This window comes from Misgurnus anguillicaudatus, chromosome 24 (genome assembly GCF_027580225.2).
Source record: "Misgurnus anguillicaudatus chromosome 24, ASM2758022v2, whole genome shotgun sequence".
NCBI classification, from domain to species: domain Eukaryota; kingdom Metazoa; phylum Chordata; class Actinopteri; order Cypriniformes; family Cobitidae; genus Misgurnus; species Misgurnus anguillicaudatus.
Genome location: NC_073360.2, coordinates 663,262 through 807,440, shown reverse-complemented (window position 1 = coordinate 807,440; position 144,179 = coordinate 663,262). Strand labels below are relative to the sequence as shown.

The following is a 144,179-nucleotide window of genomic DNA, read 5'->3' as shown; positions in this document are numbered from 1 at the left end:
ATGCGGAGATATAAGGCTTTGTTTACTCTGTTGCTAGGGTACTGTATTTGGTTGCTAGGGAAAAAATTGGCATCCCATAATGATTACACTCCGAGTCGCGAGTCAAACGGTCCAACCCCCGTGTCTCTATGATGTTCTGATGCGGAGATATAAGGCTTTGTTTACTCTGTTGCTAGGGTACTGTATTTGGTTGCTAGGGAAAAATTGGCATCCCATAATGATTACACTCCGAGTCACGAGTCAAACGGTCCAACCCCCGTGTCTCTATGATGTTCTGATGCGGAGATATAAGGCTTTGTTTACTCTGTTGCTAGGGTACTGTATTTGGTTGCTAGGGAAAAAATTGGCATCCCATAATGATTACACTCCGAGTCACGAGTCAAACGGTCCAACCCCCGTGTCTCTACGATGTTCGGATGCAGAGATATAACTGTTTGAATTTTATGTTGCTAGGGTGCTCAAAAGTGGTTGCTAGGGGCGTGGCTTAATACCTATGTAAGGATCCTGAGAGACTGATTGGATGCCTGAGTAAAATGAGCCCACCCCCATGTCTCTATGACACTGTTGTGCAAAGATATCCATCTGGGCATTTTATAATGGCAGTCTATGGGGGATGTTGCTAGGGTGCTCAAAAGTGGTTGCTAGGGGCGTGGCTTAATAGCTCTGAGATGATCCTGAGAGACTGATTGGATGCCCGAGTGAAATGAGCCCACCCACTTGTCTCTAGGACATTGTAAAGCGAAGATATCCCATCAGGAATGATTTTATTCCCTTATATGGGCGTGTTCCCTGCCCCATTATAAGTCAATGGGGAATTTTGGGTGCTTCTTACACCCCAGGGGTACAACTTACACCCCAATGTGATGTATGTTCTTACAGAGTCTACCACCCTCTTCAAATGTTGTAACCCACATGTTTTTACAAAATCCTCGAACGGAGCTATGACCCGTCAAAGTTGGGCGCAATGTTAAGTCAATGGGATTTTTCGGGTGGTTTTTCGCCCCCCTTTCGAAAATCCTGCACCCGATCCCTTATAAAAGTCATTGCACACCTCTCCTCAATAAACCGGTCAATTTGAGCCCTCTTTCATGGGACTACGGCAAACCGTGCGGGACGAGTTAGGTGCCGAAAAAGTGTCCAGATATAAGAAGAAGAATAATAACTAGATAGGTACATTTCCTGAAGAAAATGTGAAGTGGTGCTTGCCGTGGCAAAATTCTGGGGGCAATGTATGATTATACTCCGAGACAAAAGTAAAACAATCCAACCCCTGTGTCTCTATGATGTTCTTATGCAGAGATATAAGGCTTTGTTTATTCGGTTGCTAGGGTACTGTATTTGGTTGCTATGGAGAAAATTGGCATCCACTTGTGATTACAATCCGAGTCACGAGTCAAACGGTCCAACCCCCGTGTCTCTACGGTGTTCTGATGTGGAGATATAAGGCTTTGTTTATTGAAGGTAGCATGATTAGCATGAAGCTAGCATGATGTTAGCATAATTAACGTGAAGGTAGTATGATGTTAACATGATTAACATGGAGTTAGCATGATTAGCATGAAGGTAGCATTAAGCTAACATCATTAGCATGAAGCTAGCACAAAGCTTACATAATTAGCATGAAGCTAACATGATGCTAATATGATTAGCATGAAGCTAGCATGATGTTAGCATGATTAGCATGATGTTAGCATGATTAGCATGAAGTTAACATGAAGCTAGCATGAAGTTAACATGAAGCTAGCATGAAGTTAGCATGATTAGCCTGAAGCTAGCATGAAGCTAGCATGATTAGCATGAGGTTATCATTATGTTAGCATGATTAGCATGAAGCTTGCATGAAGCTAACATGATTAGCATGAAGTTAGCATGAAGCTAGCATGATTACCATGATGTTAGCATGAAGCTAGCATGATGTTAGCATGATTAGCATGAAGCTAACATGATTAGCATGAAGTTAGCATGAAGCTAGCATGATTAGCATGAAGCTAGCATGATGTTAGCATGAAGTTAGCATGAAGCTAGCATGATTAGCATGAATTATGCATGATGTTAGCATAATTAGCATGATGCTAGCATGATTAGAATGAAGCTAGCATGATGTTAGCATGATTAACATGATGTTAGCATGATTAGCACAAACTTAGCATGAAGCTAACATGATTAGCATGAAGTTAGCATGAAGCTAGCATGATGTTACCATGATTAGCATGATGATACCATGATTAGCATGAAGCTAGCATGATTAGCATGAAGTTAGCATGATGTTAGAATAACTAGCATAAAGATAACATGATGTTAGCATGATTAGCATGAAGCTAGCATGATGTTAGCATGATTAGCAAGAAGTTAACATGAAGTTAGCATGAAGATAGCATGAAGTTAGCATGATTTAACGTGAAGTTAGCAAGATTTATTATGAAATTAGCATTAAGCTAGCATGAAGCTAGTATGACTTAGCATTAAGCTAGCATGAAGCTAACATGACCCAAAGACCCAACCCCCATGTCTCTATGATGTTCGGATCCAGAGATATAATGCTTTGTTTATTATGTTGCTAGGGTGCTCATATTTGGTTGTTAGGGGCGTGGTTTGGGAGTGGCCAATAATGTGGCCAGTTATTACACTCTGAGTCACAAGTAAAATGGTCCAACCCCCGTGTCTCTACGATGTTCTGATGCGGAGATATAAGGCTTTGTTTATTGGGTTGCTAGGGTGCTCATATTTGGTTGCTAGGGGCGTGGCTTGGGAGTGGCCAATGATGTGGCCAGTGATTACACTCCGAGTCACAGTTAAAACGGTCCAACCCCCGTGTCTCTACGATGTTCTGATGCCGAGATATAACTGTTTCAATGTTATGTTGCTAGGGTGCTCAAAAGTGGTTGCTAGGGGCGTGGCTTAATGCCTCAATAAGGATCCTGAGAGACTGATTGGATGTCTGGGTAAAATGAGCCCACCCCCAAGTCTCTATGACACTGTGCTGCAAAGATATCCATCCTGGCATTTTATAATGGCAGTCTATGGGAGATGTTGCTAGGGTGCCCAAAATTGTTGCTAGGGGCGTGGCTTAATAACTCTGGGAGGATCCTGAGAGACTGATTGGATGCCCAAGTAAAATGAGCCAACCCACGTATCTCTACGACACTGTAAAGCAAAGATATCCCATCTGGAACGGTTTTATTCCCTTATATGGGCGTGTTTCCTGGCCCATTATAAGTCAATGGGGCACTTTTGGGCACCTCTTACACCCTAGGGGTACAACTTACACCCCATTGTGAACCATGTTCTTACAGAGCCTACCACCCTCTTCAAATGTTGTAACCCACATGTTTCTACAAAATTCTCGAGCGGAGCTATGACCCGTCAAAGTTGGGCGCAATGTTAAGTCAATGGGATTTTTCGGGTGGTTTTTCGCCCCCCTTTCGGAAATCCTGCACCCGATCCCTTATAAAAGTCATAGCACACCTCTCCTCAATAAACCGGTCAATTTGAGCCCTCTTTCATGGGACTACGGCAAACCGTGCGGGACGAGTTACGCGCCGAAAAAACGTGCAGACATAAGAATAAAATATAACTAGATAGGTACATTTCCTGAAGAAAATGTGAGTGGTGCTTGCCGTGGCAAAATTCTGGGGACCATATATGATTATACTCCAAGCCAAAAGTAAAACAATCCAACTCCCGTGTCTCTACGATGTTCTGATGCGGAGATATAAGGCTTTGTTTACTCTGTTGCTAGGGTAATGTATTTGGTTGCTAGGGAAAAAAATGGCACCCACTGGTGATTACCCGCCGAGTCACGAGTCAAATGGTCCAACCCCCGTGTCTCTACGATGTTCTGATGCGGAGATAAAAGGCTTTGTTTAATCTGTTGCTAGGGTACTGTATTTGGTTGCTAGGGAAAAAATGGCATCCACTAGTGATTACCCTCCGAGTCACGAGTCAAACGGTCCAACCCCCGTGTCTTTACGATGTTCTGATGCGGAAATATAAGGCTTTGTTTACTCTGTTGCTAGGGTACTGTATTTGGTTGCTAGGGAAAAAAATGGCATCCACTGGTGATTACCCTCTGAGTCACGAGTCAAACGGTCCAACCCCCGTGTCTCTACGATGTTCTGATGCGGAGATATAAGGCTTTGTTTACTCTGTTGCTAGAGTACTGTATTTGGTTGCTAGGGAAAAAAATGGCATCCACTAGTGATTACCCTCCGAGTCACGAGTCAAACGGTCCAACCCCCGTGTCTCTACGATGTTCTGATGCGGAGATATAAGGCTTTGTTTACTCTGTTGCTAGGGTACTGTATTTGGTTGCTAGGGAAAAAATGGCATCCACTAGTGATTACCCTCAGAGTCACGAGTCAAACGGTCCAAACCCCGTGTCTCTACGATGTTCTGATGCGGAGATATAAGGCTTTGTTTACTCTGTTGCTAGGGTACTGTATTTGGTTGCTAGGGAAAAAATTGGCATTCCATAATGATAACACTCTGAGTCACTAGTCAAACGGTCCAACCCCCGTGTCTCTACGATGTTCTGATGCGGAGATATAAGGCTTTGTTTACTCTGTTGCTAGGGTACTGTATTTGGTTGCTATGGAAAAATTGGCATCCCATAGTGATTACACTCTGAGTCATGAGTCAAACGGTCCAACCCCCGTGTCTCTACGATGTTCTGATGCGGAGATATAAGGCTTTGTTTACTCTGTTGCTAGGGTACTGTATTTGGTTGCTAGGGAAAAAATTGGCATCCCATAGTAATTACACTCTGAGTCACGAGTCAAACGGTCCAACCCCCGTGTCTCTACGATGTTCTGATGCGGAGATATAAGGCTTTGTTTACTCTGTTGCTAGGGTACTGTATTTGGTTGTTAGGGGGAAAATTGGCATCCACTGGTGATTACACTCCAAGTCACAAGTCAAACGGTCCAACCCCTGTGTCTCTACGATGTTCTGATGCAGAGATATATGGCTGTGTTTACTCTGTTGCTAGGGTACTGTATTTGGTTGCTAGGGAAAAATTTGACACCCATTAGTGATTACACTCTGAGTCATGAGTCAAACGGTCCAACCCCCGTGTCTCTACGATGTTCTGATGCGGAGATATAAGGCTTTGTTTATTCGGTTGCTAGGGTGCTCCTATTTGGTTGCTAGGGGCGGGGCTTGGGAGTGGCCAATGATGTGACCAATTGTTACACTCCGAGTCACAAGTAAAACGGTCCAACCCCCGTGTCTCTACGATGTTCTGATGCCAAGGTATAACTGTTTGAATTTTATGTTGCTAGGGTGCTTAAAAGTGGTTGCTAGGGGCGTGGCCTAATAGCTCTGGGATTATCCTGATAAATTGATTGGATGTCTGAGTAAAATGAGCCCACCCCCATGTCTCTATGACATTGTAAAGCGAAGATATCCCGTCTGGGCATTTTACAATGGCAGTCTATGGGAGATGTTGCTAGGGTGCTCAAAAGTGGTTGCTAGGGGCGTGGCTTAATAGCTCTGAAATGATCCTGAGAGACTGATTGGATGCCCGAGTAAAATGAGCCCACCCACTTATCTCTATGACACTGTAAAGCAAAGATATCCCATCTGGAACGGTTTTATTCCCTTATATGGGCGTGTTCCCTGCCCCATTATAAGTCAATGGGAAATTTCGGGGGCCTCTTACACCCCAGGGATACAACTTACACCCCAATGTGATGTATGTTCTTACAGAGCCTACCACCCTCTTCAAATGTTATAACCCACATGTTTCTACAAAATCCTTGAGCGGAGCTATGACCCGTCAAAGTTGGGCCCAATGTTAAGTCAATGGGATTTTTCGGGTGGTTTTTCGCCCCTGTTTCGGAAATCCTGCACCCGATCCCTTATAAAAGTCATAGCAGACGTGTCCTCAATAAGCCGGTCGATTTGAGCCCTCTTTCATGGGTCTACGACAAACCGTGTGGGACGAGTTACGCGCCGAAAAAGTGTCCAGATATAAGAATAATAAATAAAGATATAAACTAGATAGGTACATTTCCTGAAGAAAATGTGAGTGGTGCTTGCCGTGGCAGAATTCTGGGTAACGTATATGATTATACTCCAAGCCAAAAGTAAAACGATCCAACTCCGGTGTCTCTACGATGTTCTGATGCTGAGATATAAGGCTATGTTTATCTGGTTGCTAGGGTACTGAATTTGGTTGCTAGGGAAAAAATTGCCATCCACTAGTGATTACCCTCCGAGTCACGAGTCAAACGGTCCAACCCCCGTGTCCCTACGATGTTCTGATGAGGAGATATAAGGCTTTGTTTTCTCTGTTGCTAGGGTACTGTATTTGGTTGCTAGGGAAAAAATTGGCATCCACTAGTGATTACCCGCCGAGTCACAAGTCAAACGGTCCAACCCCCGTGTCTCTACGATGTTCTGATGCGGAGATATAAGGCTTTGTTTACTCTGTTGCTAGGGTATTGTATTTGGTTGCTAGGGAAAAAAATGGCATCCACTAGTGATTACCCGCCGAGTCACAAGTCAAACGGTCCAACCCCCGTGTCTCTACGATGTTCTGATGCGGAGATATAAGGCTTTGTTTACTCTGTTGCTAGGGTACTGTATGTGGTTGCTAGGGTAAAAAATGGCATCCACTAGTGATTACCCGCCGAGTCACGAGTCAAACGGTCCAACCCCCGTGTCTCTACGATGTTCTGATGCGGAGATATAAGGCTTAGTTTACTCTGTTGCTAGGGTACTGTATTTGGTTGCTAGGGAAAAAAATGGCATCCACTAGTGATTACCCTCCGAGTCACGAGTCAAACGGTCCAAACCCTATGTCTCTACGATGTTCTGATGCGGAGATATAAGGCTTTGTTTACTCTGTTGCTAGGGTAATGTATTTGGTTGCTAGGGAAAAAAATGGCATCCACTAGTGATTACCCGCCGAGTCACGAGTCAAACGGTCCAACCCCCATGTCTCTACGATGTTCTGATGCGGAGATATAAGGCTTTGTTTACTCTGTTGCTAGGGTACTGTATTTGGTTGCTAGGGAAAAAATGGCATCCACTAGTGATTACCCTCCGAGTCACGAGTCAAACGGTCCAAACCCTATGTCTCTACGATGTTCTGATGCGGAGATATAAGGCTTTGTTTACTCTGTTGCTAGGGTAATGTATTTGGTTGCTAGGGAAAAAAATGGCATCCACTAGTGATTACCCGCCGAGTCACGAGTCAAACGGTCCAACCCCCGTGTCTCTACGATGTTCTGATGCGGAGATATAAGGCTTTGTTTACTCTGTTGCTAGGGTACTGTATTTGGTTGCTAGGGAAAAAATGGCATCCACTAGTGATTACCCTCCGAGTCACGAGTCAAACGGTCCAAACCCCGTGTCTCTACGATGTTCTGATGCGGAGATATAAGGCTTTGTTTACTCTGTTGCTAGGGTACTGTATTTGGTTGCTAGGGAAAAAAATGGCATCCACTAGTGATTACCCTCCGAGTCACGAGTCAAACGGTCCAACCCCCGTGTCTCTACGATGTTCTGATGCGGAGATATAAGGCTTTGTTTACTCTGTTGCTAGGGTACTGTATTTGGTTGCTAGGGAAAAAAATGGCATCCACTAGTGATTACCCTCCGAGTCACGAGTCAAACGGTCCAAACCCTATGTCTCTACGATGTTCTGATGCGGAGATATAAGGCTTTGTTTACTCTGTTGCTAGGGTAATGTATTTGGTTGCTAGGGAAAAAATTGGCATCCACTACTGATTACCCTCCAAGTCACGAGTCAAACGGTCCAACCCCCGTGTCTCTACGATGTTCTGATGCGGAGATATAAGGCTTAGTTTATTCGGTTGCTAGGGTGCTCAAATTTGGTTGCTAGGGGCGTGGCCTGGGAGTGGCCAATTATGTGCCCAATTGTTACACCCCTAGTCACAAGTAAAACGGTCCAACCCCCGTGTCTCTACGATGTTCTGATTCCGAGATATAACTGTTTGAATTTTATGTTGCTAGGGTGCTCAAAAGTGGTTGCTAGGGGCGTGGCTTAGTAAGTCTTTAAGGATCCTGAGAGACTGATTGGATGCCTGAGTAAAATGAGCCCACCCCCATGTCTCTATGACACTGTGGTGCAAAGATATCCATCTGGGCATTTTATAATGGCAGTCTATGGGAGATGTTGCTAGGGTGCCCAAAATTGTTGCTAGGGGCGTGGCTTAATAGCTCTGGGATGATCCTGAGAGACTGATTGGATGCCCGAGTAAAATGAGCCCACCCCCTTGTCCCTACGACCCTGTAATGCGAAGATATCACATCTGGAAATGTTTTATTCCCTTATATGGGCGTGTTTCCTGCCCCGTTATAAGTCAATGGGAAATTTCGGGCTCCTCTTACACCCCAGGGGTACAAGGTATACCTCAATGTGATGTATGTTCTTACAAAGTCTACCACCCTCTTCAAATAATGTAACCCACACGTTTCTACAAAATCCTCGAGCGGAGCTATGACCCGTCAAAGTTTGGCGCAATGTTAAGTCAATGGGATTTTTCGGGTCGTTTTTCGCCCCCATTTCGAAAACCCTGCACCCGATTGCTTAAAAAAGATATAGCCCGCGTCCCCTCAATAATCCGGTCAAGTTGATCCCTCTTTTATGGCTCTATGGCAAACCGTGCGGGACGAGTTACGCGCCGAAATTTTGTGCAGACATAAGAATAAAGATATAATAATAATATCCCCGCACAATAGTAATAGTGATGCCTTGCATAAATGCAAGCACCACTAATAAGTTTAAGTGCAACAACAGTATGTTGGCTTTCTCAAGCCAACATAATGAATAGACTACAAACATGAATGACTGGATTGCGCATAGAACGCTTAACGTAACAGCGTGAGGTGAAGCCAGCGCTATACAGTCAGCGTTATTTCTCTAAATAAGTTTAGATAACTTGTACAGATAACATAATTACAAAACCAGCTAATTATTGCGTGCACATACGGTACAAAGCAAGTTGTTTACTCAGATTTCAGAATGAGCACGTTGTAATTAATACTAAATATGCTGCAGTCTGTCTGCTGATCATACTGTAATAAAGATGAATGTATAATAACGGTTTAAAAAGCAAAATGTACAACTTTCAGTAAATAACTATATACAGTCTTGTTCAAAATAATAGCAGTGCAATGTGACTAACCAGAATAGTCAAGGTTTTTAGTGTATTTTTTGTTGCTGCGTGGCAAACAGGTTGCCGGTAGGTTCAGTGGATTCTCGGAGGGCGGACGGGACCCGGCGTTCATGGTGTGCACGCTCTTGGGGCTGTGCAGTTGGGCAATTGGTTGAAGGGGGTGTGTTCAAAAAAATAGCAGTGTCTACCTTTGACTGTACAAACTCAAAACTATTTTGTACAAACATTTTTTTTCTGGGATTTAGCAATCCTGTGAATCACTAAACTAATATTTAGTTGTATGACCACAGTTTTTTAAAACTGCTTGACATCTGTGTGGCATGGAGTCAACCAACTTGTGGCACCTCTCAGCTGTTATTCCACTCCATGATTCTTTAACAACATTCCACAATTCATTCACATTTCTTGGTTTTGCTTCAGAAACAGCATTTTTGATATCACCCCACAAGTTCTCAATTGGATTAAGGTCTGGAGATTGGGCTGGCCACTCCATAACATTAATTTTGTTGGTTTGGAACCAAGACTTTGCCCGTTTACTAGTGTGTTTTGGGTCATTGTCTTGTTGAAACAACCATTTCAAGGGCATGTCCTCTTCAGCATAGGGCAACATGACCTCTTCAAGTATTTTAACATATGCAAACTGATCCATGATCCCTGGTATGCGATAAATAGGCCCAACACCATAGTAGGAGAAACATGCCCATATCATGATGCTTGCACCTCCATGCTTCACTGTCTTCACTTTGTACTATGGCTTGAATTCAGAGTTTGGGAGTCGTCTCACAAACTGCCTGTGGCCCTTGGACCCAAAAAGAACAATTTTACTCCCATCAGTCCACAAAATGTTCCTCCATTTCTCTTTAGGCCAGTTGATGTGTTCTTTGGCAAATTGTAACCTCTTCTGCACATGCCTTTTTTTTTAACAGAGGGACTTTGCGGGGGATTCTTGAAAATAGATTAGCTTCACACAGACGTCTTCTAACTGTCACAGTACTTACAGGTAACTCCAGACTGTCTTTGATCATCCTGGAAGTGATCATTGGCTGAGCCTTTGCCATTCTGGTTATTCTTCTATCCATTTTGATGGTTGTCTTCCGTTTTCTTCCACGTCTCTCTGGTTTTGCTCTCCATTTTAAGGCATTGGAGATCATTTTAGCTGAACAGCCTATCATTTTTTGCACCTCTTTATAGGTTTTCCCCTCTCCAATCAACTTTTTAATCAAAGTACGTTGTTCTTCTGAACACTGTCTTGAACGACCCATTTTCCTCAGCTTTCAAATGCATGTTCAACAAGTGTTGGCTTCATCCTTAAATAGGGGCCACCTGATTCACACCTGTTTCTTCACAACCTCAGTGATTGAATGCCACACTGCTGTTTTTTTGAACACACCCCTTTCAACTAATTCAACTAATTGCCCAATTGCACAGCCTTAAGAGCGTGCATATCATGAATGCTGGGTCTCATTTGTTTTCTGAGAATCTACTGAACCTACTGGTAACTTGTTTGCCACGTAGCAATAAAAAAATATACTAAAAACCTTGATTATTCTGGTTAGTCACATTGTACTGCTATTATTTTGAACAAGACTGTACATGCTTAGGACGTTTGCGTTGTAATAATGTACAGGGATATTTCAGATATAAAAACAGAGACTAGTAAAGGGATGTTTTATCATTAAAATCTGATAACGTCCATTGAATTAATAGAATGTTTGGGTATACCAACATGGCGGCGCGGTTGCTTCACAGTTGTGACGTCATGAGCAATCCAGTCATTTTTATAGATCAGTGGGTCTATCTAGCTAATTTTTTCAAACATGTAAGACACACACAAGCATGTAAGACAGACAGACAGACAGACAGACAGACAGACACACACACACACACACACACACACACACACACACACACACACACACATACATACTTACCTACATTACAAAAAGGGGACTATCACTGAACACTGACCAAGAGGGGACTAGTGTTTATGATCATTTTGTACAAACAAAAATTACACAAAAAAATTTATTTTAATGCCTATTTTGATAATATAACTTCAAATGTCCATTTTTTTAAAAAAATATGCCAAGTGGGGACCTGCAACCCTGACTGATGTCTACCTATCCAACAGGGGACCTCCATACCCTGCAATGGATCTCTATGGGTATTACACTAGTCCTAAACTAAAATAAATGTAAGAGCTGTCCAAACTGAAAACAACTTGCACTGACATATATTTAAATACACCAGTGCCCACACACACATATACACACACACACACACACACACACACACACACACACACACACACACACACACACACACACACACATGTTGGCATATGTGGGGTACAATTCCATAGATGTAATGCATTTTATACTGTACAAACTGTATATTCTATAACTAACCCCAATGTCACAAAAACCTGTTGGCAGTTTTTTGTCTATGAAAAAGTACCATTTAGTATGTTTTTTTAAGTTTAGCCTAATAAACATGACATTATACACTATTCATGTCCTCATGATCCCCCATGATAGGGGCGGCAGTGGCTCAGTGGTTCATGTAGGTTGTCTACAAATCGGAAGGTTGGTGGTTCAATCCCTGGCTCCACCTGACCAAGTCTCGAGGGGCATGAGGAAGACACCTAACCCCAGCTGCTCCCGATGAGCTGACACCGCAGTTGGTGTATGGGTGAATGTGAGGCAACATGTAAAAGCGCTTTGGATGGCCATAGGTCTATTAAAAGCGCTATATAAATGCAGTCCATTTACCATGATATATATATGTGTGTTTGTGTGTACCTGGTAATTATCACGTTGTGGGGACCAATTGTCCCCACAAAGATAGGAATACCAGTGTTTTGATGAACTTGTGGGGATATTTTGAGGTCCCCATGAGGAAACAAGCTTATAAATCAAACAGAATGTTGTCTATTAAAAATCTGAAGTAAAAGAACGTTTTCTGTGATGGTTAGGGAATAGAATATGAAATTGTACAGTATAAAAACCATTACGTCTATGGAATGTCCCCGCAAAACATGGAAACCAGAATCTCTGTGCGTGTGTGTAAGTGTGTTGGATTTAGTTATTGTGCACTTTTTTAATGTATATTTGATTTTATGGTACAGTGATGTTTTTGCAAATGTTCAATTGTAGAAAATGTTCAAATTTTATGCACATAATATGCATCAGCAGTATTTGCACTGTAAACATTTTTTATTTATGCACAGTATATGCAACAGCAGTATTTCCACTGTAAACCTATTATATTTATATGAACTTAAACTGTATGGCTATGCTGTGGTTCATGTAGGCTTTGCGTGCTTTCTCCATGTCCATTTTGCTTGGGGCCCCCAAATTCCTTTAAATGGCCCTGGTCAAACTTTAGTCCAATAACAAATATATAATGTCACATTACAATTGGAAAGATATAGATTGTAATCCTTTGCAGAGTACTCATTGAAATACATGTTTAACCATATGCTGCAGGGTGCGATTTGCCGGGGGGGGAATGCGTGGGATTTCCCTCTTTCTGGTCAATGTATCCCTGCCTCTGCTTATTTATTTTCATCCCCAGTGGGGATAAATTTATCCCCCTCTCAATGTGATCAGTGCTACTACAGAAGTGGCGAGACGCATCACAAAACTTATCACGGATCCGTGGTTTTATTAAAGTCAATTTTATTTTAAAATGCGCTACTTTGGCTGGCTCTGATATAGCTGCCGCGCAGCCTCTCTGTATTCACCACTCTGAAGACTTGCTCAATGTCCTGCCCATGGCGCTATCTGATTGGTTACACACAGGGCCGTAGCCAGGATTTTCTAAATACCGAGGTCCAAATATGAATTTTGGAGGGTTTGATTGATGTTACCCTAAGTTGAACAACTGTAGACGCTCAGCGCGGAAAAACTGACAAAACCTGCCAGCTGTTGGCGCTATTGAAAAGTGCGTCTCCTCTATTGGAAACAATTGAAAACATACGACGACAGACGAAAACGTCTTTGTGTACTCGCCGCCTTAATAGGCAATTATTTTACAACTTCTATTATGTAAACCTCTGAGAATTACCGAGGTCCGGACCTCGGGGACCTCAATGGTAGATACGGCCATGGTTACACACGGTTACAACTCACGAGTAATGGCCTATCAACACTTGCGAGATGGTTTTGGAGCTGTGTGTCGAAACGAAGGAAGGCAGCATATTCAGCAGCATATTATTCAGCATATTAATAAAGCAGGAATAAACATCACAATCTGATTATCTGTTTATGATGACAAGCAGAGTTAGTGTCCCAGTCACACCACTAAGAATGGCCGAGGTTACCCATATGATAAACCCCAATTTTTTTTTTATTTAACCTTTATTTAACCAGGAGAATCCCATTGAGATTAAGAACCTCTTTTGCAAGGGTGACCTGGCCAAGACAGGCAGCAGCATATAAAAAATATAAACACATAAGTATAAACAAATACGCACACACACAAACCCCCCCAAAAAAACAAACAAACAAACAAACAAACAAACAAACAAACAAACAAAAAAACAACGCCTCATAAAATCAATTTAGATGCTTACAGTCTAAAAACATTTACATATTAAGGTGTCTGCCTCTAAGTCTTTCATTTTTACTTTAAAAGCATTTAGCGAGATTAAATCAGTTAGTTTCAAGTCCTTTTGCAACGTATTCCATGATGAAGGTGCAGAATACTGAAATGCCTTCTTTCTCATTTGCGTACGAGTCTTTGGCACAGAAAGCATAAAATGGTCCTGAGAACGCAAAAAGTGTTGCCCATTTCCTTTTTGTATGACATAATCACAATGAGGCGTTTAGCGATGCGCGGGCGCGTCCAGTTCGTGACTAACGTAATGCATCTGTCTTTTCTATAATTTCACTGTAGCACAGTATCGCAGTGTAACTTAAAGTTAATGTTATTACTTTAAAAGCAGCATTAAAACTGTTTCTACTGTAATGGTTTAACTTTGCACTCAATCCAGTGTTCATATTTATGTTTAAAGCGTAACTAAACCCCTGTTCAGAGCCTGACTCCACCCACTGGCAATATTTGAAAAATGCAAGAAAAGTGGGCAGATCCCAACGGAGATAGAGGGAACGAACTAAGCTTGTATCAAGTGTTTGGTTAGATCGTAACAAGGGCGTGGTGAGCTTGAACCTGCTTACGTCACGAGTAACTTTTTGGACCCAACATCCAATAGGAAAATTCAACTGTAGTAGCCACCGTTCAACCTGAAGAGGGCAGCACTCAGACGTTTTTACACCATATATTGTAGTATTGAAACACTTTATATCCAAATGTCAAAAAACTTACTAAAATCAATGAACAGCACTAATAAAGCACCATTCTTACAGATCATTAACTAAAAAAAGTTGGTTAAGGGTTTAGTTACTCTTTAACTTGACACTACGTTGTGCCAAGTTTTGCCATTTAAGATTTAATTCTTGCGTGTTTTTTCGTTGTGCATGATCACAGTTCATATATGTGGGGAAAGAAAAGCTATTACAGTAAAAATATTGCGTCAGGCTGCTTCATGAATTAATAAGAAAAAAGATTTTACAAGTCCTGCAAATGCAGTGATGAAGTTCATGTTCTCATGATTTATGTAGATAAATTAAAATGTTTTGAAATGTGCTGTGGACAGAGGCGCATTCATTCGCGCAGGTTATGTTTGGAAAGACGATGTCCTGTAGCTCAGGCACAGACCCACTTTTCAACAGGCCCACCTAAAACCTTTTTTTAATTATAATGGATTTTTGTTAGGTCGGACAATGATTACCAAATTTCTCTCTCATGCTCCTCATAACCACTGAAAACAGTCAAAATTATTATGGACTGAAGGTAAAAGTGGTGGGTACAAAATGACTCATGACGAAATGTCACCGAAAGACGCCTATGAAAACACCCCCCCCCCTTTTGTTTTTTTCACAAATCACACCCTGATATGCTGTATGGTCACTTCTTCGTTACCAAGGGTTATAGACTACAAGACTAATTGAAAGAAAAGCCTAGAAGATGAGGGGAAAAACAATAAATGTAGTTCCTCCTACACCTATTACCTTTATCCTATAATCTGAATATTGATGGGAGATGTGCCTCCCAGACTGATAATGCTTCAATTCACAGGGTCATTTTAAGCAGACGTTTTTGTGGGTTCTACTCTACATCTGTGCATAGACAGGCTAAATCTGTTCATAAGTGCTTCAGTTTAATGACAGTAGCCTAGTAAATAGAGTTTACATTTGTCATATTTAGAATCAGTTTAATGTCACAGGCTGATTTAGTAGTTTTCTTTCCTTGCCTTGAATAATTTGAGACATTAGGGCTTTATTGTGTGCAGTGTGCTGTGTAATGGTTATTGTGTGTATTAATATATAGGCACTTTGAATTGTAGTGAGTATTTACTGTACATTAAATTTATATTGTGTTACTTTTCTTAAACTGCCCTATTTAACTCTTTTTAGAGATTCATTCATGGACAAACCTGGTAACTTGTTTCCTGTTTTATTATTTTGCCCATATTTGGTCTGTGCTTCCTCCCCTGTTAATTTGACCTAATTTTGTTTATTGGGACTGTTTCTTTGGGTGAGATGGGTTGGTTTAGGGTGACCTAGATGGTTGCTGCCATGGTGTAATACAATCTTCTGCTCTGCAAAGGAGGTTTGGGTTCCCAGGACGTTTGCTGAACACCGGTGCACTGCTCTGTATTTCCTCAACGCTCTCTAACGTTGCCTGAAGGGCCTCCCAGCAATACCTATCTGGTAGGTCCAGCGGCTGGCGTTGTTCTGAAGACTGTGGTTATCCTTGAACCTCTCTCAACGCTCGCTATGGTTGCCCGAAGCCTCTGCAATACCTTTCCTGTGGTCCCAGTGGCGGCATTGTCCTGAAGACAGTGGTTACCCTCGAACTTCCCTCAACCCTCGCTAATTTCGCCTGAAGGGCTGTAACTATATTTTGTCGTACTACAGTGCAAGTGTGACCCCTGCTGTTTGTGGTGCTGTTGGTTAATCTTGGTGCTCTCTTCTAGCCTCTGGATTGTCCTGTGGGTGGTCTTGGCCCAGTGTTGCTGCAAAGCCTGCCTTGGCTACCCAGAATCTTCCAAAACGCTTGCTGTTTGCTGCTTAAAGTACCGTCAATTTCTCCTGTGGGTCTGACGACTGCCGTGACTTTCTGGATGTATTTGCTCGATTGTTTGGAAGGAAAGACAGCTGGAGGGGACTGCCGAGAAGCCACCGAACCTTAACCCCGCCCCCATTTGCTATCAAGACTTTATCTTAGTGGACTTTACCCTACATAATAGTGTTTCCTATTTAATGCTTTCAAGCCTATTAATAAATAGCATTTTTGCATTTATACACTGACTGTCTGTTTTGTTTCCGTGGCTGGGACCTGAGTCATTTTATTATTTTACGTTGTCACTAGGTGACATTTACATATAACATTGATTCTTAATTCTTGATATTGTTTAATGTCATTTATTCACAGATTGTATTAAAGGACTCTCGTCATGTAATACTGTCACAGAGCAGTTGCTCTTGTGTTGCTGGGACAGCACATTGTTGCACTACTCAGAGCTTGGCATCCGTGGAGTTCACAGCTGTACTGAAATGGAGGAGAGCTGACACAGACCTAGAACAATGGTAATTTTTATTTAATCTACATTTTACTGTAATGTACACTCTAAAAAACGTTAGGTTGTTTTTTCAACCCAACTGCTGGGTTGAGCCAGTTGGGTTATTTTGTTGGGTTGTTTTATCAGTGTTGGGTAGTTTTTGTGTAACCCAACTTGTTGAGTTATATGTTGGGTAATTTTGAAGCAGAGCCAACTTAATAGATACATATAGCTGTTTCCCTTTCAGTCGGTCACTACGACGTCACGTCGTGACCGACGAATTGGGAACTCGCTTAGAGAGACCAATCTGCTTCGAATACTACTAAAACGCCAATGAACTTGGCATTGAGATATTTGCATAATGCTGGCGCCGCCCCGCCAGGTGCGTATATAAGCCACAGGTGCAAATGTAGAAATCAGCTTTTTATCGCTTCGAAAGCCGTCAGTATCTGCTACTGAGAAGCTACTTTCTGCTCTTCTGGGAACGGTTGCTGAAGTTGATTGACAAGCAGTACTGACACAGCGGACGCTCGCAGTATTCCACTGCTCTGCATATTTTTTGTTTTGAGTTTAGTGTGTGCGTTGCCTCTCCCTGTGCGCATCATCAGCTGAGCACCAAAAGAGTGATTTCCCTAAAGAGTGATACGTGAGAGCTCTGTGTCTTTTTAAAGACAGCCACTCTCTCGTATATTCGGAGATCAGCGTCCTTTTCAGGATAGCTTTTCCTCCGTGCGATCTTGGGTGCGAGAAGCAGGGATTCCAGTGACGGTCACGAGCGCTGTCTTCGTGCTTGCGCATCGAGCTCTCCGAGGCTGCGTTCGTGGAGAGCTTTTGTTCTCTCTGTGAGAGCATAACTCTCTTGGATTGCGGAGCCGACTGTCGTTTCTATGGGAACGACGTCCGCGCCTTTGCAGTGCTGAACGCCGCCATGGTGCGGCTGTCAAGCGCTCGCAGGACGCTCTTCGCATCACTACGCTGAGTAGGACGGAGGATGCGTCCTTCACCTACCGGCCTTCTCATCCTCAGCCGGTTGAGGCTCCGGTGGAGACTGCAGAGTCGTGTTCTGCGATTTCTGCCGAATCCACTGGGCCTCCTTCGGGTCCCGTCACTTCTGCAGCATCAGAGGGGTGCCCATCTTTTCCCTCCGAGGCGGAGTCGTCCCGGAGATGGCGGCCGTGCCCGCTCGAGCGGCGGAAACGGTAGAGTTGGAGGGGTTAATCCCTCTCCGCCCGAACCGTCCCGCCCATGTGATTGGTATTTCGGAGCTGCCAGGGCCTATACGGTCCTCACCTCCTGCCTTTCCCGACGGCACGAAGAGCTGACGTGATTTGCGGCCGTCTCGGCCGTTCAGCTTTCACCCCTCACCTCCCTCACCAACGGAGCCGCTAAGGTCGGGGATCCCTTCAGTAGAGCGGGGGGTTGCGATGCAGCTGCGTTCCTGGAGGGACCACCCAACCCTTCCCTCCCGTGTTTGTATAGACAGTCGTCCGGTTACGGGCGCTGCCCATCAGGCATGCGGAGACGCGGCTTCAGCCCTGCACGTAATAACGTCACTGCAGGTTCACCAAGCGAAGGCTCTAGAGGTTTACGAGGGAAACCGCGACCTTCAGTCGTGCGATGTCCACCACAGTGTTTAAGATCGCTACCTTTGGCTATGTCTGGCTTACATGACGGACGCAGACGAGAACAACTTCTTGAATGCTCCTGTCTCACAGACCGGCCTCTTCGGCGAGCCCGTGGAGTCGTACAGCTCCGCTGCGCAGACTGAGGCGATCTCCTAGGTCATGCCGGCGAAAGAGAGCTGCCCTTGGTCCACCACGCCGGCTCCTCAGTCTGCCTCTCGCCGTCGGCGTCCTGCGGCGGCCACCTCTGTTCCCCTCCTCGGACCCCATCTCGGCAGCGCATGGGAACCGGTCGTCAGCAGCTCGCCCCGCCTGCTTAGCCGCTTCCCGTGAAAATCGGGAGCTTAAGTGGCCAGTAACGGGCGACCCGGATTGGCAGAGGATCACTCTTCAGGAGACGGTGATTCGCTCCTTCCCCCGGTAGAGGGTCGGGTGGAAAAATTCTTGGTTTGCATCTGTTCCACCGGCTGTCCAGCTGGTACCCACTTAACCACACATAAGAGTGCATTCCTCTTCCCTCTCCAGGTCTCCAGAGGATCGAAAGAGCCGTGAGCGGGCACACCAGCTCACCCTATCTCTCCTCTATCGCCAGCGGGTGTTTTTCCGGAGTCTGCGCTCTCCGCGCAGGAGACCAGACGACCGCCACCCTCAGCGGGCTCAGGTCAGTGTCACACACACACATACTGTAGATGTTTATGCTGTCACAGCAGACGCACCGGCAGTTTCACCTGTCTCGCTTCGCTGCCCCACCGCGGGTACTTCGGTAGTGTCGTTAATTCTCCTCGTACGGTCCCTGGATGCTTCGCTTCAGTTCCCAGCCCGTCTCGTTGAGTTTTACGCACTGTCCGCCTCGGTTACGAAATACAATTACCGGCACTCCCCCAAATTCTACGGGCATTCGTTTCACTATAGTGAAAGCGTCCGATGCACATGTACTGCGTGCAAAAGTCGATGTCCTGCTGGCGAAGGACTTTCGAGCCGGTCCCTCTTACCGAGAATGATGATAAGGTTTTTTTCCAGCCTTTATCTCATATTACCCAAAATACGCGGTGGGTTACGACCGATTTATTTACGCACCGGCTCTACAAGTGTGATCCTTTAGGATGATACGCCGAGGCTCTTATTTCAATATTCAGATCGGTTTGCAGCCTTAGACCTGTAGACGTGTACTTCATGTGTGCATCTCCCCTCGCCTTAGATCGTTTATTCGCTCTGCGTCATGGGGTGGGCATATTAATACCAAGTACACCATTCGAGCTGTCTCTCTCTCCCCGTGTCTCCATGAAAGTGCTAGTCACGGCATTAAAATCTCCGAGAGAGAGCGTTGTTCGCATTCTGCTTATATTTACGTCAACTATGATGGCTCGTTCTTGGCAGACGTGCGCGAACACAGAGATTTAATGCTTCAGCATCTCGCTCGTTTAAGTCATCAGGTCAGCTGGGAAAGGAGCAACTTTGCCCCGTGCAGAGAATCCTTTTCTCAGTATGGAAATAGACTCGATCGATTTATTGGCGTGTTTTACAAGAGCGTGCAACCAATCAGTTCTGACTTGCCTCGGTTTAATTCGAGGGAAGTACGCGGTCCCCCTGAAACAGTTTCAGAAGCTGGACATATGACAGCATGCTGCGGCTGTGACACTGCTCGAGCTGCTTCATATGAGACCGCTTCAGCATTGGTTTTACGATCGAGTCTCGAGGAGAGCGTGGCGCACGGCATACACTGTGTAACCATTACACCTGCGTGTCATTTCAATGTTACCCCGTGGCAGACCCAGCATTTCTGATAGCAAGATATGGCCCTGAGTCGGGTCTCCTGGCATTCTGTAGTACATGCGATGCCCCCAGCACGGGATGAGCAGCCACGTATGACGGGCTTGCAGTCTCAGGGGTGTGCATAGCACCCCAACTGCCGTGAGCGGTGGGCTGTATATCTGGGACTTGTACGCTCCACTATGGAGATGCGAGGGAAGGATGTATTAGCCAGCACCGACAACATTGCGACTGTTGCATTATCAACCGCTAACCGTTTTTTGCGCTCTCGTCACCTGTCGCATCTCACTCGTCATCTCCTCCTTTGGAGTCAGAAGCATCTGAGGTCCCTTCATGCCATTTACATCCCGGGTGTGCTCAATACAGCGGCAGACGCGCTTTCCCGAGCTGCGCGCCCCGGCGAATGGCGACTCCACCCCCAGACGGTTCAGCTAATTTGGAAGAAGTTCGGTCGTGCGCAGATAGATCTGTTTGCGTCGCCGGACGATACCCACTGTCGCCTATTTTATTCACTAACCGAGGGCAGCCTCGGCGTGGATGCGTTGGCACACAGCTGGCCGCGGGGGACGCGCAAATACGCATTTACTCCAGTGAGCTTAATCGCACAGACACCGTGCAAAGTCAGGCAGGACGAGTAGAGCCTTTTATTAGTCGCCCCGTACTGGGCGACCAGGAATTGGTTTTCAGAATTAATGCTCCTCGCGACAGCCCCTCCCTGGCGAATTCCCCGGAGGAAGGATTTTCTTTCTCAAGGAAGGGGCACATTATGGCACCCGCGCCCCGACCTGTGGGATTTCCATGTATGGTCGTTGAGTGCGCGCAAGGTTGAGGTGATTTATCGCAAGCGGTATCTAACACCATCGACGCGGTACGAGCATCGTCCACAAGACGGGCTTACGCGCTTAAATGAAACCCTTTTCGTCACCTGGTGCTCTTCGCAACGCGAGGACCCCAGAGAATGCTTAACATTGTGCTTTTATATATCTTCAACATAGGTTAGATGGTAGGCTGTCACCCTCCACCATTAAAGTTGATATCGCCGCTATTCTGCTCATCACTCACTTATTAACGGCAGATCAGTTGGCCAGCATGATTTGGTTATTAGATTTTAAGAGGCGCTCGCAGGCTAAACCCCTCGCGCCCTCCCTCTATTCCTCCTGAGACCTGTCCATGGTGCTGAAGCCCTACTACAGGTTCCGCGTTCGAGCCTTTGCAGTCTGCGAGTCTGAAGTTTTTGTCAACTCTGACCCTGCTAGCATTGGCCGCCGTGAAGAGAGTAAGGGATTTATATGCATTCTCTGTTGACGATTCGTGCCTTCAGTTTGGTCCTGCTGTCTCACTGAGACCCAGACCAGGCTACGTGCCCAAAGTTCCCACCACTCCCTTCAGAGATAAGGTGGTGAGCTCGCAAGCGCTGCCCCCCGGAGGAGGGCAGACCCAACCATGGCTTTGTTATGCCCCTTACGAGCGTTACGCATCTACGTGGATCGCACACAAAGCCTTAGGACCTCAGATCAGCTCTTTGTTTGTTATGGTGGTCAGCAGAGAGGGAAAGCTGTCACTAAGCAGAGGATGTCTCATTGGATAGTTGATACTATCGCCCTTGCTTATAATCTGCAGGGCATTCCTTGTCCATTTAATTTGGGAGCTCACTCTACTAGAAGTGTTGCCTCATTTTGGGCATTCGCTCGTGGTTCCTCGCTAACAGACATCTGCAGAGCTGCTGGTTGGGCGACACCTAATACGTTCATTAGATTTTACAGTGTTCGTGTCGAGCCTGTCTCCTCTCGTGTTCTTTCCTCGTTAGGGGAAGCACAAAGAACAGGCTCGCAGGTCGGCTTGCAGCCTCCGACTGCTGCTCCAAACTGAGCTCAGTATGGAAGGCCATCGAGGCAAAAACGCGTAATAATTTGTTTTGCCTTCCTCCGCTGCCTTGGCAGCCTGATGTTGCGGAGCATCCGTTGCCAGCCTCTCACTAGCTGCATCCTCGCGAACCTGTGTTTGGCTCGGGCATCCACATTGCGTCCCACCGGGTTCCTTTGTGAGTATTTTTCCGTGGGGTTAATCCTACTAGCCCACGTTTCCCTCAGCAGAGCACTGCTTTGCTGACACAGCCACGGCAGTCATTTATACCTCAACTACAGTTGACTTTTGCCCACCAATAGCCCTTAACGGGGCGGTGGCTTCCGCAGCGTCCCTATTCCGCTCAGATAGGGCACTTCCCAGTCGCTGGCACTACTATGGGTTAAAGGAACATCTACGGCCTTCTGCCTTAAAACCTAATTCTCCTTATCCTTAAGTGGAACCGGAGGGCTTTACGCAGACACTGGAAGAGGTCAGCCCTCAATGGCGTTTTGGTAGGGATTCCCAATTCGTCGGTCACGACGTGACGTCGTAGTGACCGACTGAAAGGGAACGTCTCGGTTACGTATGTAACCCTCGTTCCCTGAAGGAGGGAACGGAGACGTCACGTCCCGTCGCCACAGGGCTGCTCCCTGCTGTTTATCGGCCGGTCACACTTTCCGGCTTTCTCAGCGAAAAAGAAGCTGATTTCTACATTTGCACCTGTGGCTTATATACGCACCTGGCGGGGCGGCGCCAGCATTATGCAAATATCTCAATGCCAAGTTCATTGGCGTTTTAGTAGTATTCGAAGCAGATTGGTCTCTCTAACCGAGTTCCCAATTCGTCGGTCACGACGTGACGTCTCCGTTCCCTCCTTCAGGGAACGAGGGTTACATACGTAACCGAGACGTTCTCAATATTACTTTCTCTAGTCCACAAAATGTATTTTAAACATAAGTTCAGGCGAGAATATATATGTATAATGTTCAAATTTGCAGTCGGTTTGTAAAGTGAACGCCAATTTTAAAGTTTAATTAGTCAAAGTCGGAATGTTACCGGCCACCGTTACCGGCCACCGGGTGTCAGTGTTGTTCTTCCCCAGAGAGAAATCCTCCCTTCCCCCACACAGACGGTCAGCTGAACTTCTACTCACTGCAACGTTACATGACGCGGGAGTTTATTACCACAAGATACATGAATGGTTTTTCGTCGACTTATCTTTGATTTATTTTAAGGAAAAGGTTTGTATCATTGTTTTTAATCATTTAAACTATTTCTGAATGCAAAAGTATGCAAAATGATGGTTCACATGACTCTTATTAAAGGGACACCATGAAACTTTTGGCCACTAGGGGGTGCTAGACACGTATTTTTCACTTTTAGCGCCCCTAGAGCCCACAAGCGCCGCAGCACTGTCGCAAAGGAAAGGAACTGGCCAACCTTAAAACTAAACTAAAAACTAAACATTTAAAATGCTAAACGATCAACATTTTGAGACAACAGGGAGAAACGCAGTCATGTTACAACTTTCTGATGAGGAACTCGTCGTGGCAGAAGCCATTTCTCAATCTGAAGGTTGCAGCCTCCGGATGTCGTATTTCTAAGCTGTATACGTCATCAAGACTGTCTTATTTCACAATATTAACAATTACAAAGTTGACTATTATGCTTAGTTAATCGTAAATTGTTGCAGTATGCTTATGATTTGCGAATGTAATGCTCAGTTTACCTTAATAACCCAGGCTTGATGACGTGTGCAGCCTGCATATTTGACCTCCGTAGGCTGCAGCCTTCCAATTCAGAAACGACCAGAAGTATTTCCTTGCCTTTTTCCAAACAAATATTGTTGCATCCTCTCTCTCTGCCTCGCCACCAGGATTTTCCGCAATGGCGCTCGTTATTCCTCTTTTTTGTGTGAAAATCGCTCCAAATCCAAGTAAACCGATGCGTTTAGGTCTGCCGCTTTGTAATACGTCACGCGAGTGACAGCGGAACGCAGCAAATGAGGAAGAGAGAAGAGAGAAACGCTCGGATCTGATTGGTGAATGAATAGGGTTTGGTTTTACACTGTGAGCAAGTTTGAGTGCTATAGCATCCTGGATTGTAATGTAAATATCATAGACACAGTAAAAAGAAAGGTAAATACATGAACACAGCATCTGAATACAGGGAACTATATGCAATATAATCGCCGTAATTTATAAAGAACATCGCATTTATGTATGAATCAAGAGTTTATATAAAAAATTGCCTTAAAGGGGAATCGAACCCGGGTCGCCCGTGTCATAGGTCCGTGACACTAAAGACTGTGCCACAGAGTCACATAATAGAAACTGCTCTCTACACTCCTTAAGTAGCCTCCAGCAAAATTCACGTTAAAAACAAATTGTGTGGAAGAAGTGACGTATGCCGTAAAGCAGTCGAATTTTGTAGTTTTTTTTGTGCTCTGGTTACTACCAGAAACCCTAAGTTTTAAAATACGAGTAAAAGTGATACAGACCCCGTCAGGCTATGGTAGACATGTCATTCAACCTATTTAAAGTCGATGTACTATCACAAGGGTCTTGAAAATTTATTATGAAGGTTGAAAAATTACATGGTGTCACTTTAAAAGTTTTATTAGCTTCCGTTGGCTAGTCTGTAATGCCCAGTAAATCTGAACTATGTTTATGCTTGCTTTTAAATGATTTAAATATTTTGTTGGATTAAACGTTTTATGAAATATGTCTAAAACATGGCTTTTTAAAATAATTTTAGAAACGTTAGAACGTATTCTAATGGTTTAGAAATTCAGTTTAAAACAGATAACGTTAATATGAGGAAGAAACATGTACGTTTTAAATAAATAATCGTTTGTTGTAAAAGTTGAAATCAAACTGATGCTTTTAATATCATGTTTAGATCATGAAACTTTAGCCTTGAGTTCACAGACAGGGTATCACAACACATATTGTGAACTCTCATTTGGTCTGTGTAAGTTACAGACATTTTTGTCTTTTTGAAAAGTTTTTGATGATGCCCACTTAAATCACAGTTTTGGCTTTTTTCCACAGACTCTGATGGATAAAAGATGGATATTTTTTCCTGGAGAAGCTAAAACAATGTCACTTTGAGGTTCTGATACCAGGGGCCCGTTTCAGAAAGGTGGTTAAGTGAAAACTCTGAGTTTGTTAACCCTGAAATGAGGGAAACTGAGTTTTCTGTTTCAGAAAGGGAGGTAGGTTAAACCTGAGACAGCGGGGTAAGTCAAGCCTGTTTCAGAAGGAGAGGTAACTTATACTCAGAGTCAGTTTCCGGAGTAACATACTCTCTGAACCTTACCTGGTCGGGAGCAGGTTTTATCCTGTAAACTCTGAGTTTCTTGTGGTCTCCTCCCCTTTTTTAAAGGAGTCGCCTTGTTTAATCTTGTTAGTTGCTTTAGTACATTAACTCATTGCGCACATTTTTATTATGTGCACTGTAAAATATGTTTTTAGCTGTATTTAAGTTATAATTAAATTGCCAGTGCAAACCATTTTAACTTAGTACTTTATATTTTTATATATTACATTAAACTTTGAACTAAAAAAATAAAACAGTAAATTGAAAAAGCTAAATTGTAAAGCCAATATGATATACTAGTTAGGTGCATAGATCGTCTTAGTGACTAAAATGTCATGTACTTTTATAGAGAATCCTGCAGATAATGATGTTGCATTCATTTGTAGAAAGTTAGATTTATGTCGCGAGAGGATTTTGAGACCCCGAGTGGTTTTTTTGTCATATCCACTTACGTATATGAGCAAATTTATTGTTTTTTGCAGTCATTTTACATATATAAATATCCTTATATGACTAATATCACTCTTTGTGGTGCTCTTACAACTAACAGTTGCGTTTACATTTCTTCCGTAACCATTGTCATTATCGCTGGGCTAGTGGGTAGTGCTTGTACACCGTGGTTTGGGCAGAAGTACTGTCGGTGATCGGAGTTCGAATCCCAGCTCGGCCAATTTCTGTTTTATTCATGAAAAACATTCGTAAAGTTCGTAGCCTTATATGACAAAGTATTATGCTTAATTTCATTTTTAGCTGAGCTGCTGTCATCTTTTTGTCCATGGGATTGCATCTTATGTAAATTAATATAATAACGTACAGTCCTCAGTTTATTTACTTCAGATATTTTAACTGTGATGAAAAATTAAATGTACGCATTTACTAGAGTAGCAATTTACAAAAACAACTCTTTTCTTTAAAATATATGCTCGTAGTTGCATTACACTTGCAGTAACACCTTCAATTTTTGTAGTAAAAATGATTAAGACCTCTTTGTCACGTGCTGTTGCCATGGTAAATCGTAATATCTGAGCTCCATTGATGATGGCTTTTCATTGTGGCTGTGCACGCGCTTAACTCAGAGTCAACCTACTCAGAGTTGATTGAACTAACTCAAATGAGCTGTTCTGTAACCGAAAACTCAGAGTTTACTATCTCAGAGTAAGTCAACTCAGAGTTCGTTGAACCTCCTTATTGAAACGGGCCCCAGCTTTTACAAAGTTATTTACAGGTAACATGAAAATGCACTTGTTTTTTATTATTTAAAGTGATATGTTGATATTACAATGAGGCATATCAAAGCATTTCTTTATTAAGAATCCCTGCTTATTTTGCTGTGAGTATGTCATTTTCAAAAGTGGTATGTAAGGTGGCACGATTAAAGGAATAGTTCACCCAAAAATTATATTAAACTCATGATTTACTCACCCCGAAGCCATTCGAGATGCATATGTCCATCATTTTTTAGACTAACACATTTTGAGATATTATAGATTATATTACAGGGTCCACTCCTTCACGTCCAAAAAATGTGCATTCATCCTTCACAAAAGAAATCCAAATGGCTCCACGATGATAAACGAAGGTCTTCTGAGCGTAATCCGCACCGTTTTGTTTGACTTGAAGGAGTGGACCCCATAACTTTACATTTGATTAACTGAAAGATCTAAAACATTTTCTAAAATAACTGAAAATGTGTTAGTCTGAAAAATGATGGACATATGCATCTTGGATGGCTTGGAGGTTCAATTCAATTCAATTCAATTTTATTTATATAGCGCTTTTCACAATACTCAATTGTTTCAAAGCAGCTTTACATTAATAGAAGCAGTAAAAGCACAGAAAAACGACAGAAAGCATAACATAATACACAATAGCATCATAAGCAGTCAAATTTGCTGCGGCTATGACGCAACATTATGAGCGAGCATATTACTAATGTAACGTCTAGAAGAAGAAGCTAAGTAAAGCCAAAGCAGGCTACCTCCCCTGGGTAAAAAAAACCCCTAGGAGAAAAAAAACAAAAACCCCGGGTTGTTTAGCCGTGGAAATAAAAATAAAAGTCCTAGGAGGGAAAAACCCTTGGGAGATATACATGTATATACACACATATAAACGGATAAGGAGCTTAAGCGGAGATTAAGCAGAGATTAAGCGGATATTAAGCGGGTCCTGCCGGTGGTCGTTGGTCAGGCATCAGCTGGGCATCACATTGAAGGACGACCAGTAGATCAGAGGTGTGCCGACTTTCACATCTACCGGAACTGGGTCTGTTTGTCCCATTGTCCTCAGGGTCAATGGGACCCAGGGACGAGACAGGGAGAGAAAAACAAAATCATATTAGCGTAGGGGCCGTTCACATGTAATGCAAGTGTCACACAGTGATGTGGTTTAATCAGCTTAGTTTCAGACAGACTAACTATTGAGGCATAATTGTTTTATCCACAGTTGAGGATTTTGCAAATTGGGGGCCCACTGCGACGGTATATATGGTAACTAAGGGTCACCTTCCGATTTTTAAGAGAAAATGAAACCTGTCGACCCGTTTGACTAAAGCCTGTAACCCCACTGTCGTCGTTAATGCAGGTTCAGTGCCAAACGGGTCTATATTGCATACTATTTACAAGATCACGAGAAAACGCCAACATCGCAACCTGACCATACGTGTCAACCCGTTTGACTAAGGCTGGAGGCCCCACTGTCGTCGTTAATGCAGGTTCAGTGGCAAACGGGTCTGTATGGAATACTATTCACAAGACACAAGAAAGCGCCAAAATCGCAACCCGACCATACGTGCCAACCCGTTTGACTAAGGCCGGAAGCCCCACTGTCGTCGTTAATGCAGGTTCAGTGGCAAACGGGTCTGTATGGCATACTATTCGCAATAGAAAGAAAGCGCCAAAATCACAACCCAACCATACGTGCCAACCCGTTTGACTAAGGCCAAAAGCCCCACTGTCGTCGTTAATGCAGGTTCAGTGGCAAACGGGTCTGTATGGCATACTATTCGCAATAGAAAGAAAGCGCCAAAATCACAACCCAACCATACGTGCCAACCCGTTTGACTAAGGCCAAAAGCCCCACTGTCGTCGTTAATGCAGGTTCAGTGGCAAACGGGTCTGTATGGCATACTATTTGCAATACAAAGAAAGCGCCAAAATCACAATCCAACCATACGTGCCAACCCGTTTGACTAAGGCTGGAAGCCCCATTGTCGTCGTTAATGCAGGTTCAGTGGCAAACGGGTTTGTATGGCATACTATTCACAAGAACACGAAAGTTCCAAAATCGCAATCCGACTATAGGTTAAGATAAGGTTTTTATTTATTTATTTGGTGGTCTGTGTTATGACCGCGAGTGCTTTGTTCCGTACAGATAACTATTTCGAGTTAAGTACTTTTACTAGACTTTTATGCGAATGCTTTGTTGAAGAGAAAAGTTTTAAGTCTAGATTTAAAATTATCGACTGTGTCTGATTCTCGGACATCGGTTGGTAAATCATTCCAGAGCTGAGGGGCTAAGTAGGAAAATGACCTTCCACTTTTAGACACTTTTGATAGTCTAGGGATAATCAAGAGACCAGAATTTTGCGACCGTAGTGTGCGTGATGGATTGTATTCTGATAGTAATTCTCTAAGATATGAGGGTGCTAGGCCATTTAAAGCTTTGTAGGTGATTAGTGATATTTTAAATTGTATGCGATATTTAACTGGTAGCCAGTGTAAAGATGCCAGAATTGGGCTTATGTGGTCATACTTTTTAGATCGAGTAAGTACCCTTGCGGAAGCATTTTGAACTAGCTGAAGCTTGTTTACTTGATTTGCATGTGAGTAGCGAGTTACAATAGTCTATTCTAGAGGTCATAAAAGCATGGATAAGCTTCTCTGCGTCAGATGTAGACAGTATATGGCGTATTTTCGAGAAATTTCTAAGATGGAAGAATGCTGTGCGGCAGAGGTATGACTATTGAAGGATAAGTTGCTGTCGAACATCACACCTAAGTTCCTAACCGTGGAAGATGGCACCACAGTGCAGCCATCTATGTGCAACTTGTAGTCTGACATATTATGTTTGTAGCGATTCGGTTCAATAATAAGTATCTCTGTCTTATTGGAGTTCAGCTTAAGAAAGTTATGTGCCATCCAGTCACTAACATCGCTAAGGCAGTCTCTTAGCTTAGAAAACGTGTGTGTTTTGCTGGGATGTGAGGAGATGTAAAGCTGGGTATCATCCGCATAGCAGTGAAAACTTATGTTATGTTTCCTGATAATGTCTCCTAGAGGTAACATGTATAACGAGAACAGGATAGGACCTAAAACCGAACCTTGCGGTACACCGTATTTAACCAGGGAGTGATATGACTCTTCCTCGTTTACATAAACAAAGTGATAGCGATTGGTTAGATACGACCTAAACCAGGCTAGCGCCTGACCACTGATACCAACATAGTTTTCTAGTCTATTGAGTAAGATTGTATGATCTATTGTGTCAAAGGCTGCACTAAGGTCTAATAATATAAGAATTGAGATTTCACCACGATCGGATGTTAATAGGAGGTCGTTTGTAACTCTAAGCAACGCTGTCTCTGTGCTATGGTGGGGCCTGAAACCTAATTGGAACTTTTCATATGTACTATTATTTGTCAAGAATGTGCGTAACTGGCTTGCCACTACCTTTTCTAATATTTTCGAAAGAAAAGGGAGATTTGAGATTGGTCTAAAGTTATTAAGCTCTCCCTGATCAAGCTGCGGTTTTTTAATCAGCGGTTTAATAACTGCTAGTTTGAAAGCTGTTGGAACGTATCCTATTTCTAGCGATGAGTTAAAGATATTTAGAACCGGGGTTGACACTACAGGGAATACCTCTTTAAGCAGTTTTGTGGGAACGGGGTCTAATATACAGGATGATGATTTGGATGATGTAACTAGTCTAGAGAGCTCATCTATTGTAGTAGGTTTAAATGAATCAAGATGTTCGTATGGTAGTCTAGTGTTAAGTGAACTAACGGGTTGAGTGGTGGCTGCCTGGGTAGCTACGATGTTTTCCCTTATAGCCGTAATTTTGTTAGAAAAGAAGTTCATGAAGTCGTTACTATTGTGTTGAAGTTTACTATTGGTTTCTGTTTGTTCTTTATTTCTAGTCAGTTTTGCAACCGTGCTGAAGAGGAAACGAGGGTTATTATGATTCTCATTTATAAGCTTGCTAAGATAGGTAGATCTGGCGGTTTTAATAGCCTGTCTGTATTGTTTAACACTCTCTTTCCATGCTGCACGCCATACCTCTAACTTTGTGCTTCTATAATTTCTTTCCATTTTCCTAGTTGCCTTTTTGAGTGCTGCGGTGTGATGATCATACCATGGAGCTGGCGGTTTTTCTTTGATTCTCTTTTTTCGAATGGGAGCAACGGCATCCAATGTGTTAGAACAGACATTGTTTAGGTTTTCTATTACAATATCTAGATCGTCAGAGTTATCTGCTACATGTTTAATTTGGGACAGGTCTGGAAGAGTGCTAATAAATCTATCTTTAGTGGTGGAAATTATTGTTCTGGCTAATCTGTAGCATGTTGTGGATTGACTGATCCTATCTAGAAGTACAGTGTATGACACAAGGTAATGGTCAGAAACTGCATCACTCTGAGGTGATATTTTGATGTCATTAATATTGAGCCCGAGTGACAGAATTAAGTCTAATGTGTGCTTACGAGTATGCGTTGGCCCTGTCACGTTTTGTCTAATATTGAGAGAATTTAGAACATCCATAAATGCACGTCCTAGTGCATCTTTTGGGTTATCCACATGAATATTAAAATCACCAACGATAAGAGCTTTATCTACAGTGACTACAAGCTCAGACAGGAAATCTGCTATTTCTTTAAGGAAATCTGCATGGTGGCCCGGAGGTCTATAGATTGTAGCTAAGGCAAAAGAGAGCTGTTTGTGGTTACGATCGGTTATTTCCATATTTAACAACATTAGTTCGAATGATTTAAATTTTACTTCAGATTTTTGGTTTACTTTAAAAATTTTGTTGTATATTGTAGCTACACCACCCCCTCTCCCCTTTAATCGAGGTTCGTGTTTATAATAATAGTCTTGTGGGGTGGATTCGTTTAAACTAATGTAGTCGTCTGCTTTAAGCCAGGTTTCTGTTAAACAGAGTGCATCTAAGTTTTGGTCTGTAACTATTTCATTAACAATAGGTTCTTTATTGGTAAGCGATCTAATGTTAAGAAGGCCGAATTTTAACATTCGAGGTTCATCTGTTAAAGTATTGTTTTCTAATTTTATATTAATCAGATTTGTACCAGCATAACCCTACGTTATGCTGAGGGCACCATTTTGACATCCAGTCGTGAAGAGACAATAATCTACTGTAAGTTTCATCCCCCCGGTAGGCGGGAAGGGGACCAGAGCATATTACATTGTCTGACATTGTTTTAGCGATTTCACATATCTCTTTAATATTATCTTTAGTGATCTCCGACTGGCGGAGTCTGGTGTCATTCGTGTCGGCGTGAATAACAATTTTAGAAAACTTACGCTTAGCATTAGCTAGCACTTTAAGTTTTGATCTAATGTCTGAAGACCTGGCTCCCGGTATACAATCGACTATGGTGGCTGGTGCCTCAATGTTCGCGTTCCTAAGTATCGAATCTCCAATGACCAAGGCACTTTTAACAGACGTCTCAGTCGTTGTATTGCTTAGAATATCGAACCTGTTTGAAATTACCAGGGGGGTCTTGGGTGGGCACCGGAAACGACTTTGCCGCCTGACAGTCACCCAGTTAGTCGGCCCCCTTGACTCAGATGATGGAACCGAGCTATGTGTATTACGTTTAACACTAGGCGCACCCGAAACAGTGTTTGTAGCATTAGCGGTATTAGTGTTTGTAGCATTAGTGGTATTAACGTTTGTAGCATTAGCGGTATTAGCGTTTGTAGCATTAGCGGTATTAGCGTTTGTAGCATTAGCGTTTGTAGCATTAGCGGTATTGCTGTCATCAACTAGCGTTTGGATGCGCGCTTCTAGTTCTGCAATCTTCTCCGTCAGCCTTACTACTTCAATACACTTAGCACAAGTAAACCCCTCTGTGCTGATGGAAGAAGCTAAACTGTACATGTGGCAAGTAATGCAGGTTACAATAACAAGCGGAGTCTTACCGCTTTCATGTTGGGTGATGGCGTCTTCGGTCGCCTGGACGCGGTCCGTGAAGCTACATCGCGAGGGAAGCTCACTCGCAGCACGCCCCGATCGCCTGCGGACGTCTATAGCCAGTGTGATGTGAGGCACGCTGAATCTGCGACGGCCGGGCAGCGGCTCCTCCACGGCTTCCCGATCGCTTTCATTCTGGGCGATGGCGTCTCCGTTCCCTCGAGCGCGGTCCGCGAAGCTGCACCGCGTAGGGTGTTCGCTTTTTGCACTTCTCGGTCGCTTGTGGATGTCTGGAGCCTGGGTGAACTGGGCGCTGTACGTCGCGTAGGATCTGCGATAACCGGGTATCAACTGCTCCACAGCTTCCCGCTCAGGTGAGGACAAGTCAGAATAGCATACAGTGGATGAGTCCGCCATTAGATCGGCAAAATGGTAACTAAAACCGGCACCTGTTTGTTGATGCTAGCGGGCTATATGCTAACACTGGGTGTTTAGCAGTGATAAATCGTTTCACGTGGTAGTACTGCTCAATAGTCGACACGGTAAAGAATTCTTGAGATAAACGAATATGTTATATTATATAAATAGGAACAAGGTAGTCAGAAAATAGGATTTGGATGATAAACTCGACGGAGCTCTGACGGAGCTCTGATGCACGATGCTCACTGCTCACTCTCTCTGTGACTCGCTTACCGTCTGTTCATGGGCCGGAGTAATTCATGGAGGTGAGTAATTCATGGGTTTAATATCATTTTTGGCCCAACTATCTCTTTAATTGTATAAAATTGTCAAGCCTATCTCATCGGTAAAGCCGGTTCTGTGATTAGTAGTAAATTGCCATTCAATTCAGTTCAATTCAATTTTATTTTATTTATATAGCGCTTTTCACAAATGTTAATTGTTGCAAAGCAGCGTTACATGAGTATATGTAAAGGAGAACACAGAAAATCAATAGATAATATAAGCAGTAGAACATAGCGGCTAAGGTTAAACCGTACAAGCAAGCGTATTAATAGTCTTACATATACAGTCAAGTGATAAGCTAAGCCAAAGTTGGCTGACTCTCCCTGGGACTAAAAACCCCCTAGGAAAAAAACCCGGTGGGAAAAATCTTAGAAGGACAAAAACCCTTGGGAGAGATTAATATGTGTATATATATATATATATATATATATATATATATATATATATATATATATATATATATATACACACACACATATATATAGATAGATATAGATACGGTAGGGATAGGAAGCGGGTAAGCGGATTAAACTGGTTCAGCCGGTGGTCGTTGGTCGACCATCAGCTAGGCATGACGTTGAAGGACAGCCAGTAGATCAGTGGTGTGATGACCTTCACAGCAACAGGAACTGGGTCTGTTAGTGTCATTGTCCTCGGGGCCAAGGACGAGACAGGGAGACAAAAACAGAGTTCTATTAGCGTAGGGGCCGTTCACATGTAATGTAAGTGTCATACATTTTGGTTGTTTAAGTCAGCTCGGTTCCAGACAGGCTAACTATTGCGGCAATAGTGTATTACCCATATGATGTGTGTGAGTGCTTCGTTCTAGACAAAATAACTACTGCGGGAAAAGTACATTTACTGGACATATTTTATGTGAATGCTTTGTTAAAGAAGGATGTCTTAAGTTTAGATTTAAATTGATCGACTGTGTCTGATACTCGAACATTATTTGGTAAATCATTCCAGAGCTTAGGGGCTAAGTAGGAAAAGGATCTACCACCTTTAGACACTTTTGATATTCTAGGGATAATTAAGAGACCCGAATTCTGTGAGCGCAGTTTACGTGGTGGATTGTATTCTGATGGTGGGGCCTGAATCCTGATTGGAACTTTTCATATGTATTATCTGAAAACAGGTGAAGCACCATTTACTTCACGCAGCCGTAGTTCACTGACACGCTAGCCCATATATCATTCATTATCGCATAAATGAATGATTTATCGGCATGACTGTGATAAAAGCTTGTGTATATTGCAGTCTATATAACTAAATATCTGTTAAAAAAAGTTGAAGTACACTCCGTGTTAAATTAGGCATTTTTTATTTAAAGAATAAAACATTCACATAATTAGACATTATTACACTGATGGTTGTTAGATTTTTAATATTTTTCCAAAGGAACATCAGCTTCAAACTATTATTACAGGCTAAAGAAACTATTAAAAAAACATTTTGGGTGAAGGAGTTGGTGAAACTGCAGGTAGCAGCTATAAAGCGAATCTTACTTAGTGCATTTCAAATCCGTTAAATCTTTAGTTTACCGGCTATTTTAGCTGCAATAAAACAAATCAAGTAAAATCGCATGCCACGGGAGCACATTCATCACAAAATCATAATTGTTGATTTTCCTAAATATTATTATTGATGTTAGGTCGACTTTGCATCGAAGTTTTTAATGTTAGGCAACTGCATGCCATATTCTTTATAAACATTCAAAAGAAACTCCACTTGATTATTGCTTGTATAAGGTCAACAAATTTCAACATTAAAACTAATCAAAGCTAAAATCTAAAGCAATCATAATATATATTTATATATCACATATTTTATGTTATATTTAAGGTAAACAGACAGGCGCGGCTCCAGAAATGTGTCCATTAAGCATTATCCGCATTGTAAACGCGCTGTTGCGCATCCACTGTCCAAGCACATAAACGCGTGAACTAATGAACAACAATTTGTTTTTATATATTTTAAGTGTAATGCCAAGCCAGGTGACTTGCACGACCCACCTTATTCCCCTGTGCAACGCATTTATTGGGAAATTATCCTTTAAAGCGAAGGAATAATGGATGCATTGGAGCAGTTTATGCATTATACGTTTGGACATGAAGTTGCGAGTTTTGCATGGGTTTGATATAAAATTAAATATACAAGGTTTATATTTAGTTGTTTGCAATTTGAAATATTTTTACCAGATATTCCTAATAAATGTAACTTGAACTATTTCTGAAATGTTTCTTTAATAAATAACACCACTCTCTCATAACGCAGCGAAGTACCTATTACATAAAGTGAACAATTGATTGTCGAGCAATCGATATCAACCTATTCAGCACCATCGCCATGGACAGCACCTGGTAACGTCGTACGTAAGAAAGTATACCTTAAGAAACCCGCTAAAGTACAGTTCGGGAAACACGCCTAGAAAAGGTAAACCTGTAGTTAAGGTTTAACTTAAGAGTCTTCGTAGCGCGCTAAGAGAGAACGTTCTCGGGAAACCCTGGACATTGACGTCTGTCCCTAAAGTTAATGTTTTAGAGTTGCGAGTGAAAGACAAATTTTCTTGTCCGAGTTTTAACTCTATTCCTACTTGTAAACATGCCTTCTTGCTAGTTCACAAACAAAATATTAAAGGAATAGTCTACTCATTTTCAATATTAAAACATGTTACCACCCTAACCAAGAATTGTTGACACATCCCTCCACCATCCGTGTGCGCGCACGCAAGCGCCGGAGCGCGCCGCGACGCCCCGACAGCACCCAGCCCAGCCCCACCCACTCAACGGCACCACCCAGAGACAAAGCCAGAAGTGACCAAACACATCAACGCCTGAAAAGTCCGCTCCCCTTCTCCCTCTCATCATGGGAGAGGGAGGGTGTTACTGCGCCGAGTCGAAGTACTCCCAAAAGTGCTATTACGCCATAAAATATAGTTCCTCTTTTAAATCCGCTTAGAAAAGCGCAACGTTTTATTTTGTACCACCAAACTTGCTCGTATAACTGCTCGTCTTAAATAGGAAAAACATTGATGTGTTTGGTCACTTCTAACTTTATATCTGATTGGTACCATTGAAAAAATGGGTCTAAGCTAAATGCTATTGAAGTGTCGCAACGCGCTCCAGCGCTTACGTGCACGCACTAAGATGATAGAGGGATGTATCAACTCTTCTTAGTTAAGGTAATAACATAGTTTAATATTGAAAATGAGTAGACTATTCCTTTAATGTCCAGCCATGTATTCGTTACATAATATATGCTAATAAAGCGTTGGCTATATTAAGTAATAAGGGCAAGTATGCAGGTTGTTGCAAAATCTGAAAATTGGGCTTACTGCCAGGTAAAGTGACGTGGTAGAATCTGAAATTACTGTGAATCTGAGTTATTGGCATGAACAAAGAGTATATTGTAAGGTTATTGAAATAAAAAAGAAATTTATAAATTTCATTACAATTAAACTACATACTACATTTGTCTGTATGAAATATGAATAGTTTGGTTTTGTATAATAATGCTGCATCATGCATTTAGAGTCTTTACTTGCATTCTAACAAGTATTAGTTTTCAACAGGTTGGGACCAACATGGTTGCATTCTTCTGAGAGGCTGAGGTGACAAAACCATTCCCATTTGTCCTTGGATTGGAAGATGACGATCTCTGCCATAAAGCCTTCGTTGTTTTTGACAGACAGTCACTCCAGCAATACACCCTCCTTGGTGATGTTGACATGTTTTAAACTTTTTTTATGTTTTGGACATTCATTTTACTAAGCAGTGCACATCAGTGTGGGTGTTTTTGTATACTGTTGTTTACAAACTCCCAAGAACAGAATCCCTTTCTATAAGAAGTCTGTGTGGTTATTTGTCATGCTAAGGCGATAACTCATGTTGATCATATATTGACTGTTTGTGCAACTTTGTGTTGATCTTATGTGTTACATTAACCATTTCTTATTACACGGTTCTCTAAAATGCTAGTTTCTGATTGGCCAGTCGTGACATTCTACTACTGCTCAAAACTAAAAACTCCAATGCTGCAAATCATTTTGACAGGTACAGTTTTATATTACACAAAAATTAAATATCAATGTCTATTGATTACATATCCGACATTAAATTTACAAATGATTAAACCAATGTGTTCGTGACATTTGTCCTGAAGAAACTGTTGGGGCTTTTTTCTGTGATGACATGCTGCCAATACATTATCCCTTACCTGTACAACTTTTTACTTGATCTAATTGTAATGTTAACTGTGTAACTGTCATTTTAGATTGTGAGATATAATACTAATATATTTTTTTATCAGAAAGTTGATTGTTTGTGTAGGGCTATGTACTCTTTTATTGTTCATGTGCAATAAATATGCTTTTTCAATTAAATCTATGCTTTGTTATTTATAGACATCACAATGAAAGGTATGAAAGCAATTTAACAATGAAACAAAATTTCAGCTTTAAACACATTAACCAAACGTTGGGTTGTTTCAACCCAACAAAAAGTTATTTCTACCCAACAGATGGGTTAAAAAATCAACCCAACTGGTTGGGTTGATTGTACAACCCAACTTGTTGGGTTAAAATAACCCAGCGTTGGGTTGGTCCATATTTGACCCAACGTTGGGTTGCAAAACGGCCCAAATTGGGTTAATTTTAACCCAACGTTTTTTGGAGTGTAGTATTCCAAACTTTGCTGTAAGTTTTATTAATGGGTCATTCTACAAAAAAGGTGGAAATGCTTGTCCCTTGCTTTTGCAGACCCCTTAATCATTAAATTTGACCCATTAACCCCATAATGATATATATTTAATAAATATAGACTGTCCTTAACATGAAGAGAGAGTTTATTTATGTAATTTTTTTTTCTCCTTTTTTAAACTTTATTTTTAAATGTCTGGTCCTGAAAATTGCCCTGTCCCTTTGATCATACATGGAAGTTGAACTGTGTACTTATTATTTAAAACCATGTTTTTTATCAAACAAATCTAATTTATATTTACCTTTAACCCTGTATGAATTTACTACAACACTGAAATTGTAAAAATACACTTAATATGAATAATATCAAATAAATATTTGTCCCCAAAATTTATGTCATTGGTCGTACCCTACCCAAAGCACCTTTATTTTAAAACAATGAATCAGCTCTTTGAAGTTTTTCTTGGTGCAAGAGGTGAGTGGAAGAAGTGCAGTGGAGGAAGGCAAAAGGTTTGTGATATGTCTTACCTTATTTGTCTAAAACATCATGATATATCTAGGAATTTTAATATAAGATTTTTTGGATGTCATTACTGTTACTCTTTTTTTATAGCAGGGAGTGTTAAGATCTTTACATAAAAATACATTATACTGAATAAGTATGTGATTGTTACATCTCTGATGAAATAGCACATGGCTAATGGCAGCCATTTTGTTAAAATGTTTGTTTTTTCTGTAAATTGTCATTAGTGTTACCATCATTGGTGTTACCGTCTTTCTAAGCACTATTCCTTTAACTGACCAACATGTTTAAGTTTATAAGTTTTATCATATTTGTTATCTATTATATTCTATTAAAGGCGGAGTCCATGATGTTTGAAAGCCAATGTTGATATTTGAAATCACCTAAACAAACACGCCCCTACCCCAATAGAATCTGGACCTTCTGTTGATAGACCCGCCCCACACATACGCAAACCGGCATTTGATTTGATATAAGTGTGTTTTGGTAGTCGGCCAGTCTCCTTTTCCAACGCGTTTTTCAAACATCGTGGACTCCGCCTTTAACAACGTTATGGATTCTTTATTAAAATGTATTAAAAATTAAATATAGATTAAGCTCCCCGTTTTGCGGATTCATAGAGTTGACAAGTTAATTAATGCTATTATAGAAGTTTTGGGTGTTTTGAAAGAAGTTAATTTAAGCAGATTTCCATCACCCGAATTCCACCTTTTCTGTAGAATGACCCTAATGGCCACTGTGTGTTTTCTGTGTATTTTCAGAGGTTCTGTCTGCAAGAGTAGTTATAGTAACCCGGCATATGTCAAAATTTGATTTATGACCCTCCTTGACAGGTGGGAGGGATTATCAATCAAACGGTGTACATGGTGTCTAGTATTGAGTCGTATTTTATAGCTTTTAACCCCAATACCCCAATAGAATCTGGACCTTCTGTTGATAGACCCGCCCCACACATACGCAACCCGGCATTTGATTTGATTTGATTGGCTATAAGTGTGTTTTGGTAGTCGGCCCGTCTCCTTTTCCAACGCGTTTTTCAAACATCGTGGACTCCGCCTTTAATGTCTTCTTAAAACCGTGTGTGAATATGTGTATATTATACAACAAATCTAATTTTGGCTCCTCTGACAAAAATAGCGTTATTTTAGACTTTAGGTGGAACGGACACACGTATTTATGGCAAATACTGTTTAATATAAACGGTTGTTTTGTCAAGAGCTTCTTTAAAGTCACGCAACAATCAAATATTTTAGTTGTATCTGGTTAAACTTAAATCTGCTATTATCTATTTAACTATACTCTATTTTTCTGATCAGTCAACTTTCACAAGCTGCTCTGTGAGCGTCTGTGTGTGTGAGATAATTCACAGCAGGGGCGGATTGTAAACTAGTGCCTTTAAAAACCGTGTTGGTAAAATGTAACATGGTCCACTCTGACAAAAAGTAAAAGGTTTATTTTAGATTTTAGGTGGAGCACCAAAGTCTATTTATTTTAAACTAAATAAAAGTTTAATCGCTTCAGGAGATCCGTGTATCTGTTCATGCACAGCATTCTGTTCACGCATTAAAGATCGATCACCGGTGGTGACAGAGAACGAAGCGGGTGCGTGCACATATCTGCCGTTGTAAGAGAAACATAATTTCTGGTTTTTAACCCTCTGGGCTCCGACCATTTTGGGACACTCTCAGAGGTTCTGACATGCTCTTACATTTGGTCTTTTTTCAGTTGCTTTAAAACATAATAATGGCAAGTGTCTCATACCACTGCGTTCAGCACAAACTGGGCTAAAATATTATCTACATGTTTGTGTTTTTAAAAAAGCAAAATGTTTAAGTCACTGATATAAGTCCACAAAACCCATACTAAACATGTTTTAACAAGACTTTCCTAAACAGAATCTAGTAGTCTAGAGTATTTTCTTTAAAATGATGTGAAAATCATCCTGCCTACTTATTCACATAAAACAATGTATTGATTTAGAAATTGTAAGATACTTTTTGTTTAGACGGGCTGTATGCGAGAAGGATTGATTAACAGCTAGCAAACAAAAGCTCGCATAATGAGCTGCATAATGAGCTGCATAATGGCAGGAATGTGAGAATGAACTAAAGAATGTGAGGACAAATGTATACATGTTTGTTTGAGGTTTATTAAGTTAACAATATAATCAAAATAGAAATGATGGTCAGTAGGACATTTTAAGTTAATTTGGAAACAAATCCTATTCAAAAACTTTGTATAAACTAAGAAACTGATACACAACAGAGCTGTAAACTTCATGTGGCTCATGTTACCATATAACTTTATGTCCAAAAAGTGTTTTTCCACTTCATAGTTTTGTACTGATGAGAGAGATGCAGACCTCTAAGAGAGTTATAAACAGCTGTTAGCATAAATTGTCCACAGAAATACCCTTACATATATAACTGATGGGTAAATATCACTGATACTACATTCACAAACTATCTTGTACATAAACTTAATCTCAGATAAACATCTGCAGCAATTATTTATATAAAAAGCTGTTTTCAGATGACTGTTTTCAGATGCCCATCCTCTTATCGTCTATCTTCTGTTTTAAACGTGTTTTCTGTAAGCGCGTATGAACTTTAAAAACACATCGCATGTGCGCGAGCTCGCGTCTCCGTGTAACGCAGTGCTCATAAAAACGGTGTCGCGTGTAAAGCGCAATGTATGGAATTACCTTGCATGTAAACAATATGGAATCATTTTACAGCAAATCCCGCAGTGCAGCATTACTCAAAGTTGCCATGAAGGATACGAAAGTTATAACTGTGTATAACACTGTACAGCATGTAACAGATATCCGCCATTACGGGAGGTTGAAGAAGTTTTATTTTAATCCCAATCTACATTTATATGATGAATATGAGTTTACCATTATAATCACACCATTATAATCACACGCAATTTGTTTTCCATGAAGTTATGCATTATGTCATGTGTTAGGCTGTATGCGAGTCAGGAGTTTAAAAGCCATAAGACCAGCTGTGTGTAATCAGGTTTCATGGTAGTTTAAAGAGCCATCTGGACAGGCCACAAAGGGTTTTCAGCCAAAGGGCAAATAGGTCATGGGAACAAGACACTGGTCTGAGGAATGTCATGTGGGTCTTGCCTGAACAGAAACATATTGTTTTAACTATGAAGGGAGGGGACAAAGACCATATATATTTACCAAGCCTGGCTCAGAGGATCAGACTGGTTTGGAGATTTCCTCCCAGGCCGGCAGACTGGGTTTGGGAGGAGATTTCCGGGCGGCCTCGGCTTATTATTTTGTCCGGAAAATAAAAGTCTATCTCTTGAAATCAGAACCTAAGACTGAAGATTGTTTAATTTGAGGAAAAGGAAAACCACAACATTTGGTGCCGAAACCCGGGATAGAAAAGAGCTGGACAGTCGCACCACCTGAGCGAACCTGACGAGCAACACAAACAGCGTATGGCCATATACTAAAGGTAAGCACTTTTTGCTTATTTATTAGGTTTGTGTTGTTGGCCAGACTTTGCTCAACGTGGTGAGAAATTTAAGCTCTTCTAAATTTAAGAACCATACATGTGAACTGGGTTTTGATTTCAAGGGTACAATCTAATTAAGGCATGCATGCAGGAATCTGTATTAAGTTACCTTGGCTTTGATGATCATGGTGAATTGAAACAGATTTTAAGTTAAGAGAACGCGTAAGAGTTTGTATGCAAGGGTGCATATGCTACGTTTGTCGAGGAAGTGTATAACGTAGAGGTTTAATTTGGTTTAATTTGAAGTTAAAATTCTAAATCATTACGTTGATGGAGGTGCAGTAATGATTGTTTTAATTGGTTAATGTAAAAAAGGACACGCAAAAGTCGTCACGTCGGGGAAGTGCACTGACGATTGTGTAAATTATTTAATAATTTGTGTTTGAGTGTGTATTTATGCAGCTGCAGAGAATGTTTGATAGTGAGAGAAATGTGAACGTGAATCTGGTAAAGCAGGGAGACAGTTTCCCTTAGGCAGTCTCTCTGTGGGCTGTTAAGGGGGGTGTAAGTGCTGTCCTTTGAGTGTATGGGGGATGGCTACTGTGTTAGAGTGTGGAAGAATGAGCCCTAAAAAATAAATAAATAAAGAAAGAAATGCTGATGGGTTATTACTGAAAAATGGTTGGGTTAACAATTTGGTTTATAAGTTATCAAACATACATTTGAAATTTAAGGTTTGGTAAAAACAATTGACATCAGATGGGACATCAAAAGGAGCACAGAACCTGAGACCACAGCTGGCTTTCTCAATGGACAATGCAATCAGGTGGCCACCTACAGAGATGAGCAGTTTTGCTTGTTTAAAGATTGTATTGTTCACCTGAGATGGCTCGGGGTGGTCAAATCACAAGTGCTGGTCAAATCACAAATGCTCTTCCAAATTTAAGAATAAAAAGGGGAAATTAAAGATTACTAGATTAATGATAAGAATAAAGGGTTTCATTTTCAAGAGGAATGTGTGCTAGGACAGATGATGGTTTATGGTGTGAATGAGTTTTATTTTTGTCGTTGAGTGGCTTGGATAAAGATTTAATGTTAAGTTGAGAAAATGCCTAAGAAGTTTCGCGAACCTGAGTGTTACCGTGTCGGGGCAGACACGTTGAGGTTCGGAGAGAGGAGTTATTAAGTCCTGCAGGTCAGGTACGGTCTATGTGTTATTTGTCTTGTTGTTTTTGAAGGCCCGGGCTGATGAGAGATATTGTTTTTGTTTTATTTGTCATGTCGGATTGGTAAATAGTGTAAGTGAATCTTTTCCATGTCGACTGAAGTGTAGTGGAAAGATGAATTTGGCCAGGTAGTCTAGATAGAGTTGTTTTATTTTATTTGTGTGAGAATGCAATGTGTCTGTGATATACAGAGTCTGTGTGTGTGGGTGTGAATGTATGAGATGGAAAGAGTGGGGGCTGAGTGAGTAGTGGGTGTGTCTTTCTTCTGTTGCTCTGTAGAGAGACAGAGAGGTGTTGTGTTACAGGAGTGAAGATTGTTTAAAACTATAAAAAAGGGGATAAAGTTTGAAAGTATGTGAATAAGAGTAAGAATATGATTATGGATAAGAGACAGTTACAAATGCTGGGTATTAAAGATTAGATTTGAAGACATTGTGGTTCTGAGGTATTGTAGCCAAAAATATTAGTTATTACAGTGAAGTATAAAGCTACTTCTAGAAATTAAATAATTAATTTAAAGGATTGATTAAAATAAAAAATTGTGCTCAATAGGAAAAATTGCTTGTCCAAAAAAGGACAGATGTTGGTGATGGTATTTGATTCTATTTGACAAAACATTACAAAATATTATAAAGGAAATTTTATTTAAAAGACACATTGGAAATCTAAGTAATTATTTGGAGAATATATAAATTGGACAAATAAAAACAATAAGTTTGTGAAGTGGTTAAATGAGAAATAATTATAAAATATGAGGTGTGTTATATTGCAAAGAAAAGATTATGGCAGTCACATTAATGGAAAAATAAGGATTAAACAATTGTTGTGTGGAGAATTAGAAATAATTGGAGTTCAAATGAGGAAACCTTCGATGTGGCATTGTGTGAGGAGAAATGCAATTAAATAAAATATAAACTAATGAAAGATAAGAGGAGATAATTAACAGACAAAGAAATGCTCAAAGGGAGAAGGAGAGAAAGAGAGAGAGAGAGAGAGAGAAAGGGAGGGGGAAGGTCAACTCCCATAGCTCGAGGGAATTGTGGGATTAAGCTAAATCTAGCAGGAAGACAGAAGTAAAGCCTTGAAAAGAAAAAACAACAAATTAGAGAAAAAAAGAGACCAAGTTATTAAAAGGTGGAAATAAAGAGAAAAATAAAAAGGACAGGAAAATTATTAAAAGGTGAATGACACAGATAAATTATACAAAGATAAATTATTACAAAATGAGGAGGAGTCTTCATCTGATGATGGAAAGTGGTCACAAAATAAATTTTATTTTAAATCAAAAGGCAGTATTTTGCATGGGTCAAGCTAAAACCTTGTGGGCTGATCATTCCGATCCTTTGACATTCAAGAAAGTGAATAAAAGCTGGCGATGAAAAGACAATGGCAAAAACTGTGTGACATCAAAGTGTTGGAGCTGCAAAGAGAGGAAAACACGTAAACTACACTGTGGACACATCCTACATGAATGGGAATATATGAAGCAGTGAATGGGGCACTGCACAATGACAATTACAAAAAAGACTGAGTGGAGTCCAGAGAGACCCACAAAGACAATATGGTTCTTGGAGACAAGAGAAAAACTGGACTATACTTTTTCATTTTCATACGAGCCTTTGAGTGAAAGAGGGGAAAGAGTAAAACAGCCGTTCAATGTTTGGCTAGGACCTTATAACTGTAGGGACACATACAATCTTTAGGTGAAAATCAGCTAGACAAATTTAAAGGCTGATCAAGAACTTATGTTGTTAAGTGTGACTACCTTTTCGGAAATCAAATCAGACTCCTATTAATCTGACAGGAAGAAATGCATAATGAAAATGGGGGGGGGGGGGGGTTTGAATTTGGTATCTACAGAGGAAGTTAGAACTCCAGTGATGGTACTAAGCTAAAAAGCAAATATAAATGGCATAGAACAGCTATGGCAGAAAGGAAAATAAAATAGATAAAAGAAATAAATTGAAAAAACACCATAGGATACTATAAAAGGTAAACAAGAAAAAGCTGTGAGAATAGAGAAAAGAAATAACTAATTATTGTAACAAACTTAGGATTTAAGGAAATAAATCTAAATTTTATCTAGTCACGATTTAAGAGCAATTAATAACAAGAAAAGATTGAGGATCCAAAAACCCACATACTTTGCTTACAAGTGTTTCTCCATTTGATAAACATTTTTACTGTGAATTATGATTTGCATAACAAGTAGATAATTGTATTTACATATTTAATTATAAGGAAAAATATTATACAGGTTTAGAATGGATGAACTACCATGCCAACATGCGGAATGGTTAGCCTGGTTGATTAATGCTAAAAAGTTGATAAACTGATTGGTTGTCATTGAGTTATAGGGACACAGGAGAACAGTTGATTTGCCAGCATGGGCAAACAGATGTGGAAGCTAAAAAGGGCCTCAGAGTGTCAGGAGATCTTTTTAGATTGTATAGAAGTGAAAAATCTCAGTCATAAATATTATTATCATAGATGTGCATGGGGCAAATAAGTGGAATGAAAATAAATTATTTGATTCATGAGAAGAATAAAGATTTTGAGTTGAGATAAGAAGGGAAAAATTGATGTGACAGAGAAGAGAGAAGAAAAATTTGACTATCATCTATAATCACAAAGGATGGTAGATAAAAAGGTATAGAAAAGGAATAATCATCAAAGCCATACTTAACAAAATGTGTGAAAATACTAATCGTAACAGAATTGATGTTTTACTTTGTATTAGTGAGCATGTAAACTAACAACCGTACACCTTTAACACTGCATGAAATATTCGCCGATAGACCTATGCGTATTGTAAAAACATCTGGAATTAAGTGTTATATGAACAAACTAATTGTCTATGTATTGAGTTATTTGTGTACAGAAAAAGCTGAAAGGAGTTGAGGAGGACATGAGACAACATGACTTGATGAGTGCGAGATGATCTAGCTTATCTGAGGTTCGAGAGGTCGGAGGAGGCCAAACACGGCCACAGGTGGCCTAACTGGGGGAGACAGGATGAGACCAGCCCCAGAATGTCCAAGTGGGAGGAGCAGCCAATGTAGCAGAGCTCGTAGGAACGAGAGAAGGAGAAAGAATGCCATGATATGAAAAAAGAAACATCAAAACCAAATCAAAGTAAAAGCAATTCAAGTATATCGACGGATGGAGAGCAAAGTTCTGAGCACCGAGTGGAACAAGTGAAAAAGAGAAATTGTCAAAAGAAATTGAATTGAAAAGAACGAAGCTGATTACAGTCAATTAAAGAACGAAGCCGATTACTACAGACGATTTGCATTGCTACAGTCAATTAAAACTTCCTGGCGATGGACTTTTGCCTTAAACGAGGCCCAGTGAAAGATCTGCAATAATTTCAAAGGAACAGACTCTGAAAGAAAGACTGAAAACATAGAGACATTGAACAGAGAACTTAAGGTGGACATTTTATGGGAAACATCCCAAAGATAACAATGATACAAATGGGGAATATTTACAGTTAAGGAAATATATTTGCAAAACCAGATTTCAATAATGCAATAACATTTTCAAGTCCACATACATTGGGGTGATAAATTCAACAAGAATTCTTATGGATTACGAGAAAAAGTTTAAGGTCAACTTATCTGGATAATATTTAGGTCTTTTGGGAAATTCTGAGTTTAAAAATACATCTGGTAGGCCACAATTTGGAAATTTGTGTCAATGGAAGTAAATAACAAAACACTAAAAATAAAAAAGGAAGGATAGATATTTTAGAATGGTACAGTAAAAATTCTGAATGGTACAGTAAGATTACAATCAAGAAAATATAAGCCTTATGGAATTATAGACTTAAGGAAATTAAATAGGAAATGCTTTATAACAAGAATTTTGAATGAATCAACTAAGAAACCTCTAGATCTATTATGAAGACATCAAAAAGTATAACTTAAGGTGTAAAAGTGAGAAGAGAAATGCTATTAGAAGAATAATATAATCAAATCAGAGCAACATATACAATGAAGGTATTGGAAGATCAAATAATATCGATTGGAGAATTATTTTGGATTGGTAGAAAAAGAAAATGCTTGACCTCATTAGGAGGGAGAGAAAAAGTACTTAAATATGATGGAGACAAGAAATCACTACAAAAGAAGGGTATTTAGAATCCTTATAAAAGGATGAACACAACAATTAATCATCAATTATATGTAGATTCTGTTGATCAACCAAATGGATACCAAATTAGATTAAGGCATGGGATTAAGCTAAATAAGGAATTTACTAAAGTTTTGTCAGAATAAAAATAGAGAATAAATAAATTATGTACAATACTACAATCAAAAAGTAGATTATTAAGTTTACAAATAAGGCATTAATTTATATTAGGATAACAACTATATGCAGTCATTAGAATTACATGATAACATATACTGAATCAATTTTAATTAGAGGTTAGTGGGTAAATGAGGCGTAGGTGTCTGGTTAGAGAACCAAATGGAAGATAAAATATCAGGATGATGGAAAAATTTACTTGAAATTAACAAGAATGTTATCAGGACTTACGTTACAAGACAGTAATGAATTTACAAATAGTAAACGAGAATTCAAGCACCTCTGATGAGGATGGAAAAAATTCATTTAAATTGTGATCAAGAATTATTATGCATGCTTTACTTAGTTGTATTATGGGTTATTTCCATTTACTAGTTTTATTTGAATTAATTACATTTATGCGTGTACTATGCAATCCTTAATTAGTTTACTATTGGTTATTTACATTTAATTGTTTTATTTGGAGTACTTTACTTTCATTTGTGTTGCAATCTTTACTTAGTATATTAGTGGTTCACATTTTATTGTGTTATTTGAGTTAATCTACATTTATTTGTGTTTTTGATGCCATCTTTACCTAGTTTTATTATTGGTTATTGCTCTTTACATTGTTTATTTGAATTAACTTACATTTATACTTGTTTATTATACTTAATTTTTGAGTTTTTATGCTTCAATTCAGTATCAAGTAGTTATATTTACTCGTTTTGAATTTGAATATTGAATCTTTAACATTTAATTTGTGTTTATTATGCATACTTTACTTTTGTTTTATTATTTTTTACTTGGATTCATTAACGTTGACTTTACATTTACGATGCTTTATCATATACTCTACATAGCTAAAATGATAACTGTAAGCGTAGAACCAATTGCGCACAAACTGTTTAGGGCTTAAGTACTTTTACTTTTACATTCAAGTCAAAATGAGAATGGAAAGATGTTTGTCTTATTGTCCATAGTTCGAAGTGCAGTGGCATAATTTAGTAATTGGTAAGGTATAGTGGCTTTCTTTAGCCACAAGATATTAATAATTGAAACGCTGAATTATGAAACTGCACTCCGGATTAAAATAAACAGGAAAGGTGAGGCTAAATTAAGCCTCAGAGCGGGGATTATGAAGAAGTTTTATTTTAATCCCAATCTACATTTATATGATGAATATGAGTTTACCATTATAATCACACCATTATAATCACACGCAATTTGTTTTCCATGAAGTTATGCATTATGTCATGTGTTAGGCTGTATGCGAGTCAGGAGTTTAAAAGCCATAAGACCAGCTGTGTGTAATCAGGTTTCATGGTAGTTTAAAGAGCCATCTGGACAGGCCACAAAGGGTTTTCAGCCAAAGGGCAAATAGGTCATGGGAACAAGACACTGGTCTGAGGAATGTCATGTGGGTCTTGCATGAACAGAAACATATTGTTTTAACTATGAAGGGAGGGGACAAAGACCATATATATTTACCAAGCCTGGCTCAGAGGATCAGACTGGTTTGGAGATTTCCTCCCAGGCCGGCAGACTGGGTTTGGGAGGAGATTTCCGGGCGGCCTCGGCTTATTATTTTGTCCGGAAAATAAAAGTCTATCTCTTGAAATCAGAACCTAAGACTGAAGATTGTTTAATTTGAGGAAAAGGAAAACCACAACAAGGTCACGCGGATTTGTTTGTAAATAAGCATGTAAACATGGAATCGTATTACAGCACACACTTAAAAGATACAGCAGTGCAGGCTTACTGAAAGTTGCCATGAAGGATATAAGTGAATAACTGTGTTTACCACTGTTACAGCATGCAACAGTGAAATCCGCCATTACGTGAGATCGCGTCCGTTTGTAAACAATGCGAAAGTTTTTCAATCCGAAGCGTGCAGTCTGCTGAGGTTGCACTGTATGTAGGCTGAACTGCACAAAAGCCATGAGCATATTAAGTTACATGATAGCAAATATAAATGGTATAAATTAACTGTTAACGTTACTTACTTCTAATCCAGCTCCAGTGCGTCCTCCATTGTTCTTTTTAGGTAATGTTAAAGATAAATGCTTCTCTTCCTCAATGTCCAGACATAAATGAAGATATTCCTCACGTGTGTGTAAAGTTTATCTCCCAAACATGCGGTAAAGTCTTTAAATCTGATCAAACTTTACGCTTTGCTTATGGTTTGAACAGCTCGTGTCTTCATTACCATGTCAACAGCTGTGGGCGTGACCGAATTAAAGATAATGAAGTCAGCCAGGAAAAACGGTACTCTCTTTACTTCAATGCAGATTACATAAACAGGCATTATTTGTTTTCGATTATATTTAGCTTTAAAAGTAGACATTTCAGGCTTTCTTTTGATATGTGTATCATGCTTGTGTGACGAGTATTCGCAGAGTTTCAATTGATTTTTGTAACGTGTTTTGAGAGACAGCTGGCGGAGACAGAAATGTCTGGATGCACACCCTGTTTATTTTCTTTATTTGACAAAAACAGAAAGATCTGTTGTTATTGTGAATGAACACATATAAAAGAAGACCCTTTACCGTTTCAAATGATGTCAAACACATAAGTGTATGATTATTAATGATGGAGTATTTTAACCCAGATGGCACAGGTACGTCTGCAAGATGTCTGGTAAAGATCTGGAGATCTGGAATACATCTGGTGTGTAAAAACATCTTATAAAGGTCTTAGAAAGAGCTGCTTTACATACATTCTAAATCAAAAACGTCTTGCAGACGTCTTCAATATGTCTATATGACATCTTTTAGGAAACATCTCAGAGACGTATTGCAGATGAGCAAACAATCTAAATAATACGTCTTGCAGATGTAAACGCAGACATCAAATAGACGTCTTCGAGATGTGTGTGTGCTATCAGGGAAGTTGATTCTGCCATGATAAGGAAAAAACACGTTAAAACGCGGAGCCGCGTTTTTGGACCCCAGGGGGTTAATGTCAACGTAAACCCAACTGTGAATATGTGTTTATCACACAAATGTAATTCTATGTGCTCTGACTATATAAAGGTTTATTTTAGGCGTATCATTATGCTATCCCTCACAAGATAATGATTAAATCACGTTATTGCATAGCGCAATAAAGCACATGCACTCACATATCTGTAAGAATTTATAGTCAGCCTTGACAAAAATTCCACTCCAATTTAGCTGTTGAATAAAGCTCATCCCTCTAAAAGGCTTGATAATCATAAAAGGTAATCTCAGTTCAAGCAATACAATAATATAACCTGAAGTAATACTTTCTTAATAGTAGTATGGGAGCAAATGTGAGACTTCTTGAACCAACACAGATCAAAGAGGGTTCATGATAATAAAAGACATCTATCTAAACATTATCTGACCACTTGGTTGAGCACACAGTTGGATACTACAATGACCCATGTGGGCACAGTGGGAGATAAAGAGGTCATTTGTAGTATCAGTCTTAATTTACATTTAAAGGGATACTTCATTAGGGGTGGGAAAACAGGTTTGAAACTATAAAGTGTTAAGACTGACTTTGCTCAGGGTTCACTCCAACTCCGATGAACCCTGAATGCTTCATGTATTTTGTAAACTGCTTTTTGATTAAATAAACTACTTTTTATGATTAAGACCTTCATCATCATCATTTTTTCTTACAAAGTGTAAGAAAGAAATGAGGAGGACGTAGAAAATCTTGATGAAAGTAGTTTATTGTGGTAGCAGTTACAAAGCACGTCATACTTTGGGTTCAGCGGAGTCAGATTGAACCCTGAGCAAAGTCAGTCTTAACACTTTATAGTTTCAAACCTGTTTTCCCACCCCTAATGCTAATGAAGTATCCCTTTAAATGTAAATTAAGACTAATACTACAAATGACCTCTATATCTCCCACTGTGCCCAAATGGGTCATTGTAGTATCCAACTGTGTGCTCAACCAAGTGGTCAGATAATGTTTAGATGGATGTCTTTTATTATCATGAACCCTCTTTGATCTGTGTTGGTTCAAGAAGTCTCACATTTGCTCCCATACTACTATTAAGAAAGTATTACTTCAGGTTATATTATTGTATTGCTTGAACTGAGATTACCTTTTATGATTATCAAGCCTTTTAGAGGGATGAGCTTTATTCAACAGCTAAATTGGAGTGGAATCTTTGACAAGGCTGACTATAAATTCTTACAGTCCCCCGTTTGATGCTCTTGGCAGAGAAGCATCACATCCACTCCATTCATAAGATTACACCTCCCTTACTATTAGGGCAGGTGCCCAGTGGCGGTAATACCCTGGCTTAGGTTGTCCCCCATCTGGCCACTGGAGAATCTTACCCGTCATTGGGTCATCACCTCATGCACACTGGTTATCGCTCCATCCCATTAGGCAAGATTATCATAGGGTCTCTTCTAAAATTTGGCAATATGAAACAAACATTTCTTGGGTTTGGGAGAGAAATATTCAAGAACCATCACAGCCAACGGGAACGTCCTAAGGTGATCATAGAAGTATCTGCAATCTGGCGTATTAATAGAGAACACATACAGCAAAACATAATACATTGACAAACAATGAGTAAGATATACACACTGTTTTGAAGGTTACATTCCAAAGTAAATCTGAATATGCAATAGCTAAGTCCCCATTACCCTATCTTTCTCATTAAGATCAATGACATTAACACATTGTCTAATACTGGCAATTTAAAATCAGTTCTGGAATATTTTCTAAAAATAGGATACTTGTCGGGTCACATTCACATATACAAGGTGTAGTAACACAATTTCTCTCATCTGTGACTATTATCCTAGAGAAATTATTCTGAATATAAGTGATTTTAACTTCACAAGCATCAAAGTCCGTTTATGGTGCTTCACACAATAGTTGTTTTTCCACCATGTCACACTCGCACATGAAACCAAATGGGGTTTTGTCACAACAGTCTGTGTTTATTCCCTGTCATTCTTCTGATAACAACTTTGCAGCAAATCTAGGAAGGTTCTTCCTTTCTTTTAAGAGCATGTTCCTGTAATGTTCCAAGATTGTCCACCTTTAGAATTTTCTCAAACTCAATATTTCCTTGCTCCTGGAAAATTGTTTAAAGCATAGTCTCATTCTAGTGTCATGTGTAGTGAGTCTTCATAATATGGTTTTCCACCTTGGTAGGAAGACTGTCCATACTCTCTGGAAATAGTTCGATTTATTTGTGCTTCTCCTATCGATTGTCCAATCTTTTTCAATTTTGAAAACAGTTCCTTAGATGAATCTTTTATAGCTATTGTTCCGATTCGTATGTCACAGGATCTTTTAGACCTGTCGTTCTGGATCTTAGCAGGTTTGGAAATGTCTGGATTTCCTATTCCAGTAGTAACTCTAGAGACGTCCTGGTTCCTCTTTCTTGAGGAAGTACCCTGGCATCACTTGTCCTGTTGGCCTTCTGGTCCAAATCGTCTTTCTCCCTAAGGTTACACATTTTAGACATCTCCATGCTTACACCTGAAACAAGAAGAATAGAAGAGGTTGCCCCCCTTTTCCCCCACAAGAACTTTTCACATTCAAAACATCAAAGTCACATATGTTTAAGCACAGAACATCAAACATCAGTAATGTTTTAAAAAATATATATTTTTTAATTATTGGCATTAAAACATTTCTTCTAAATAAATTTACATATCAATCACATTAAATCATTTTTCATGAATCTTCAATTAAATCATTTTTCATGAATCTTCAAGAATCACCCCCCTTTGTAAACTGCTTTTTGATTAAATAAACTACTTTTTTTGATTAAGACCTTCATCATCATCATTTTTTCTTACATATCTGTGGTTTTAAAAATAAACTTTTTAAAGTTTAAGACATTTAAACATTTGAAAAAAATCAAACATTTTAGAGGTATCTGAGTAAACTTATATCTAATGTCACATTAACAGTGTAGTGTCACGAATAAAACTTTAACAGTTATTTTAGTTTCTAACCAGAAAAGTGTTTAGGCTATAGATATGTTTCCATCCACATGTTTTTATCCGAATTAAGTGATATCGAATGAAAAATGCGTTATGGAAACAGTAAAATTCGATTGAATTTCATGAATATCGACTCAAAAGAAATACGTTCGATCTCATCGGATTTTATCTTGATCGATATATGGTTTATGCGATAAACGCTGATGGAAACGTTATTTGCCGAATAAATAATGATTTGCAATTAAAGGGGACATTCCAGAAGACGTTTTTAAGATATTAAATAAACCTTTGATGTCCCTTGAGTACATATGTGAAGTTTTAGCTCAAAAGACCATATAGGTAATTTAGTGTGGCATGTTAAAATAGGCACTTTATGGGGCTGAGCAAAAATGCACCGTTTTTGTGTGTATCCCTTTAAATCCAAACGAGCTGCTCAGGTGGGCGGAGTCTCAAGCACTGGCGCTGTAGACAGAGCATCGAGGGAGATTCTCTCACGAAAGAAGTTAGTGAGCAATGTTAAGCATTATATATTTGAACATGTTTAAAAAGTCAATTATCTGTTTTATGCATACTAAATACATGTTTATCAGTAGATGGGGAAAATTGTGAAATAAAAATAAAGACTTTTAGGTATCATCCTGCACTTGTTTTAAACAGGCACAATGATTTTCAGCATGTTACAATAAAATACACGTCCACAAACACTCAGAAGTTTACTTTTTGACCAAACCACACGAGCACATTTAAATGATCTGTAATAAAACAACACGTTTAATGCTTAAACTTCAGAGAAACAGATCAAATGACATGTTTAAGTTTATTGTGTACACATATTGAACACATTCGCGTTTCTGTCAGTCTCTCATCTATTTTGTAACTCCTCATTCATTTGAAACTTCAGAGAAACATTAAACAACATATTTACTTATTGTGTATGATAGTGAATACACGTTGTTCACTCACTCTGTCTCGTGCAGTGCATTAATCCTCGTCTTCATTCATATAAACTTCAGAGAAACATATTAAACAACATAACTTACTTGAAAGCGAACCGTCGCGTTGCTCTCTCTCTCTCTCGTTCGTTCGCTCACTCGCTCTCTCTCTTGCACTAAGGTAACGTTAATGCTTTAGAACGTTAATTCAATCTTTAGAAAGATTATTAAAACTACAAGTTATAAGATTGTAGGCTCCTGTTTGTGTTTGATGGAATACAAACGCGTCGTGCTGTCAGTCATACTTTCTCTCGGTCACTCTCACTCGAGGTAGCATCATGGTTGGATAGCGCAGTTGAAGGGGCGGTATCATTATAATGAGATCCCTTAGCTACGTCATGCGGGGAGCGAAATCCGCATGACCTATTTATTTACATGCTTGCAGAGAGAGCCTTACCAAAACAAAGTTACAGGGTTGCTATTTTTCATGTTTTCTGGGTTGGTAGAAGCACTGGGGATCTGATTATAGCACTTAAACACGGAAAAAGTCTGATTTTCATGGAATGTCCCCTTTAAGGTTTAGGTCCTTTTATGGTTGCAACCCACACACAAAACAAGAAGAAAAAGTTTTAGGTCATTTCCGCTCTGGTGGCACAAATGGCGTGTGTCAACAAAGTCAGATGTAAGTGGACAAACGACGAGACGAGATTCATTTTAAATTTAATTTAGCAGAGAAAATAAACTTTTGTGAAAATCATAAAAAATGCTGGCGCTGGCAACTTTAAAAAAAATCCTCTGCCGTTAAAGAAATAAGTCCACTATGCTCCACTATTTGGTAAAATGGATAGAACTGCATGGAAATATATGCAGTATATATTTTCCATACTTCTGTTTGTTTCCATCACACTATGATTTTGACTTATTATAACATTTTCTAAATATTTATAATTCTAGATTCACAGACACTATCTTTTAGGTTCTTTGGAAAGAGATGCTAACTGAGATTAAGGCAATCCACTTTATTAGCGTGCTGGCAGAAACAAAAACAACATTGTATAAAATGTAATAACACTGTTTTAATAATCTGGGTTAGTTAACATTCTTGCAACAAGATTTCTTTTATGAATTATCTTTTGTGCAGTTTTTTTTTGTGCAGTTTTCTTTGGAAAACAACTAGCCACTTTTGCTGGTGAGCAAAAAAGTTCTTGTAAAGCCCTGTACGCGACATACAATAAAACTCACATTTGAAATAAAAATGCTCATAACACAACAAGACATGATGAGAAAGGCTTCAATGTAAATGTATGGTGATTTTGTCAGACAATTATAAATCGGGTTTATATATCAGGATTTCAGCAGAGTTAAAGGAATAGCTGGTTGGATTAAACACAAGGGGCCCTATTTTAACGGTCTGAAACGCAAGTCCGAAGCGCAAAGCGCAAGTGACTTTGTGGGCGGATCTTGGGCGCTATTGCTATTTTTCCGGCGGGAGAAATAAGTCTTGCCCCGGGCGCAAATCAATAAGGGGTTGGTCTGAAGTAGGTTCATTATTCATAGGTGTGGTTTGGGCGTAACGTCAAATAAACCAATCAGAACGCTATCCAACATTCCCTTTAAACGCAAGGGCGCAAGTTCCATGGCGGGTTGCTACTATTATGACGGATTTGACAGGCGCACGCCAGGAGCGGTTTACAGCCGAGGAGACCCACGTTCTTGGAAGAGCAGTCAAAGACAAAGAAGTTGTTTTGTATGGGGATGGGAGAAACCCTCCCAAATCAGTGTCGGTTAAACAGGCGTGAGAGGAAATAGCCGCAATTGTCTCATCAGCTGCGCCAAGCACTACAATGATGTCAGGAGACGGGGGGATCCCAAGCTTGCCAGCATAAATCGGGCACGCCGGGCACACAGGAGGACATCGCTGCGTCCACCCTCACTGCTGAAAGGGTTTGGGGGCTTTGAAATCGGACACAAGAAACGCAAGCAAGGTTCAACCCCAAAGTACACTTACAAATCAAGTTCACATACATGAAGGTTTCTTGTGAAAACATTTTAATTATTATTTAGATAAAATAAACGTAATACAGCCACACAACAAACTTATGAAAATATTTTAATCATTATTTGCATGATAATTGTTTAACGCTGCCACATAAAATAAATAAAAACTATCACCACAATGCTCACCAAAATTATTTCCCTTATTTCATGTATTAATATTTTTTATTGTAACAATTTATGATTTAATGATTTCCCTTATCTTATATTTTTTATTGTAACAATTTATGATTTGCAAAAATAACTGTTGCATCTGTGTAGATTAGCAATGCGCGTTGTGCGCGCTATACATTATGGTCAAGTATGCGCCCTTAAAATAGCATAATGAACCACGCGCAACGCGCCACTGACTTTAGACTATTTTTTGGTTAGTAGCGCAATTGTTTTTTGAAACTGCAAAATAGCATAAGAGATGGTTTGCGCCGGAGCACGCCTCCTTTTTTGCGCTGAACCGCCCAGGGAGCGCAAGTTCATTCCCTAGTTTGCCGACGTGCGTCTGTGGAGGGAAAAACCCCGCTGTGCGCCAGTGCAAAATACGAAATGATACATGCGTCACTGACAAAGTCAATTGCGCTGGGTGCAAGATAGGGCCCAAGGTGTTACTGGATCGTGTTTACTCACTACTTTATAGTCTACTCCTTTTATGTCTGACAACAGAACAGATAATTAAAAAAAACAGGATAATTCTCTCCAACAAATGCATCATTTAAAATTTGTTTTTCATATAAATGTATTAACTAACATCGACGAACAATGAATGAGCAATATATTTATGTATATATATATATATGTGGCCAAATGGCAGAGGGAAGATATGAATTAAATAAATTTGAATAAGTTAATTACCCAAAGGGTTAATAATACCTGACTACGCCACCCTGGGAATCTCACCCAAGGAATTGATTGAAAACATTATGCACAAGTTCCCCACTCTGTGGCAAATAGGCAATGGAGACAGAGGTACTGGTATAAAAATAGAATATTTATTGTATTTGCAAAGTCAGAAGAAATTTAAAATGCATTCACAAGATGCATAAACTGGGACCACAATCACACAAATGGTCCAGAAGGACGACACAAGGAGCTGCAGCCTCGGCTAAATGACCGGCCGTACAGGCCTTTACTCTACGTACACTGCAAACTCACACCACTCCAAAAGCCCCAGTGCACACGGCAAATCACAGCACTCCGTGAGGAAACACCATCACCACCTAAAGGAAGACTTTACTTAGCCCTGCTCTTCATCAAAGGTCTGCAGCTCCTGTAAAACAAAATATCACAGCACACACACACAAACACCCACACACACACACACACACACACACTCAAACAGAAACAAGAAGGATTTACAAAGTTCAGGCAGGCAACACAGCTGACACTTAATGCCTGTCAAACACACAATAACAAAATTAACCAAATTAAATTGAATTAAAGAATAAAGAAACAAAACCAATTGTCACTGAAACAAACAGAAAGAAAACATATGTTCACGCCAGTAGGCTGGCAAAAATACAAAAATTAACCCAAAACAACAAATAAATCAACTGAAAACATAACTGGACCATATAAGTGCAAAAGCACTCCCACCGCATTAGCGGATTCACAAACGTGTCAAAATGGGATTCACGTTCACGAACGCGAATATTCAACCCGGAACAAGACAGCGGTGACGTCACTGCATACCCCTATCACTCTATAACATGGGGAAAACTAATCATGTTAATCAGTCGTCACAATACATTTCTGTAATAAACCCACATGAGTGAGACATACCGAATAACAGGCACAGGGACCCGGGAATCAGTGGAGGTGAAGATAATACTCCATAGTGGCAATGCAAAGTTTTAGTTTCAGTTTAATCACTCAGCTGGTGGAGCTCAGGATACACGAGGAGAATAACTTGGCGTATACAGTCGTCATCCGCCCATACGCAGCATCGTATTGACTATGATAAAGGCATAAGTTACTAATGAAATGCAAGGCAGTCAACACGCCATTAGAACACAACGTTACCTGAATGTGATCGCATAAAACAGATGAGACACGCCGCCGTGAAGTCAAAGCCACAATATCTGCAGCCACGGAGATGTTTACAATTGCAGCAATCGTCCTGCACAGCTGCAGAAAACCGAAATGTATAATCCATGTTTTAAAGAGATGCACATAGCGGTAATAGTTTCACATACCCAAGATAACAACAGCCCTCAGTCCATATGCCGGAAGTGAAACGGGATACCGGGAAATGACGCTCGTCTGGGTCACACACACGTATGCTGTTTATATATGCGTAATCCAACCCCCTCTATCGGCCCCAGCCAATGAATAAACTAATACCCAATAATGACCTCCCGATCTCTACATGCCACAGTCCACCCCCAAGGTCTTGCATCGTCGCCCCGACGATCAACTTAATCCCATGGCCTAAAAATTGCTGAGGCTACAGTAGAAGCTGTATGGGCCTCCGACACTACCCTACCTACAGGCCGAGGCAGGCGGTAAACATTAGAGTGGTGGCCAGCGGTGGTTCGTCGCGGCCGTCGACCCTCATTCTCATCCCTAACAGACGGAACGCTTACCAACAAGTCTGCAGATAACTCACTGGCTTCTCTTACCCCTAAATCAGGCGCAACGGAAGGTGTTGGCACAACTCCTGAAGGTGCTAACGAACCTGTGGACGATGGTTCTACACAAGCTAGTTCAGCAGAATGTGATACTCCTGGTACCTGGTTTCCCCCTGGAATAACCAACAACCATTCTGGTTCAGACTCATCCTCCTGCACACTCGCTTGTTCCAGTGGAGGGTTAATTTCAGAACCTTGATGGGTCTGATTACCCTCAAATACCAGTGACTCCCTCTGAACACATGCCTTTAATGAGGACCGGTGAACATGTTTAACCCTGTCTGGCTCACCCAGTGGTGCTACTGAATAGACAGCGCCGCTCGCCTTGGGTGTTTTCACTACCCGATATACAACAGAGCTCCAAAAATCCTGAATTTTCTGACGACCCCTCTTAGCATAATCTCGGAGGTACACCAGCTGGCCTTCCTTTAACGGGACATCATGAACACCTTGATCATAATTGGCCTTACGACGGTCCGCAGCCTGCCTTAACCGTTCACGAGCCCCCTCAAAAGCTACCTGAAGTCGGGCTTGGTGTTCCACCACCCAGTCATGTACAGTACCTGGTACCACCTCCTGGACCCTACCAAGGAGGAAATCCACAGGGAGCCGGGGTTCCTGCCCAAACATCAAGAAATAGGGCGTTTCACCGGTGGACTGGTGGGGAGTGGAATTATAACAGAACAACAGTTGTGGAAGACAAGACACCCAATCTCGTTTCTTTGACACTGGGAGAGTACGCAAGAGATTATGCAACGTACTGTTAAATCGCTCACACTGACCGTTTCCCGCTGGGTGATAAGGTGTAGTGCGAGACTTTTGAATGTTATACAAGGCACACAGCTGTTGCATTAGACAAGACTCAAAATTGCGGCCCTGGTCGGAATGAATCCGACCAGGAACCCCAAACTTGTAAAACCACTCCACCACCAATGTTCCAACAACAGTCTCGGCCCTCTGGTCCCGAGTAGGGACAGCCATACTGTATTTGGTGAAGACGTCAGTCATCACCAATACATTTTCTATCCCGGTCCGAGACGGCTCAAGGACCGTGAAATCGATTGCCAAAATCTTGTTAGGCCTAGATGCCAGTAAATGACCCATGAAGCTCCGGGCGGCGGGCTGTGTGTCCTTAGCCACTTGGCATCGCTCGCACTCCCTACACCACTGAGCTACCTCCAAAGCCAAACTAGGCCAATAACAGCGCTGCCTGACTAGCTCCGTGGTGCGCTCAATTCCTTGATGGCCATGATCTTGATGCAGCGAGGTCAGCACCTCCATACGCAGTGCGCTAGGTAGCAATACCTGCAGGAACTCCTCCCCACCATTAGGACGGAGAACTCGACGATAGACTACCCCATCCTGTTCCACTAACCTATCCCACTGACGAAGGAGAGCTAAGGCTGGCTTTGACAGCAATCGGCGCTCTTCCCCACTAGGGAACCTCTTACTTTCCCACAACCCCAGGACTTCACTAAACACAGGGTCAGTCCTCTGTAAAGACCGCATCTCCTCACCTGAATAACTGGGAAAAGACATCATAACAGCCTGAGTAACCGGAAGGACCACCCTATCTTCCAAAGCCTGATGTACCTCCACAGGCACGCTAGTGCCCAACGTCTCAATACCCAAACCCCAATTAAGGGAGCATGGTGGGTTCTGTCGTGAGAGGGCATCTGCGTTCTTATTACTTCTCCCTGACCTATACCGGATCTCAAAATCAAAGGAGGCCAGTTGTGCAGCCCAGCGCTGCTCTGTAGCGCCAAGTTTAGCTGACGCCAAATGACTTAGGGGGTTGTTGTCTGTAAACACAACACATTTCTGCCCTAATAGGTATTCCCTAAATTTTTCAGTCATGGCCCACTTGAGCGCAAGAAACTCCAATTTCATTGAGCTGTAATTTGACATATTGCGCTCAGTGGGCCGAAGACTGCGACTGGCGTAGGCAATGGGCCGCACCTGGCCTCCCTGCTCCTGGGAAAGGACAGCCCCCAGTCCTGCATGACTGGCATCCACTTCCAGGATAAAAGGCTGGGAGAAGTCTGCATATGCCAAAACGGGTGCTGATGTAAGTTTACTTTTCAGCCCCTCAAAACTCTGTTGGCACTGATCGGTCCATGCCGCCCTGAAGTCCTGGGAAGCTCCCAAACTGGGCCTTACCTCTGCAAATTCAGCGACTAGCCGATGTAATGGAGCGGCAAATTTTGCAAAGCCCTCGACAAATCGACGATAGTAACTTGCGAACCCGAGAAAGGAACGCAACTCACCAACAGTCTCTGGTTGACGCCACTGTGACACTGCCTCCACTTTACTAGGGTCTGTAGACACCCCTTCAGAGGAGATCACATGCCCAAGGTATTTTACCGACTTCTGGAAAAACGAGCATTTCTCCAACCTAGCCTTTAACCCCTCCCGTTCTAATCGACTCAAAACAACTTCCAACCGCATCAGATGTTGGGCCACAGATGACGAGAACACAACAATGTCATCAAGATATAACAGCAGCGATTGACCTTGCTGATCACCAAATAATCGTTGCATCAGCCGCTGAAAAGTGCTAGGGGCATTACAAAGCCCAAAGGGCATACGGTTGTATTCGAATAGTCCGAAGGGGGTACAAAAAGCAGTCTTGGGTTGATCTCTCACAGCCATCGGGACTTGATTGTACCCGCTGGCTAAATCCATGGTGGAAAACCAGCGGGCCCCAGTTAGGGAATCTAAAGACTCCTCGATGCGCGGTAAAGGAAAGGCATCCTTACGAGTCTTTGAATTCAACTGACGGTAGTCTACACACATGCGTAGACTACCGTCCTTTTTCTTCACCAACACTATTGGCGAGGCATAAGGGCTACTGCTCTCTTTAATCACTTGTGCCTCAAGCAGCTGATTTATATGGGCTTTAACAACCTCGTACTCTGAAGGAGGTATTCGTCGATAACGCTGTCTCACTGGGATATCGTCAACCAGAGGGATCTCATGGGTAATCAAATTGGTACACCCCAGATCGCCCTCGTGTGCAGAAAACACTGAATGATAGTTCCGAAGCAGTGCCTTAACCTGACTGACTTCCTCACACCTGAGCATAGATAAGTCAATGGCTTCAATCTGATCTAATACTGCACTTACCTGAGAGCCCTGACCACTAGCAGAGAGCACTTGGGAGCCCTGGGCATTAGTGGCAGCAACAGACTGTACCTCTACCACCTCAGTGGGCAAGCTAACCACCAAGACACTATTCAGACTACCCAAAATTCTACGAGGGTAAAGCAACACATCCAGCGTCCCTACATTCACTACAGGTACATAAACCGTACCATGAATGACTTTTATCAACGCAGGAGAGGCCAACAATCCAGAAGGCAAACCCTCCTCCAAGGGTTCGAAAAGCACAGTGGTATCTGCAAACTGCCTAGAACATGTTGCAGCCACTAACTTTATAGTACCACCAGGGATACGACATGCGCGACGGCCACGCATTCTAACCTTGCCCACACTACTCTCACTGGGCTGGGTACTAGCTTGCTGACAATGCTGAAGGGCCTGAACCATAATACTTGGGGCTTGTGAAACTGACGGCAAGCTGAATAAGGCGGGGCCATGCTGCCCAAAGAGCTCCTGGTAGCAGCGCCGTAGGATATTCATCCCTAAAACTCCTGGGACTCTAGTGCACGGCCCACCCGGAGGATCCCTGACCACCAGGACCCCGCACTTTGGTACCAGCCTACCGCACAGCTCCACATCCAACTCAATATACCCGACGTATGGTATTGCAAGACCATTAGCGGCACGAAGTTGTAACCAGTGACATGTCTTCATCCCTCCCTGTCCCCACTGGTCGCTATACTCACGGAAACAGCTCTCTGTTATGGTGGACACCATCGATCCAGTGTCCACCAAACAGGGAACTGAAACACCCCCAAAAAGGGCAACGAGATGAGGGCAAGACGAAACTAACTGAGGCACGGAAGTAAAAATAGAGCCATCAAACTCCCCAACCGAACAGTGGCTCTGCAGTTCGGTGGGTACTAGTTTTCCGACCGCTGTACAGAATGAGCTGGTTCTTCCCGGGTTGCAGGCACAAACCTGGAAGAAGGCCTCGACCGAGGGGAAGCACGCTGTCCATCGCAGTCCCTAGCAAAATGACCCTCACGTTGGCATCGCCGACATATTACTGGACCACGACGAGGAGAGGCATTTCGGGACTGAAAGCTCTGTAATCGGGCAAGCCCTTGTGTAAGCTGACCTATTTGCTCTTGCTGCAACTTAAGCATCTCGCGCAATTCTGCAAATTCTGAACGTGAACTACTGCTTTCAGCTTGTGGCTCCCCTTGTACCCCACACTGAAACCCATATGCTACCGGAAGCGATTGGCTCCTAGGTCTCGTTCCCCCGGGCATCCCTTCCCGTTCCCAACGTATCGCCTCACCCCGGACATCCAAAAAGGTACATAATGGCTGCCGGCGCACCAATTGTTTAAGTTCACGACGCAATGCCGGATCTAACACAAATTCAACAAATTGGTCGCGCAACAATATTTCTGCATTTGGCATGGCGGAGGACGACTGCTGCTTAACTTTCTCCTGGAGGCCCATCAGGGCAAGGGAGAACTCCAAAAGGGTCTCCCCCTCCCGCTGCCTCCGTGAGAAAAAGGCCTCTTGCAAAGCCACATATGACAACGAACAGCCATACAATTCACGTAGGGCCTCGACTATAAGAGTTGGATTACTTCTATCGGCGTCAGAACGATGCCTAATGTCCTCCCGAGCCTCACCCTCTAAGTGATCGAACAAAAAGAACGCCTGGTCAGCCGTAGACAAGCAATGGGCCAGGATACAAGCCTGTGCCTCTTCGACCCATTCATCAATACCTATACCTGACGTTCCACTAAATTTTGGACATTTCTGGTCTCTAGGGACAAAAACAAACCTATCTGCTGATGTGGCACCAGCACCTGGCAAAGTAGGCCTAGCCGCTGCTGCCGCGTCATTGCCCTGTGTGGTGTTACTCGCTAGGGAACTTACTGAAGGTTGGTCCTGCTTCAACCTCTCATTCTCCACTCTCAACTGAGTCACCAGGTCCCGTAGCTCCTGCAATTCTCCCTCCATCTTGAACAGTAAGCAAACAATTAAATTGCCTGCAAAAATAAGATTTGAGAAAACAGTTGAACATATACCGCTGTCTTGTTCCTACATACACGTTACAAAAACAAATACACATATACACACTAAACCCAACCAATACCAATGTCTCCAAAACAGGAAAAACCACAAAAGCAGGACCCTGCCGACACTACGCCAGTTTGTGGCCAAATGGCAGAGGGAAGATATGAATTAAATAAATTTGAATAAGTTAATTACCCAAAGGGTTAATAATACCTGACTACGCCACCCTGGGAATCTCACCCAAGGAATTGATTGAAAACATTATGCACAAGTTCCCCACTCTGTGGCAAATAGGCAATGGAGACAGAGGTACTGGTATAAAAATAGAATATTTATTGTATTTGCAAAGTCAGAAGAAATTTAAAATGCATTTACAAGATGCATAAACTGGGACCACAATCACACAAATGGTCCAGAAGGACGACACAAGGAGCTGCAGCCTCGGCTAAATGACCGGCCGTACAGGCCTTTACTCTACGTACACTGCAAACTCACACCACTCCAAAAGCCCCAGTGCACACGGCAAATCACAGCACTCCGTGAGGAAACACCATCACCACCTAAAGGAAGACTTTATTTAGCCCTGCTCTTCATCAAAGGTCTGCAGCTCCTGTAAAACAAAATATCACAGCACACACACACAAACACCCACACACACACACTCAAACAGAAACAAGAAGGATTTACAAAGTTCAGGCAGGTAATACAGCTGACACTTAATGCCTGTCAAACACACAATAACAAAATTAACCAAATTAAATTGAATTAAAGAATAAAGAAACAAAACCAATTGTCACTGAAACAAACAGAAAGAAAACATATGTTCACGCCAGTATGCTGGCAATAATACAAAAATTAACCCAAAACAACAAATAAATCAACTGAAAACATAACTGGACCATATAAGTGCAAAAGCACTCCCACCGCATTAGCGGATTCACAAACGTGTCAAAATGGGATTCACGTTCACGAACGCGAATATTCAACCCGGAACAAGACAGCGGTGACGTCACTGCATACCCCTATCACTCTATAACATGGGGAAAACTAATCATGTTAATCAGTCGTCACAATACATTTCTGTAATAAACCCACATGAGTGAGACATACCGAATAACAGGCACAGGGACCCGGGAATCAGTGGAGGTGAAGATAATACTCCATAGTGGCAATGCAAAGTTTTAGTTTCAGTTTAATCACTCAGCTGGTGGAGCTCAGGATACACGAGGAGAATAACTTGGCGTATACAGTCGTCATCCGCCCATACGCAGCATCGTATTGACTATGATAAAGGCATAAGTTACTAATGAAATGCAAGGCAGTCAACACGCCATTAGAACACAACGTTACCTGAATGTGATCGCATAAACAGATGAGACATGCCGCCGTGAAGTCAAAGCCACAATATCTGCAGCCACGGAGATGTTTACAATTGCAGCAATCGTCCTGCACAGCTGCAGAAAACCGAAATGTATAATCCATGTTTTAAAGAGATGCACATAGCGGTAATAGTTTCACATACCCAAGATAACAACAGCCCTCAGTCCATATGCCGGAAGCGAAACGGGATACCGGAAAATGACGCTCGTCTGGGTCACACGCACGTATGCTGTTTATATATGCGTAATCCAACCCCCTCTATCGGCCCCAACCAATGAATAAACTAATACCCAATAATGACCTCCCGATCTCTACATGCCACATATATATATATATATATATATATATATATATATATATATATATATATATATATATATATATATATATATATATATATATACATATATATACACACACATACCCAACCAACCCCCCCCCCAAGCTGTAAACCTAGGGGAAACACTGAGTTTCTAATTTATGTTTCAAACAAGCAAACACACACATGTGTCAGTGTGTTGATACTGTTATATTTTTTGTCTATTTGAGATTCCTAACCCTCAGAAGATCATGAGATACATTTCAGTGAAGAAAACATACATCCTTACATCAGTGGCGTTGCAGTGTTAATTTCGTTAACGAAGACGATGACGAAAAATATTCGTCAACGAACCTTTTTTCACGGACGAAAACTAAATAAAAACTAAATAAAAGTCAGATATGATGACGAAGACTGTAACGAAATATAACTGACACTTTAGTCAACGAATAAAAATAAGACGAAAATGTTAGGGAGGGACGAATGGACAAGAGATCCAATCAGAGCGACTCATGTTGGTTGACAAGTTGTGAAGAAATCCAATCAGAGCGAATCTGTTAGGGTAGGTTGATCTACGGAGGCAGCAGTCGGCAGAGCCATTTTAAAAACCCGCGGCAAAGTTCGTTTTCACAACAGGTTGTTTACATTATATTTAGTTGTAGCTACCGTCTTAGTTACCCAGCTTTGGCTGATTTTAGTTGACTTCGCTCGTTAGCAACACGCTAACGTTTTGCGGTGCACCCGGTCCGAAGACATGTCTCATTAACAACAAATGTCAATGTCAGAGCTACTGTAGCGTCTAAACTGGTCACACTTCAAATATGACAAGACGACAGCCTGTAAAGACGACTCATCCAGAAATACATGCGAAGGTAAGCATACACGCTATCAGATAAACTACCGTGTTTTCGCTAAACTTGGAATAACATAGAAACGAAAGGAATACACCTCTGAACTGTATTGATTGTATTGGTTTGTCTGAATTAATACTGAGTATAAATATTCAGTGTCCTCAAATTGAATGAAATGTGTAACGTTACTATTATAGTAGATGTTGTGGTTTTACATGACTGGACAAAGTGCGTGCGTAAGTGCGTGTGTGTGTGTCTCTGTCTGTGTGTGCGCGCGCGTGTGTCTGTGTGTGCATGTCATTTAGGGAGAATGCATATCTTTTTCAGGGACCATGTATATTTTTAGGTAGAGCGGGCCTTATGCTTGTTTTATGTGATATTATCTTTTTATAAAGCCACGGTCAGTTTTTTGACATTAAGAATAAAATAATAATACGTGTTTTCTATAACAACCATTAAATCTGTTTCTGTATTGCATATTCAAACCTTGATACTATTCCATAACAGACTAAAAAATGTAAGACTGGACTAAGACTAAAACTCTTATAATATTTCGTCGACTAAAACTAGACTAAGACTAAAAGATTTCAGATGACTAAAATAAGACTAAAACTAAATGGTGTGTTATTCAAAAGACTAAGACTAAGACTAAATCAGAATTTGCTGCCAAAATTAACACTGTGGCGTTGCCAGGGAGGAGCTAGGTGGTGCTGTAGCTCCCCCTATAATATCCATAGCACCCGCCCAGCACCCCCAAGAAATGTCTGTAATATTTTATATGTTTATATTTTAAAGTCATGTTTGAATAGTATTTTTCATGTTGTTAAAAAAGGAATTAAATAATAATTTAAAAATATATATTTTAGTGTAAAATAACAAGGCCCAAACAGCTATTACAGATTGAATTAATTTGGTGGTTAAAGCAGCAGAAATCTTGGCTCTTCATAGTTACATCTATAATGCTCCAACCATAGGAATACTGCTGATTCATCATTAGATTAGTGTTGGTAAGTTAACTGGCTGTGCAATTTCGTGATCTGAGCATAAGCGTGCACAGTTTCTGTTGGATTGTGTTGTTTGTTGCTCAGTTGTATTCAGGGCTTGACTGTGACAGAATTGTGAAATATTATTTTCAGAGGTTTACATTGGCAGTCTTATGTATATTGTATATATCGCGGAAGGAGTATAGGTCAGTTAATGCGGGCGTGTATGTTACGCGTGTATATAGACTCTTTTACTGTTTGTACACAATTACTACATGTCAACGTATGCACGCGCATTTTGGCAACGGAAGTATGGCGAGAATCAGCATTGAAACAATACAGACAGAGAAAGTTATTTTTAAAAAAGTTGACTTTATCAACATTTTCAACACAGCTACCAGATCCGTGTACTATAGTGGAGTGGATAGAAGACGTGAGCAGATGGCCAAATTTAAAGTGGCCAGATACATATATACGTATATTAGTATACTATATTAGTAGGGGTGTAACGGTACGTGTATTCGTACCGGACCGTTTCGGTACAAGGCTTTCGGCACGCTGCATATGTGCACCGAATGGCAGAATGCAATCTTCTGTGTGCGGAACATAGGTCGATTTTCGTGTTTCCACACGGACATATTAAGTGGCGGAAGTCTCTGCATTCAGCGCAAAGCCGTTTCTCAATACCAAGTACGCCAAGTTCGGACTTGTGTCCTTCCTAGTTCGGACTTGCAAGTTCAGACTCGGAAGAACGAACTTCTGACGCGAAATGCATTTTGGGAAACTTCGCTGTCATAAGTCCACACAAGTCTCCTCTGATGCATCCTTGATAAAATGGGCGGATCAAGAACACATCCGGGGATTTTATGTGAACTTGGGCTTGATGTGAACTTTGAATTGGAACAGTACTTGGGCCGCGACTGATGACGTTTCACAAGTCCACAAGAACGCAAGTACAGACAAGAACACATATTGAGAAATGGTCCAAGTCTTCTGTCAAACATATAACATAATTTGGCCTGCAGAAAGATTTGTATTTACTTAGTTGTATATTCATTTGATTATTGATGTAAACGTTTACGGGCCACTTATGTGTCACGTCTAAAAGCATATGTAAAACTGTGTCAACGCGCTTTTTTGTTCTTTCAAAAGTGCGTGAGAGGTTGCGCGTCTTCGTTGCTACACAATCATGAGACGCACTTTCTGTGACAGCGACAATAAGGAATGCGTGATCAGATTTTTCATCTGCACCACACGTCAATCATATCATTGTCACAATGCGATCAGCTGGTCGGGACAGAAAAGAGCTGTAACCCGGGCTTACTCAGCTGTTACTCAGCTGCAGAGGGGTTTGTTAGTTTAAGTCACAGCTTACATTGGCAACACAAACAAAAAAGATTAGGAGAAACATGCAAAAGATAAAAGATGGCTATGTATGCACTCACTAATGTCAATATGAGTGTATAATAAGTATATCATCATGTTGCTTACCATGCAGTTACACATAGGCTAATAGTTCATAAATGTATTCAGGAATTGAATTTGTTAGTTTAGTGCAAGGTTTTAGTAGAAAGAGTTTAAGAGAAGGTTAAGAAAAGATTTTAAAATGTATAAAATAATGTAAAAAAGTATGTTATTTAGTGGAAAACTTTGCAGCAGTATTTTATTTTTTATTCTTTTTTATTTTATATATATTTCATTTATTATATTTTAATAAAAAGTGTAAACAAATTGTTTAAAAAAAGTTTATAGTAATAAACAACCCGCAGTTTAATGTTTGCATTTTTCCCTTACTGTACCGAAAATGAACCGAACCATGGACTCTAAACCGAGGTACGCACCGAACCATGATTTTTGCGTACCATTACACCCCTATATATTAGTGCAACAAAACGCAACAACCAGACATTTTGATTCTGGGAAACCGTTTTAATAAACTTTCTGAGTCGCTAACACGTTAGAACCAATGGGGAATAACACCACTTCTTTTGCCAAAATGCACAAGCAGGCTATTTGGTCACGGGGGCTATAAAAGGGTCTATATATATATATATATATATATATATATATATATATATATATATATATATATATATATATATATATATATATATATATATATATATATATATATAGTGACACGTGTCCCGAGCTCTCATCTGCGTCGCCCTGGAAACCAAGCAGTCACACCCATAGATATGTATATAAAGGCTAGATGGCTCAAGGCGGAGTCCCTAACGGCATCACCTGGCGGCCATCTTACGACAGGGCGCTCGCACGCTCGTAGCATTGAGTTTAAAGAGTAACTAAACCCTTAACCAACTTTTTTTTGTTAATGATCTGTAAGAATGATGCTTTATTAGTGCTGTTCATTGATTTTAGTACGTTTTTTGACATTTGGATATAAAGTGTTTCAATACTACAATATACGGTGTAAAAACTTCTGAGTGCTGCCCTCTTCAGGTTGAACGGTGGCTACTACAGTTGAATTTTCCTATTGGATGTTGGGTCCAAAAAGTTACTCGTGACGTAAGCAGGTTCAAGCTCACCACGCCCTTGTTACGATCTCACCACATGCTTGGTACGAGCTTAGTTCGTCCCCTCTATCTCCGTTGGGATCTGCCCACTTTTCTTGCATTTTTCAAATATTGCCAGTGGGTGGAGTCAGGCTCTGAACAGGGGTTTAGTTACACTTTAATGGTGCAGGTACTTTTAAATGACCATAACTTGCTAAATTTTCTACCGATTTTCAAACGGTTTGGGTTTTTACAAACGTTATTAACGTGGCTATAATTCTGGATGCTTTAACATGTTTCATGAATTTATTTTTTATTTTTAGTATAGGTATGCAGTGTCATAGGTACATCTTTGACGTTTATAACAAACCAAACCGTTTGAAAATCGGTAAAAAAAATTAAGCAAGTTATGGTCATTTAAAAGTACCTGCATCATTAAAACTCAATGCTACGAGTGAGTGAGCGCCCTGTCGTAAGATGGCTGCCAAAATGCGGACGTTGCACTCAATTGGCCAGCAGCGCGGACGAGCCATCTAGCCTTTATATACATATCTATGGTCACACCTGTACCTGCTCGTTATGGGCTGAGCGGCCACACCTGCGCCCCATCAAGCATCAGCTTTATAAACCTGGCAAACAAACACAGAGGTGAGAGATGTCTCCACAAGACTCGGCTAGCCTTTGTTTCTCTTACCCCCGCAGAGAGCAGTGTGTGACCGCCATTCCCAGCACCAAGGGAGAGCACGGACCCACACAGCACAACGCCTTACATAGAAGAGGAAATAAAGGACCGAGCACCAAACCACCAAATCCACCCTCCGGGGTTTTTAACTGCATTCTCGTGTTGTATATATATAAAACCCTAACTAATTACTTTTTTTACACAAAATATGGACAATCCAATATCGTCACTACCGAACATTTGATGTCACGACCGAAACAAATAATGTTCTGGAAAAATAAAATAGGTTTTGTTATCAGAAAAGATGACATAATTTTATTTAGTTAGATCAAAATTTAAACTAATGAATTCTTGAATTTGAAAACTGTATCAGTGCATGTATGGCAATTACAGAGAAATATTGCTTTCAAAATGCATTTAATTTGATGAACCACTCTTATAGTTTTGTTAAAATAATATTTCTAATCAATAAAACCATGACACTGTCTTTAAAAAAATGTAAAAAATATATTTAGAAGGTTAATGTAAAGAAAATCAGAATAGGCTATTAATAACCTAATTTTTATATCAAATGTTGTTGTGTTTCGGTAGTGACAAATTTTGGGAGAGAGAAAACATTTCGAAACTGTATAAAAACATGCTAAGAAACTAAAGTGTCCAATCAGTAGATTAGTGTTCCTTAGATGTTCTACTATGTTTATAACTACAAAGCTTGCAGGAATAAACACACTTTTTTCAAGAGGTTTTGAAGTGTCAATTTGCACCACTTCGGTAGAGTGGCCCATATTAGCGTGTTTTCCTGTGGCATTTGAAATCGATTGGACCCGGACCCATGATGACGTCACACATAACTATTTATATTTATTTATAAACTGTTTTTATATACAAGAGACTGACTGATATATGATGTTGTGAATTTATATTAAGTTACATTTAGATATTAACCATATTTAGGCCATTAGCATAAAAAAGTACTGTGTAATCATATGGATCCTAAATTAAATATCTTCTGTACAATTCACAATAGGTCGTCATACAGCTACAAGACATGTCCTACATAGCATTTTATGAAGACAAACACAATGTAACTTTTCTAAAATTCCAGGGGTCAATTCGTATCGCTTCAAGAAGGTCTGCTTCTATCATACGGTTCTGATATAGACTCATATACTAATATACAGCCTCCCCCTACTGGACGCATGAGGAATAACAGGGGCGTAAAACTGTCAGGGACGTAAAACTGCCAGGGGCGTAGATCTACCGGCTCCAGGTCTGCAGCCTAACCCTACTCGGCAGGGGCAGAGATCTACCGGCTCCAGGTCTGCAGCATCCCCCTACTTAAACTAAGGCCTAGTCCTGACTTAAACTAATTCCTGTAACCACCCCTATAATCTTTAAATATAATTTCTTGCCATTTTTTAAGTGCCCCTCTGTTAAAACACTGGCCCCTCCTTGGCCCCCCTAGTGAAATTTGTCTAAAACCGCCACTGGTTGTTCGTATAGAAAGAGCTTGAAAAATACTTTAAAATAAAATGACACCAAGACCACGTCTATGGGTTCAAGAATAATACGGGCCATTTGAAACTCGAAAGTCATCACTTTATTTTTAGGGCCCGAGCACACCGGGTGTGAGGACCCTATTGTTCTTCAAGAAGTTATTATTATTATTATTATTATTATTTTTCTCCAACTTCAGCGGGACTTTAGAGGGCCTAAACATACTCGAAAACTCATGAAATTTTGCACAGATGTCAAGAGTGATGAAAATTTACGAAGCAGCACTCGGACTGTGTTTGACGTACAATTACGAAATTTGGTACACTTCTGTAGCATGACAAGACCTACAAAAAAGTCTGTTGGAGCGAAGCCGTAAACCAAACAGGAAGTCAGCTATTTGGAGTTAATTTTGTGATTTGGGCGCAGTTTTTGTCATTTCCAGGCATCATACTTTAACTAACTCCTCCTACAGTTTTCGTCGGAACATCTTCATATTTGGTGAGTGTCATCTTAAGGCCTTTGTGATGCTAAATTGCGAAGGATTTGACTCTATGTAAAAATTTGTGTCGGTTCTGGCCCGACAAAGTGTGATGTTTTCCAATGAAACAGGAAGTTGCTGGAACTCATGCATACAATGTCCGATCTGTCCCAAATTTCTAAGAGTCCTGACCTGAACACATTTACATAACAATTTTCATTTATAGCCATAGCACCACCAGCTGGCAACCTGAAGGAACATGTTTTAGCGCCACTGTCAAATATTGAATGAAGCAGCCCTTGGACTGTGTTTAACTTACATGTACGAATTTCGGTATGCTCATGTATTATTACAAGCCCTACAAAAAAGTCTCTTGGAGCAACCCCCTACACCAAACAGGAAGTCAGCTATTTTGAATTATTTCTCAGATTTTGGCTTAGTTTTTCTAATTTCCAGCAGTCATACTTTAGCTTAGCCTGACGTTGTCATACTCAATTCTAGTCAGAATTTGAGTCTGATACCGCTCCATTGAGCTATAATTATGAGGCGTGTCTCAACCGAAAAATGCCTCTGCACTCAATTGGATAGACCTACGACCAATCAGAGCAACGGAGTGTATGTTGAAATTACGTCTTTGCAGCCTGACCGAACTGCTAGTTATTTCGCTACAATGACACTAACATTGTGATTATACTAAGTCTGAGTTAGCGAATGTACATCAACACCTACTATGTTTACAACATTTCGTTTATATCACAACATTAGGTATTTACTAAGTCATAGAGTATGACTATCTCTTACCATTTGTACGTTCACATCACAACCCAGTTCACCTGCTCCATCCCCATTTCCTGACCCTCCTCAGCCCTTAGATCCTGTCATGTTCCCCTCTGTCCTGCCACCCTCAGTTGATCCTCTCAAGAATCCAGTCAAGCCTCCTCGGATTTCTCTTACTCGATCCTCTGCTACACCACAGAGATCCAGGACTCATACCCCACCCAGTCCCACCCAGCCTGGACCTCCACCTATGAACTCTTTGGTTCCCCCACCCCCCCTCCCTTGTTTATTGTTTTTATTGTGTCATCCCAATCCTCTTGTCATTCTTCATTGTTTACCTTTATTGTTATTTGTCATGTTTTCGTGGATGTTGTCCAGTGTCCAGTCTGTCTTGTCCTGTGTCTCTCCTTGAGGGCCGCCAGGGGGCGTCCCTTGAGGGGAGGGTCCTGTTAGGACCCAAGCGCAGACACAGGTGAGGATAACACTGAAACTTTATTTACAGAAAACAGGAAAACAAAACCCACGAGGGGGCAAAACAGCCCTAAACAAGGCAGAGTACGCAAGAGCGACTGAACAAAAACTGAAGTAACAAAACAAAGCAGGACTGGAATTAACACTAAGCAAAATAAAGAATACAAACTTGACTATAGAATACAGACAGTACTTGACTTAACTAGACTGAATAATGACAGCAACAGACAGGAACAATGCAAGACGATCACGCAATGAACACAAAATCACAAGGAATATAAATAGGGGAGAAAATAATGAGGACGACAGGTGACCATGATAAAACAATCAGGATGAGAGGATGACAAGGGAGCGGGGTAAAAGTGACAGGACAAGGGAAACACGTGGTCTAATAAAAACTATACTGAGACCACGTGATCCCACACAAAACATAGTACTGTTAGAACTCTGCCATACAAAACTAGATATAGTTACCAACAAGATTAAGGCAGAGTCCTAACATTGTGAAGCTTGCCGCAGGGACTGTGCTCTTTGGTCATATATTGTTTGTTTTCTGTTGGATTTAAATAATACATAGGATTAAAGGAAGATATTTAATCAGAAAACGGAGTAGGCTACGTGGATTGTTTTGTCAGACAGACACAGAGCGAGTGGATTGTTTTGTCAGACGGTCACAGAGCGAGTGGATTGTTTGTTCGGATACGGAGAGATTGAAACTAAAACTAAAAGCGAGCTCACACATACTATGGAGTTTTAACACAGGTGTACAGCGCAGTCACAGTGTGAATATTTTAGTGGAAACAACAATCCAGATCGTTCTCTTCCATGAAGCCGATGTAAACATCTAAGAATATATGAAAATTTCTAAGATTTATTACCTTTGTGGACTACAAATGCAAGTTGATGTCATACTGCGATTGCTTGGTGAAGATAATTTACAAACATGAGACCGGATGGATTATGACTTGCGCACAATTTTTAAACAAAGGTATGTTGTCCCGTTTAGATTTTTCATGTTCATTCTATATGCACTGTCAGCTATGATGAAGTGTAATGAATCATTGCCCGCCAACTACGGTCCTGCGACGTCAGATATGTCTTGTCTATTTTTTACAAAATAGAGTAATGCGATTAACGAACTCATTTAAATTTCAGTAATTGTAATTGCTTACTTGATTTAAAAAAAATACTTTGTTATATGCTCGTTACTGCTACTTTGTAACACGTTACTCCCATCACTGATAGTCACTTATGATGTCAATAGTCACTTATAGTTATAGCGCCACCAGCTGGCAACAGGAAGTGGCATGTTTACAATGATTATGCAATGTCTGATCTGTCCCAAATAGGGATGTTAACAATTAATCGATCTTCGATTAATTGTCGATAAGAATTAAATCGATAAAAATTAACGATTGTCGACAAAGCAAGCACGTGTGTCCGGCACCTGCGCAAAGCACATACACAGCTGGTGAAAAAATTAAACAAGCGCGAAGAAGTTAAACTAGCCATGATCACAACGATGCTTGATGCCAAACACTCACTTGGGCTTTATAACCTCATTCGAGACGAGGCTGGCTGCTAACACAACGAAATATCATCCGCAGTGGATCTGAGAGGTTCCGATGCCGAAAATCTAAACACAGTTAGGATACTGAAAGCAAAGACCCTCTTCAGGGAAGCCTGCAAGATTAGCATAGCAACGCTGCTAACGCTGCTTTACACAGGGAAGGAGACCAGAAGCCGTTTTTAATAAACAGATTAAAATGTAAAACTTACATTCTGGCAAGAAATTGTTAAATGTAAACTGTAACTGACTGTCGTTACACTCTGAACGCCCACAACATATATCATTGATCATCATCATTACAGGCTGAGGCGCTACATGCTAAACGGATTTTCTAATGGAAGGTTGAAGTCTTCATAATATAAGCATCTTTGCTGAAAGTCACCGTAGGTCTAAAGCTGTTGTGACGATGGGAAAAGTGCCCTTTGTGTGCTTCTTGGATATAATTACAACAAGTGATGTATCAAAGACTCAGAAAGCAAGGTGAACAACTAGAAAAATAACACTTGATGATAATGAAAACTTATTTTGTCATGGACGCACGGACTTTCATGCGACTGTGCGGAGTGCGCGTTATGAGGCGGAGTTTACTGTGTCTATTAGTCATTATATTTCATTACGAGATTCAATTGATGATTTTTATCAAAACACCAACTACATTGACTCATTTTACAATCCCACTAGCATGTTATTTAGACAAAATAAAAACATTTAATTCGCGTGAGGAAGCTGGCATTTTTACGCACACTTTTATGTCATTGGCTATATGTCACTGCTGTAATGGTTTATTGCACTATTACTGTTAACGATTATTCGATTGATTGATCGTTAATTTAAATGATCATCGAATATGGGAAATTGCATATTTTGACATCCCTAGTCCCAAACTTTACATAATTGACAAGAGTCCTGGACTGAACACATCTACATGCCAATAGTCACTTATGGCCATAGCGCCACCTGCTGGGAACAAGAAGTAACATGTTTTACACTGATTATTCAAAGTCAGATCTGCCCTACATTTTACATGATCAATAAGAGTCCTGGACTGAACACATCTACATGCTAATATTTACATGTAGCCACTCATACTCACACACACTCGCTCACTCACTCTCTCTCTCTCTCTCTCTCTCTCTCTCTCTCATGCTATCTTACACGATGCTACCTCGCTGTCATTTGTAATTAGCAACGGGAAATGTGGCACATTGATTCATTTAAACCTACTACAATAGATGAGCTCTCTAGACTAGTTACATCATCCAAATCATCATCCTGTATATTAGACCCCGTTCCCACAAAACTACTTAAAGAGGTATTCCTTGTAGTGTCAACCCCGGTTCTAAATATCTTTAACTCATCACTAGAAATAGGATACGTTCCAACAGCTTTCAAACTAGCAGTTATTAAACCGCTGATTAAAAAAACGCAGCTTGACCAGGGAGATCTAAATTACTTTAGACAAATCTCAAATCTCCCTTTTCTTTCAAAAATATTAGAAAAGGTAGTGGCAAGCCAGTTACGCACATTCTTGACAAATAATAGTACATATGAAAAGTTCCAATCAGGATTCAGGCCCCACCATACACCAGAGACAGCGTTGCTTAGAGTTACAAATGACCTCCTATTAACATCCGATCGTGGTGAAATCTCAATTCTTATATTATTAGAACTTAGTGCAGCCTTTGACACAATAGACAGTGTTTCCCACAGATCTGAAATTTACTTGTGGTGGTAGCTCGTGAAAAGGGCAATCATTATATCCACCGACAAAAAATGGTCTACTATACATGTGACAAAGAACTAATAATGTGTGACACAACACAATACTTTGATTTATTAAACATTAATATTAATTTCACATTATAGTTCATTAATCTAACCACCCCAAACTTTCTTTGCCATAAACAAAGCTGACACTGTTTGTTAAAGCACCACGAAAACACTTTATGTTTTTGCACTGATATATGAAGCAATTTGATGACCCCTTTTATCAAACTCAATTATATACAATACTATGTACAGTATATTAATAGACAGTGCAGGTCTATAGATTATAAATGTGACTGATGTTATAATGTTAATAATTTCTATTAGTTAGGCACTTTTACTGCTTCTGCTTTCTATTTCTCTTTTGCCGATTAAAAAAAGCTTAATCCACTCATTATTTCAGATTTAAAAGTCTACTTGCTGTCCCTATGACAGACTTTACATTACAGCTTTGCTTTTTTATATCCTGAGTCAGCTAGAGCTTAGCTCATTCAGTATTAGCACTGCTTTTTGCTACAATCTCCGTGCAAACTGTTTAGATTTTAGTAAAGATATGGTCTATTAATTGTAAGATTATAAAAAAATGGGATAAAGAAAAAATGAAGCGGCGCGTGGTCGTGAGAAGAGCCAGCTGTTATCGGCAAAGAAACCGGAGGCACGCTGAAACAGCACTCGAGCTTTGCGCTAGCGGCCGTTCTCCGATCGACTCGGGTTTTACACACAATATTAATCAGACTTGGGACCCGAAGTAATGAACTAAGACCGACCCGGCTGACCATTTAAAATATAAACCCGGAACCGTACGGGTCCCGCGTCCTCAGTGAAGAAAGACCTCTCATGGTAAAACTCTGCTCAAGTTCAGAAACATGAAAGGATACAATGTGACAGAGGTTGCTTGGCGTCGCACTCAATTCATTGAGAAACAGAGAGCACGTGAACGGACACTCAACGGGAGAGACACAACGTGCTTGCACGCAAAATGAAGCCAACTTGGATGCTATAAACACATATGCACATAAGCATATGCGACCATTTTGGTCGCAGTGTAGTTCCCTGGCTGCTCAGTTACCTCAGTATGTGCTGCAGTTGATCCACTTTGCCGCGCTGGATGATGAGTTTATGACGCGTGCATCATCTTCACGCGGTCACCCGGCCCCCACCTTTCTATCTCTTGCGCGCGCTCTCTCTCTCTCTTGCTCGCGCGCTCTCTCTCTCGCTCTCTCCAAAACACGGGTCATCCAGTCGAGTTCAGAAAATACGGAAATTCGTAAAGTGATTTTTTTTACCTGGGCGCACCGCCCAAGTAAACCATATGTATGGGAAACACTGATACAATCTTACTCAATAGACTAGAAAACTATGTTGGTATCAGTGGTCAGGCGCTAGCCTGGTTTAGGTCGTATCTAACCAATCGCTATCACTTTGTTTATGTAAATGAGGAAGAGTCATATCACTCCCTGGTTAAATACGGTGTACCGCAGGGTTCGGTTTTAGGTCCTATCCTGTTCTCGTTATACATGTTACCTCTAGGAGACATTATCAGGAAACATAACATAAGTTTTCACTGCTATGCGGATGATACCCAGCTTTACATCTCCTCACATCCGAGCGAAACACACACGTTTTCTAAGCTAACAGACTGCCTTAGCAATGTTAGTGACTGGATGGCACATAACTTTCTTAAGCTGAACTCCAATAAGACAGAGATACTTATTATTGAACCGAATCGCTACAAACATAATATGTCAGATTACAAGTTGCACATAGATGGCTGCACTGTGGTGCCATCTTCCACGGTTAGGAACTTAGGTGTGATGTTCGACAGCAACTTATCCTTCGATAGTCATATCGCCAACGTCTGCCGCACAGCATTCTTCCATCTTAGAAATATCTCGAAAATACGCCATATACTGTCTACATCTGACGCAGAGAAGCTTATCCATGCTTTTATGACCTCTAGAATAGACTATTGTAACTCGCTACTCGGGGGATGCCATGCAAATCAAGTAAACAAGCTTCAGCTAGTTCAAAACGCTTCTGCAAGGGTACTTACTCGATCTAAAAAGTATGACCACATAAGCCCAATTCTGGCATCTTTACACTGGCTACCAGTTAAATATCGCATACAATTTAAAATATCACTAATCACCTACAAAGCTTTAAATGGCCTAGCACCCTCATATCTTAGAGAATTACTATCAGAATACAATCCATCACGCACACTACGGTCGCAAAATTCTGGTGTCTTGATTATCCCTAGACTATCAAAAGTGTCTAAAAGTGGAAGGTCATTTTCCTACTTAGCCCCTAAGCTCTGGAATGATTTACCAACCGATGTCCGAGAATCAGACACAGTCGATAATTTTAAATCTAGACTTAAAACTTTTCTCTTCAACAAAGCATTCGCATAATTTGTCTAGTAAAAGTACTTAACTCGAAATAGTTATCTGTACGGAACAAAGCACTCGCGGTCATAACACAGACCAACCAAATAAATAAATAAAAACCTTATCTTAACCTATAGTCGGATTGCGATTTTGGAACTTTCGTGTTCTTGTGAATAGTATGCCATACAAACCCGTTTGCCACTGAACCTGCATTAACGACGACAGTGGGGCCTCCAGCCTTAGTCAAATGGGTTGGCACGTATGGTTGGGTTGTGATTTTGGCGCTTTCTTTGTATTGCAAATAGTATGCCATACAGACCCGTTTGCCACTGAACCTGCATTAACGACGACAGTGGGGCTTTTGGCCTTAGTCAAACGGGTTGGCACGTATGGTTGGGTTGTGATTTTGGCGCTTTCTTTCTATTGCGAATAGTATGCCATACAGACCCGTTTGCCACTGAACCTGCATTAACGACGACAGTGGGGCTTCCGGCCTTAGTCAAACGGGTTGGCACGTATGGTCGGGTTGTGATTTTGGCGCTTTCTTGTGTCTTGTGAATAGTATGCCATACAGACCCGTTTGCCACTGAACCTGCATTAACGACGACAGTGGGGCCTCCAGCCTTAGTCAAACGGGTTGACACATATGGTCAGGTTGCGATGTTGGCGTTTTCTCGTGATCTTGTAAATAGTATGCAATATAGACCCGTTTGCCACTGAACCTGCATTAACGACGACAGTGGGGTTACAGGCCTTAGTCAAACGGGTCGACAGATTTCATTTTCTCTTAAAAATCGGAAGGTGACCCTTAGTAACCATATATACCGTCGCAGTGGGCCCCCAATTTGCAAAATCCTCAACTGTGGATAAAACAATTATGCCTCAATAGTTAGTCTGTCTGAAACTAAGCTGATTAAACCACATCACTGTGTGACACTTGCATTACATGTGAACGGCCCCTACGCTAATATGATTTTGTTTTTCTCTCCCTGTCTCGTCCCTGGGTCCCATTGACCCTGAGGACAATGGGACAAACAGACCCAGTTCCGGTAGATGTGAAAGTCGGCACACCTCTGATCTACTGGTCGTCCTTCAATGTGATGCCCAGCTGATGCCTGACCAACGACCACCGGCAGGACCCGCTTAATATCCGCTTAATCTCTGCTTAATCTCCGCTTAAGCTCCTTATCAGTTTATATGTGTGTATATACATGTATATCTCCCAAGGGTTTTTCCCTCCTAGGACTTTTATTTTTATTTCCTCGGCTAAACAACCCGGGGTTTTTGTTTTTTTTCTCCTAGGGGGTTTTTTACCCCGGGGAGGTAGCCTGCTTTGGCTTAACTTAGCTTCTTCTTCTAGACGTTACATTAGTAATATGCTCGCTCATAATGTTGCGTCATAGCCGCAGCAAATTTGACTGCTTATGCTATTGTGTATTATGTTATGCTATCTGTCGTTTTTCTGTGCTTTTACTGCTTCTAAGTTCACATAAAATCCCCGGATGTGTTCTTGATCCGCGTCATCAGAGGAGACTTGTGTGGACTTATGACAGCGAAGTTTCCCAGAATGCATTTCGCGTCAGGAGTTCGTTCTTCCGGAGCCGTTTCTCAATGTCAAGGATACTTCCTTGGCAGGACTAGTCCTTACAAGTCACTTCCTTCAGAGGCTAGGCTAGGCTCCTTTTAAGCATTCGGAGAACACGTTAAATGGAACAGGCTAGCAAGTGCACGTCATTACATCATTGCGTGATTGAAAGGTGTGCTTTCGGTGCTGCGTGCATAGGATTGTGGGTGATTTCAGTGCGTGAAGAGCGGGAAGGATACTAATATGCATCCTTTCCTGTATATGGGATATTTCTCGAACGAAGGACTCAGTCCTTGGCTGAAATTTCGAGGATCCTCGACATTGGAACAGTTCTTCGACGGACGTCGATGACGTAGCATCCTCGAAATTCTGGCTTCCGAGGATCCTTCCTTGACATTGAGAAACGGCTCGAGTCTGAACTTGCAAGTTCGAACTACGAAGGACACAAGTCCGAGTTTGGCGTACTTGGTATTGAGAATCATCCCGCGCGGTCCAGCTGCATTGCTCATCGGTTGCCTAGACGACTAAAGTAAACTAAAGCAATCCTGTGCGTGACATCACGCGTTCTAAATTCCATTACATCAAAATTCAATCAAGGTGTTATTATGAGATGCGTTTGCATTGTTGTGTAAAAACCTGACCACATTTCTCTTAGGGGACATATGGAAGAAATAAACCATTCTGTTTTTTATTCTTTTAATTGCTATAAAAAAAATGTGCTATTATTTTTAAAGTTGGAACAAAGAAACCATGTTGTTTTTTATTCTTTTAATTGCTATAATAAATGGTCTATTATTTTTTAAGTTGGCATTAGTCTATAATAAATATATTTCGCTATAAATAGTCTTTTATCTCTCAGCTGAGCTCTTTTCTAAAAAGATTGGCTTTGATTTCTAAGTTTCTGAACTTTTTTTTTTGGGGGGGGGGGCTTATATTTCAACATTTTTATACTAACCCTACTGAAAAATCCAGCAAAGACCAGCATAAGCTGGTTTTAGCTGGTTTAAGGTGACAGTAGCTGGTCTAAGCTGGTTCTCTCAGCCTGGCAAAGCTGGTGGGCAGCTGTTCTTCCAGCCTGATCAGCAAAGTCCAGCTAGACCATCTTAAACTGACAAAAACACAGCTAGACCAGCTTGCTACACCAGCAATACCAGCTAAAACCAAGCTAAGAGACCAGCTAAAACAAGCTTATGCTGGTCTTAGCTGGATTTTCCAGTAGGGAAGCCTTTTCACATTTATGGACATAATGACATAAAGTGTGTGTTATAAAGTCCTCAATGTAAGCAAAACCTGACCCAAATACTAATATCCAGGGAAGCGTAATCTTCCTTTAACCTACTATGTTAAATCCAGAAGCTTCACAAAAATGAAGAGACATAAATCTGAGTCACTCCCTATGCTATATTTTCAGCAAATGAGAAAACTCATGAATTAAGTGCTAGTACAGAATCACAAATGCAGTGTTTTACAAAAAGTTTAATTTATTTACAAAAACACACACAGTTTATTTCCTTTATGACTGAAACAAGAAGACAAGGTGCTTTTCAACTTTAACTTTAGTTTGTTTTTGGGTGTTGCACTCTGCAAATTTTTCATTTTTTCACCATAAGACAGACACAAAATATATTAAAAACAATGGCCAAAAGGCTAATCATCATAAGATCGGTCACTTTTATTATCCTCTGCTTGCACATTTCTGAAGATCTGAAGTTTAGTTCAATTCAAGTTTTATATCGCTTTTAAAAATATAAAGGGACTTAAGAAAAAATATTTCTAAATAATAGTATAAAACAGTATAATTCTAAAAAATATATAATACATAGTATCAGATGAAAATCTAATACATAATGTACATCCAGAATATATTTTATCTCATGAAGGGATTGTAGAAAAAGACACAGTTGTCAATATCTGTTAATGTCTGAATATGTAAGCCTGTGTGTACAGACACACTGTACTGATAAAAAGTATGGTTTCCTTTTTAAAGGGTCACAAAATAATAAACAACATTTTCTGAAATGTTAACAGGGATGGTTGTGTTGTACATCATAGAAGACAATGTTAGAATCTGTTTATTTTAACAGTAGGACAAAAGTAGGTAAATAGGGCAGACCAGCGGGGGAGTCTGGGGCACCGGGCAATCGCACTTGGATACAGTTCTGTAGTAAAGTAAAATCTGAGTGCGCCCTGACACCACACACTATAAGAACACTTAGTGGTTGAGAGAGGCGTCCATGGGTTGCAGATGTTTTTGTGGTGAAACAGTATAGGTTAGATTATTTTCTCTGCAATGCTGTCAGGGACAGACTTGCCATGCCAGTACTAAGTAGTAGTCGAAATTATATTTAGCATCTCTTACAATGCACTTAAATGTCTATACGTTATCAAAACTGTACATAATTTTAGTGCATAGTATAAGTAGGCAAATTGAGATGCAGGCTTGGTTTGTCTGTGGGCGTCTGGTTTGCCTTAAAATACGATTTTGCTCGGGAAATCTTTAAAGAGCACCTCCAATTCATGATTTTACATTTTATTTTGTGTGTAGGTGTGTATTAGTACATGTTAATGATATGCAAATGTTAATGATATACAAACCCCAAAGTAAACAATGAGGTGAGTAATCGTCTCCAACGTAAATCTCTTTTCTTGGACTACAACGAACACATGGATTGTAAGCAACAGTTTACTTCCTGGGATTGGTGATGTAGACAAGGCCGACATAATCATAATACCTCCCGCTTCTGACTCACCACCTGACTCACCACCTGTAAGTTAAGTGTGAGTACACGGTACACAACTGTGTGACCAGCAGTTGCTGAGATTTTACTTTGAAACCCGTGCATGCCCTGTACACCTCAAAAGACAGAAAGGTTTTAGAAAATGTAAAGTAGACGCCCAGGCGCTTTTCAAGTATTGTTCTATATTGTTAGAGTAATTTGTTTGTTTTTAACATCCATACTCACTTGGTAAGGAGAAGATTTGTTACTACAACCTTTAAAGGGTCATGAAACCCGGCTGTTTCGGCTCAAGTCTACCTCAATATCACATACATGCCATAGTTTTGCATTGGGAGCAAATCTTTCAAACATGGTAAGGAGAGTCGCATTTCCGGCAGACGTCAGAGGTATTCAGCATCAACCCCTTTGCAGTTGCAACTACATCCACTCTTCTGGAAAGGTGGTTCGTGGAATTTTAAGCTCATTCATCTACAGGAGTGTTCTTTTGGGTGTAATAGTGTCCATATAGTTTATCTACAGTCTGCAGGGGCAGTTGCACCCTAGTGGTTAGAGAGTTGGGCTTGTAACCCAAGAGTTGCCAGTTCGAGTCTCACCACCGGCAAGTTGCAACTTTGTGCAAGGCACCTGATTGCTCCCCGGGTGCTGGGATAGCTGCCCACTGCGGTGGGTGTGTGTTCACTACTCACTGGGATGGGTTAAATGCAGAGATCACATTATGTGTTGCATACTTGACAAAGCCTGTCACTTTTACTTTCAGTCCCTTGCCTGGAAATTGATCCATTGTCATACTGATCAACTAGTGATTCTGTTCAAAGCACTGCAGCTTCTCAACAAAGTTTCGCATAAAAATGTCATTTGCATTTGAGAACAAGTAACCCCCTAAAAAAATTATTTGAAATGTAAGAGTGACCAAGTCCCCAAAATTGCAACAGTGCAACTGACTTTGTGCCAAGCAACACATATATGTTATTTGATTTCTGTTTTTACAGTAAAATCTTTGATATCTAAATTAATTTGAGAATTATATTCAGATTTAAAAAAATGAAAAATGTTTGTCCTAAAACTATATTTTTCCAAATGCAAAACACTTTGTAATTTTTTTTTCTTCATGTTAGACTGCCTATCTCTGTACCATTGGTGGATGTAGTGTCCAAGTGGCAACAAGAAGAATATTATCAACATTGATTGGCCATTCTCTAACCACTCAGTTGAACTGGAGTTTGCTTTTCAGAGGCAGTTAGAAAATGCTCCTTTCAGCCAAGTCCTCTGATTCCGAAGTTGAGGATGAAATAAAGGTCTGTTTGCGTAATTCAAGATACAGAGCAGGTGGACGAAAGGAGCGCTACCACCATCAGCTGAGTTGGGGGAAAGTGACCTCTGCTGAAAATGTTTTTTTTTTTCAAAAGTATCCATTTGCAAAACTTTATTTTTTGTTGTTTTTTATTTGTATAAAAAATTTTCCTTTTCAGGGGGTTGAATTAAATTGAAATTTCTTGTTTTGTGTTTAATAATAAACTCACCAAAACCCTCATACTTTGGTTAAAACAACCCTATATTCATTAACTAAGATGTGAAAAGCGAGTTTAAGCAGAAGTAGACATCTATGTGTAACGTTATCTTACTTTCTGAGGGAGATTGCAACTTTGTTGGCAATCATTTTCTCTCTCATTGCACGTTTAAAACAATATTGTGACAAACTATTGACAAAATTATAAAACTAAAAATTATTTCTGCCATAAATCAATCATCCTCACTCAGCTGCAGCCAGGAGTTGTGCTCTCCCTCCCTCTGTGTGATTTGATGTTGGTGCACTTTCACAGATTACAGTAACCCTGTATTATTGCCTGGCACATAACAGCAATGGCTACAGCAAGGTTACATCAAGACCATAATATACTGTAAAATGTTCCCGCACTAACAAATGTACCCAGAATGCATTATGAACTGCAGTACTTTACTGTAATGTACACATACAGTATAGTACTGTAGATTTTTACAGTAAAGTACTGCAAAATCTACAGCAACATCTAACAGTGTTATAAACCTAAATCTTGACAAACTAAAGCTCAGAGTGTAATTTTCATATTTCATTGCCATTTGGAGAAAACTATGACATGGTGAGAGCCAGTTTCTAAAAGGTCGCGGGCCCACGGGTATGCAAAATTTGTTTTTGCATATTTATAACACTATATCACGGGAAAGCTCTCAGAATGTAGTTTTCATGTGTCAAGGTCATCTGGTAATAGAAATAACGTAGTGACAGTTATTTGTTACATGCCCCCCCATAGGAATGCATATTAATTATTGTTTATATTCATAAAAGTATATCCTAATATAAATCTTCAAAAATGTTGACAAAAACTATATATTGTTGGAAAGGTTTATGAATGTAGTGTTTATGTGTCAAAACCTTTTTGCATTAATAATAATGCAGTGACAGTAATTTATTAGTTTGTGACAAGAGTATGCAGCAAACCGTTGACATCTAGTGACCGTTGTTGGTAAAACCACTAGAGCCACAAACCTCATTTTTTTGTGATTTTAACTTGAAATTTGGAGTACAACTACTTGAGACGTATGGCTACATTATTTATTGTGTAAAACATTTACGTTTTTATAATTTTATTTATAAAATTAATATGTTATTGCATTATTTTTATATATTAAAATAAAGGTAATCTGACAGCTCATTCCACCTGCCATACATTTTACACTGAGTGGAGGGAGTAGCGGTAGATAGGGCGTCTACCTATATGATATCTGTGGTAACGTGGATATTAACGTCATTGACAGGCGACTGCACTGCCCCGTGTCACTGTTTAGAATGGCAATTTTTGCATAATTTACAAGTAGTTGAAAACATTCGAGATATTGTAAGAAATCAGCAGGACAAAATATGTAACACTGGCCTAATGCTTTTTGGATATTTCACTGCACATATCTTACAAATTGTACCTTTAAATACATGGTGTAATTTCAAAACTTTATAAATTAACAAAGCACTTTAAAATTCACAATCATAATTTCAAAATCCTGTATTCATAATCCCTACTTTAGATATAAAAAGTATGATTTATATCAGGAATTCAGCATATGCAGTATGGATCATTAAGAGGAAAATAATTACAGGTTGTTGACATATGTTACTAAATTTACATGCTGATCTATTATCTAGTAATGAACTTGAACACACCAACATTTATTTATAACGCTTCTAAGCTTAATTTCAGAAGCTGATTGCTGTGCAAATGTGTGTCAGTGGATGTTATTACATGACTCTGCCATCTCAAACAGTCTGTGATGGGGACTTGTGCGGTATGCTATGTCATAAGCTGTCTCTCCTGCGCTGTTTTTTACACCAATCTGCAGGGTGCGCTGTGACAGCAATAGTTCAATAGTTTGACCCGCTTTAGCATTTCCTGCAGCTAACTGCAGTGGTGTGAGTTGGCCCTTTGTCATAGCATTGACCTCTGCTCCCTGCCTTAAAAGACAGGAAGCCACAGAGGTGTGACCCCAGTAACATGCGCTATGAAGTGGCGTCCAACCATCTGCTGTTCTCATATGAAGATCTGCTCCAGCGTCCAAAAGAGCCAAGACCACTGTGAAATGGCCACCGTAGGCAGCGCGGTGTAGAGGGGTGTAACCATCACTATCGTAACAACTAGCAAGGGTGCTGTTGGATGCAAGGAGACGTTCTACTGTGGCCAACTGTGGAAAGCAGAAAGAGAGGCAAAAGTTTCAGTGAAAATGTAGTGTAAGGTCATATACGTTATATACCTACAGTTCAGATTCAGTTCCTGAAAGAACTTAAAACATTTATTTATGGGTCAATAAGGGGACGCCTTCATTTTCTGTCCAATTCAATTTTTTTCAGGTAAAAAATGTTTTTTCCCATGTATATTTTTTAAAAAACATTAGTGATTAGTAATTTCTGATATTTAGATCGTCAAAATACCCTATGGTGCGGGTGGATTGTCTGGCTTATGTCTATGAAATTACTCTTAATTTATTTTCTGCACTATTTGGCATGATTTCCTAAATGTTTTGTAATCCTGTACAAAATGACAAAGCATTTATATTTATATTTACATCATAATATGCAAACAGACACTGTCCGATGATGTCCATTTTATGATAATCAAGAAACTAGCTTGTATTTTCTGGTACTTTTTGGCCTTTATTTGATAGGCAGTGTAAGGGAAAGGAAAGTACAGGGAAAAGAGAGTGGTATGGAATCGGCAAATGACCACGAGGGACCACCGAAATTGGGTCTGTCTGCACTATATGTTGGTGCGCTGCCTACTACACAATAAGCTTCGATATACTTTGGTACTTTTTTGTTGAAATCTATTAAAAGACAGGAAGTTGCATCATATGCCAATCAAATTTGGAAAAAATAACTTGTGTAACAGCCACATTTAGATGATATGTGGTATGACCGCAAAAATAAAAATATATATACACATTACACATACACCGATCAGCCGTAACATAATGACCATCTGCCTAATATTGTGTAGGTCCCCTTTTGCCACTAAAATAACCCTGACTCGCCGAGGCATGGACTCCACTAGACCTTTCTATCAGAATCACCAACCAGCGCATCACTGAGCCTTATCCGCCCATGACCCTGTTGCCGGTTCACTACTTTTCCTTCATTTGACCACTTTTCATGTTTTCACTCTGCCAAAAGACGGTCTCCCGCAAATGTATGGAAAGGCATAATGTTTTTCCATAGAGTTATTGATGAAAGAGTGTTTTGGTGGTATGTAAGTAAATTTTTTCATAATATGTTGTTTCGGTTTCTGCGTTGGGTGTGCAAGATACCAGAACCAATGTTAATGTAATCCTTATCAGTGTCTTGTTGACAAAAACATAACATCATTTTGAAATATGTCTGCAGCTCTTAGCAACTTTTTTGGTAGGCTTGAAAATATTTTCACCCAGCGGGGTTAATTGTAACGCTGTGTTACAACTATCCCCTCAGCAATAACGATATGAAAACAGCTAAGGTTAGCGTAATTCTCGCCGTTGTTTAAAATAGGCTACACACAATTGTTTGTTGGCTGCCAACAAAATAAATGTGCCTGTTATATTAGGGTGACAGTGGTTCATGTAGGTTGTCTCCAAACCGGAAGGTTGGTGCCTTGGTGGTTCAATCCCCAGCTCCACCTGACCAAGTGTCGAGGTATCCTTGAAAAAGACACCTAACCCCAGCTGCTCTCAATGAGCTGGATGGCACCTTGCATGGCTGACACATGAGGTGTGTTCGACTTCATGCGGCGCTGCGCAGACCGATCGGCGGCTGACTTGAAGCAGTGCATTCCGGTTAGTACTTTTGTCCGACTTAAGCTGGCGCTGCAGGCACGTGACTGTGGCTGCGTCCGAAAACTCTAAATTGCTGCCTTCTGAGGCAGCTTTCCAAGGCAGCAAGGCATCAAGGCATGTCCGAATTCAATGTTTGGTTTACTTCCTGTCTCCTGAGATATGCATAGGTATGCGTGGACGTACATTAAGAATGTGATTGGTCGAGTCCGAAAAAATAAAATGGCGGCCAAGGACGCGACTGGACCACCAATTTAGTGTAAATAAAGGTATATTTTCACTTTTTACACCTTTTAATTGCATTTCTAGCGAGAAATTAGTATTGTAGTTTTCAAATATGTGATTAGTTATCACAAAGGCGCTCTCTGTTTAAATTTCAAACACGCTGCCTTAGAAGTGTGTCCGAAAGTCTTTGAGCTACCTTCATGCCTCCGAAGTCATTTCCTCATGAGGCAGCGAGGCAACGAGTCACTGCCTTGAGTTTTCGGACGCAGCATGTGTCATATGGTTTTTAAGTACCGCGAGAGCGGTTCGAGATCAGCCGCCTGAGTTAGCCAGCGCAGTTCGCGAAGAGGAGCTGCACGGGCTGTAATGACGACACAGCTGTTTCCCGATTGGTCGGATTCACCACATGACAACAATCACGTGTATTTCGTGTTTATTTTCACGCCCTCAGTTCCACAAATGCTCACAAATCTGTATTTTTATAACAGTTAAAGCTAGGGGTGTAACGATTCATCGTGCAAATGCGCGTTTTCTCAATGAATGAATTTGAATGAATTACGGTGAAATCCCAGCACATCCGAACGCCAGGGGGCGCTCTCATGCAGAAACTCCCTTTGTGCCACACAAGAAGTAGCATTACAAACGCTATTCCAGGAAATGTCTACACAGGAATATTTATATGCTGTTCTTCAAATTGTTTCAGGTATTTTCATGATGATAAATAATATTTTGAATGATTTTGTTTAACGAGTGTTGCTTTTTCAAATGCACGTTATAAACGACTCCGACTCATAATGATTTTAGATTGATAAGGACTTCCTACTGACCAAATGCCGTAATACAGGCACAAGCTGTGTATAAAACGAAGAATCGCAGCCTTGCGATTCAGAATCGATTTCAGACAGGCATTTTTAATGAGGACCGCGATTGAATCGCGATTGAATCGTTACATCCCTAGTTAAAGCTATTTTCATGTAGTGGCAATGTTATATTGTGTCATCTTCATCAAAATAAAATGGATAAAAAACGTAGACCCCACTACATTTGTATTTAAATAATATATGCTTATGTTGAACTTTATTCTTGTAAAAACAGATGCTGTAAGCCTCTTAAGTTCCACTCATGCTCATACACGGACATTCAAAACATTATAATTCACTTTTTATGTAGTTTACATCTTACAAATTATATTTAATGCGATTAAGCAAGCAAACGAAAACTAAAACTAAATGCCGCAAACTACCTATATGGGGAGGCTGCAGACCTGGAGCCGGTAGATCTACGCCCCTGGCAGTTTTACGCCCCTGGCAGTTTTGCGCCCCTGTTGCTCCTCATGCGTCCAGTAGGGGTAGAGGGAAATACAACTAGGATTCTAGCCTATTTAAACAGCCGTTTATGAGCACTATTTATTAATATTACACATTTAAACGAAAATTGTATAAACTTACAGAGTACACTGCAGTCTGCACACTACGGAAAAATCCATAGTCCAGGTCTGGTCATCTTGGTTTTTATTATTGGAGATAAAAATAAAGATCATGGATTTAAATAGTTTTGCATTATGATACGAGTGTATGTTAGCGTGTTTTCCTGTGGCATTTGAAATCGATTGGACCCGGAAGCGGCGCGTGAAGACGTCACACTTAACTATTTATATTTATTTATAAACTGTTTTTATATACAAGAGACTGACTCATATATGATGTTGTGAATTTATTTTAAGTTACATTTAGATATTAACCATATTTAGGCCATTAGACATAAAGTACTGTGTATAGATCCTAAATGAAATACTGTACAATTCACAAGGTCGTCATACAGCTACAAAACATGTCCTACATAGCATTTTATGAAGACAAGCACAATGTAACTTTTCTAAAATTCCAAGGGTCATTTAAACGAAAGAGACAATATTGTGGTTCACAAACATTTTTATCAACACCATGACTTGGTTATTTCTTAACAGCATTACTCCTGTAGATGACTCTCCTATGGTTTTTCACTCTTCTTTGAATGTTTTTTTTATCCTGCTATCAAAGTGCTCTCGCTCACTGATAAAAAATAAATAAAGCAAAGGTTGAATAGTGTTAGAAAGAACAATGGTTACTTATAATTAATGGCAGTATATCGCATCAATCGTTTATAAATAATACATGTATCATTATAATACAATCAATAACAATAACTTTAGCAGATTATTTATATCTCAATTCGTATCGCTTCAAGAAGGTCTGCTGCTATCATACGGTCTGCTGTTCTGATATATGACTAGGCTCATATACTAATATACAGCCTCCCCCTACTGGACGCACGAGGAACAACAGGGGCGTAAAACTGTCAGGGGCGTAGATCTACCGGCTCCAGGTCTGCAGCCTCCCCCTACTCCAAACTACGGGAAGCACAGCGCGTCCGACTTCACGTCTCCGTTTTCAGCTCCTCCCCACCTGCACGCGGCTAATCTCGCCGATCGGTTACATCCAGCCGCAGCCGATGTCGAACACACCTCTTATCATTAGTTTAGTTTTTATATCGTCGCTGCCCGATGAAACTCACGTATGTCCAAAACGATTACTTTTCAGAAAGTGAAAAAAAAACACAGTATATCAAAAGCAGTTGAATGTAGCGTTGTCATACTTGGTACAGCATATTTACATGTAACCATATTCTTGCCAGTGTCATGATATAATCCACATTTGACCAAAATTGAGTTTAAATGGACATGCGTGCATATTTTACAGTAACTGGGATCGATACGCGTTCATCCGATCATTGATTAGAATGGCCAAGTCGCGTTTCGTATTGACAGATGAATATGCTCAGTGGCCGGTTGCATAAACATAGCCGTGACGTTAAGACTGCGTCTTAAGTATAACTCTGACTAACTAGCAATTAGTTAGGGCTAATCAGTCTTATTATTTGGATTTAAATTAGACCAATCTACCTTACTATGTAACATACTTAAAACAGTTATGATCAGTCTTGAAGAAAAAAATTCATGACTAACTTTAAAGACCAGTCTTAAAAGTTTTATGCAACCGGCCACAGTTCATTAAATAGCCTACGTCTTAGTTAAATACGCTTACTTTATTTAATATTAATTATACATTTATTAAATGTCTCTTGCAAACTATGAAGGGACAATGAATCAATACACTGACATGTAGGGCTGCAACTAACGACTATTTTAATAGTCGACTAGTCACCGACTATTGAAACGATTAGTCGACTAATCGTATAATAATTATTTTTTTCTAAAATTTAGCATGAGATTGCTTTAATTCTGTGGAAAATGATAGTAAACAAGAAAGAAGGGGGTAGTTCAATGAACATTTTTTTACATTTAATGAAAACAAGTTTTACATTTTTAATAATTGCAGCTACTATGATTTTACCAAAACGAAGTTATGTATTTCAGCTATTTTAATATATATTTATTGAGGCTGTCAATAAATTATTTTTACCTGTTCTAAATTTACCTAAATGTAACACTTTTCAAGTTTTTAATGCTCTAATCAGCATGGATTTGGTCAATATATATGCTATATGAAAATGTATGTCTACAACAGCCTGTTTTTCAAAAATTTGTCATTTATATTTTAACCTCTTAAACCCTGAGGACCCAGTCCCGGGGACAAAATTTCGTATTTTGACTCAAATAAAATATTCTTTTAATCTTTAATGGTCCATCATGGACCCCAGTAACACATATAAGATACTGTTTGAAAGCTTAGACTCTCTACTTTCTCCAGATATGCATCACTTTGAGAAATCTTTTACTGTAAGAAAGTTTTTTACACTTAATTTACACTATCACCCCCCCCATAATTTTGTATATGATTTAATATTCACATATTTCATATTTTTCAAGTATGGCAAACATGGGCAAGTATTATATCAAATGAAAGCTCTCATTCTCAGGAATAAGGCTACATCGTTATTTTTGTTCTATTATTATCACATATCCAACAATCGTCGAATGAATAATGATGTAAAAAATCGTCTTTTGTAAACATATGGGAAACGTGAGTGTGGACTGCCTCAGATAGCACATATAGCCACAAATAATACACCATCTTTTCTCTTAGGTCCTACTCTAAAAAATGAGTCCATTCACAGCATTTTCTTAGGTTGTGTGCATGAATAATCCCTTGCTATTTATTTTATGTGCTAAACAAAAAATTAATATTTATATGAAAAATGTATTTTCGGACACTTCAGTAAAATGAAAATAACTTTTGAATGCGACATGCTAAAGAGATCATTCTTTTTTTGGGTGTTTACTGTCTGCTGCTGGTAACAACCAGAACTGTTTGCAGTCTGCTAGAGCACCTAAATCCAGAGTTATACACTATCAAAGACAGTATTTACAACATAAAAAAAGAAAATTTGGTGTTTCATCATATGAAAAACAACATAAATAACACTATTTGTCACAAACAGCAGCTTTTTATGTAACTTCAAAGGGTTTTCTTTAAAATGATATAAAGAAATTGCATTTATTCCACTGTATGTGGTTATGGGAGCACTTCAAATGTTTTTAGGCAGAAAATGTATACAAAAAGGGTATTATTCCTCCCATCAGTTGGAGTAAAATAACTTTTGCATAGATTATGATAGAGAAAAAAATCTTTTTTCCTCTGTGAGCTGGCAATTGCTGGAATCAAACAAAACTGTCTGCAGGGAGCTGAGGCACTCAGGGCCAGAGTTATACACTTTTAAATAAAAACTTTAGAAAAAAAACATCAAAAAGCGCCTATTTATTTTTGTGTTTATTAGAGGACTGACATCACATACAACCATGTTTAGCACGTTCAACAGTGTTTTATGTAATTTCAAAGGGTTTCCTGTAAAATGATACCAAACATTTGTATGTAAACCTCTGCATGTGGGTATGGGAAGCTTTTGAAATTGGGTAGGCCAAATCCAGGCGAAAATCCCCAAAATAGCTTCAGGGTGGAAGAAGTTAACATTCTCTATTAAAAAACTTCAAAACCATTGGAACAATTGTTGGAATCTGATAAAGCATGACATAACTACACCTGTTTACGCAGAGCAAAAACAATATCAATATATGTTACATATATGTTTTTCTTTTATTGTTTAATTTTGACATTGAGAAAGACCGCTTTAAGATCCTGTAGGCTAATGCAAGGGTTTAATATAATGAAACAACAGATACTTTTCTTTAACAGTTAACCAAACATTCACTTCAGATATAACAGATTATAGGTCATACCTGCGTGAATTCTTGTCAAAACAGATATTTTTAAAACTGTAATTTTGTGTAAGATGTCTATATATATCTGGGTCGCGCACTCGCATGTTTGTGTGCATGCGCTTCAGACGTCTGCGTCAGACATCGCTTTTGAGCCTTGTCACTCTTAATAACTCTTTTAACATCAATCAGGTCCTGAACTTTATCTCTCTTAATAATTATTTTAACATCAAGCAAGTCCTGCAGTCTATTTTCTATCATTTCTGGATGCTTTAAAAACGAAACTAAAAAGTGAAAGAAGACGCATCTTTGCTTTATATGGATTTGGGACGGTACACCTCTCAGGAAACGTGCAGATAAAGATAATTTTAGATGTTTAATGACCATTTAGAGCAATGGATTCGCTAGACGAGAGCTTAATGTTCTTATTTTTATGAAATGCTCCGACTCATCTAGACTGCGCCGGTTACTTGCTGCTTCTTAATTCATCCAGCTGTGGGTCAAACAGAAATTGCGTGTTGCGTTAATCGCGCGTTAATAAAATTAGTGGCGTTAAAATGAATTTGCATTAACGCGTTTATTTTGACAGCCCTAATATTTATATATATAAATATATATATGCTGTATTTTTTAAGTTTTGAAGGTTTAAATCAAAACAAACCAATTGCAGTTGAATTGATATTAATTTGAATGTACAACCAAAAAACGAGATTTCTGAAAAAAAAAACAGAGTTTATATATATATACTCAGTGAGGGCATTCGCCTGTTGTGGGGTGCACGTCTGCTTCTTTTGCAGAAAGGCGTCCGTGGCTCTCTACTTCAGACGGCATGCATTTAATTTAAAATTTTGTCAGGCACAGTCGGGCATAACGTTAAATCCTTTATTTATTTATTTTAAAGCGAAAATACGCATATAAAATGTACAATGTACATCCAAAACAAAACGTATTGGCTTCCATGTTATTTAAATCTTACCGAGGCGAGTCAAACTCTGTTTCATTCAACTGTCCGACGTGCTTTCTCTTTAAATGTTCGTGCATGACCGAGGTGCTGCCGTGAAATGCAAAGACTGCTCTGAAAACCATGCAGGTAATCTTTTTATTCGCCGTATCCAGGCTAAAATGCTCCCAAACCTCAGATGTTTTGGTACGCGCAGCTGCTACGTTGGACGCTACCATTTCTGTGTGTTATCGCTGAGCAGAGAAGCTAATGCGCATGTGCGACTCCTGGCAGAGATTGTACTGAAGAGAGATGCCTCACTCGGTCGAAAAAAAAAACATGTCTGGCGACAACGTCGACAATAAAATTCATTGTCGACTATTTCTATTATCGATTTTTGTCGACAACGTCGATGAATCGTTGCAGCCCTACTGACATGGTAATGCTACACAGCAGGGGCGTCAGTTTGTGTTGAAAAGTGGTGGGGAAAAAGATCAGATACAAACAGGAACAGGACAGGAAAAATATTGAATAACGGCGAATCAAAAATGGGCATAGCGTAGGCTAGTCAACAACAAGAAAATACTCAGCATAAAACCCTCAACAATGTCGACTGCACACATGTAACAGTCCCTGCAACACCAGCTCAACCGAACAGTGCCAAAGCACCATACCATAGAAAACAGCAGCGCTTTTAGTCAATGATTAGGTACAATGAATTTCATTACATATGTACAAGAAAACACACCATTAGCATACAACGCAACATATGTGACACTAGACCACAGTCTTAAGTCTTAAGCATCGCTTGATTTTTCAGAACATTTTAACCAAATGCTTTCAAAAAAGTGGTGGGGACATCCCCAGTGTAAATAACACCAATGCTAGACAGATACTTTGTTTGCACAGTCCTACCGTAATTAAGTCACTCACTCCTATATGTTCATCTGGCGTCCGGGGAAAACGTTTACCTCGACGAAGGAAAGTCATTGTCATGTTTATTCGGCTATATCGAGTGCTGAGCTTCGATGAAACTTAACGAGACCGGCGAGATGCTTCACAGGCGGAAGATATGCAGCGTGATTGACAGCTTTGACACCAAATGGGTATACGTGAAAATCAGATGACATGATTTCACAAGTTTTCATTGGCCATTTAGGTATGTTACGCATACTGTATACGGAAATGAACCTGGACATTCAATCTGTCGAAAAATCTCAAAATCAGCAAAATGAACATACGTGATTTTCATCGGACAGCGACGATATGTTTTTTCTTTTCATTTTAAGTTTAAAATGGTCAAACGGTGTGCATGGGGTGGGCAACGTTGTGTATTTTTAACCCTTTCCCAAGCCACATTTCAACCGAGATAACGTTAAGTGTCTTCTCTGGATTAAGTTACGCGCTAGACCACAACACCAACCAAAAGTGGATAAATTAAACAAGGATGTCTACATCTGTTCTAAGCTAAGTCAACAAGTATTTGAACGTTATCTTTAATGGTGCTCTAAGCGAATTCACGTGTTTTAGACCATAAAACATTTTTTGTTACATACAGCAAACATCTCCTCACTATCTGCTTGCTGCCTGTCCGCTGATCAAACTGTAAAAAAAGCGCGATCTCTGTAGACAGTCTAGGCTCCACAAACTGCAATAAAAACAAAGTGGCCAAACCTACCACCATAAAAAATTGTGTTCCAGCCAATAAACAACAAGAAGGATTTGTGGGTGGGGGTTGTGCGCGTTCATGAAAGCACGGAAGGGAGGGGGATGAGTTAGCTACGCTCCGTTTGTTTGAAAACAGTTCAAACATCAACAAAAAGTGACGTCACACACACCTTTAACATCAAAAAGTGACGTCACACACACCTTTAACATCACTCACATAACATCGACTAACATTAGAAAATGTTAACGGTAGCTTCTAGCTGCGTTGTACATCATGTGACTTAGCTTCATTAACGTATCTGTAAATAACCAAGATAACTAATGTTATTTGTATAAATGTTGCGATGAATGATCCATGTAAATACTGTAGCACCAAACTAACGGAGAGGTACTCTTGGTAACGATGGTAAAAAGGCTTGTCCTGGAAACATATCCAACTTAGACCAGACATATTGAATTTGATCATGATGGCAACGGGATGCGGTTTATCGTGTTTACACTGTAACCTGTACATTTTTTTGCCTGGAGCTGAAGCTTTTCATCGACCTTCTTAACAATAAAATTATTAATATAACCCTCTAATGCATAGTTAAGGCCCTTTTGGTGACTTTGAGATGATAGATCTTTCTGTCACTAAAAATCATCAATTGCCTCCTGTAAATTGTCTCCTACTGCGACAGCTGCCATAGTGCCCGTCACCGAATGTTGATTGTTTTTCCAAGTGAGAGGAGGGGGGCTTGCCATAGGTCAGTTCTAAGGTTTCTGGCATACATTAAATTTTAGTAGGGATTTTACGCATACATGATCAGATTCGGGATCATATTGATAAGGTAGTAAGGATGATATTATCTCCTTTTACTAATGGGAGCTGATCTTCCAATAATGGTAAGGAGTGTCACATTTGCGTTTACACACAAGGTATTCTGCCAATTTGAACCGAGGGTCAACTTTCTGATCTCTCTGATAAAATCAATACGGAAGTGACATACTGTAAACTGCAATTCATTGAGGGGCCGCTAAAGGCCAGCTCCAAAAGGGAGTCAATACCCATAGACCCCCATGTTAAAATGCCCAACTAGAATGTGTTTACAGCCTGGTACAAAAAGTGATTTTGGTTTTTATAGCTAATTTTGCCCTTCACGTCCCACCTCTTTACCCATGTGAGAGTTATCCATTAGGTTATCCTTGAGTGATGTGCGGTGACGCACGGCCAAGATGGCGGCAGGCCCCGCCAACTATTGGCTTCAGAAAAGCTCTTCACAAACCTATGGGTGACGTCACAGACACTACATCCATATTACAACGAACTGGATAGCTGGCTTTTTAAAGCAATGAGCTTTGTATAAATTTAACCTCATCCTAATGCAGCACTTAAAAAAATTATTTGCAAAGTTATTTTCTCTGATGAAGCTTCCTTCTGGCTGATACACTGTTTGCCTCTGCCAACTAAAGCTTAAATTTAAGTTATGATAAAAACATGTTTTGATTGCCGATTGATGGGAGAAATGTGTGTCTAGATATCACTTCATTATTTAAATCAGAAAATTCAATCATTTTCTTATTTCTTAAAATCTTAAAGATATCTTGTAATATAAAAGTATTTAAACATTCAATTTATCTAAAAACTAGATAAGGAATACTTACTCTATTCCTCTCAGCAGCCCATAACATCAGTTCAGTGGGGGTGTCTTGTAATTTAAGCTCGTGTTGCTGATACCACTCCTCAGTTTGACTTTCATCCTCATCCTCCTCATCTTCATTTTCTTCCCATACACTCTTTGACCCTTTTGGGATTAGGTGGCCATGAGACTCCAGCAGGTCAAGTTGATTAAAGCCCTCTGGAAATTCCATTACTGAGTTTATTTCTAGATAAAGAGAGATAGATTGAGTAAGTGCTGTAAGATTCAGTGAAAAGTACACAGAACACAAAATGCTGTTAACATGTTTCAATACTCATTGGCATCAAACAAAAAATAAATAAAATAAAAGCTAATCAAGCATTGTTTATATTTGTGAATTTGCAGTTTTAACTTATAGAAAACGTCGTTTTTGTTTTTATGAAGGACTTGAAGATTACTTGCAAATTAAAAAAGGGACATACTGCTGGGAAATTTGGTTAATATAAGGCGTTAACAAAAATATAAACTATACTTTGTTATTACTTTGTGTTTCAAACATGTACCATGACATTACCAATGTTTTCTCTAAATAACGTTACTATGGTGCATAAACATTGTTATTATTCTGTACCACGCTATAATGGTACCACCACCATGTAAACCACCACCCTGATCTGTTACCAGTATTACCACAATACTTTTATGGTAATGGTATCAACTGCGATATAGCAGTTAAGCCAAAAATTACATGTATTTACCAATAAACTCTAGATAACGTTATCACCTATTAAAATTTGACTTACCATACAACTTAACACGGCTTTGCTTGCCCTGGCTGAGGCGGCTTTGCTTCAGCGCTCAGATACCTGGGAAATGTAGTTCGTTGTCCAACCACTTGAATTATAGTTCCTACATACAAAACTACATTTCCTATGAGTATAAACAGAGTTTTAACAACTTCCGCAGTAGGCGGGAGATCGCGTGTTTGTGCTGTCTACATGTGAATGTCCATTGAAAAGACTCCTGTTCGGTAAAATGAACTTTTACAGTATATTTTGAATAAATCTTTTACTTCTTACTAAACAACATACGAAACGAGCGATTATTATTAACACGTTTAAAGCTTTGACAGTCAACCGTTTTGCTCTTTAAAATCAAGCAATTTAACTGTAAGTTATGTGCTGACAGAGCTACAGTAAGTTACGTTATGCAACTTATTCTCGGAGTGAGCAGACCCGTGTAGTAAATCACTAGATATTGTACTTGCAAAGATTTTGATTTTCTCGTGGTTTCCCTGCTTCATCTTTTTCAGATGAGTTGACATCTAAGTTTCTGCAGTCTCAACATGTCATTAGCTGGAAACACATTGTGAGTAAACTTTTCGTTTTTACAAACATGGCTTACGAAAAACAATACTGGTGTGCATTTGAGACAAAACAATGGCACTGGTTTATGTTCAGATATGTCAGTGGAAGATGTTTTTAAATTGAGGTACCTAGCTCAAACATGCATTTTAGTCTGGGACTATAAACCCTGTCTGGGAATTAGCCCCATATAGTTTTAATCTACAAATGTGGCACTACCAGACCGGAAAAGCAAAAGATTCACAGTTTTCTTGAATTGTTCTGTTCCATAGCGATGATGAGGACACTTTTAAGATCCTCATTGCCACAGACATTCACCTGGGTTATCTGGAGAAAGATGTCGTCAGGGGAAACGACACATTTGTGACATTTGACGAGATCATGAAACAGGCTGTGCAACATGAGGTTGGAATGAAAATAATGCACACTTTTATTTTTAGGATTTTATTTTTGGTTTTTCTAATCAAATGTAAATGTGAAGTTTATGTGAAGTTAAACAGGCTGTCCAAATTGACAGCCATTTCTCAATTTGCAGTTATCTTTCTGCAGAGATTTGTGTGTACACCATGCTGTCAGTAGGACGTTTTTCATGGTGGTTCTCTCTTGTAGGTGGACTTCGTTTTGCTGGGTGGGGATCTGTTTCATGATAACAAACCATCCCGCAAGACTATCCACTGCTGCATGGAGGTGCTGAGGAAGTACTGCATGGGTGACCGTCCAATCGTCTTTGAGATCCTCAGTGACCAGGCTGTCAATTTCAGTCACAGCAAGTAAGAAACAGAAACATATGAAGAGTTTCGTTGCAAAACGAGATAACCACCGTTTTTTTAATTGTTCAGAAATCTCGTGTTTTGGTTGTGCATTCCAATTAATTTCAATGCAACTGCAGTTGGTTTGTTTTGATTTAAACCTTCATAACTTAAAAAATACAGCTAAGTAGCATCATAAAACAAAATAAAAGCATGATAACATAATAATAAACATGTTTTGACAAAAATGTTAAAAAATGGATTTATCTCATTTTGCAACGAAACTCTTCATATTGTCCTTGTGAAACATTGGTAACACTTTAAAACAAGGTTTAATTCATTCCATAAGCAGCATTTACTACACAGGGGGTTTGTTTCCCAAAAGCAGTGTTAGCTAACTATGTTCGGTCGTTGTTGTTACCATTGAACTCTACTGGTAACGACAGAACTTGTGGCCATAGTTGCTTTCGGGAAATGCACCCCTATGTAGTAAATGCAGTTGATGGTGATTTACTACTTATCTCGGAACCGGCTTTATTGATAAGATGCGTATGACAATCGCATACCCTACCTTATGCCAATGTTTATTTTAAGTGTTACCGAAACATCAAACATAAATACCTTGGTAGATGTATTTTTTTGCATTATTAATGACCATTTTATAGTAATGTACAAAATGATATCCATATGCATGCCTGTGACCTTGTGCTTATTATGTTAGGTTTCCATGGGTTAACTACCTGGATGAGAATCTCAACGTCTCTATTCCTGTTTTGAGCGTGCATGGTAACCATGATGACCCCACAGGGGTAAGAGATTACATAATGTTGTTTTTGGTAGTGCTCAATCATTATAGTTTTTTCAACATCCTTTTCAATATTTAGAGAGCAGAACCCAATTAATGCATACCCTTTATAGGGTTTCATTCATAAAATCATATAAAAAAAATGCATTTCTGTATTCTATTTTAGGGATTATTCACCCAAAATTTATTTTTTCTGATGAACACAGAAGAAGATATTTTGATAAATGATGGTAAGCACACAGCTTATTTCAACCATTGACTTCCATAGTAAGAAAACAAATATAATGGAAGTATTGTGATAAATGATAAAGAAGATATTTTGATAAATGATGGTAAGCACACAGCTGACGGTACACACTGAATTCCAGTGTATTTGTTTTTCCTACTATGGATGTCAATGGTTGCAATCAGCTGTGTGCCCATCGTCATTTATCAAAATATCTCCTTTTGTGTTCATCAGAAAAAAGAAACTCATACAGGTTTCAAACAACATGTGGATGAGTAAATGATGACAGTTTTTGAGTGAACTATCTCTTATAGCAGCATCACTTTTAATCATTTAGCGGGTGTGCACACCAAAGCTTTTAAACGTGGCTGAAAACGCCAGGCGGACGCCGACTGCAAGCTTTCTTCAGCTGAGCGCTTTGGTTGCTGTGATACTTCTGCTTTGTTTATCAGTCATTATACAATGCACTGGGTGGTTGTTGGGAGATTTGTCCTGTCCCACCTTTACTGTGATTGGACAGCCGTGTGAGAACTGACATTGATCAGCTGAGCTTTTCGCCCAAAGTTGAATATTTTTCAAATCTTGGTGCTCAGCGCTGAGCGCGGAAAAACCGCAGAGCGCCGGCTTTCAGTGTGGAAAAAAACGCAGCGCTTTTAATGGAAGCAATTGGAAACATACACCGGCCGCTGGTGTAAAAGCTTTGGTGTGCTACTCCCTTAGAAATATGGAATTGGAATCATTTAGATTTATAGATCTATGAGTAACATACTTTGCTATAAATTGTGTCAAATGCTTATAACAATAGCCTTGGTGCGTGGAATATGAATTTAAAATAATTACACCATCAGTTTTAGGCATTTTCTCTCAAACAGCACATCCATATTTTGATGTATCATAATGTCATATACAGTGGGTGCTTTCGCTTTTAGGTAATGGTAAGTAGACCAAATTTAGTTTCTTTAAATACATTTTTATTATAATAAAAATAGGGTTCTGTCTTTTAAAAATAACAATGTTAAAAAATACTATTTAAAAAAAGTTATTTTGTTATTTGGATGAAAAGATATAGCCTATATATTGAGTTGTCTAATCTCTGTCTTGGTCTCTAGTCTTTACCTCAAAGTCAATACCCTGGATTTATTTAACTTTTTTCGGTAACACTTTAAAATAAGGTTCATTAGTTTTAATGTTAGTTAATAAATCTTTTAATTGTTTTGTTCATGTTAGTTCACAGTGCATTAACTAACATTAACAAGATTTTAATAAAGTATTATGAATTGTTGAAATCATGAAAGACATTAACCAAGTATTAAAAAAAATGTTGTATAAGTGCAGTTCATTATTAGTTCATGTTAGCTAATGTTGTTAACTAATGAACTTTGTTATAAAGTTTAACCCTTTTTTCAAATAGGTGTTAAGTAAAGAAGTAGGGCTACATAATGTGGTCCTTCAGTTTGACACATGTGCTCTAACTTGTTATAATGGGCTTTAAAAGAGACTTGTGCTTCTTTTGCATGTGGTGTGAAACAGTTGGATTTTGTTTTTATTTCAGGTTTAGAGTCACTCATATATTTCATATTACTTGATGCTTTGCACCTTGCAGTGAGTTTGGGTTCATCTTCATGTGTTGCAGGCTGATGGTCTGTGTGCTATAGACCTGTTGAGCTGTGCTGGTTTGGTCAATCATTTTGGCCGTAGTCGTTCAGTAGAAAAACTTGAGATCAGTCCAGTTCTTCTGCAGAAAGGAAACACCAAAATCGCCCTCTACGGCATTGGTGAGTCTTTTTTTAATGTTCAGCAATGGTTATCTAATGCTTTTCTTTAGTGGTCGACTGATATATTGCAGAGGCCGATAAAAATCTTTTTTTTTTTGACTGCTAGATTCTTTGGTTTGGTCACGTTGGGGCATTAGTTCCTAAGTAAGATGAATACGCTCGAACCTACGCAGCGCCCCACAGACCAGTTGGCGCACGACTCCAAAAGCACAGCGAGTGCAACCTAAGAGCAAACTGCTTCATATGCTTTCAAATCTCTCCTGCAGCCCCCCTGTGCCACACGCGCATAGCCATCCTTTGATAACTTTATGCTAATTGTCTCGTAAGGCACAGTACTCGCAAAAAAATTACCTTCAATGGCATTAACTAATATTGCATGTTTTCTTTACTAAAAACGCTCGTAATTGTTCATGTGCCATTTAATGTATAAGTATGCTGTTCTTGTTGCATTTACACAGCGGGTATAACCAGCAGATGTCCTCAACACGCCGCGTGTAACTGTAAACATTGAATTTAATTTTTTTGTGTAATCTAATATATCTTACCTTTTGCTGTAGTCAATGTAGTAGAAAAAAATCCGATGTTATTGCTGTGTGTCGCCCGTCTCTTTCAATGAGGCATTTCTAAATCTGTTTGTCATACACAAATGAGTACCATCCACGCCAATAACTGACGAGAGAAGGATGACGTGAACTCCACTGCTTCGTTCTCATTGGTAGTCGCTCCTGAAATTCGCTCGACATTTGCATGAAGTTAAACTTTTCTGAACTTTCTCGTGTCGCTGGAGACCCACATATGGTGGCCAACGGTCACTTTCGCTCGTGTCGCCGGAAGTCGCCCGGTTTCCATTGAAATTAATGAGATCGCATCGCTCTGCTACTGCTGGTCGCTGGCTGTCTGAATGAGGGGTCACACAGACATCATTTGAATCACCTGCAGCTCGAACTAAAGGTCAGCAACATGACTTCGGAAGAAACAGAAATTAAAAAGAAGCAGCCCCGTCATCTCTGACGTCTGGCAGCATTTTGGTTTTCCTGTCACTCGACGGTACGAGTTCGGTAAAAAAAATGATAAACTAAACACAACGAGTTTGTAAAAACTGCAAAAAAAGGCTAGCATACACAATGTCAAACACTTCGAATATGATATGTCATTTAAAACGGTATTACAACAACAAGCTCCTGGAAACCCTAGCGAAAAAAGCAAAAGGCCAAACTCACGAATTGGTAAGGGTACTGGAGCCCAGGTACCATATTCTGTCACGCATGCACTTCAGGTTATTCCAGCCCTGTACTGCAAAACAAAAGAAAATGTAATTGATCATCTGAAAAAGGCAGAGAGTGTGGCTGACGGGTGGATTTCGAGGGCATTTCCCGAGCTACATTACAGTTATGGCTCATGTTATAACCACTGAATGGGAAAAGAAAAGTTTTGTGCTTGAGACACTTTTTGAGTCACACACTGGAACAAACATAGACAAAGTGTTAAAAGCAGCTATACAAGAGTCGTGGCTTTAAAAGGGCTGATCGTGGAATTGTTGTCATTACTGACAACGCATGCAATATGGATGTAGCAGTGAGAGAAGCCGGGTTGTCATCTCATATCAGGTGTTTCGCGCACAAACTTGCTTCGACAGCTCAATAGATATGCTGGAACACTATCTTGAGCAACAAGCAGTTATAACAGATGCTCTCTTGAGCACAGAAGTGCACAAAAATGCCCGTCAACTTGATATTCTCCACAGCAACGACATCACTGATGCCGAAGAAATAGTAAAACTTCTTAAACCATTAAAACAAGCCAGCACTGTCCTGTCTGATGAAAAGAACGCCACCCTGTCACTCATTGTGCATTTTAAATCCATAATGGAGCAGAGCATGACACTGGACGAGAAAGACTCCACAACTGTAGCTAACATGAAAGCAGCTATCCTGCAAAACCTGTCAAACGGATACACGTAAAAATCAAAACCACTGGCCCGACTTGTTTCCATTTCTGCTAATCGATATTGGGTTGAAATCAGATGAAATAAAACTGAAACCATATGCAATAGAATTGAATCAAGTCGCCAAATTGGGTGCAATACCCAGCCCTACTGACAATGCTTATCTGGGCAAAACACAAGCCATGTGATTAAAGGAAGTGCCTGCAGCCCTTAGAGACGGGAATGTTGTAAGACCTATCTGGGGAAAGCTATGAAAATATGTCCGCTGCATTAAAGGTTCCTTAGAGCACAGTGACCTCCATAATTCTCAACTAGAAGAAGTTTGGCTCAACCAAGACTTTTCGAAGATCTGGTCGGCCCCTCTGAGGTGAAGAGCCTTTGTAAGAGAGGTGACCAAAAACACAATGGTCCTGTGAGGAGATGGGACAAAGTTCCAGAAAGACAACAATCACTGCAACCCTCTGCCAATCTGGCCTTTATGGCAGAGTGGATAGAAAGAAGCCTCTTTTCAGTGCAAATCATAAAACCCTGGTTGGAGGTTGCACAAAAGCACCTGAAAGACTCACAGGCTGTGAGGAACAAGATTCTGTGGTCTGATGAAACCAGTATTGAACTGATTGGCCTCAATTCTAAAGGTTGTGTCTGGAAGAAATGCTCATTGCCTGTCCCATCCCAATAAAGTAAAGCATGACCTTATGAGGCAGCGAGGCAACAAGTCAGGTGCCTATGTTTTCGGACGCAGCCAAACTCTGCAGGAGTAAGATTTGAGGAACCCTGACATACAAATTCTCTGCCATCTGCACTGTACAGTGAAAACTGGGATTCATCCATGAAGAGAACAATTCTTCCAAATGCCAGACGCCATGACAAGCATTGACACGGCTAACTTAAAAAGACTTTGTGTTTATCTAATTTACAGCCTAATTCACATTCACAATAATCTAATTTACATGTCACACCACATGGAAAACAGGGCAATTGCTACTTCCGTTTCATAGCGCTTTACTGTGCTTTCAGGTTCTATTCCAGATGAAAGGCTGTACCGGATGTTTGTAAATAATCAAGTGACCATGCTTAGGCCCAAAGAGGATGAAGACAGCTGGTTCAACTTATTTGTCATCCATCAAAACAGGTTTTTTATTCAGATTTTATTCATTTACACATATGCATTTGGCAAACACTTTTATCCAAAGCGAGTGCATTCAAGCTGTACATTTTACTAGTATGTGTGCTTCCTTGGATTTTATTACACTGAAAACACACTACTCTACTAGTTTTGGCTACAGGACACACATATCTGTATCTGTCAAAACTGAAAAACCATCAGTTCATTCTAGCATTACACAATGGTAAGGAAGCAAGATGGATTTTTTTCTGTTCAGATGGTATAAAGCAGTATGCAGTCTCTTTAAACATCTTCTGAATATGTGTTTGCATTGCTCTTGTGTATTTGCAGGAGTAAACATGGTGCGACTAACTACATCCCTGAGCAGTTTCTGGATGATTTCCTGGATCTGGTGGTGTGGGGTCATGAGCATGAATGTAAGATCGCTCCGGTTCGTAATGAACAACAGCTCTTCTATGTCACGCAGCCCGGCAGCTCTGTGGTCACCTCGCTTTCGCCAGGAGAGGCGGTCAAAAAGTATGTGTGAATGCTCCCATTCCTGAACACACACATTTTGACAGATATTTATACAATGGTCCTGGTTCTTTAAAACCTAATGTCTGCAAACCATATGTGGGGAAGGCTGTTAAATCTAACAGACAGTACTTTCTTCTCACTTAGTGTTTAAAAGCAAGTCTACAGAAAAGCATATGCGATGGATATGTAGCATAGCGGAGAATAGGCTTGAAGGTTTAAAGGAAATGTAATGAGTACAGCTTTGTCATTTGCACACAACCTCATTACATTCCAAAAATGTTGTTATACAGCTGTACAATAACAATAAAAAGCTATTCTATCATGACATGTTTTGAAACATTGTTAACATTAGATATTTATATTGTGCAGTCAAAAAATATCCTGGAATTGTACTGGAATTGTTTATTCATTTTTCATAATCAGTCTATATTAAATACCTCATAAAAGGGGTGTGCCATATCATACCGTCTATGATAACACTGGTATAATTTTGATAAAAAAATGGCATTTCAAGATTAAATCATATAGCGATGCGATGACGTATGGCACATTTACGTTTCCTAACGCGCAAAGCAACAACGTACATAGACCATAGACAGATGATTTGCTGATTTGTCCTGTATTTATATAAAAATCTGATTTATTTATTTGTGCTTTATCTGAACTAGATGAACATTTATCGCACGACCCCAAGTGTGCCATGATTGATGTTATTTATTTTATGTGTATGCAAACAAAAGTGCACAAGATACATAAAATCAATTTTAAATGGTTAGCTAATGACTTGAGTTACTAGGATCTGTTGGGAATGTATGGGAAACCAGTAGAAAATCTGTGGTAGTGTCATAGTGATGTAAAATGTTCATAAAATGTTATTTCTATTTTGTACTTTGTTTACATTTGAATCATGCTGTGTGATCGCGTTACTACTATTGCACTTTAATGCTGCTTCTGACACCTAATGACATTGGCTTTACACTTCGATTTAGGTAGTCTGTCATCAATGACAGCTCATTGGATGAAAGTTATGAACTTATTTCTTACTTATTACACAGCTCGTTGAAATTAGGGATGCACTGATAAGTCGGCCGACATTACATGAAATAGCTGTGCGAGTCAGAATAGTTATCGGCCAGGTATTATTAGTGTATATCTGCAGTTATCGTTGCATCCCTAGTTGAAATGCTTGATTCTGATTGGCCACTCGCGACATTTGTAGATAACAACCACTCAAAACTAATAACATATGGTAATCTGGATTCTGCAAATCATTTTGACAGGTACGGTTTAGTATTACACCAAAATTTAATATAATTTTGTGTTTTAATTTTGTGACATTTGAACGTCTTGTTTTATCTTAACCTGATAAGGATCACTGTGCCGTACACGGCACACCCCCCCCCCCCCTTGCACGTGAGGCTGCATAAACGTCCTTGTAACTTTGAAGCATTAAATCTTCAAAATATACGGTCATGCGACACATCGTTTGAAAGCTTAGACTTTTGGGATTCCATTACGCGCACACACAAAGCATAATATGATTTATAGCCATAGTCATAAAACTGTAATCTAGTTGTTAGTTACCTGTTAGTAATCCAAAACGATTTGTTCGCCTCACAATCTTGTCGTTTCTGACCGAATTACGATATAAATACTGTATACAATTAGTTCACTACCAGACCTTCATTCAAATCTCACTTTTCATTCATGATTTATAATAATATATTCAGATGTCACGTTTATTGTGCAATGTCTGAGGAACAAATACGCCCCATTGTGGAATTTCAGCTGTTCCATAAGAGGCTACAAACGAGAGTATGCGGGTTTTCCTTGCGGAAGGTCTGAATTTGTTAAAAATTAGCAAATTAAATATTTCAAATATAATGTTCCTTAACTTACTTATGAGGTAAATAGCAGTGTAATACGCATGATAATGTACATGCAAGGCAAGGCAAGGCAAGTTTATTTGTATAGCACATTTCATACACAAAGGTCATTCAAAGTGCTTTACATAGAAATGAGAAAACAAAAATCAAAGATACATAAATTTAAAATATCAATTAAAAGAAAATAAATGTGATTTTAATAAAAACTGTTTAAATGTGTGAAAAAGAATAAAACAGGAATAAAAGTATAAAACAGTTAAAAATAAGAATAAAAACAAGAGAAATAGAAAATAATTAAAATAATGCATATATAATATAGTGCAATCAGTTCGGACGCAGCATAGTGCTCATTCAGTAAATGCATAGCTAACCAGATGTGTTTTGAGTCTGGATTTGAATGTGGCTACTGTTGGAGCACATCTGATCTCTTCTGGAAGCTGGTTCCAGCTGCGACTGGCATAATAGCTAAAAGCTGACTCTCCTTGCTTTGAGTAAACCCTTGGTATTTCTAGCTGATGTGATCCTAATGATCTGAGTGATCTGATGGGTTTATATTCAATGAGCATATCAGCAATGTATTGAGGTCCTAGTCCACTGAGTGATTTATATACCATTAATAATACTTTAAAATCAATCCTAAATGTTACTGGTAGCCAGTGTAGCGACCTGAGGACTGGTGTGATATGTTCATATTTTCTGGTTCTGCTCAGAATCCTGGTAGCAGTGTTCTGAATGAGCTGGAGCTGTCTTATGGTCTTTTTGGGAAGGCCAGTGAGGAGGCCATTAGAATAATCCACCCTGCTGGTGATGAAAGCATGCACAAGTTTCTCTAAGTCTTGTCTGGAAACAAAGCATCTAATTCTTGTGATATTTTTGAGATGATAATATTCTGATTTAGTTATTGCTTTGACATGACTACTGAAACTAAGGTCAGACTCCAGAATCACACCAAGATTCCTGAATTGATTTTTAGTTGTTTGACCCCTAGCGTCAAGGTATGCATTCACCTTGAGAACTTCATCTTTGTTTTCAAACGCAATGACTTCAGTTTTCTCTTTGTTTAACTGAAGAAAGTTTTGGCACATCCAACTGTTAACTACTTCATCAATGCATTTGCACAGGGAGTCAGTGGGGCTGTAGTCATTAGGGGATAGAGCTAAGTAGATCTGGGTGTCGTCTGCATAACTGTGATAGGCAATTTTGTTCTCTCTCATTATTTGGCTTAGTGGGACTATATACAGGTTGAACAGGAGTGGCACAAGAATTGAGCCTTGCGGGACTCCGCATGCCATGGATGTCCACTCAGATATATGGCCACCTATACTTACATAATAACCTCTCCCTTCTAAGTTTGACTTGAACCATGCAACTATTGTTATCATGAAATAAGCTCCTGCAGTGTGATAAAGGCCTGATCCACTGGCTGACAACTGGCACCACTACCCATGTTGGAACTTAACTCTGAAGGACAGTGGCCCTCCAGGACACAGGATTCCCCACCCCTGGTGTAGAAAAAAAGGAAATCACAGAAAGTTTTAATGATTACAGACAATTTCAGCATATTCATATATTACAGTACACCTTTGAAATATTTATAATGAAGGTACTTTGATGTGAAGTTTATCTGAATGAATGCTGTAATTGAAATGAATTTAAGTTCATATTCAGAGAGAATAAACAGATTCTGTGTTTTCCACAGGCACATTGGATTATTGAGAGTAAAGGGGAAAAAAATGAATCTTCAGAAAATTCCTCTACAGACTGTGAGGCAGTTTTTCATTCAGGATGTCACACTGTCTGACTACCCCGAGCTTTTCAGTCCAGAGCAACCCGACGTCACACTCAAAGTCCAGGCCTTCTGCCAGGAAAAGGTACCCACAAACTTATTACACGATAGCATAGCACAAAGATAATGTGTCTTATTCATAGCAAAGTCATATTTTTCAACACTTTGATGAGGGGACAGGGTCGCAGTGAATGAAATTATGAAAATCATTTCATCTATTGTGGTAACCATGTCAACTCACTAACCAGTTTGGCGGGTTATGTTTTACAATTTATTGTCACCATTTGCTGCCAAATTTTAAGCAGTCATACTCAACTCGCAGCAAGGCAATGTTAATACGCATTATTAAGGTCACATGCTGTACATTCAGCAGCTTTCATGTCTTTCATAACATTACAAAAAGCAATAAAATAGCGTTGTGCCTTTCAAAAATTTGTTTCCTTTGTTTTCCTTTATCTCAACACTTCTTAAAAATAACTTACTCCAACTCAACTTTGACTCTGTACATTTATCCAGAGCATTAACTCGATGAGAGGTACAGTGCACTGCGCTGCCAAGTCTTTTGTTTTTTGCAGACTTCAAATTTGGGCTACTTTTAAAGTTTCAGTGTGTTGATTCTTTCTGCGGGTTAAAGGTAAAAGGATTTTGTTTATTAGAAGTTATTGGTATTTGGGCTGTAAATAGTCATTGGGATGCTTTTGTGCGAGTTTTGAATGTCCATTGGGCTGGTTTTGAAACACCGCGTTTTTGACCCCTGGGAGTTTTAGAACGGTGAATGTGTATTTGAGAAAGAGTTCAGACAGGAATAACTAAACTGTATTTTTTTATTTATCAGGTTGAGGAGATGCTTGAGGAAGCTGAACGAGAGAGACTTGGAAATACCCTAACTCCTGAGAAACCTCTCATCAGGCTACGGGTGTGTATTGATTGCATACCCTCTCATTACAAGAATATCTTGTTTGCTGTTTTCTAGGTTCATGAAGCACTTGAAAATGCCCAAATGTCACGTTAGCCTGTTCAGCGTAATAGTACTAGGAAATTGTATATTATTATGTTTATTAAGTAATGGAAGGAATAAACGTCAGTCACACATATATTATGTTCTGCATATATAAATTAGCACGTAAACGTTAAAAATGATAATTTAACTGTTTTATGTTCTTCTGTCTTTCATGTGGCTCTCACTCTCAGGTGGATTATAGTGGGGGTTTTGAAGCGTTTAATACCATGCGCTTCAGTCAAAAGTTTGTGGATCGGGTGGCAAACCCAAAAGATATTCTGCATTTTGTTAGGCACAGAGAGCCCAAAGACAAAATTAAAGGCAAGTCACACACATACAGTATAAATTGCTGCAATAGCTCACAGACAATATACATTAAGAGTATAACTTTTTAGGGCTGCAAAAGGATTCATCAACACTAATCATATGCAGAATAAGTTTATTTTATATACAGTACATAATGTTGCTTAAAATTATTCATATCCTTTGTAAATATGACCAAAGAAGGCTGTGGAAATAAATCTGCATCGTTAATACTTTTGATATTTTATTTATAAAAATCTACAAAAATCCAACCTTTCATTGGAGAACAATAATTTTAAATGGGGGAAAATCTCATTATGAGAGAAATATTTTTCTCTAATACACACTGCTCAAAATTAATCATACCCTTTTATTCAATACATTTTGCAACCTCCTTTTCCCAAGAGAACAGCTCTGAGTCTTCGGCTATAATTCCTGATGAGTTTGGAGAACACCTGACAAGAGTTTAGAGACCATTAATTCATGCAGAATCTCTCCAGATCCTTCAGATTCCAGCTCCATGTTGGTGCTTCTTCTCTTCAGTTAATCCCACTCATTTTCTTTAGGGTTCAGGTCAGGGGAATGGGATTGTCATGGCCAAAGCTTCATTTTGTGCTCAGTGACTCATTTTTGTGTTAGTTTTGATGTTTGTTTTGGAAAATTGCTTTTTTTAGTAGCAAACACTCAACATTAGTTTGGTGCACACAGGGGTAAAATGTACCCCATGTGTAAAATGAAATATACTGCTGTATCTTTAATTTTGTGGACCTATTCTTCTGCTGGAGGCCCTGGACATCTTGATCAGATACATGGCATCATGGATTCTATGAAATACCAACAGAAAAAATCAAAACCTGACTGTCCCTGTTAGAAATCATATACTGGGCCATAGATGGATCTTTCTTCAGGGCAATGATCCAAAACAAACATCAAAACTAACTCAAAAATGAGTCACTGAGCACAAAATGAAGCTTCTGCCATGACAATCCCAGTCCCCTGACCTGAACCCTAAAGAAAATGAGTGGGATGAACTGAAGAGAAAAAGCACCAACGAGGATCTGGAGAGATTCTGCATGAATTAATGGTCTCTGATCTCTTGTCAGGTGTCCTCCAAACTCATCAGGCATTATAGGTGAAGACTCAGAGCTGTTCTCTTGGGAAAAGGAGGTTGCAAAAAGTATTGAATAAAAGGGTATGATTAATTGTGAGCAGTGTGAACTGGATAAAAATATTTCTCTCAAAATGAGATTTTCCCCATTTTAAAATTATTATTCTCCAATGAAAGGTTGGATTTTTGTAGATTTTTTAAATTAAAGATCAAAAGAATTAGGGCTGTCAATCTTCCTCTATTATCCCATTCGAATTTCATTCATTATTTTTTTTTAATATTTGATTTATAATCGATTATTTAATGCTCAAATCTGACTTATTAATATTTACTATACCCATCTACACACGTTGTAAAAACGGGCTTATGCATTGCCAATGCCACTATGAGCTCGTATAGTTGACTTGTTTTAAATTATGTCCACTAGAAGACATTGCAGTATTACTAATAAACATGTCATTATTTAATAACAGGTGATAGCTTTCTTGCTAATTAATGATTAAGCTTAGACACAAAATTAACCTCTCGACGCGCACTAGCTCGTGGACGGAAAGACGTCAGGTTTTTTTTATGCTGCTAACAATATATATAGCCTAGTAAGCCTACTGTGTACAAACAACAATAATAATAACATTGCTATACATCGTTTAAAAGGTCTAAGGGTTTAGCATCAGTGTATGGTGTCCGTTTTGAGATACAATTGCTCTAGCATCATAAATATAGTATTTTGTTACAGAAGTCCAGATGACAACATGCATAAAATAAGCTGACTCCTTACCTTTGTGCTGGTATAAGGAACGCGAATCGAATCCAGTCTGTTTCAGATGTGTGAATAACCCATAAAAACTCTCCAACAAAGTACATCCAATGAACATTTTTGTCCACAAATGCGTATAATCCGTGAAATATAATATATTGTCCATTGTTTACATCAGATTTCACATGCTCGTCTTGTAATAGATTATAATATACAATCTGATGACTATTTACATCGGAACACTTGTATATGATATTACACTCGCGTTCAAAACCAGCGCTCAAACTTGTTTGTAAAAGTAGGCGGGAGTATAATACATAATATCCAAACAGCGCTGTCAAATATCATGACGTCATCTGACTCGCGTGTTCCTCCAATGACTTCACTGAAAATATTGATAGACAGAACGTGTAGCCAATTAGATAACGAATTCAACGATCTTTGTATGAAGCTTTATTTCCTGGTGTGGAAACGGCATTTTATACGCTTATAGTGAACACATAAAAAATATTTTTAAATCTATTTTTTTTAAATCCCAGTCGAATAGTAGTTTTAACATTCGATTAGTATTATTTTTTTAAATATTCGAATTATATTCTATTACTGAAATTCGTTTCAACAGCCCTAAAAAGAATTAATGATGCTGATTTATTTTCACAGCCTTTTTTGTTCATATTTACAAAGGGTATGAATATTTTTGAGCTCGACTGTATATATACAAATGCTTGTGTTTTTGTCACCTTTTTCACCCCTGATGGGTTTGCACTCCTGAAAATTGCAACATACATAGCACATATTAAATAATACTTTAGACAAACACAGAATAGACAAACATTTCTATGAAATTAACTCTAGTCTTAATGTTGATGTATACAGCTTATAGCAGTGAAATATCAGACAAGTAAACCAACAGAGTTTTGCATTCACTATGCATATTACAGTACACACAAAACTCAGATAATCTCCTAAAATGGCCTGAGGACAAAGACAGTATACACTTGCGTGAAATACAAACTGATTTCAGTTTGTAATTCAGTCTATTATTACCTTAACTGAGCTGCACATTGTGCTGGGCAAGTTGACAACAATCCTTAATTGCAGTAAAATAATTTTAACATGGCATCCAGTGGGTTAATACCTTATTATTACAGCTTGTATGCACAAATGTTTAAATTTGTGTTTACATGTTAATCATGCTTTGTGTTTTCTGCAGAAGAAGGTATGGATTTTGAAGCACTTCTCTCTCGTCCTACCTCTGAAGTTTTACAGTTGAGGGTGGAAGATCTTGTGAAGGAATACTTCCAGACAGCAGAGAAGGTTCGTACTTTGTTTGGGATTTTAAACAGCTCTCTGCTCTTTTTTACATATTCCATTTAAGTCCATAAATCAAAAATAAATTATTATGCTTAACAGTGTCTCATAGTTATAGGTTTCCAGAGGTTGTAGTTTTTCATTACTTTTAGAAATTGCAGGTGAATTCAATGGAAGATTTCCCTTTAAGATGACTGTGTGTGTGTGTGTGTGTGTGTGTGTGTGTGTGTGTGTGTGTGTGTGTGTGTGTGTGTGTGTGTGTGTGTGTGTGTGTGTGTGTGTGTGTGTGTGTGTGTGTGTGTGTGTGTGTGTGTTAGGGCTGCACGATATATCGAAAACTGTTTATGCAATATGCATATCGCAGGGAGCTGCGATAACTTGCATTTATTTTACGTGTTTATTATTTGTGTGTTGCATGCTTAGATTGTCAAATTACACCAATCAGAAGGTGGTTCCCACACACTTACTTTACTTGGGCGGCTCTCTCAAGTATATTAACAACTGCCCACAACAATTTAGCATCAAATTTTGTCTTCTTTGTCCGTGATAATGACATTATGCGTGCGAGCATGTCGTGTCTTTTCTGATATGACCAAAATTTGCTGTGCGTATCGCGTGCTCGATGAATTAGGTGCTACGCAAAGCTCAGTGTCAACGATATGTATCCTTCCATGTTTGAACTTAATCATAGTTGTATCCAGAGGTCTTCACGGAAGGACACGAGTACCATATTTTGAAATGTTCATAATCCGAGTCGGTCACAAAATTACATCAGGTACAAGCATAAAAAGAAGATCGATCAAAGACGGTGTCATGAGCAATTCGGTCCCCCCGGGCAAGATAAACAGTCTCCCCTAGGACCCCGCGCGACTCCATTGGCTGAATAAATAATCCTCATGCATATATGTGTAGCGCCTTATATATATATTTCTTCAAAATCGCGTTATGATTTATGGTAGATAGAACGTTGATTTAAAATTACAGGATGTCTTTTAAATGATGAGAGCCCTATTTTCTATCTAATGCTGCATTTGATTAAAGCGCACGAGTGACAGACAGGACGTCTAAAATTAGTGTCCGAACTTCCACTTTTGCTAATTTAACGACCAAAAATGATTTGTGCCGGATCCAATACGCACTGGTCACACATGCGCTTGGTCCTGTTTGTAATGCTGTATTTTGGGCGTAACATGCAGTAAGACCAATGAGAGTCTCAGCTCGTGTTTATGAGGATGGCGTTGCAAAGACGGGAATTTAGATGACGCATATGTAAACTGATTTAAGGCCAACTAAAGCGGAGGAAGAATGCTCACAAGCTTAATGTTAAATAATTTTGTTGTTTTTCGACTTGCGCGCTCCTCACAGACAGAAAGAGCAGCTTTGCGCGACTTGTAGCGCTCCTGAGACACAGAAAGAACGCACGCATACAGATAGCTTTTGTCTGTGTTTACAAGTATGGCTTAAAATAACTTTTTGTTTCTAAAAATACTGCAGTGCTTAAAGAATACGTGTACAAACGGCTCTCCTCACGTTTTAGCACTTTGGACCAGCGTGCATAGGAGCGTGACTTAAAAATGTGGGCGCGTCAACCATATCCGATAGGTAAACAGATAGTCATCAAAATCTCTACCGGTTGACAACATTTAAAAACAGGTTAATTATGTTTAAAGCAAAGCATTTATTTACTTACCCCTACAGGTGCGAAGCATGTCGTGTCTTTTCTGATGAGTTCGCTGTGCGTTAACGTGCTCGATGAATTAGTCCTCATTTATTTCGCAAGAGACTCAATAATAATCTTTTACATTCAATCCTTTAATCTTCCTGAACATTTAATCATAGTTGTATCCATTAGAGGTCTTCACGGAAGGCTGCGCATTCTATGTACTTTGTGATAATGTCAGTAGAGTCCCGAGTCGTTGTCCTGCCGTTTATAGGCGCATATTACTATACTGCGCTCTTTAAATAACATAAAACATATTGCGCCATTGACTTTAGACTTTAGACCAGGTTTTTGTCATGGTCAATTCGGCGTAGTCTATTTTAGTCTGCCTCAAAATAGGAACGCGCCAACAATGCGCCTGAACACACCTCCATTGGCTGAAAAGAACTCCTCATGGGCGCAAAGGGGGCGCCTTATGCAATTTGCTATTTCAAACAATCGCGGCGCTAAACGTGAAAATTTAGGGTGGAAACTAGCGAATAGACACGTTGCGTCGCGCAATTGCGCTGTCATTGCGCCGGGTGTAAGATAGAGCCCGATATGTTTCATATAGTAGTATATAAATGAGGCTATAGGTGGGAGGATCTACATTGCTTGTGTCATTTTATTATTTAGATTATTATACTGTACCATTTCCACTTTTGACTGTCTATTTATACAATTACTTACTCATTAATTACTTATACAAAACATGATTACTACATAGTTGAATCACACATTTAAATTATAATTATAAGCCAAGATTACTACACTTTTACCGTAAAGAGTCATTCAGCGCTAAAGTGCTATAGCGCATGTGCAGTCTCAAGCGTGCCTCCGGTTTCTATGGCAATGAAACTTACTCTTGTTTATATAAAGTCACGGCCACGTGCTGCACTTTCTTTCTCCCATGTTTATAGTATTATTATCAATGAACCGTCTTTTTATATCTAAAATGTTTGCTACAAAGATGGTAGCAAATAACCAATGCCAATGTTAATGCCAAGCCCTTGTACTGAACGAGCAGCTCAAACTGCCAAACAGTCATTATGTAAGCTGAATCTACATACTCTATATAGAGTAGGCTATACTTTTGAATCTAAAACAATGACGGATTAAGCTATTTTAATCTGCAACAGAGGAATATAAAGAGAGGCACTTTTACTGCTTCTACACAAACCTATCAACTTTATAATCTTTAGACCTATTTATAATTCATAGACATGCATTGTCTATCATTAATATACTATACATTTTATTGTATAAAGTTATTATTTCTACACCTCTCACAATGTTAATAAATCCCTTTAAAGGGGGTCATATTCACAAGTTCATTCAGCTTTGTTCATGTCAAAGAGAAAGGAAAGAGAGTTTGGAGTGGTTGGATTAATGAAATGAATATAAATATTCAATAAATCAAAGTACTGCGTTATGGTCACACATTACTAGTTTTTTGTCACATGTATAGCATAGTTTAATTACATCTTTAGAATATGCAATACCTCTTTATTTCATTACATATCTAAATGCTAAAATAAAAGCAAATAAAAAAGTAAGACATATCGCAAGGCAAATCGCCATCGCACCCACCAACAGAACTATCGCATATCGCATATTTTCTCATTATCGTGCAGCCCTAGTGTGTGTGTGTGTGTGTGTGTGTGTGTGTGTGTGTGTGTGTGTGTGTGTGTGTGTGTGTGTGTGTGTGTGTGTGTGTGTGTGTGTGTGTGAGAGAACCTGGTATTGTTCCCACAAAGACAGGGATACCAGTAATCTGTGACTGATGAACTAAATTCTTAAACCAAAAAAAAAAAAACAATAACAATGATGTGTCTCTAATTAAAGGATTATTCTGAAAGACACATCTGGCCTTTGTAGCTCGGCATTGAAAATGGTCCATATGGTTGTACACAGCAGTGAACTGTCCTGGTTTAAGAAAGGTCATGTAAAAGTATTACTTTTAAAAGTAACTTTCTCCAACACAGGACTGCATTTATTTACACTGTAAAAAAACGCGATCTCTGTAGACAGCTCAGGCTCGACAAACGGCAATATCAACATAGTGGCCAAACCTAGCACAACAAAACATAACAAAGTGTTCCAGCCAATAAACGACAAGAAGGATTTGGGGGTGGCAGTTGGGCGCGTTCATGAAAGCACGGACGGGAGAGGGAGGGGGAGGCGTTAGCTACGCTCCGTTTGTTTGCAAACAGTTCAAACATCAACAGGAAGTGACGTCGCACATTATTCGCTTAGAGAGCCTTTAATGTACTTCATGAACAGGTTTGGACAGGAAGAGCTGTTACGGTATATTCAAAAATACTTGTTTTTGCTTGTGTGTTTGCAGAATGTGCAGCTGTCTTTGTTGACTGAGCAAGGCATGGGGAAGGCAGTGCAAGAGTTTGTGGACAAGGAGGAGAAAGATGCTATTGAAGAACTCATAAAATACCAGCTGGAGAAAACCCAGCGCTTCCTGCGTGAACGACGTGTTGAGGCCACTGAGGAAAAAATTGATGAGGAGGTAAGAGGAAGAAAACTTTGCATCTTAATGGTTCCTTAATTCCTTTTTAAATTCAACCGTGTTCATACAGGACAATGCTAAAATGTCACAAAACAGGTATTTAACATTTAAGCAATATCACTGGAGTAGGAGTGTGATATAGCTCTATATTATCACAGCTGTGATTAGGATGGAGGCACAAGGCCGTAGGCAACAGTGATTGTCTGCCAGTGCAGCTGACGCCAACCTTTTTAAATCCACTCGCCTCTGCAACCACCAATCATGTTCCTCGATGGGTTATCCAATCCCTGCACACACACACACACACACTCACACAAACACAACATATAATACAAATGGCGAGGATCGTAACACACATCATAGGATATTATTTAGATTATCGTGCCAGAACAAACGCATCATGTCACCTATGGGGCAGCAGATGTAAAGGAACAGAGATTGTGACACATTTATCATTGTTTTTATATTTACATTTGCTAGCAGCTTTCTACACTCATCTGGTGTGTTTGAAACCTAGGTGAATTCTCCTTAGCTCTTGTTTATGAGGCAACGTCCTGATATGTTTTTTAAGGAAGCGTTATTCAGGCAGTCGTGTTGTTTGCTTGCATGCTATAGAAAATTCTAAAAAAGCTTTAAAAAAGTAAATATTACTTTTTTGGTTGTTGTGAATTGTGTGCTTGTAATGTTTTATGTTGTTTACTACAAATTGCACTTAAGAGGTGTTTGGAAGTTGTATGTAGCAGCCTTATCTAATGGAAGTGGGCATTTATGTATGTTAGCCAGTGCTTGCCACAGGATTTTGAGAGACTGTGGCGGTGATGACATCACACGCCGATTAGCATATATGTGACGTCATTGCGTCGTGTTTTACTCTTTGATTTTGTCACATTATATTGCATTTTAACATAACTAAATGCTATTTTTACATATTATCTGGTCTGTTGTCTATTAAAGAGGCCCTTCCACATAAAACCGTTTTATTTTTTGATATGTGTTTTGTCCATATGTGTTTGTGTCGTGAATGTGAAAATTAACTTCTACCTCCGGAGAAATCAGGTCAGTTTAAGAAAAAAGCTTATCAGTGTGACGTGGAATTGATCGAGGTCATTACTATTCAGGAGCTCTTCAACTTGAGACCGTGCCCACATAATACGTGTAGTTCAGTTAGTTTTCATAACAACTTACAGCAAGGATGGCCAAACGTCAACCGTACCGTATTTGGGCCATTGTTTTTCGTTGAGAGACATCATTCCTATTAAACGAGGGAATCATAACAGTTGCTACATGTTTGGGTGTTCAGAAGGACGCTGGATTTGAAGAGAGACTGCGATTTAAAAGCAATGCTCCTTCATCAATATTGGATCCGGACAGAATGGCGCAGCTTATGTGTGTAAAACACTTTAGTCCTATGTGTCACTGTGGCGGCCGGTGACTTCTCTTCCGAATTCATGCTGCACACACGTTGAAAGGGTTTATGATAAAAGACACGCGTGTGTGTGAGTAAAACACTTTAGTACTATGTGTCACTATCAGTTGCGGCCAGGACTTCTCTTCAGAGGGATGCGATTCACGCAAATTCATGATGCACACGCATCGAATGTGATAAAAGACACATGAAAGGGTTTATGTAAAAGACGTGTGTGTGTATCTGTGTGTGTTTGTGCCTGCGTGTGCTGCTACACGCGCATCGAAAGGGTTTACGATAAAAGACACGTGTGTGTGTGTGTGTGTGGCTACAAGGTAAAACTGATTATTCTTATATTTGGTAGTTTAGGCCATGTGCATAGATTATGCGTCAGAGGCTTGCAGATTGCTGGACTGAGTAAAAAGAACTCTAAGAAAATAGCCAGATATTGCTCTGTGTCAGCAATCATTGGTAGTCTGCATGTTTGGAGAAGACGATGTCATCTCTATCCATAGCTTATTAGGTTGTGACTATCCATACTGTTTGTATTGTCAGGTGAAACATAATGGGCTCTTTGTGAATATTTGGATGCTGTGTTGTTTTAATCATTATTGGTCATTCCAAATAAATAATTAAAATGTGTGTGTGTGTGTGTGTGTGTTTTTGTGCGTGGGTTTACGATAAAAGACACGCGTGTGTGTGTCAAAAGTGGTACCATTTAGAGATAAAGAAGTGACCAAACACATCAACGTTTTTCCTATATAAGACGAGTAGTTATACGAGCAAGTTTGGTGGTACAAAATAAAACGTAGCGCTTTTCTAAGCGGATTTAAAAGAGGAACTATATTTTATAACGTAATAGCACTTTTGGGAGTACTTCAACTCGCCTGAAAAGTCCGCTCCCCTTCTCACTCTCATAATGGGAGAGGGAGGATGTTACTGCGCTGAGTCGAAGTACTCACAAAAGTGCTATTACGCCATACAATATAGTTCCTCTTTTAAATCCGCTTAGAAAAGCGCTACGTTTTATTTTGTACCACCAAACTTGCTCGTATAACTACTCGTCTTAAATAGGAAAAACGTTGATGTGTTTGGTCACTTCTAACTTTATCTCTAAATGGTACCATTGAATGAATTGGGCTAAGCTAAATGCTATCGAAGCGTCGCAGCACGCTCCAGCGCTTACATGCACGCACACAGATGATAGAGGGATGTATCAACAATTCTTAGTTAAGGTAATAACATATTTTAATATTGAAAATGAGTCGACTATTCCTTTAATCCACTAATTATTTCAGATTTAAAAGTCTACTTGCTGTCCCGGTGACAGACTTTACATTGCTTTACGGTTTTTATATTCCGGGTCAGCTTAAGCTTTCAGTGCAATGAGCTTGACATTAGCACTGCTTTTTTGCTAGTATCTCTGTGCAAACTTTTTAAATATGGATATGGTTTTAGAAAAGATATGGTTTATTAATAATAAGATTATAAAAAAAATGTGAGAGAAAATGCAGCGCGTGGTCGTAACAAGAACCATCGCCATAGAAACCGGAGGCACGCTGAAACTGCACTCAAGCTTTTGCGCGGTAGCACTCATGGCCGTTTTCCGATCGACTCGGGTTATACACACAATGTTAATCAGACTTGGGACCCAAAGTAATTAAACTTGGACCTAACCGTACCCGACTGACCATTTAAAATATAAACCCGGAACCATACGGGTCCTGCGTCCTCAGTGAAGAAAGACCTCTGCTGAAGTTCAGAAACATGAAAGACACTGAGCTTGCTTCGCGTCGCACCCAATTCATTGAGAAATAGAGAGCACGCAAACGCACACTCAAATAGGGAGAGACACAACATGCTTTCACGCAAAATGAAGCCAACGTGTTGAAGGCTCAGAGCACGTTATAAAACGTATTCTTAAAATCCACATTTCTGTTTTAATAAATGCTCACAGTAAATCATAGCATATTGTCTAAAACATTAGGTAGCACATTTGCGACCCATTAAAAATTAGGGTCGCAACAGCAGTTCAAAAGGTCGCATATGTGACCATTTTGGTCGCAGTGTAGTTCCCTGGGTGACTAAACAGGACCCAGTAATGACCCAAGACCCAGTAACTAATTGTTTAATCCGATCAGGTCTTTCTTTAACTGCTGCTAAAAAAGTGACATCGTCTGACAAAATCACCATACATTTACATTGAGGCTGTACTGATGTTGCTTTTCTCATCAGTGTTGTTGCCTTATGAGCGCTTGTTATAATGGAAGTCAATGGGGTAAAAATGGCCACAAACCATCAATGAGGGAGAAAAAAAAATGCTGCACAAAAACGAAAAATGCATCAAATCCAATGTTTTTACTAATCTTTGGCATGCCCAAGACCAGTCCACAGTCACTTTCTATATGGAAAATCAGTCATTTTGTAAGGGTTTTTTTCGTGTCCCCTCAAGTCAGTGACATCACTTATGAACTTGGCAATTAAAGAGTTAAAATCATGACATTTTTGTAAACATTTGGTAGTTTTGATCAGTTCTGAGGTTGATTAACAGATTTATGCAAAAAAAGAAAAAAATATTCATCTGATACATTTTTACAGCCGTTAACAACACGAAAGGGTAGTAAATTGGAACAAAGCACAAGGGTTAAGACACAAAATGTAACGGAGGAAAGTATTTAAATTATTCACGCAATGCAATTTACAAAAGGTTTGCGCGTTTGATATTATTGGTATTTGCGCCATTATTTAATTACTAAAAAGCATGTCTTAAATCATTTCGAGCACCTTTGTAGCTTATAGGAGAAGGCTTGGCAGAGATCAAAAAGTGCCTGGTACAAAGCAGAGGATTTTTTTCACACGTTACAGTTTATTTGGAATGCCAGAGGAACTTATTATTCAAAAATATTGTTTGCCATGTTATTTTTTATTTGCTTGAGGAAATTAAATAGGAGTCACAATACCAGGTGTTTCAAAACTTCTTGTAAACCTTTATTTTTTGTCCTCCAGTTCTTTTTAGTCTACTATGGCTTCATTAGCTATAATGTCCGTGGTGCTTAACTCATGCACATCACAGGCATTAGTAGATCACCCTCACATCATCTACTCTGCTTATTTGCGACCCTGAACTACTTTTACAAATTTTTTAACACAGTCCGTAACTGGTGTGAATCCACCGCTTTAGTCTATTGCTATATGGCTGTTAAATAGTTTTCTCTAGATCTGAAAATATCTCCTTATCAGGCATTATTACAATCTCGTTGTATACTTCTATGTCTTCAGATTCGTCGATTTCGAGAATCTAAGAAAAACACAGCAGAGGAGGATGAGGAAGTACAAGAGGTCAGTGTCACATTTCTTGTTTTCTTCTATGTGCATTTTCACAGATTTATTTTTACATTAATTACAATCAATCATTTACATGCAACTGTGCAAACCACAAAAGCTGTAATAATTGAACCCTTTAACTGAGCGCCCCCCCCCCCCCCTTAAAATCTTTGTCTCTTATTAACCCTCTGGGGTCTTTAGGTGATTTGGCATCCTTAAGCAGTTTTGACCAGCACTGACATTTGTGCTTCAGCATTAACTGGACTACAATATTATGTGAGCTACATGTATGTACATGTTTGTATTTTTGAGAGACAAATGTTTATGCATGGTTTTTGAAAAAGCAAAATGTTTAAGTCACTTATATAAGTCCACAAAACCCCTACTAAAAATGTTTTAATAAGACTTTTCAAAACTGGAGAGTCTAGAGGTTTTTTTTCAAAATGAAGTGAAAATGATGTGCCTACTCATTCACATAAAACAATATATTGATTTAGAATTTCTAAGACACTTTTTGCTTAGAAAGGACATATGCGGGGAGGTGTGAAAGCTGCTGAATAATCTGTGATTGACACTTGAGAAAACAAAGATTTGCATAATAAGCCGCATAATGAGTCTTTTAGGTATGTATGGTTTTAGCCAATTTTAAATTCATTAATTAAATTCTAAAATAAAATCACAAAATATGTACCAAATTTGAAAATTAAATGCTTAAATAAAAAATAAAACTTTTTCAAGGTGATAATGCATTTTTTCTGCCAAATTGAAAAATAAAATGCAATTAATTATTTGACATTTCATTTTCAATACAATCTTGAGGCAAGACTGCCAATATAAAAGTTAAAATTAAAAGGCAACACTTGAAAAGGAATATATGTTTAAATACATTTAAAGAGTTTGGTTCCAAAACGCAATAAATCCATTTTGACTAATCTGGGAAAAAATGTTTTCCATACCAAGAAAGTGACAAAATGAAAACCACTATTTTCTGTTACAAACTTTCAAATAGCATCTTCAGGTTATAATAACATAAAAAAATCAAATCCATCATTTGATTTTCAAAGAATTATTATAAAAACCGATTATTTTTTCCGCAAAATACAATAAATCCATGACAAAATGCTATAAATCTATTGAATCAATATATAAATGTGCATTTATCTTTGCCATTTTATATTCATTTAGTTGACTAGTGGTATACACTGATTAAAAAAATAAAACTTAATGGCATTATTCAAAACACTTTGTCATACTAAGAACATTGTCATTGCTGCTGTCATCTTTGGGACGTCGTCGCTGAACTTTTTTAACAACGATCAGCTGTAAAATGTTTTGGTCCTGCTCGATTTTCGGTGACTTTGAGTAAAAAATAGAACGTTTTTTATAAGATTCGCTGAGGTCAATTTTGTTAGCAACAGCCAGCATTTTTCCTTCGCCTGAGTGGCTCTCACATAAATTATTTGATTTTGATGGCTTACATTTCTTCCCCACCACAGAAAACCACAACAGGTTCATCAATACCATCAAAATTACTATTTTGTTTTTGTTTGTTTGTTGTAAACAAAGTACAAAGTAGATGAGGAAAACTAGGATTCTAGTATTCAATGCACCGCTATTATTGTTTACAACACATGGAATGGTGCGCTGTGATTGGTTAAGTGGATTTTTTTTAAATGCTTTTCATTCATGCCCAAGCAATAATAGTGACAAATTTGAAATGTAAAGTTTAGTTTTTTAATTTTAGGAGGGTAAGATGTTATCTGAATTTGCATTAAATGAGTCTGCCACCCTATATGCATTTGCTGAACATACCATCATGCAATTGATCAAACTTTCAAAAGTTATAAGAACCTTCTTGACCAATTCTAGGCATAAGATAGACTCAATTTACTCGAAAAGGTACAACATATCAGCAACATGTCTCTATAAATTAGAGATTCCTTATGCTGATCTTAGGTCAGCAGCTAATAAATACAATGTTTGTAATTGTTTTGTTGCTGGTAACATACATTATTTTATTAAACTATATATGAATGCAGAAGTGGGGAACCCTGGATCCTGAAGGGCCACTGTCCTGCAGAGTTTAGTTCCAACCATAACCAAAAACACCTGTTTTTTATTTCCAAGTAATCCTGAAGACTTTAATTAGATTTTTTATGTGTGTTTAATTAGTCTTGGAACTAGACTCTGCAGGACAGTGGCCCTCCAGGACCAGGGTTCTCCACCCCTATATGAACGGTTTCAGCAGTAACAACATAAACAAGCGGCTTTCGTGGAACCCACAAAACTTTCGGTAAACTCCGCTAAGAGTCAATCCTAAGCCACTTTTCTTTAGTTAAAAAACATGGTTCTCGTTATCTCAGTGGAGTAAGATTTTGTAACTTTTCTAGACAATCTGTCAATATTCATATAAAAAAACTGGGCTTGATTCGGTCGTTCTAAAGATGTGTAAAAATTTACCAGAGGAGGCCCTTTGGGGGTAAAAAATTACCCCAATTGAAAATGAATGGTAAATGCTAAAAAATATTTTTTTCTTTTTATTTGTCAAAAAAATCAATGCATCTTGAATAAATCTGACAATTTGAACACAGAAAAGTATGCCTGCACTAGAGCACAAATACAATATAGTATCAATATAGCTCAATCTCACATATACACAAACACACAAAGGCATGACTGCCACAGAGAGCATTTTTTACAGAATTTGGCAAAAAACATCCACAGATGCAAAACAAAGATGTAAATTGGTGGGCTCTAATGCTCACACAGGTGCGTGCACATACACACACGTGCGCGCACATGCAGAAACACACACACACACACACACACACACACACACACACACAAAGTCACAGTACAACTTACACACACACACACACACACACACACACACACAAACATATAGACACACACACACACACACACACACATAAAGACACACACACACATGCATCCTACTTGTGACAGATGTCGGCAAGCTCTGGCTACTTTTTATTAAACTTTTTGGCTTAGCACGGTGGACACTAATTTTTAAGTCAATTTCTAATGTTTTTATTTTAGACATTGAACCAAGTCTCTTAGTAGCGCTATTTTGTCTCAAAAGATCTCAAAAAAGTTTCCTTGTAATTTTTACAGTCAAATGCTCTTGCTTTTTGTTTAATAATTGTTAAGAGTTATGCTAATGAACTGGAAAAAACCCTCCCCACCTAATTATTATCATTGGATGCATGACCAGTTGCAGTTTATTCAAATAGAAAAAAATTGATTTGCAATGCTTTGTAGAACAGAAGAATTCAACACGCTTTGGCAACCTTTCTTGTTCTACTTTAAAAAAATAACTTTTTTCAGTTTCAATATATAAGTAACCCCTCCCTCTGTATTCACTCTTTGCAGTTCTTGTCCACCCTGTTATCCCTGATTAAGAAACACAAAGCAAAAAAGAAAAAAACTGTATTAGTATTTTTTTCTTCCTCAAGTGACAATGATTGTTTATACAGGTGGCCCTCCTTTGTTTTTTTATTACCAACTTACTTTCAATGCACTAAATCTGTGTCTTTTTATACTGTGTTTATGTATTTAGCAGTAATTGTAATATATTTGAAAGAAGTATTTTGGCTCATTTTTATTTATTTTTTGCTATTTTTTATGTTGAAATGTTGAAACAATATGTTGCAATGTTGTCCCTCATTTCGTAACTCTGATTTGAAAAACATGAATAAAAAAGATTAAAGCAACGTTATCTTGCAGCGTTAAAAGGATTTTGTCATTTATTCTGTTTCAGGCTATCAATCGTGCAAAAGCTCATAGGGACCACAGTGATACTGGGAAAGATGATGATTTTGATATATCAGATGAAGCAGCTGCCATGGAAACTGATGAGGAAGCCACTCCTGCTCCTCCAGTTCGTGGAAGAGGACGGGGCTCTAGAGGAGGAAGAGGTCAAAATATAAGCAAAAGAGGAAGAGCGAGAGGTATGTAGAAAAAAAATATTTCAATATAATAAACAAATGTTACATTGTGAGTGGCCAGATCAACAATTTGGTACAGGGCTCGACATTAAGGCTTGTCCGCTTGTCCGGGACAAGTGGATTTTTGTAGGACAAGTGTAAGGGAAAATTAGTTGTCCAACTGGACAAGTTAAATGTCAAACAATGTTACTTAACGTTATGTGCCGTTAACGACAGAGCAAAACGCGCAGCGCTAACACCGAGCGGAATATTGAACAGAGAGCGCGGCGCGCCGACACACACACACGTTTACATGTTACTGTTATTGTTACTAAATAAGCTGCGCGCGCATTAAACCTGATCGACGAACACGGAGGGGCGGATCTCAATTCATTTGAATTAAAATTATAGTATTGTAGCAATTGTATGTTATACATTATTCTGATTAACACACCTATAATACTTAAAAGTATTTTAAGGTTGTATGATAGAGATTTTATATGCCACCCCAGATTAACTGCTGGCCCCTGCCTGGCCACCCCTATGAAAAATCCCTGGCTCCGCCACTGATTAGCAAAACACAAAAGATACATTATATTACAAATCTTTATCCGGACAAGTGACTTTTGTGCATGGACAAGTGAAACACAAATTAACTTGTCCAAAGGACAAGTTCCTCAAAAAGTTAATGTCAAGCCCTGTGGTACATCCTGACTAAAAAAACAACACACCGTTTAGCTCAGCAACATAAAAATCATGTATGTCTATATAGGATAACAGTGGTGGATGATCTCCTTATCCTCACCATCATAAAGAAAAACCCCTTAACAATGTAATAATTTATGTTTTTTTTTAGTCAGGATGTACCAAATTGTTGATCTGGCCACTCTTAATGTTCCTGCTATCTCTCTGATGGATTTGTTGTGTTTTTGAAACTTAAATATGGTCTGTATCACTTGCATGGAAATTTCCCTGAACCGAATGATTTTGGTTCACAGCCACAGCTTCCAAATGCAATTGCCACACTTAAAATCAACTCCAGACCTTTAACATCTGTCATTCATGAGGACATTATTTAACAAATAGACAATACCTGTCCATAAAACAGCTTTTAAATCAACTGTCCCATTACTTTTGACCCCCTTTAAAAAGGAGGAGCTACATATTAAACGGCTGTAACTGGCATACACCATCCATATTTTATGTCAGCAGAAGAAAAACAAAGATACCAACAGAAGCTGTGAGTTTTAGATACTAAGAATGTTACACAGCACTCGCTTCCATATTTTATAGTCACAAAAACGGCAGATTAATGCCGGACCTCCATTTTGGCTATGTTTACATGTATTTTGTGGAGAATTCCTGCTGCCAGGATTTTATTATTATGTTGGCTTGACCAAAGCACCTCCTCATCCTCCTGGAGTTTTTAAGATACATCCAGCAAACTTTTCACAGACCTTCAGACTGGTCAGAAAAGGTGCGCTTTCATTTTTTTAAAGGATTGGACTTTTTTTTAATAAAACGTGCAGCTAAACTGTGATAAAATGCCAAACACTTACATTGACAGACTAATTAAATCAGCCAAGATGTAATAGTAAATTCCGCCACTTGAACTAAAACAATAGCGTGGAATGATGGGAGTTGCTGTTCTTAGCCTATGCTTTTATTTAAGGATGCATTGGAAAATTATTTTGTGTGGCTGACATGCTGCTCTTGTTTACAGGTATTGTTGCTCAGTGCGTAAGAAACTAAATGCGCCATACGTCATCACGTCGTTATATCATGAGATAACACTTTTTTATCATGTACAAAATTATACCGGTGTAATTATGGACGGTATGGTAGGCACACCTCTATTTGTTTTTTATAATGTAGTCTTGCACACTTGTAACTGTTCATTGCATATATGTAATTGTTACCGTACTTTACCATTGGGTGATATTTAAATACTCTTTTACCTCTGTTTGCCCCCATTCTTTTGACTTGTCTAGGTGTTGCCTCTCAATCGGGCAGGGGTGGACGTGGACAGAAAGGACAATCAATAATGGATGGTGAGATAATGACACTTAGATACTAAAGTTTAATTCCTATAGACTGTTTCAGCAATAACAACATAAACAAGCGGCTGTCGTGGTCCGCACGTAACTTCTGGTAAACTCCACTAAGAATAAATAACAACAAAGTTCTCTAAAGGTAGTTTATTTATATAACAAGCAAAAAACAACACATAGATTACCCAGGAAACCAAAACATTTGTTATTTTCAGACCATTAAAAAAACGAAACCGGAAGTAAAGTTCGGATCCAGGCGTGTATTGCGTCCGATGAAACTGTCTATACTCTACATTTCTGACAAACATTTCAAAATGCATACCTGCTAGTTCAAGTCATTTACAGATGTTCATAAATAAATCCTATATTAACTAGGGTGACAATCCATGCCATTCTGCCCGGACACATCCTGGCCAGGTTTCGAGTGCGTCTTTCGGAAGTCATATGTGACCTGATCCAGCAAAATGAGTCACAGTGACCCAAATTTCAAAATTGAGATTTCGATATCAATGGAAAGAGGAGATCATAAGCTTTCAAATGATATCCTAGTCAAAGTCATACATTGAATGGTTTTAAAGATATAGACATTTGAATTAAGGTTGTCTGTCCTCTTTTTCCAACTGAAAACTTGAGAAAAACGCCTTTAAAGTTTTTTGCCCGTTTTTTGTAGATATCTTTCAAAATCCATTGCATTTTTAAAGGGATAAACGATTTATTTTACAGCTAAATTTGACCAAAGACATTAATATAAATGCTATTACAGTAAACCAAGAAACAAGCTTATAAATCAAACAGAATGATGTTTATTGAAAATGTGAAGTAACAGAAAGGTTTCTGTGATGGTTGGGATTTGAGTTAGGGAGAGGGAATAGAACATGACGTCTATGGAATGTCCCCACAAAACATGGAAACCAGAATGTGTGTGTATGTGTGTGTGTGTGTGTGTGTGTGTGTGTGTGTGTGTGTGTGTGTGTGTTTGTGCGTGCGCGCGCGTGTTCGCGTGTACGTTTTCGCATGTGTGTGTGCGCGCGCGCGCGCCTGCGCGTGTGAGAGAAATTGAGAGAGGCAGACAGACAAGCAAAAGGAAACAAATATTGCTTGCCTATGCAATCATATCTTTGTGTAGGTTAGTTGACAATAACAGTGTAAACAATTCAAAAAGGAGTTAAATAGGAGAGGAGAGTGCTGCGATACTGACAGGAGGATGGCTGGACCAATCGCGTGCCCCGGGGTTTCCCATTGACAAATGATCAGCCTTTATGAAGATTTCTGATTTGCTCTAAAACAACGTGTAACACCATATTTGGAGAGATAGTGACGTTTCAGGGGATTCCCCGGGAGATGCTCGGAGGTGACGAGAGGATTTGAGAAAAGCAATTTCCAGCGTATTTAGTAAAACTGTTTCAACTTTAATAGTCATTTAAACACCTTTACTCAATTATTTGGACTACGAAACTTTGGGAGATTATTTTTTAATGTCTGTTCTTTGATATTAGCTAAAAATATATTTTTTGATAATTTCATTGTTTTTCCACATTATCGGCTCATATCTTACAATAGAACGTTGCGACTTCCGACTCATTTCGCCAGAGCGGGTCACATATTTGTCGACCACATACGTCAGAAATGATTATTATTACAGAAAAGCAACCGTTACATTTTAAGGTAAGAATAAAACTACGATTGTGGTGTGTTCAAATGCATGGTTGGTGCAATGCTATTTTGAGCCAACAGAAATAAACTGCAATAGACAACTAAAACCTAATCTAAAGTCAATTTCGCAATGTTGTTTTGTTATTTAAATGAGTGCATTAGTAAAATGCGCCTATAAACGGGATGACAATTTATTTATTTATCGTTTATTTTACCAGTAATAGTACCATTATTTTTTATTTGCTGAAGTAAATAAAATAAGGGAAGTCACACAAAACCATACGTTTTAAAACTTCTTGTAAACCTTCATTTTTTTGTCCTCCAGTTATTTTCAGTGTACTATGGTGTAGCGATTCAGTGTAGGTAAATCACATTTTATTTAAAACACTATTGAACCAGATTTTAGCTCAAAGTGTAATTAACTATACAAATGTATCAGGTTTTACCTGATTTAGCAGAATTAATAATAACAATTAATTAATGCGTTCGTCCAGGGAATATACTCATAATTGTACATTAAAAAGTTAATTCCGTGTACTTTAGAAAATAACTTCCTTACTGCTAGTATTACCTCAAAAGCATGTAACAGATCAAAGCAGATTAAGTGACTTTAATTTGCTGAGAATTGAACACAGAAACAATTCAATTGTGAAATGCAAACCAGTTTATTAACTACGATACATAATACACAAAACAACTAACTACACATACAAACGAACAATAAACATGAAACAAAGAAAGAGAGCATGGAAAATTAAGACAGACTAAAAGAAGGGCAATATCACTATAGACTTTACTTCTGCACAAACCGCAGAACCTAAGAATCGCCTTAATAAAAAGGGGTAGGAACTTAGCACAGCGAATGAATACATGATACTTGAGTTGGCTTTTGTGAGGCACGTGTGCGTGCCCAGATGCGCGTCCACGTAAGGGTATGAGGAAGAGAGTTCCGCAGGGTTCGTGGTCACGTGACGGAGTCCTTTAAGTTGTTCCGTTGCGTGGTTCGTTCCTTGTGTTATTCCGTTGGCCGTATTAAAGGGATAGTTCGGCTAAAAACGATATTAAAACCATGATTTACTCACCCCCAAGCTGTCCGAGTTGCATATGTCCATCGTTTTTCAGACAAACACATTTTTGGATATTTTAGAAAATATTTTAGATCTTTCTGTTGATTAAATTTAATGTTACGGGGTCCAGCAATAGTCCACGACCTTCAAGTCCAAAAAAAGTGCGTCCATCCTTCACAAATGAAATCCAAACGGCTCCAGGATGATAAACAAAGGTCTTCTGTGGGTAATCCGTGCGGTGTTGTTGTAGAAATATCCATATCCAAAATGGCGAAATGGCGGCGCGCAACAGTGCAGCGGCTTCTCAGCTACCGGCACGCGGATTACAAATCCCTTTTATTAATACCAGTATGAGTAACTGTGTGGTAAAGTATAGTTTAGATGGACTTCTTAAACTTAATAATACCAACATAGCGCTTAAACCACAGCTTAAAGCAACGTTGGGCAGGCTAAAGCTCCTAAACACAGCGAGGTGGAGAAGCGATACACACCGGCTAAAGGGAAAGAGGAAGCGCTGTGTAAGGAGGCAGAAGAGGGGTAAGCGGGCTGGTCTTATAGCCAGATTAAAGGCCAACAACAGACCTATGTTTCCGACGCTTTTTTTGGCAAATGTCCGCTCGCTTGACAACAAGATGGACTTAATGCGACTCAGACTGAGCAGCTATAAGGAAATGAGGAACTGCTGTGTATTTTTGTTAACGGAGACATGGTTATGCAACAACAATCCAGACTCATCTTACCAGATTGATGGTTTACTCCTCTTCCTAGCCGACCGAAACCATCTCTCGGGGGAAAACTCGTGGAGGAGGACTCTGTGTTTACATAAACAAAGGCTGGTGTACAAATTGCTCTCCGGTAAGCAGCCACTGTTCTGAAGCGGTGGAATATCTGACATTGAAATGCAGACCATATTATCTGCCCCGGGAGTTCACAGTTGTGTTTATTGTGGCTGTTTATATCCCCCCGAGTGCTAATGTTAGCACGGCTCTTGGGGAACTTCACGACCATATCGGTACGTTACAGAACAAACATCCAGATGCATTTTTTGTGGCAGCAGGGGATTTTAATCATGTAAATTTGAGAGAGGTCCTGCCTCAGTTCCATCAACACGTCTCCATACCAACCAGGGGGAACAACACGCTGGACTGTGTGTATACTAACAGACGGGAAGCATACAGAGCGGTGCCCCGCCCCCAATTGGGTTTTTCTGACCACATTTCCATCTTGCTGGTTCCAGCTCATCGTCCCTTGCTGAAAGACATCAAGCCTATGGTTAAAACCATCACGGTGTGGCCAGAGGGAGCCGACTTTATCCTCCAGGACTGCTTTGAGCGCACCAACTGGCAGATTTTCCGAGAAGCAGCAACCAGTGTTGGTGGAGTGGACCTAGAGGAATATGCATCTTCTGTTTGTAGTTACATTAGTAAATGTACTGATGATGTTACTACTACCAGGAAGATCACTATCTGTCCAAATCAGAAGCCCTGGTTGAATGGAGGGGTGCATTGTCTTATAAAGGCACGGGATTTAGCCTTTAGGACGGGGGACGCACTTGCACTGAGAAAGGCGAGGAGGGATTTAGATGTGGGGATTAGGAGGGCAAAGGCTAAATATGCACAGAAAATACAGGGTCATTTTTCCACCAATGACCCACGTAGAATGTGGAAAGGCATCAAGAACATTACTGCCTATAGCAGGAGAGACGATGGTTGCCCTCAGGATCCATCACTTCCTGATACCTTAAACACATTCTATGCCCGCTTTGAGACCGCAAATGCCACCCTTAAACACCACCCAGGTGAATTGCCTTTAAGTGTGTCCGTTGAGGATGTAAGGAAAACACTGCTGGGAATTAAGACACGGAAAGCAGCAGGCCCAGATAATATCCCAGGCAGGGTTCTGAAGGACTGTGCTCATGAACTGGCTGGAGTGCTAACTGACATCTTTAATTTGTCACTCTCCCAGGCTGTGGTGCCAGTGTGTTTCAAAACATCAACTATTATCCCTGTTCCAAAAAGCTCGGCCGTAACATGCATGAATGATTTTCGTCCTGTGGCCCTGACACCGATAGTCATGAAATGCTTTGAAAGGCTGGTTATGGCCCACATGAAGGATATTATTGATGTTAATGTGGACCCCCATCAATATGCCTACAGGGAGAACAGGTCTGCATCGGACGCAGTTTCATCAGTTATCCACTCTGCTCTCACCCACCTGGAGAATAGGGATTCCTATGTCAGGCTGCTCTTCCTGGATTTTAGTTCAGCCTTCAACACGATTGTTCCACAAACTTTAGTAAATAAATTGCTTTTACTGGGACTTAAGCCGTCACTTTGTAATTGGGTTCATGATTTTTTAACAAATAGGTCACAATCAGTTAAAATCCATGGCATTTCATCTTCCTCTGTCACCCTTAACATCGGCTCCCCCCAGGGATGTGTCCTGAGTCCCCTGCTGTACACCCTTCTAACATATGACTGCTCAGCTAAGTATCCGGGTAGTCATATCGTGAAGTTGGCTGATGATACGGCTGTGGTGGGACTGATATCCCATGATGACGAGTCCTTTTATAGACAGGAGGTGGAAGAACTTGTGGACTGGTGCAGAGCAAACAACCTCTGCATTAATGTGGGGAAGACAAAGGAAATGGTCGTGGACTTTAGAAGGAAAAGCCGCACCCCCTCTCCCCTGTTCATTGGAGGATCAGCTGTGGAAATGGTTTCAAACATTAAGTACCTTGGAACATACATCTCTAATGATCTTACATGTGTAATTAATACCGCCAGCATTGTAAAAAAGGCTCAACAACGTCTGTACTTTCTACGGAGGCTGAAGCAAGCCGGTCTTGGGACTTCAGTCCTGCTAGCTTTCTATCGGTGTGTAGTGGAGAGTACACTAACCTTTTCTATCACTGCCTGGTACGGAAACTGTTCTGCTGCTGACAAGAGGAGATTGGAGAGGGTGGTCAAATCAGCCCAAAAAATTACTTTGAGCAGCCTACCTTCTCTTGAGGGAATTTACATAAGCAGGTGCAGAAGCAGAGCATCCTGTATTATGAAAGATCCCTCTCATCCGGCAAACAAACTTTTTGATCCACTCCCCTCGGGCAGGAGGCTAAGAAGTGTTAAAACCAGGACAAAAAGACTGAAATGTAGCTTCTTCCCAGAGGCTGTGAGACTTACAAACGTATTGCCCTAGGGATTGCTTTTAAATTTTTAACTTGATGATTAATTTGATTATTTATTACAGAAGGTGCACTTTTAGTTATTGATATCCTATTAAGTTGTTATTTTAAAATAATTTTAGTCTATTAAATTGTGATTTAATTAGTTAGTGTACATACTATGTTAACTTTATTACGCTGCTGGTCCTGAGTACATATTTCGTTCTCATGTGTCAACATGTACAGAATGACAATAAAAAACTACTACTACTACTACTACACATTTGAAATATTATTAACGTTATTAACTACCTTCCGGTAGCGCCGCCATCTTAGACTCAGGAGAGAGTATTAGCGTAGTGTACGCACTTTTCTTAGTGACGTATGACAAATTCGGAGGGCGGGGGACAGAGCAGCAGCAGAGAAACAGCTGTATGCTGCGTAAGCGCTCATCCTGAATGCGGATGACTCTAAGATGGCGGCGCTACCGGAAGGTAGTAAATTACGTTAATAACATTTTAAATATGGATATTTCTACAACAACACCGCACGGATTACCCTCAGAAGACCTTTGTTTATCATCCTGGAGCCGTTTGGATTTAATTTGTGAAGGATGGGTGCACTTTTTTGGACTTGAAGGTCGTGGACTATTGCTGGACCCCGTAACATTACATTTAATCAACAGAAAGATCTAAAATATTTTCTAAAATATCCGAAAATGTGTTTGTCTGAAAAACGATGGACATATGCAACTCGGACAGCTTGGGGGTGAGTAAATCATGGGTTTAATATCCTTTTTGGCCGAACTATCCCTTTAATCTGTGGAGATGGTCAAAGTTTGTCCAAATGAAGATGTGCCTGAAAAACTGTCCCAAGAGAGGGAGGCAGGTCTCATGAGTGTCTGACTGTGAACAGTGTACTGTGAACGACGGATGAATTAAAAAGCAGGCCTCTTAACCTGAGATAAGTCCAACCCATTACAGTTGACATTACCAATGTGAGAAGCTGTCAATCGAGCGGGAAGACAAGTCTTTGTTCTCAACAGACTTAAAGGGACACTTTTTTCCAGCTCCCCTAGAGTTAAACATTTGATTTGTACCGTTTTGTAATACATTCAGCTGATCTCCAGGTCTGGCACTAGCACTTTTAGCATAGCTTAGCACACATACTCTCATGCTGGCGTAATAATCAAGGACTTTGCTTATGTAACATGGCTGCAGCAGGCGTATTGATATTACGCACTGCTTAAAAATAGTCCCGTGCCATTGAAGTTACTAAGGGGACTAATTTCGGGCACTGCGTGATATCAATACGCCTGCTGCAGCTTTGTTACATCAGCAAAGTCATACAAGTGGAAAAGATCCAAAATTGGGAAATAATCAAAGCAATGTATGCACAAAATAACAGGATTCTGTATTTTATCATATTTTTATTACAGACTTATAAACTCCTTCAAAGTCTGATATTTTCTGTTTTGATGTGTTTTTTCTGGTGTGCATATAGGTTATATTTGCTTTACACTTCCATACTTCACGTGCAGCATCTCATTTTATTATGTCAACAAAACAAATAATGTAATGGGTTAAACTGCCATTGTTGTTCATTAAAATTATAGAGATAGTCTGGAGCCCTGGTCAGCTTTTACTCGTTCAATTTCTTGTTTTCTTTCTTTTATTCCTGTATGAGCTTTGAATGTTTCTTGTACATTATTTAAAATTTACTTTGGAAGGAGTGATGCTAGAAAGTCTTTCATTTTACTCTATCCGCAGCTTTTCAGGCTCCGACCCAGAGAAGCTCTCGTGCGAAAGTGCCCTTGTCCTACTCTGATGAGGTTTGTGCACATACCCTCATATATATGCAAATGTCTTAGATCAGGGGTGGGCAACAGTTTTAGCCCGAGGGCCACAGTGACTTTGGCAAAGTAAGCGGAGGGCCACACTTAGGAAAATTGCAACTAAACATAGTTACATGATTAAATGGTAAAAAATAATTCAATGCAAATATGTATAAGGCTGCTCTACAGTTACTTTGACTTTGTCAGCCTATTTCAAGGCCTGATCTTTATTTTTGCTAGGCCTGTCTGACCTAGGCTACTCTAACATTAGAATAACTGGATTTACTTTCAAGGATTAATTTCCTACCCTGCATATTGTTCAACTGTCATTCATACTACAGCGATATGCCCACGTGCAAACAATCATAACACACACACCATACGAACACACAAGACATGAGAAAATAATTTATTATTATTATTTCTTTTTTATTTTATTTTGTATTAACCACCAGGCAGTGTTTCCCACAGGATTTTGAGAGACTGTGGCGGTGATGACGTCACACGCCAATTAGCATATATGTGACGTCATTGGGTCGTGTTTTACTCTTTCGTCTGTCACATTATATTGCATTTTAACACAACCGAATGCTATTTTTACATATTATCTGTTCTGTTGTCTATAAAATAGTGACTAAACAGGACCCAGTAATGACCCACGACCCAGTAACTCGGTTTAATCCAACCAGCTCTTTGCGGCCCACCACAGATAAATCAATGTATGGGAAACACTGCAACCATGACAGTTTCATACAAATTGTAAGCGCATCGCGGGGGCCGGATTGAAGCACTACGCGGGCCGGATCCGGCCCCCGGGCCTTATATTGCCCATGTATGTCTTAGATGGTGTTAAAAATTCATTCATACCCTAATTTACAAGCAATTACTGTACCTAAATCAAACCAGTGTTCAACTTTAAGCGCTTTTTCCTCTTTTTTTATGCTCTTGTAAATCTTCACGCCATCTCACTCTCCCTCTGCTCGTGCTAAATGGAGCAAACAGATGTGCATCTTCAATGATCCTGTTTAAATTTAATATCATTAATGTTTTTCAAAGCTAAAAAAGTTTTTTTCTTTTTATCTTTTGTTGTTTGATTAACATTAATGAGACAGACAGTACAAGAAAACTTGCAGAGATCGCTTTGTGTCCAGACAAGATGAGAGGTTTTGTGTGCACGCGTTGTCTGAAATGCAACTCCCATTCATCTAATGTTGGGGCTATATTTTTCATAGCAATGTTTGACAATGATATTTGAGTTACCCTGTGCTACAATAATTATAACAGCATCACAGATTAATTTTTCCTGCATTTAATGTTTTTTTATTTGATGGTCGCAAACAAATTTTTGTCTGGCCATACCATTATTTAATGTGATGTTAATTACTGTGGGAGAGAGGAGTACAAGCTGAAAGCCCCGCATGCCTGCTCTTCCTCACGCATTTTAATAAAAACAAAACGAAATGAGAGTGAGAGTATGTTCACCTCAAGAGTATTTACAGAGGTTTTTGGGTATTAGAAGATAAATAAAATGTATTTTGTGTGCGCATTGCAGCTTTCTTACTCAATCCACAGCTTTAACATTTGGGTTATTGTTATAGCAATGCTTGACAATTATATTACGGGAGTTTGAGTTTACCTGACCAAACCTTTTTCCGTCAGGATGAGGAACCCTGCTCTAAGTGCAGTGCCAAAAACCTTCAGTTTTAAAAAAAATCCACTTCTTTAGACAAGATATAATAAAGTGTTGCAAAATCACTAAAGATGCAACTAGAAACAATTAAAATGATGAAAGTCAGAATGTAAAAATGAAGAAACTGAGTAACACATTTGGGGGCGCCATGATCCATGACACGCCACATTCGGGTTGAATTCAGGGCCAAGTACTCGCAAGGGACTCCATTTTGAATGTGTTTCACTGTCATTTCACATGCTGTTGTTTACCTTGCTATAAAATCGGTGTGGCATTTAGCAGATACCAACAAAAAAGCTGTGTTTTTGAATGACCTGAGGCCAAATTTGAAGAGAATGTATTTGATGTATAATATGTGCTAAGAACATAAATGATGAGTAAACAAATGATATATGGATGATGCAGGACTATAGTATGGAAAAGTGGTCATTTTGTTCTAAAATGTAATTTGATTTGATCTCATTTTGCCCTGTTTCACCTCTTTTCTTATCAGATTTCTATCACTGTAGATGACAGTGACTCAGATGAGAATGTACCATTGGTCAATCCTTCCAGACCCACACATAAGTAAGTAGTTGTTTTCATTGATATTTATTTAAAATAATATTAGGCAGACCCATATATTTCTCATGGTTTAACCCACAGGACTTCTTCATCAAGCTCCAGAGGAAGAGGCTCCCAGAGCCAAAGCCAGTCGTTTAAAGGGGTGTCCTTTGATGACAGCGATGATGAGGTTGGGTTAACATTCACTTTTAACAGTTAAACACAATTTTACATAATTTTAATGATCCGCAAATTTTTAGTCTATCATTGGAATGTTCTTCTTTGATGTACTTATTGAATATGGATTTTCTTTTTTTCTTGCAGGATGAGTTTGATCCATTTAAGGGCTCAAGTCGACAACGGAGATGAGGAGAGAATTCCAGTTACTTTCTCTTATTAATTTTACAATGCCATCAGAGTTTGTGCAGAGTTTAGAATAAGCTTGTTTTATGTTTATCGTTAAGTTAAACATATGTTTAGTATTAAAAACCTTTTTCAATTTAAGCTGTGGATGCCTGTCTTTTATATTGGTTCATTATTGTCCCAAGGATTTATCCATCAAGTGTGTTTATCAGAGTAGACGTGTTTCAGCCTTCTGGTTTGTTTATCTTTTTTTGTTGTTTTATAAAATATCTGAAATTTCCACAGTTTCTTAGGAATATCCTAAATCATCCATTATATTTTGAGTCTTCCGCTTAGCCCCGCCCCACCTCTAATTGTCAGCCTATAAAGAATGTGACTGTTATGTAAAGTTCAGCTGTTCCACAGGGAGTTGTATGAACAACCCTAGCTGACATGAAACAGATATGTTGCGTTGCCTACAGGTGTCCCAGACAAAATCTTAAGACTTGCAAAAGTACAAAGAAAGATCAGAACTAGGGTGAATACGGGTTGACCTGGACACATTTTGGCAGTCATTTCAGTGTCATAAAATGCCCCGGTCAACCTGAATTTACTAAACATTTTTTACAGTGGTGTTTATTTCCTTATTTCAAATGTATTTCAAATGTGATCACACCGTCCCTGTTGTGTGTGCCTTATTATATCGGCCTCCAAGATCAAGTAAGGACTTTATTCAGCAATTTGCTGACTTTGTGAGTGGACTTTTACCCAGGTATTCAATAAAATTGTATTTATATAGCGCTTTTCACAAGTGTTAATTGTTGCAAAGCAGCTTTACATGAGAAGATGTAGAGGAGAACACAGAAAATCAATAGATAATATAAGAAGTAGAGATAGCGGATAAGGTTAAACCATACAAGCGAGCATATTAATAATGTAACGTATTCAGTAAAGTGCTAAGTTAAGCCAAAGTTGGCTGACTCTCCCTGGGACGAAAAAGCCCCCTAGGAAAAATCCTAATGGGAAAAACTCCTAGAAGGACAAAAACTCTTGGGAGGAATTAATATATATTTATATATATATATATATATATATATGTATATATGTATATATATATATATAGATATAGATATAGATATAGATACGGTAGGGATAGGAGGCGGGTAAGCGGATTAAACTGGTTTAGCCGGTGGTTGTTGGTCGGGCATCGGCTGGTCATCACGTTGAAGGACAGCCAGTAGATCAGTGGTGCGATGACCTTCACAGCAACAGGAACTGGGTCTGTTTGTCTCATTGTCCTCGTGGTCGAGGACGAGACAGGGAGAGAAAAACAGAATTCTATTAGCGCAGGGGCCGTTCGCATGTAATGCAAGTGTCAAAAACAGAATTCTATTAGCGTAGGGGCCGTTCGCATGTAATGCAAGTGTCAAACATTATAGTGGTTTGGGTCAGCTCGGTTCCGGACAGGCTAACTATTGCGGCAATAGTATATTATCCATATGAGGTATGTGAGTACTTTGTTCTAGACAAAATCACTGCTGCGGGAAAGGTACATTTGCTGGACATTTTGTGTGAGTGCTTTGTTGGAGAGGAATGTCTTGAGTTTAGATTTAGATTGATCGATTGTGTCTGATGCTCGAACATTATTTGGTAAGTCATTCCAGAGCTTAGGGGCTAAGTAGGAAAAGGATCTACCACCTTTAGACACTTTTGATATTCTAGGGATAATTAAGTGACCAGAATTTTGTGAGCGCAGTTTACGTGATGGATTGTATTCTGATAGTATTTCTTTAATATACGAGGGCGCTAGGCCATTTAAGGCTTTGTAGGTGATTAGTAATATTTTAAATTGTATGCGATATTTAACTGGTAGCCAGTGTAAAGATGCCAGAATTGGACTGATGTGTTCATACTTTTTAGATTGAGTAAGCACTCTTGCGGCGGCGTTTTGAACCAGCTGTAGCTTGTTTACCTGATTTGCATGGCATCCCCCGAGTAACGAGTTACAATAGTCTATTCTAGAGGTCATAAAAGCATGGATAAGCTTTTCTGCATCTGATGCAGACAGCATATGGCGTATTTTTGAGATATTTCTAAAATGGAAGAATGCTGTGCGGCAGACGTTGGCGATATGACTATCGAAAGATAGATTGCTGTCGAACATTACGCCTAAATTCTTAACCGTGGAAGATGGCACCACCGTGCAGCCATCTATGGGCAACTTGTAATCTGACATATTATGTTTGTAGCGATTCGGTTCAATAATAAATATCTCTGTCTTATTGGAGTTTAGCATAAGAAAGTTATGTGCCATCTAGTCCCTAATATCACTAATGCAGTCTGTTAGCTTAGAAAACTGGTGGGTTTCGCTAGGATGAGACGAGATGTAAAGCTGGGTATCATCCGCATAGCAGTGAAAACTTATGTTATGTTTCCTTATAATGTCTCCTAGAGGTAACATATATAACGAGAATAGGATAGGGCCTAGAACTGATCCCTGAGGTACGCCGTATTTAACGGGGAAGTGATATGACTCTTCCTCATTTACATAAACAAAGTGATATCGATTGGTTAGATACAATCTAAACCAGGCTAACGCCTGACCACTGATGCCAACATATTTTTCTAGTCTATTGAGTAAGATTCTGTGATCTATTGTGTCACTAAGGTCTAGTAATATAAGGATTGAGATTTTACCACGATCGGATGTTAATAGGAGGTCATTTGTAACTCTAAGCAACGCTGTCTCTGTGCTATGGTGGGGCCTGAATCCTGAATGGAACTTTTCATATGTACTATTATTTTCGACGAATGTGCGTAGCTGGCTTGCCACTACTTTTTCTAATATTTTAGAAAGAAAAGGTATGATAAACTTTCAATACTGGGTGATTTCAACATCCATGTCTGCTGCCATTCTGATTCCCTAGTGAAAGACTTTTAAATCTGATTGACACTTATTGCAACATGACCATGGACATACGTTGGATCTTGTATTATCACATGGCTTGTCGATCTGCAATACTGTAATAGATGATGTTGGTTTAATTTTTTTTAACCCATCTGGTGGGTAGAAATAACTTTTTGTTGGGTTGAAACAACCCAATGTTTGGTTAATGTGTTTAAAGCTGTAC

General features: G+C 39.5%; 2 protein-coding genes and 1 long non-coding RNA gene across 3 annotated transcripts; 1 reads left to right on the top strand and 2 right to left on the bottom strand.

Annotated features, from left to right (window-relative positions):
* Positions 1–63,844: 63,844 nt before the first annotated feature.
* Positions 63,845–65,840, bottom strand: LOC129426946 (uncharacterized). The gene is made up of 3 exons (XR_012367783.1): positions 65,682–65,840; positions 65,510–65,613; positions 63,845–65,441 (listed from the first exon to the last, which is right to left on the bottom strand). It is a non-coding gene; the product is annotated as an uncharacterized lncRNA (long non-coding RNA).
* A 21,262-nt stretch (positions 65,841–87,102) lies between these two features.
* On the bottom strand, positions 87,103–100,099 carry ankrd49 (ankyrin repeat domain 49). The gene is made up of 3 exons (XM_055195569.2): positions 99,956–100,099; positions 99,178–99,398; positions 87,103–87,868 (listed from the first exon to the last, which is right to left on the bottom strand). Exons 2-3 carry the CDS (start codon positions 99,382–99,384, stop codon positions 87,416–87,418), a joined length of 660 nt encoding a protein of 219 aa, XP_055051544.1. The 5' UTR covers positions 99,385–99,398; positions 99,956–100,099; the 3' UTR covers positions 87,103–87,415.
* Positions 100,081–141,210, top strand: mre11a (MRE11 homolog A, double strand break repair nuclease). Its single transcript, XM_055195568.2, has 20 exons — positions 100,081–100,182; positions 100,465–100,520; positions 100,789–100,921; positions 101,126–101,286; positions 101,987–102,074; positions 103,930–104,071; positions 107,034–107,148; positions 107,473–107,658; positions 111,244–111,415; positions 112,166–112,246; positions 112,522–112,651; positions 115,712–115,815; positions 119,856–120,029; positions 124,714–124,773; positions 128,540–128,729; positions 130,697–130,756; positions 138,409–138,470; positions 140,657–140,730; positions 140,809–140,896; positions 141,031–141,210. Exons 2-20 carry the CDS (start codon positions 100,498–100,500, stop codon positions 141,073–141,075), a joined length of 2,088 nt encoding a protein of 695 aa, XP_055051543.1. The 5' UTR covers positions 100,081–100,182; positions 100,465–100,497; the 3' UTR covers positions 141,076–141,210.
* The last annotated feature ends 2,969 nt before the right edge of the window (positions 141,211–144,179 follow it).

Coding starts and splice junctions, on each gene's coding strand:
- ankrd49 (XM_055195569.2), bottom strand. CDS start 99,384: ATGGAATTTCCAGAGGGCTTTAATCAACTTGACCTGCTGGAGTCTCAT. Junction 87,869..99,177: donor GGGCTGCTGAGAGGAATAGA/GTAAGTATTCCT, acceptor TGCTTTCCACAG/TTGGCCACAGTAGAACGTCT.
- mre11a (XM_055195568.2), top strand. CDS start 100,498: ATGTCATTAGCTGGAAACACATT. Junction 107,149..107,472: donor TTTGTCATCCATCAAAACAG/GTTTTTTATTCA, acceptor GTGTATTTGCAG/GAGTAAACATGGTGCGACTA. Junction 140,897..141,030: donor TTGATGACAGCGATGATGAG/GTTGGGTTAACA, acceptor TTTTTCTTGCAG/GATGAGTTTGATCCATTTAA.